This window comes from Pelodiscus sinensis, chromosome 2, assembly GCF_052426305.1.
Source record: "Pelodiscus sinensis isolate ZL-2025 chromosome 2, ASM5242630v1, whole genome shotgun sequence".
NCBI lineage: Eukaryota > Metazoa > Chordata > Testudines > Trionychidae > Pelodiscus > Pelodiscus sinensis.
In genome coordinates, this window is record NC_143053.1 from 68515339 (window position 1) to 68659517 (window position 144179).

The 144179-nt window shown below is 41.8% G+C and overlaps 1 long non-coding RNA gene across 1 annotated transcript; it reads left to right on the forward strand.

Annotated features, from left to right (window-relative positions):
* Positions 1–9947: 9947 nt before the first annotated feature.
* On the forward strand, positions 9948–62130 carry LOC102463279 (ALK and LTK ligand 1). The gene is made up of 5 exons (XR_012901462.2): positions 9948–10671; positions 47158–47211; positions 55628–55708; positions 57660–57736; positions 61490–62130. It is a non-coding gene; the product is annotated as an ALK and LTK ligand 1 (long non-coding RNA).
* Positions 62131–144179: the final 82049 nt, after the last annotated feature.

The following is a 144179-nucleotide window of genomic DNA, read 5'->3' on the forward strand; positions in this document are numbered from 1 at the left end:
AAAAACAACGTACTTCAAAAGGATCTGTAATTTTGGATCTTATTTTCAAGTAACCCCTTTTAAAGAAAGTAACAATTACTCTTGGAAAGAACCAATGTCATTTATCCTGGTACAAACCCAAAGGAGCACAGCTTCTCCTGTGACTCTTCTTTTCAATAAACATTATAGTCTTCTGAGGTAAATCAGTTACCCAAGACAGTCATTGCTTTGACAACGAGAGCAATAGGAACTCTCCAAAAAGTATGCAGATGAAGGGGATGGACAGACTTTTTCAGTCTCTGATGTTACAATATTATTGCTTGAGAAGCAACACAGGACAACACATGATATTGAAAAAAATGAGGATTTTCTGTGTTCTAAATTTTCAAAACAAATTATACCCCCCAACAATATACAATAGTATAATAATGAATCAGAAAACTGAAAGAACTAGAACAGTAAAATTATTGAGAAGATTGAAGAGCTACATATATGAGGCCATATGAAAAAATATTAAATATTTCAGTTTGTTGTCACATAAAAATAGATAGTAAACAATATAAAGCTCATCTGATGTTACAATATCCACATAGTTTAGGTATATCAGATACTATTTTTACACCTTTTATTTTTTCAAGATTAGTGATCAAACAATGTATACTGGCTGTGGTACATGGTACAGCATGTAACATAGAAATCAAGAGCTAGGATTAAAATTTGGCCCCTCTGAAGTGAACATTGCTTTGTCATTGACTTGAATAGGGCCACAATTTTTGCTCTAACCTTCCAGCACCGGAGCATGCTGATCAGGGGGCTGACAGAATTGTTGGGTCAGTGGGGAAAGAAGAGGCGGGGAGCTCCCACTTCCAGAAAGGGTGGGGCCTTGGACAGAAGGGATGGGGCTGGGGATAGCCAGCCCTCAGCACCACCTGGGTTGCACTGCACTTCCTCCCAGCCAGCCCTTACCACCACCCATTCTTCCAACAGTGATTTAAAGGACCCAGGGCTCCAACCGCCACTGATGTTGCAGTCACAGCAGCAGTGGCTGGGAGCTCCAAACCCTCTTGAATTGCTGGGCCCTTTTGCATTGCTCCAGACCCTTTCGAACTGCCCCCTTTACCCTGATTCAACAAATTACTTAAGTGCATGCTTATCTTTAAGTAAGCCAGTGAGACATAAATACTTGTTTAAGTGAGCTCAGAAGAGGATCTAGGAGAAAGTTCTGATGGACTAGCAGAGAAAGGCAGATGGAAAAGACCAGTCAGAAAGGTAAGATGGTAAATAAGAGAGTAGTAAGTTTTGGAAGCCCAAAGCAATGAGAGAGAGAACAAAATAACCTCTCAAAGGCCACAAAAAGAAAAAGAAGAGTGAAGACAGAGAAGAAGTTGTTGAAAAGATGAGTGAAGACAGAGGAGTTGGGCATTAGTAATATTAGTAAGAGTGATTATAAGGTAATGAAGGGAAAAAACATTAGACTGAAAGCAATGATAGGACTCAGGTGGGTATCTTGTCCTTGGTGAAAGGGAGGAGGCATAACTTGAGTTTAGCTCTTCCCTTCCCTTCCACAGGACAGAATGGTTGGGAAACAGAGTAGAAAAAATGTTTCTGGATTTCACAGCCAAAACCCATAGATCAGAATCGAACCTTAAGCTGAAGAGATTTTCTACTCTCTGAGTATATTTGTTGTTATACTTTCTTGTCATGAATAGGAAAAAACGTGTCTGATTGCAGCGGGGGAGTTCTCTTATGAGTCACTCCATTATGTTTCAGAATTGAAGAAGAAAAGCTGACCAGAAAATAAATTGAGGTTTCAAAGTGTGTCTGTATAAATCACACAAGAGAAAGACACAGCTAGTCCAGAATAGCCAATAGCCCAGTGTTACGGCACTTAGGGAATGTCTACACTGCAGGGCAAAAGTTGGATTAAAATACGTAACTTCAGCTATGTCAACTGCGTAGTTGAAGTCAAGCTTAATTCAGCTTTGGGTGCTGTCTACACAGCAGGAAATTGAAGGAAGAATACTCTTCCTTCCACTTCGCTTACTCCTCATGAAATGAGGGTTACAGGAGTCGGAGTAAGAAATCCTCCATCTTGACATTATTTTGAAATAATGGCTTGCTGTGTAGACGCGCACTTTGTTATTTCTAAATAACGTCAGTTATTCTGAAATAATGCTGCTATGTAGACGTACCCTTACTGAGCTATCAGAGACAGAGATTCAATTCCTTGCTTTGCCTAATTCAGAGAAGGGACCTGAATCTAGATCTAAATGTTGGCTTTTTTGAGGGGAGGAAATGTTAAATTTTCTCTCTTGTTTTGACCAGAAATTCAATACAGGACCTAAGAAGCCTTCCCAGTAAAAGTTGTGTAAAAAATATACATTTCCACCAAAAGTTCTGGTTTTACAAAACTGGCATTTTCCTGATTTACCCCTCCCCCCAAATCTCAACAAATACCCAAACAACTCTACTGAAGAGAGGAAATATAAGAGTAAAATAAGAGTCTATCAAAGTAAGGAGTCTGAATAATGGAGCTAATGGGACAGTAATTAGAGAGACAGCAGGTTTCACAGATTTATAATTTGCTTGTTTGCTTAACAGAAGGGAGGTTGCCTGACCAGGGGGATAGGACGCTGGAGTGGGGCTCAGGAAACCTTACTTTTCTGAATAGCCTTAGGGAAATCATATAATCTCTGTGTGCCTCTGTTTACCTTCCCACTTTTGGCAGTGTTTCCTGCTTATATTGAAAGCTTTCAGAGCAGGAGATGATATCTGATTGTTAGAGCTGACTGGAAAAAGAATTTTCCTTCCGTGACTTTTTATTTTTTGAGTTGTTGCGAAATACTTTGTCTTGAATCAACAAGTCAAAGACTTGAAATTCCAAGGAGGGGAAAAATCTGTTTTGCCAGAACAGAAATTGAACTGTTCAATTTGCTGCTGGGTTTCCTCAGTCAGTTCCACAGTTCCCAAACTGCTCAGATGGGGTACATCTGCTCAGCACACTTACTTCAAAATAACCTATTTCAGAATTTTTTTCCAAAATAGCTTACTTCAAAATAGCATGTCTACACTACAGGAAATCCTCAAAGTTAGTTCAAGGCAGGCTTCCCTAATGTGGACGTGATACCTCGAATTAGAGCCCCAAGAGACACTGGGGAGTAATTACTTTGAATGGACCTGGGGAGGAGCGTCCACACTACTGCTATTCTGAAATAGCTATTTTGGAACAAGCGTTATTCCTTGTGGAATGAGGTTTACAGATTTTGAAATAATTTTGAAATAATGGACAGCTTATTTCAAAATAATGGAATTGCTGTGTAGATGCTCGCATTGTTATTTCAAAATAACATCATTTATTTCAGAATAACTGTTCTGTGTAGACTCAACCATGGAGTTTAAGGGTCCCTTTAAGTACATTTTGAGGAAATAATTGAAAAATAGTGATGGAAGTATTGTGTTGGTGGCACCAGTGACTTCTGTACTCTTCTTTCTCTTTCCCTTTATAGACATAATTTAATCCATTAATTGATTACAATCCTTCAACATTCTAAGACATTGAATAATCAAAATTTTATTTTATGTTTTAAAAAAAATGATTAATGTTGACTGTTTGACACTTAGGAAATGTCTACACTTGAACTATAAATTCCACAGATTGAGATTGTGGCTACATTCTAATTGTAGTGTGCTGTGGTCGGAGGAGCTAATTTCCCCTAGCACTTACATAGGGTTCCAGGCAGGACTGTATTCTAGGCAGCTAATCTCTCCTGTTTTTCATGCTGGCAGCCACAATTTATTTTTAGCATGCTGGTTTCATCAGAACTAGCACAGGTATGTTCTTCAAACTGGGAATGCCATGCCCAGCTAAATGTATCTATATATCCATATTCTATATGATGTAATTTTTACTTTTGTGCATTACAGGAAGACTGAATAGGACACTATGATAATCCTATCTCGGTTGATTTTTTTAAAGTTAAATTACACTCCAACTGTTTAGAAAGGCTTAGGCTCAAATTAGTTAAACCTGATCAAGTTAGATTTAATAAAAGGCCATATGGTGCAGGCAATCTGTGGCTCTTAATGAATGTTCTTTGCTTAACCCTCTCAAAAGCTTGCTCTACTCTTGTTTGTTTCCCCTCTTGAAACAGGTACATTCCTTTGTCTGGGATGAGAAAATCTACTTATCCCAGACCCATGAGTTTTAGTAATGGATTTTTCACTGGCTTTTACTGCACTTCTGAGGCATACTTGGTGGCTGATGGCATCTACCTCTTTTGAGTTGCAGTAGGTGAGGAGGGAAGTCACAATTTTACTCCCTGTTTCTTAAAGCTCTGAGTAAAGCAGCTGGCCTGTACAACTATCAATAGTCAATAATCAACCACTGAAATTGAAGAATGCATGTTAGTCAAACTCAAAGAGTAACAAAAGCAGGGTCACAATGTATGTGCACATTATTTCCTGATCTGTGACGACCCTTTCTATCTTTTAGAGATCACCTAGAGTGCCGGAGCTCCTACCTGGGTTTAAAGTTGATGTGATATTACTGTTTCCTCGGTGTTAGGATGGGTGCACTGTGTATCTTCCAAATAGTGCATATTTCTGTACACTATGTTCAGCAGTATGAGAAAATGTCCCTGTCTATGAGGAAAAGAGCACCGTTGAGGAGGATATTTGGACATGATGCCTGGTATAGAAAGGGAATTGGTATTTTAAAGGTAGCCTGTGACTGCAGTGAAGGACCTAGTCCTGCTTCCATCTAGTCAGTGGGAATTTTATCATTGACTTTAGTAAGGGTACGTCTACACAGAACGCTTATTTTGAAATAAGCTATTCCGATAGCACATTTATACTGCAGGGAAGCTTCTAAATTAGTCCCAGGCAGGCTTCCCTAATGTATACGTGCTATCTCGATTTAGAGCCCCAGAGGCACTGGGAAGGAATAAATTAGAATGGCCCATGGTGACGGACTATTTTGAAATAGCAGCAGTGGAGCGTCTACACACGCCTTATTTCAAAATAGCTATTTTGGAATAGATGTTATTCCTCATAGAATGAGGAATACAGATTTCAGAATAAGCCATCTGTTATTTTGAAATTATTTCAAAATAACAGAATGGCTGTGCAGATGCTCACGTTTCAAAATAACACTAGTTATCTCAAAATAACACTGTTGTGTAGACGTACCCTAGAGTAGGATGGGGCCTGACATGCAAAGCAGTCAATTTTTAGAGATTTCTTGCCAGCCAGGATTGCTCAGATGTGCTTAGGAACTGTATTTTAATGAAGAAGGGAAATGCAGAGGCAGTCATGAGCACAGGAATCGACTTCATGCAATTCCGGGGCTGGAGCACCCACAGGGAAAAAACTGTAGGGGCTAAACATGCACCGGCCACTGGCTGATCAGCTGTTTGGTTGGCCTGGAAAAGTCCCTTCAACCCTCCCTCAAGTCAATGAACAGTCATTTGGAGGGTAGGATCCTTGAATGTCTGGAAAGGGACAGCATTCTCAGTCCCTTTCCTGATGATGGCTCTTATTCAGGGTGCTTCTGCAGCACCCACCTGAACCACCTATATAACATACTTGATTTTTTATAGCAAAAGTATTTGGAAGACAGTGAATCTTTATTTGCTTTCAGTTATATGGGTGATTTTGGAGTAAACAGGTAGCTTGTGTATTTTAGTACCTAGAACCTATAGTAAAACATCATTACTAAAGCAACACTTGTAAGCACATCACCCACTTGCAGTTGAGTTGTGTTGACTTGAGGGTAAGGTGATAATGAAAAAGACTGTCTCACTGAGTCCAAATGGTTTTTCACCATGATTTTAATTTCAGATCAGTTAAATACTGAATGTTAAATGTAACTGAGGGATATCAGAGAAGAAAAAGAAAGTGTCACCAATCAACACAATAAGCAAATCTCTGAGTTATCTCAACAAATTATGGCTAGTTTAGTCTTTTTTCTTTACAAGTGTCCTAAATAGGGGGCTGTATCAAATCATAGGCTTAACAATTATTCTCTTCGCTGTCTTCCAAATACTTTTGCTATAAAAAAAATCACACTGGTATTCTGTCAAAGAAAAGTGGTATGGGAGAGCTTTTCATGGCTACTGGTAGACAGACCTGCTGTAGTCCCAGCCTGAGAATAGATTTTTAACCTATGTAAATTGTCTGGAATAAGTAAACCAGTCTTCTCCCATTGCTGCCTGTATCTCAAACCTTGAAATACTTTCTGAGGAATTCATATATCCAGACTACATAGGCAGATGTAAGGCTTTGCACAATAATAGAAAATAAGTCTTGAAGTAAAAATTATAGTCTCTCAGGCTCTTGGGTATTTTTCTAAAACAAAATAGGAAAAGCTACTTAAAAGTAGAGAGTTGGGACGCATGTTGCCCTAAATAGTTCTTGTCATTATTTTAGAGCTTGATCCAACTACCACAGCAGTCAACGAGAATCTTACCTGGGTGGTCGACAAATACCTTTGATGTCGACACCAGCACATCCAGACTATTGCGCTGAGCTGACAAACAGCTGATCAGCTGTTTGTCGGCTCAGCGCTGCAGCCATGTAAATTTAAATGAAGCGGCGATTATTTAAATCGCCGCTTCATTTTACTATGTCGGGTAGCCTAATCTACATGCCTCTGGTGACAGAGGCATGTAGTCTAGACGTACCTAACTGAAGATAGATCAGCCCTGCTGTATGATATGACTAATCTCTTACTTCCTTGGTTTCTTCTTTACCCTCTTGAAAACAGAGGAGCAATAAATTAAAAAGTTGGAGTGTATGTAAAAGATGGAGCAGCGCACTGGGCTTTTACCTCTGGCACACTAAGTTGTTCTTTTCATATTTATTTATTTAATTGAAAGTCTTTGTGGTTTTTAGATGGGGATACAAGTATATTGTTAATCCAAAAGACGTGCAGATCACTGGAAAGAAAGAAAGAACTGACTGCAGGAATAAAGGAGAAAGGAAGAAGTTGGATGGTCCACAAGATCCAATGGCAATTAAATATAATGAAAGTGTGATACAGAGCTTTGCAGTGTATAAAACTATACATTACTGATTATACATGTCAAGGTAGAAGTTACAGCTACCTACCACTGAATTTGCTTGTTTTATACTGACTCCTAGCAGACACCCACTTCTTAAAACCACCACAGAATTTGGATGGCATGAGTAGTAGTTTTGCTCAAGGGATCCTGAGAAGTCCAGATCAAGATCCAGGCAGGGACCTTTTTTGGGTCAGGGCCATTGACCCCCAGGCAAGTAGATTTTGTGTGCTCCATCCCCACAGTAGGGTAGTGGGAGGGGCAGGGCAGGCTCCCCAATGCTGCAGATGAGCCCTGAGTCTTGGGGGCCGGATCCAAGCAAGCTGGGTGCCACAGGTTCCCCACCCCTGCCCAACATGCTACAGCTCAAAATTTGAAAAACTGGTTAGAGAAGCTTGCAAAATGTCTGCTTCTTACTACGGTTTTGAGACCTGAGATTGGGAAGAATTTTTTTATAGTCATAATGATTGCCATAGCAGGTTACTCCATGTAGTGAAGCATTCTGTCTGACAAGGGCCGGTCCCAAATACTCCTAAAGATGGAACAAATCATCCTGATTATGGGGCAATATCACCAAAGGAGTTTCTTGCTAGCACCCCCGTTAAAGTTTATTTTATAAAGCATGAAGATTTATATCTTGCTTTTAAAAACCCCTTACTCTTACAACTTTGATTATTCCATATAGAAGTTAAATATTTTTAAAAGTTATGTTAAGGTTTGGCATCAAAGGTGACTTCTGGCAAAGGACTCAATGGGCCAATTCTGTGCTATTTGAAGAAGTATTCCTAGTTTTATTTTTAAATGTGCTGCTTTTCAGTTTACTGCAGTACCTTCTGTGCTTACAAATATGTGACTGTTTTCCCAGTGCAGTGGTCCAATTTCTAATGATTTCAAAGCTTCCTTTCCATCTTTTTGAATTGCAAAGGTAAATTTACATACTTTTTGGAATTATTGATTTTACTAAAGGACTGGTAACTATTTTGTTGTTTTATTTCTTGGTCACATGTTATGACACTATTTTTAAATAAAAATATTAACTTTGAATGCACTTTACCAGTTCATTTAAAACTCTCTCCCTCCCTGCCCTTGAAAGACATAACTACTTTAAACCAAGACTAACTGGGGTGTGTGTAATTTGTACATACTGTTCTTTTCTGATGTCTTATTTTATCCTCTTCATTCAACAATGTGAGAGAAATTAGTTTTACTTTCATCCAATGTGTTACTAGCTGTATAAGGGAATCCCACTAACAGTATTCTCCTCTCTTCGACTGTAGGTTTATTAGCATGCATTTCCGAGTCTAGAGGGAAATCTAATTTCACAAATAGAGCCGAGCCATCTCGATTGATGGTTTTCAATTGCTAGCCACCGGGGGAGGAGAGGAAGAAGTTTGTCAGAAACACCTTCGCTGAGCCGAAGAATGATTACCAAAGATGTCTTCATTGATTGCCACCCACCTAAAGTCGATAGTACTCAAATGAACATGCTGATAGTCAACTATATAAGATAGGTGCATGGCTGCTAACAGCGCATCCTGCTGTTTTGGGTTTGGAGTGGATCGCTCCTCAGTCACTCCTTTGACAGAGAAGAGAAGTATTTTCTGGGAGGAAGAAAAGTCTCTTAGCAACTTAGAGAAACACGAGTTGAGCAAAAATTGACTCTACTTGAAGGTAAGCGCTCCCTGTTGTCCTCTGTTTAGAGAGAGAGGAAGAGAGACATTTTGCCAGGCTGTCGCAAGTCTCTGTAGGCAAGACTTGAAATGTAGGGGCTGAGGCTTAGCGATTTCTTTAATCATTATTGTCCCCACTTATTAGAGTAATCAGGAGCCGGGAGCCGCATCAATGAATGAAAGGCTAAAACCATTCTGAATTCATTCCCAGAGCTAGTCATATGCAATAGCTGCCGGGGAAGGGCTGGAAACCTCGAACCATTCTGCGTGAAGCTCGCTTGTTACGAGATCTTTTTCACTCTGGACAAAGGGGAGTTCGCAAGCTCTACCCAGATAAATCGGTGTGTAAATTACCGAATTATTCCCCTTCTCTCCTAATCCTAATTGTTTGCTATATTTAGAATAGCTTACTTAGATGTATTAGTTCTCTGCTAGGAGTTTGCCTCTTAAACCGCCTTTCATTTTTGTCTCCGATCCAACACAATAATGAAATACCCCGGACTCCCTTTTCCTAATATATATGTTGGCTGTACTATCTACACTAGTGCCATGTGCTTGCGTGGGTGTAGGGCGGTGGGTTTTGAGTTCTCACGCTGGTATAGTAAAGCATATGAAAGGGTTGGACTTAAAAAAATTGTATTTGTATCCGAACTTGGGCTTTATAAAGCTTCCAACTTCTCTTACCAGTTACTGAGCGAAATCGCTCCCTCACCCCTACTGATAGGGGTTTGATCAATGAATGTGCCCAGTAAAATCACAGAGATGAAAGGCAAGCTCTTAACAAGGACTGGGGGAAATGCCATTCGAAGTGGAGAGAATGTGTGTGTGTGGGGTGTGGGGTGGGGTGGGGGGGGGGGGGGTGGTACATGGAGACACAGGCAAATCTAATGCATATCAGCCAGCTACCTGGGTATGAGAATCCAGTGCGATGCCAGAGCGGTGCGGGGATTTATCGTTCGAGCGTTTAAAAGTCCTGGGAAGATGTCTTCTCCCTCCTTCCCCATTTTTTAAAAAAGTCTCGGTTATTTGTGTTCAGCTGAAAGTTGAAACTAGCTGAGATTCCGCCGGATGGCTAAAGCCGCAGGAGTGATCACACTGGGAGAAGAAAGCCAGGCAAATCCCCCAATAAAGCCCTGGATTGTAATATGTGCTGCTCGGTTAATACCCTTGTCCTAATCCGTGTCTATAAATGTGTCCTAAAGGGATCTGGGGTCTGAGATGAAACTGCAACGCTCGCCGCGGTGGGCGGGGAAGTGTGGCGGGGCCAGGCACTCTGCAAAGCCCTCCTTCTCCCCCGCCGCTCCCCACCCCAGCGCGGCGGGGTTGGCACTGGCCAGGTCCCCAGCCCCGGCCGGCAGCGAGCACTCGGATGTAGGCGCCGGAGAGGAGAAGGCTGTGCGGAGCCCCGCGCCCTCCCAGCTCCGCTGCGCGCCCTGCAACAGGCGCCTCCGCTGCGCTCCAGCCGCCGGCTCAAGCAGCCCCCATTGGCTTCGCTCGCGCCCCCCACCTGATGGGGCAGGAGCCGGCCGCAGCATGAGGAGAGGGCTGGGCGCGGGCATGGCCAGGAGCTAACCGTGCTCTGCTCTCTCTCCTCCCAGGCGCCGGAGAGATGCGAGGGGCCAAGAAATGCCACGCTCTGCCTGCCATCGTCTTCCTGCTGCTCGCCTCAGCCCCTGCCACGCCGGGGGTCGAGGGCGGCGGCGGTATGGACCTGGAGGCGCCGGGAGGGGCCAGGCGGACGCTGCTCGAGCTCCTCTTGCAAACTCTCGGGGACAGCCCGAGCCACCAGCCCCACCCCCCGCCGCCCCGCGGGGACCGAGTGATCTCCCGGCGCTACAGCGGCAGCGCCCTCTACTCCGCATCTGGGGACCACGACCCCCGCCTGGGCGGCTCCTCCTCCTCCGCGTCCAGGGAGCGGGCAGCGGGGCAGGGGCCCCGGGGCTTCACCAGCTCCAGGCACTTAGGTAAGAGCCGCTTCCCTTCCCTCCTCCGCGCCGGGTCACTCGCCGCTCAGCCTTTCCCCCGTCCCCCAGGAGCAGGGGACTCGAGCTCCTACGCCGCGGGGCGCGGGCGGCCACTCGCGCTGCGCTGCGCGCCCTGGGGAGCTGGGCTCCTCCGCCCCCCAGTGAGGGAGCTGGCTGCAAAGCCCGCGGGCGCCGAGCTACCTCTCCCCCTGGCTGCTCGGAACCGTGCCGCTCTCCCCGCCGGCCGGTGCCGCAGCAAGCTCCTTCTCCGCTCCCCCCCGGCCAGCCCCCAGCGAGGCGCGCGACCCGCCGCCGCCCCTGGATTGGCGGCTGCTGCCCTGCTTCACTTTCTTCACCTCAGCCTGAGAGTTTCCACCTCAGAGGGGCCCCCCCCCCCCCATTCACTTTCAGGTCCTCGCCTGCTCCTGAACGCGCCCGCAGGTCTCCCGAGGCTAAGCGCCTGGCTTTCGCCGGCGACCTGCTGCCCCTCTCCCTGTCACAGCCGCAGGGCGGATGAGGGGACCAGGCAGCGGCTGGGGCGAGAAGAGCCGCGGCTGCCGGTGGCTGAGAACCGCAGGCACTGGAGCAGCTTATAGAACAGGCTCCGGGGGGCTGCTCCGGGGCAGCTGCTTTTCTTTATTGCTTCGCCGTCCTGGGCTGGCTGCTCAGCCCCGGGGGCTGGTTTGTGTGTGTCCCTCCCGGTGAAGGCTCAGCGCATAGAGAAGCTTTACGAAGGGCTTCTCTGCGCGCTGCACCCCGAAGGGCACTCCCCGCTGACCTGTACATTGTAAACAACCAGCAAACCAATCTTCTAGCGCTTTATTATCCTGCTTCAGCTTGGGCGGGCGGCGGGGAAAGAGGGAAGGATAAAGTGTCCACCAAACGTACAAATCAGGCGGTCCTCCTCTGGAGGTGCGTGAAGGGGAATCGAGTTGATTGGTGACATGTGATTTCCACTCTGGCTGCAAAAGTTGAGCTTCATATTTTTGGAAAAACAAACGATTGAGTCTGTGTTTTAAATCAAGCCCTTCACGTTTCACATCTACATTGACTGGCTTTGCGTCTGCACAGAAACAATGATCAGCAAAACGAATTCCTCGTCAGATTCAGAGCTGGCAGTTCTGTTCTTCCAAGAATTAAGTACAGAGAAAATAACTCATGTTACAGTTAACTCTGGATTTATTAATTCAAGATGTCTTCAGTTTTATTAAAACTGACATCACCATTGGTCCATACATTGACCTCTCAAAGTCCCTTCCATGAGTCTATAATTATAATATTCTGTGATTGTATAATTCATTAAATGTTAGCCACTTTCAGGAGTCTGCAGGGAGGAAATGCAGCTTGTTTGCATTTTGTGTGGAAAAAACTCAGAGCAGGTTAGAAACCTTGGTACCATTAAGCAATGAGTTGTGGCAGAGAAATGAATAATGGGTTTGAGCACAAAAGTAAATTGTGATAAAGCAGGTATTAAGGTCTTATTAAACAATGAAGTCCTGTGGCACTTTATAGACTAACAGATTTATTGGAGCATAAGCTTTCGTGGGCAAAGACCCACTTCATCAGATGCATGTAGTGGAAATTTCAGAAGCGGGTATAAATATACAAGCACACGAAAAGAAAGTAGTACCATTGATTAGTTAGTGATTAGTTATTACAAGATTTTAACAGATGTCTTTTGTCTATGTACTGTTAAGCTATGTATATTCTATAATAAGTAGCATTTTTGCATGAAAGGTAGCATTATAGGAATTACAAAAAGGAGATCAAAGCACAATATATCCTGTCTATAACCTGTGGGCATTTTCCATCACTGCCATTTCTTCTTAATAATGCTGAACAACGGGGAAAAGATATACAGTTTGGACCTTCAATATTGTTCTTATGCCTCTTCTACACACCCAGTCCTTGATGTCCACCTTTCAAAAAGTCAGAAAAATTCAATGAGTGAATGCGGTGCCTGGAAGGACAGTATCCTTCATGAACCTGCTAATATTTTCTGCTACGGTTTAAACGACCAGTTTGCTGAAAAGAGAGAGCCCATGATGCATGATCTATCACTGTCCTGGCTTGGAATACATGTGAGAAACTTTAACTGTGTCTAGCTTTTCCTTAGTTCCTTTTTCAAGGCAGGACGCAGGATGTTTGATCAAGTTCCACCATAAGTAATTTATTTTCGTAACTGGATGATAGAATAGCAGAACAATGTCACTTCCCAACTTAGTCTTAGAAATCCTCAGATTGGGACACAGACACAGTACTTAGAGTAGGAGAAACACCTGTTGTGTGTGCCCTTCCTTTCCCATTTTGTCCTAGGAACTATTCAATACATTTGGAGAAAGAGATCTATGATTATACTAATCATCTCATATTGTTCACGAAAACCATTCTTTTCACCTGCTGTAAAGATGTCAACTTCATCATCACTTTCCACTCAGAACCCAAGTCACAGGATCTTCCATCACTCAGATCCTTCCAAGTTACTACCATCAGCTTTTTTAATGAAAGTGAGCATCTAATTCCAACAGGGATATTCAGACACGGTAATTTCTAGCAACCAGCAGACAATCTTCTGCTAAAATGTATTCCAGAATGTGACTATACAAATTCTAGTTGTTCCTTTTGAATCGTGCATTATCTCTAGTGGAGTTACATTGCTACTGCAACATCCATACTTGAACTTCTATAAGTCTGAGACCTTGTTGTATTTTGTTTTGAAAAGTTCTTATGGGTCCCTCCATTTGAACTATGAATTTTTCTTTCTATTCCCTGTATGTAATTGTGGCTTCCTACTGATCATTATTTTAAGGATATGAGTTTTCAGTTCTGCTTTTTTATCAGAAAATCACATCTGTATGTATTGTAAAGATAAAGTGATCCTCGCACTATCTTCTAATTGAATGTTGGGGGTAAACATATTTCATAAATTTCATGTTATTTTCTTAATTGCCTTTTATCCAAATATATTCTGTAAAACAGAAACAGCTTTGTTGTACCCTACATGCTAGAGTAGTCCTAAAAATTACAAGACCACGTGTATTCACTATTTTTTCCTTTTGTAGAGGAAACAATAGTGAGGTGATTCAAATTTTGCCTTTGTCAGTGGAGGCCATTGTTTTTAAATACATCAATTGCTCTTGTTTAGGATTTTAGTTCACAAAGCCAGGTTCCATTCTCAGTTACACCTCTGTAAATTCAACAGATAACTTGAGAGTTTAAAAGATGTATTGGAGAATAGAACTCAACTGGAAACTTTGCTAATTATTATAAAAATTACAGGAAATTTAAAATATGTCAGGTTATGATGCACATGAGAGAGTCTTGGCAGTGCTTATTCTCTTATTGTTATTATTATTTATTATTTATCTATTTATTACAATAAATAGGAAAACGTTATAGTGACAGTAAAGATTTCTGGATATTGAGTGAGAAGGAAATAACAGTTAATCAAAACTTTCCATTCTCCAGAATAACACTGTCCACCAGACAGACCCACCCCTAAAGATCAGCTAGGGTAACAGATGGAGCCACTTTATAAGTAATTCTACTTTATTAAGTTAAGTCAAATATTTTTACTTGATTTATTTGGTTAATCTAGTACTGTAGTTCCAAATCTACAGTTTTTGAGTCAATCATTTTTATTAGAAGGTTGGTGAGCAAATCCTGTGAACTGCTTCTAGTAATTGAATCTGTATTGGAAATTAGTAATTTTGCTCTTTTGAAGTAAATAAATTGATAGGTAAGCAAAATTATAATTGTGTATATAAAAATCTAGTAGCCAATTTAATTTTTATGGAGTAAACAATAGTATGTTTAGCTCTTCTGATTGTTTTCTTGTTGAAATCTTACCAGGAGATCGTTCAGAAGAATGTGTAGATAGTATTTGTATGATTATCAAGTTTTAGTTAGTTTCCAGTTCATTACTACTTTGTAATGACTAATGTGTATTTTATGTATGGACTCTGGAAGAAAGATTATATTTAGCACAGGGTTATACCATGTGCTTTGTAACTCAACCAGTTCTTTGTGTTTTATTCTGTCTTGAGGGGAATCTAATAATATCATGTTTATTATGATAGTGCCTAAGAGCCAACCAAGAATGGAGCCCCATTGCATTAGGCACTGTACAAACACAGATTAACCCCCTGAAAAGCTTACAAATAAAATAGATATGACAGACACAGGTAGTGGAAAGGGTAGAAAATTTAAGCAGATGGCTTGGATGAACAATATGACAGCAGAAAACATTATGTTGGTTCCACATGTTTTTATCTTATTTTTTGGCTGAGTGGGTTTACTTAGGAAGGGATCAGCTACATGAAAAGAAAAGTTAAAGGAAAGGGGCTGAGAGGACAGAGCAGGCTGAGGAGAAGACAAGAGGGAAGATGTGGAATGAATCTAAGAAGAGATTATGAAGAAGAGGAAGGGTTGGAGGAAATAGCCAATCAGCACAAGGCAAAGAAAGTCCAGTTAAAATTGTACAAAGTTTTTTGAATATCCAGAGGTCCCTTTCGGGTCTGCTTCTGCCCCTACCAGTTGGACTCTCTGGTTGGCTTCTCTATGCAGTTTTCTCCCAAGGCCAGCCATAGGAGGATAGATCCATCTGGATTCTAGTGCCCTCAGAGTTTGTGGAGATTTCCCCTGAACAGTTTTGGTTCCAAAAGCTCTTCTGGGGTGGGGCAGGAAGAGTAGCCCTGTCTGGGACCCGTTTTGCCCCATTGCTGCAAATGCAGCAGCTCCTGAATGCTTCTGCTCCAAAGAATAACATTCTGCTCTAGAATAATGAACTTTTTGAGAGAAAAAAGGTTTGAAAAGTTATCAATGTTTGAGAGTAGAACTGAAATCTTCATAATTATTGACACTCAGACCATCATGTCAATCACTTTCAAATTCAATCAGTATCAGTTCTATTAAGATAAAGCCTTTAAGCTACAGCTTTGCTTTGTCTGAAGCCATAATTCAGACTTAATTTGCTCTCAGTTTTATGACAATCTGAATAACATATTGATTCTTAAGGCTAATTTCTGTTTGAAACTGTACAGGCAGTGGTGTAGGGTTTGTTCTGGCAAACTCACAATATGAAGCGTAACACTTACAACCCTCAGTAGTCCGATTGAGTTTAATGGGGATAAGAGTGATATACACTATCTATGCTTGGTAGTATGTTTAGTACTGAACTCTAAATAGGTTTCTATTAATGCTACAGGACTACAAGATGGAGAGAAAGGATGACATTTTTATTAGATTGTGCCACTATTGGCCCACAGAAATAAAAATTAAACATTTCCCATATGAGCTCTTGCAGACAAGATCCCATCAGTCATTTTTTCTGAGCCAGGCTAGGTCTATACTGCAATGTTAAGTTGGAAAAAGAAACACAATTTGTGGTATGTAAATTGCGTATCTTTTTCTGATTTACTTTCAAAAGAGGCTTTTCCAAAATTTAGCATGTCTACATGGCACCAAATTTCAGAAAAAAGTGCTCTTTTAACATATCTCTTATTCCCCATAGATCAAGGTTTACGGGGATGACAAAAGAGAGCGTCTGCTTTTTCAAATTTTTTTTGGAAAAGTGGATGCGTTTCTTGGACATGACGTTCCTTTTCCGGAATACCTCTGGTATCCTGGAAAAGCAATGCAGTCTAGATGTAGCCTCAGTGTTCAGTATTTGTCCTAATGAACAGGCTGTCTTATTTTATTTTGTTTTATTCCTTTATTGGACATCCTGTTTCTCTCTTCCCATTATGAACTTTGTCTCCTCTTTAGTTTAGGAGCCATTTCAGACATAACCTTTTCTACCAGTTTAGAACTACCCTTTCCTACCAGATAAGTGTTACTTCTATATTACTACATTGAATCATAGAAATGTAGGGCTAGGAGAGATCTTGAGAAGTCATAATGTCCAGCCTCCTGTGCTGAGGTAGGACCAAGTAAATATATACCATCCACAATAGGTGATTGTCCAATCCGTTCTTAAAATCTTCAATGGTTGGGGATTCTACAACCTCCCTTGTAAGCCTAGAGTTTAACTACCATAATAGTTAGAAGGCTTTTCCTAATATCTAATCTAAATCCCCCTGGATGCAGACAAAGCTCATTATATCTTGTCCTACCTTTAGTGAACATGGAGAATAATTGATTACTGTCTGCTTTATAACAATCCAAAATATATTAGGTGACTGTTATCAGGTCCCCTTCAAACTTGCCTAGTATTTTTTAACTTTTTGTCATGTCAAAATTTCTAACCCTTTTATAATTTTTCTTGCTGTTCTCTGGATTCTGTTCAATTTGTCTCCATTTTTCCCAAAGCGCGATACTCAGCATTAGACACAATACTCTAGCTGAGGCCTCTCCAGAGCCAAGCGGAGCGGGAAAATTGCCTCGTGTGTGTTACACACAACACTCCTATTAATACATCCCAAAATGACATTATCCTTCCTTGTATAGGTTGGACCTCGCTGGTCCGGCACCCTCAGATCCTGACTGGTCCCGAATGAGGAGATTTGCTGGACTAAGCAAGGTCTCTTCTCACCTGGTGGGGGCTGCCACTGGGTTAGTGCTGCTCCAGCCCCCTGGGGCTCTCTAGATGCAGCTGGCCCTGTTGCTGCCAGGCCTGAGCACCACGTCCAGAGCTCTGTGGCTGGAGCCAGAGGTCCCTGGCTGCTGCTGGGGTTGGAGCTCCATGTGTGCTGCTAGGGCAGAACTCCCAGCTGTGCTGCCCTTTCCCCCCGCCCCTTCCTTACACTGGGGCTCCTGGTTGCTGGTGCCCCCTACAGCACTTCTGCCTCGCTGCCAGACCACCCTGTTCCTGGGCTCTGTGGTCCAGGAACATTCGCGGTCAGTGCCGGACCAGGGAGTCCTTCAAAGTGCCTGCAACTCTTCCCAGGTTGGCATCATCTGCAAATGTTATCAGCATATTCTCTACTCTGTTACCCAAGTCATTGATAAAAATATCGAATAATGCTGTAATCAGGACAGACTCTGGCTGAACTTCGCTACCAGTTTCACAGAGAGCTATTGATAACTACTCTTTGAGTATGGTATTTCAAATAAGTGCATCCACCTTAAAGTAATTTAATCAATGCCAAATTTCCCTATAGGATTAAATGTGAAACTGTGTCAAAAGCCTATGTCATTGTTTAAATTAAGAGCCAAGATAAAGATGAGTCATGCTAAGAAACACTCAGATCAGACAATCTCAACACACAATAGGAATGTGCATTCCCTTTGCCCCAAGCACAGGGCAAATGTTAAAGGGTCGTGATTGTCGTTTAATTTATTAATCCCTCTGTGGATTAGAATCTTTCTGCTATAGTTTCTTGCTTGATGGCTCTGTTTTCAGGACTATTGTGCACAGTATCACACTTACATTTTGAAATCACTACTTGTGTGCCAGCTAGGCATGATCTGACATTGCTGTAAATGGATATGGATTCACATGTATACAGCTATTATAAGCTATAATATGCCAGTAGCCCTCACAATCATGCACCAAGGGATAAGGTCAACAATCCAATAGCTCAGCTTCTAGGTGAGGAGTTAAAAGTATCTATCTATGTAGATCTAGATAGATAGTTTTAAAATACAGGCAGTCCCCGGGTTACGTACAAGATAGGGACTGTAGGTTTGTTCTTAAGTTGAATCTGTATGTAAGTCGGAACTGGCATCCAGATTCAGCCGCTGCTGAAACTGATCAGTTTCAACAGCGGCTGAATCTGGACGCCAGTTCTGACTTGCATACAGATTCAACTTAAGAACCCCAGGCATCCCAAAGTCAGCTGCTGCTGAAACTGATCAGCGGCTGATTCCAGGAAGCCCGGGGCAGGGGCTTCCTGTAGTCAGCCACTGGTCAGTTTCAGCAGCGGCTGACTTGGGGACGCCTGAGGCAGAGCAGCTGGGGTGCTGCTAGGTTGGTCCAGTAGCGCCACCGCTCCTCAGCACTACTGGACCAACCCAGCAGCACCCAAGCTGCTCTGCCCCAGGCGTCCTGATTCAGCCGCTGCTGAAACTGACCAGCAGTGGCTGAATCAGGACGCCTGGGGCAGAACAGCTGGGGTGCTGCCCGGTTGGTCCAGTAGCGCCCAGAGCGGCGCTACAGGATCAACTGGCAGCGCCCCAGCTGCTGTACCACAGGTGTCCGGAGCAAAGCCATGGAGCACGGGGACAGCGGGACAGCCCAGACGCGCCGTGGCTGTCCTGCTGCCCTCGGGCTCCGTGGCTTTGCTCTGCTTTGTTCCCCGTCCCCCTGGTCTGCAGACCAGGGGGACGGGGAGCAAAGCGGCAGAACACGCGGGCAGCGGGACGGGGAGCAAAGCGGCAGAACACGCGGGACGCGTCTGGGCTGCCCGCTGCCCGCGTGCTCCATGGCTTGGCTCTGCTTTGCCCCCCCCCTCCTCCTGGTCTGCAGACCAGGGGGATGGGGGGGGGACAAAGCAGAGCCAAGCGCCAGATGACAGCTGTCAGCTGACCGCGCGCTCCGCGGCTTGGCTCTGCTTCCCCCCCCCTCCCTCTGGTCTGCAGACCAGGGGGACGGGGGGGGGGGGGGAAGCAAAGCGGAGCCAAGCAGAACCAAGCCGTGGAGCGCGCGATCAGCTGACAGCCCAGACGCGTCTGGGCTGTCAGCTGGCCGGGCGCTCCGCGGCTTGGCTCTGCTTTGCCCTCCCATCCCCCTGGTCTGCAGACCAGGGGGACGGGGGGGGGGGCAAAGCAGAGCCAAGCCTCGGAGCGCGTGGGCACGTGTTCCGCCGCTTTGCTTCCTCTCCCTGGTCTGCTGGAGACCAGGGAGAGGAACGGCCCCGTTCGTAACTGCGGATCCGACATATGTCGGATCCGCGTAACTCGGGGACTGCCTGTAGTGAATTCCATCAGATAAAAATCATTTGAGTTCTAGTGACACTTGCATATCTTTTTACAAATGGAAGTCAGATAGGATATATTCCTGCTACTTTCCCTGATCCAGGGTCTGGGCATTGAACTAACTGTGTATTTGCCTGTTACACCTCCCTGAATTAGGATCAGGTCTAGGGATGGCCTTTGGGGTGTATTGTTGACTTGCCCGGAACATGGGCAGTTGTGTAGAAATTATTTTATTATAGACTGTGGTGGTGTAGTGGGGTGGAGTGGCCACCCACTGACTTTGAAGGGGAGGAGCCCCTCCCTGAGCCACACTGGGATACAGGGTCCTTTAAGGCCAGTGGTCACTAATCTGTGTTTCTCTTCCCAGGAGGCACAGAGGAATGTTCAGGGGGGTGCAACAGGGCCCAGGCCAACTCCTGGGGGGAGCAAGGATGGAATGCCACCCAGCTCTGCTTGGCCCCCAGCTCCACTTTGGCTCTGCCTCAGCTTCAGCTCCTGGCCCTGGCTCCAGTCACAACCTCCATTCCTGGCACTGCTCCTGGCCATAGTTCCCAAACACAACAGCTGGAGCGGGCACCGACAGGTTATAGTAGAGGCAAGAGGGTTGTGACTTAAAGTTTAGGGACCACGGTTTTAGGCCAAGATTTTTTTAAAAATAGGGTGTACAATTAGGCTCCTAAATCCATACCTACAGATCTAAGTAATTGACAGGATTTTCATTTCAATGAAAACTGCTAGGTAGAGTCAGGTCACTTAGGATATGTCTTCGCTACAGAGTTTTTTGGAAAAATGGCTGTTTTTGTGACAAAACCTGAGTTATGTCCGCACTGCAATCGCATTCTTCCAAAAGTAAATCGAAAGAACAGATGGTTTTTTCTGCCATTGGTAATCCTCTTTCTATTAGGAAGAAATCTATTTCCAAAAGAGCTCTTTTGGAAAAAGGCGTGTGTGTGGACGGGGAAGAGGGAGTTTTTTTGAAAGAAGAGGACAGAGGAAAAAGCACAGGTGCCCTAGTGGCCATTCTGCCCATAGTCACAGCTTAAATGCAAGAGAGAGTCCATTCAGTGTGGAGACTATCTTTTTTGAAAAAGAAGATCACTTTTTCAATGCACCTTTATGTGTGGATGTTTTGTTTTGGAAGAAGTTTTTTCAGAAGAAGTTTCATCTCTTCTGAAAATGTTTCCTCCAAAAGAAGCCTGCCATCTAGACATATACCTTAAGGATAAAGATTTACAGACCTAAATTTTATCATTTAATCCAGGGGTGGGCAAGAGAGCCTCTGTGGGCCAGATCTAGCCCACCAAGCCCTTTGATTGGGCCCGTGACCATCCTGCTGCTCCCCTACCCCCAGACCAATCAAGACCTGGGGATGGGGGAGTACGCAAAGTCTCCTTCTTTTGATGGGGCACCTCCAGCTGTTCACTCTAGGCACCATGCACCCCTTGCAGGGCATGCTCCCCTGCCCCCAGTCCCTGATTGGCCTGGGGGCAGGGGGATCATGCAAAGTGTCCTCCCAGCCTGACACGGTGCCTAGAGTGAGCCACCAGTTGTTGAGAACAGCTGGTGGTTCTCTCTAAGTGCTCGGGGGGGGGGGGGGGGGGGGAACGACAAAGTCTTCATGTGCTCAATCACTCCCAGGCCAATCAAGGTCTGTGGGAAGGGGAACATGGGAAGTGTCCTGGCCCTGCCGCTTCTGCCTGAAGCCCCATCCCTTCCAGGGTAGCCTGGGGCCACTTAAAAAATTCGTGACATTGCTCCCCTTCTAAAATTATTGCCCATGCTGGATCTAGGGTGAGCTATTCAGTGCTGTGTAAAGGATTTAAGTTATTAGAAATTGTGTATCCAGACCTCAATAGATGTCTTTGTAAACTTCTTCCCAATCTAGAATCTAGATGGCTGCTCACATTTTGCACGAGGAAATGTTTTTGTTGAGTTCGTGTCCCTTTCCCTTTTATTACTGGCTATATATACCATTCTAGCAGCTCTTCTTCTGTTGATTAATGATGGTTTGTCCCATTTTAAGGGCATATGCTGACAGATATTGGTCTTGTGCCTTTTAATGATCATGAAGGCATTATGGGGGTGATAATGTATCACAACCCATTAGTTCATTAGCTACTCCCCTGTAAGTTTAGTGGTTGGTTAACTCTGGCCCAGTTTTCTTGAAATCTTGTTTTGTTCCTAGTAATGCACAGCTCACATTAAAATTCTTGTGGATCACTGTGTACTGGGATAGCTGCCAGTATGGGATTCACTCGATTCTGTGCTTTCTCATGGACTTGTTATTCCAGCAACATCGAGTGGGCCCAATCAGGATTAAGGGCCTGTGTTAGGTACATTAAACAATATAAATCAATACTGGACTGGTTTCCCAGGTCTGCTAAGTCCACAAATTGACTTAATGGCCAAAGAGGCCCAGTGAAGAATCCATTCTGCATAGGGGAAGTCCCCAATTGTGGAAAGCTGGCAGATGCAGATCAGCCACCTCCTGTAACAGCACCTTACCCACTCCCACTCTAAAAGAGGATGAAGAGAGTGGCTGCAGGCCTGCTGATGGGAGGGCAAATGGGTCAACTGCCCTGGGACCTGGTGTTTCAAAGGGGCCCTGGGGTTCCAGCCGCCTTTGACACTGCTACTGGAACCCCAGGCAACATTCCTCAGTTGACACTGCTGTGACACTGCTGTGTCAACAGCGATGTCCAGAGCTCTGGGCCCCTGCCACTGGAACCCCAGGCAACATGCCTCAGTTGGCTCTTCGGGCTGCTTGTGGAGGCAGGGACAGGGTGTGGTGTGCTCCAGGCAGCTCTGGGGGCCCCCCACCCCTTCTGCCCTTGGTCCTGTCCCTGTCCCTTCTGAGAGCGTGGAGTCTGCCACGCCACACCTTGCCCAGGGCCTGGCATGGGTGTTGGCTCCCCAGGGTTGCAGTGTGCTAGAACAGTACTGTATTAAACCTGATCCCTCTCAGACATAAGGACCCAAATGGTGAAAGTTAGAGCTGTTGCCCTGCAGCTGAAGCTTGAGGGCTGTGTGTGGGGGTGAGGCTCAAAGAGCTGTAAATGGCACAGTACCAGCTGTTTTCTTCATTGCACCTATGCAGAATTTCAATACAGTCAAGAATCTGTTTCATTAACCAGGCCCTGAAGAACCTACAGTCTAATTCAATGTAAGACTTAAGTAAAGGGAGACAAAAATACCGTATCAGCAGGATTGGTTAACCATAAACATGTGATCAGTATTAAATTCACAGTGAATTGGAATCATGGGTTCATAGAACATGCTCTAAGGATCCACCATGAAATGTTACTTTTAACTGAAAGCTAATCCACCATGTTGTCTTCTGGTTATGTTTTAAATTTGGAAAAATCTATTTAAAATTGTTCATTGCAGCATTATTACCTTATGCAAATTTAGAATCAGCATTTCTCTCTCTCTCTCTCTCTCTCTCTCTCTCTCTCTAAATATATATATAATTATAAAGCAATTTATATACAGTTTAGAGCTTCAAATTTGCAAGCTTTGAGAAGTGAATCACTTAAAAAAAATCTCATTACTGTTAGTGTGGGCCTGACCTGATAGCATTCAGGACCAGTGTCCATTAAGGGGGTCTAAGCTAGAATATTTTGGGCAGCCCTCACGTACAAGACATGCTAGCACCTTGGGGTGCTCAGGTCCCTAAGCAATTGCTTAGTCTTATTATGCCTATAGTGCCGGCTCTGATCAGCACTTTGGGGGTGGGGGTGCAAAAGGATAAATTTAAAAAACAATAAATAGTCTGGTAGCACTTTAAAGACTAACAAAAATGTAGATGGTATCATGAGCTTTCGTGGGCACAGCCCACTTCACCAGATGAATGGAGTGTTGGAAGTCCAGATCCAAGGATAAGGCATTGTGTCTCTGAGAATCACAGCACCTATCTTCTAGGTGCCTGGAAATTGAGAGGAACACATTACGAGTTACCAAATTGAATTAGGACCTTAGGCTCCCTGTACAATGAACATAGAGAGAAAGGTGCCTGACTGATTCACAGAAATCAGTGTGCTAGGCAGGAAGATGCATGTTAGACAGTGGGAGTTGCCAACCAGAGGAGCGCGTGCTAAGCTCTATCCCTTTGGCAGAGATAAACACTTACGTCCGGGTTGCAGCGAGGCCTCTGTGTCTGTTAGCAATTTACAGTCAGGAACCCTCTATGGATGCCTTGCATTAGGAAAGATTAAAAACACCCACAGTAATGTATCCATTACTAAAAAAAGGAAAATATTCTGATGCTTTCTGGAATCCTGTTTGTTTATATAATTATATTTAGCATGACAATGAATCCCATAAATATTGGGTTGCATTTTGGCCTATTGTAATTAATGGTAAAATTCCTATGGACTTTAATGTGGTCAAAATTTTACCCAACATGGAAGGAAACAAATAACAGTAAAATAAATTAGTTTCAAAATAATCTGTGGGAAGGATTGATTGGTTTATGGGATCAATAATAGGATGTGAATTTTTACTTCGTTGCCAGCAATATGACTCAACCAAGCTTCGTAGTGACTCTGTGACCCAACTGTTGAATGGCTCAGATCAATGAGCTATTTATTTTATTCTGTACTATTCTGTAATTACTTCTTGTCCCTGCAGGGACATAACAGTGAACCAAAGGTGATAGTATACATGAACAACGGTTATCACAGGGTAAGATTATAGGATATGTTTATTGTTATGTAAGCATCAGTTAAGGGATAAGTAGAGTACATGTAGCTACAGAGAGCAGTATGGACTCTGCAGAAGGTTCTGGAAGAGGCAAGGCAGTAGGAAAAGTTTTCAGCAGCTTCCTGCGGATGCAGCCATCCACTGAGGCCAAATCTACACTGGAGGCAAAGTCAAATTAAGATAAACAATTCCAGCTATGTGAATAGTGTAGCTGGAGCTGATGTATCTTAACTTGACTTACTGTAACATCCCCACTGCTCCTGGGATCATCAGGGGAAACTCTCCCATGACTTCCTTTACACCTTGTGACCCAGTGGAGTACCAGGGTTGATGGGGAAGCAATCAGTGTTCGATTTAGCGGGTCCTCACTAGATTCCTTAATCGACCCCTGGGAGATCCATCTCCACAGCATTGATATTCTGGTATGTGAACAGAAGGCTCAGGTGGGGGGAAAAAAAGGATCTGGTGGGAGAGAGATACCAGGGAAAAGCAGGGCCTTTCTCCATTGCCTTCAGCATGCAGAGCCTTTTCCCATTGCTCATGTCCTTCCCTACTACAGGGAAATTTTGTCAGGCTGGGAATGGGGGATAGAGGATGGATCACTTAATGATTACCTGTTCTGTTCATTCCCTCTGAGGCACCTGGCATTGGCCACTGTCAGAAAACAGGATACTGGGCTAGATGGACCTTTGTTCTGATGTGGAAGCTGCTGGAATGAGGCGGGGAAGGGCTACAGCTGGTGGTAGTGCTTTCCCCCACTGTGCTGGAGTCTGTTACTGTGGCACTCCCCTTCCCCTCCCCCACAGCCTTTCCCCCTGCCTGAATCTTCTTCCAGAGGAAGGTTCCAGTAGTGGGGATACACATCTCACTCTCTTCAGGCATGTCTTTACTTGTCTAAGCCTTGCCTTACTATTTACACTGCATGCTAGGGGGACAGAAAAAGTATTACATTGCATGCCACCAAACAAAGTATGCAGTGTAGGCACACCCATCACTTTTCACCGTGAAAAGGGGCTACTGTGATCATCTAGTCTTATCTTCTGCTTAACGCAAGACACAGGACTTGCCTCTGTTAAGTCTCACTTCAAGTTTAGCAGCTGTCGTCATATAATTTAGAAAAATAACCAATTTTCATTTAAAATTTTCCCTCCAACACAAACTTTGATGCATTGTTCCCAGTGTTGGATTAAAGGGTTTTTTTGGCCTGTATGCACTGTGGAATTGCAAACCCACCACTTTCATTGAAATTAGGTCTGGATGGCCCCTCATCATGACAGAGGGACAGTCAGGTAAACCTGAGTGGCGCTGAGTCCCTGTGTGCGAGATCACAGCATTACCCACCCAAATCCTGCGCAAGTGCACTAAGTACACATTGGTTAATCCAGGCATGATTGTTCCAATGGTTAATTACTTTCACTGTTAAAAATTTGCACCTTTAGTTCCGAATTTGTATATCTTCAGCTTCCTGCCACCGGGTCATATTACACCCTTCTCTGCTACACTGAAGAGCACATTATGAAATATTTGTTCCCTATGTTCGTTCTTATAGACTCCTTCTTTGATAAAAATGAATAGATTGAGCTCTTTGAATCTATTATTCAAAGGAAGGTTTTCCAAACCTTTCATCATCCTTGTGGTTCTTCTCTGAACCCTTTCAAATTTATCACCATCTTCCTTGAATTGTGGACAGTAGAATGGACACAGATTTCCAGGAGGGGCTGCACCAGTGCCAAATGCAGAGGAGATACAATCTTTCTACTCCTACCTGAGATTCCTCTGCTTATAGCCAAGGATCATATGAGCTTTTGGTTCCAGAATAAAACTTTAGCTGATTTTCAACTGATTATCGATCCTGGATCTTCTAGTTATTTTTTCAAAGTCACTACTTTCCAGGATAGAGTACTCTTTTCTGTAATTATGACCAGCATTATTTGTATGAAAAAATATAACTTTACATTTGACTGAGCTGAAACATATACTTTTTTTGCCATCAACTTACTCAAGACATCCAGGTTGCTGTGAATCAGTGATCTGTCCTCTTCATTAGTAACCACACACCACATTTTTTATCAGTAATTTATGGAGGGCGGGGGGATTCTTCCACATCATTAATAAAGATGTTAAAGAAGGCCAGGAACCAATCCTTCTGGCGGCCCTCTAAAAACACAGTCCTTTGACAATGAATGCCTCTTCATAATTACATTTATTTAATATATGCCATAATAAATTTGTATCATTCTAGTTTATTAATCAAGAGGTCATGTGGTACTAATCAATTGCCTTTACACAAGTCTAAGTATATTGTATCAGTACTATAACCTTTATCAACCAAACTTGTAGTCTCATCAAAAATTGCTATGAAGTTAGTTTGACAAGATCTATTTTCCAGAAATTTATGTTGATTGGCATTATTGTGTTAAGATCAGAGGGATAGCCGTGTTAGTCTGAATCGGCAAAAGCGGCGAGGAGTCCTGTGGCACCTTATAGACTAACTGAAGTGTTGGAGCATAAGCTTTCATGGGCAAAGACAAAGTGGATCTTTGCCCACGAAAGCTTATGCTCCAACACTTCAGTTAGTCTATAAGGTGCCACAGGACTCCTTGCCTTTATTGTGTTACTCTCCTTTAGTTCATTATTGAGTACCTTATCGGCCATTACATGACTTTTCCTGGAATTAATGTCAAGCTTGTAGTTACCTGGGTCCTCATATTTACCTGTATAAAATATTGGGACACCCTTAGTTTCTTACAGTACCCTGGAACTACCTTTTTACTACAGAACTTACTGAAAATCAGTATTGAAAATCCACAGAGATTCTTGGCCAGATCTTATAAAACTCTTGGATGTAAGTTATATGGGCATGCTAAAACATAAGTATGGCCATACCGGGTCAGAAAAAAAGGAGAGAGGTTTTTTTTGAGGGAGGAAACATAAGGAATTCTCGAATTTCTTTTCATTTTGAGTTTAAATCAAATATTTGAGAGATATTTCCACAGTTAAAGAAGAAAGGCTGGATATATTGGAAAGGTCAGAAGTGCTGAGGTGAAATTGGGAATCATCAACTCTGGGGTAATAACTGAATCAGTGAGAGTTGGTGAGATCGCCCATATATACCACAAAAAAGGGAGAAAAGGAGGGAGCTAGTGAAGGGGCCCTGAGGGACACCAGATGAGAGTGGAAAGTATGGAGGAAGAAAGGAGGGGCCACCTTGTAATACAGTGAGGGTGCATCTACACTACACCCTTAGCTCGAAATAAAAGCTATGTAATTTGAGCTATGCAAATTACATAACTATTTCAAAATAGCTTATTTCATAATTCAGTGCTATCTACTCAGCGCCAAATTTTGAAATAAACTGCTATTCCAGACTCCCTTAATCATCATGGAACAAGGTTTATAGGGACATTGGAATAGCACACCTATTTTGAAAGATATTTTGCTGTGAAAATGTGGAATAGCTATTTTGGGATACCAGAGTATCCCAAAATAGCTATCCCAGGTCTTCAGAGAAGATTTTGGGCTCACTATTTTGATGTCCCTGTAAACCTTATTCCACGAGGAGTAAGGGACGTTTTGGAATAGCGGGTTATTTCAAAATTTGTCACTGTCTACACAGCACCAAATTACGAAATAAGCTATTTTGAAATAAGATCAAAATAAGATACGCATTTGTGTAACTCAAATATCTTATTTTAAGCTACGGTGCAGTGTAGACACACCTCGAAGGAATGACTAAAGAGGTAAGATGGGCACTGATTCAGTTTGCTATATACCAGTTTCTAGCAGAAAAGTGTCCACATCACAGTTAGCAGTTTTTGGAAGCTTTGTTGACAGCTGAAGCAGACACCAGAGGCTGATCTTTTATTTTTAGAGCTTTTCTTTCCAAGTGAGAATAGAAGGAACCAGAAAGGGTAAAAATATGCCTGTGATGAATCTGAATCTTTTATATCTATCACTAATTATCTAGCACTTTCTGCAAACAAAATTACTAATATAATAATAATAAATAACTACATTTTGTGCTTTCCCTAGGCAGTGCTGTTTAAAATGTTTTAAATATTTTCTTAATATACCCCTATTTAAAACAATTACACTTGTGTAAACATTTGTGATATGTTTTCTTCTGTGGAAATCTTTGAGATTGTACTGAAAAGTATAATTTCCTGAGCAATATTTTGATATTTGTGCTTTGAGTCAGCTTGCTTTTGGTGATGAGGCAGGATATGACTATGGTTTGTTAGAAAAGAATATGGTATGTGTGGACATAGGTACAGGCACTTATGTACATAGTGGAATAATAAGTTTCTATGTAAACATATTTCCAAATAAATACTTGTGGCTTTTATGATAACAAGTTTTTAAGCACTAGTATAAATTTCATATGCATGGAAATAATGTTTCCAATTACTCTGGAGGAAAATAAGTGACGCCTCACTATATACTTTACTAAATCACTAGACATGACTACAGGTTGAACCTCTCTGATCCGGGACTCTGATCTGGCAACATCCCTGATCCAGAGGGACCAAGGGATGTTGCTGGACCAGAAAGCCCCAGAAAGCCCCAGTTGGCTAGAAGGATGGTGGCAGAGGGGCTGGCGGCTGGCGGCTGGCAGGGGCCAGCAGCAGAACCCAGCCAACAGCCACTAGAGGTTTGCAACAGTCTGGGCCAGGCGTGGAATCTGGCCAGCCCAGTAGCTTCTGGGAGTGGGAGTGGGCTAATGAGAGGAACTGACCGGGCAGCCAGTGCCCCCAGGAGAGCTCTTACGTCCCTTGCTTTGTCAAACTCCCTTGTCTGGGACCAGTCAGGTCCTTAGGGTGCGGTACCAGGGAGGTCCAATCGATAACATGTATCGGGGGAGGGGAGGGAAGGAGAAAGGGGAAGAAATACCTTGGTGAACACTCTGGGGAGAAGCCAAAGCCCATTGAAAGACAATAGAAGTATTTCCATTGATTCCGTGGGCTTTGTGTCTAGCCCATTTACAAAATCTCTCTGATATATGACACAGAACTTCCTGGGTGTGAGTTTTATTTTCTAAAGTGACCATTACAATAGCTAATAAATTGACAGTCTGATTTCTTTCAGAATACATACTTTTATTAGTCATCATTATTACATTAGGGCTGGTCATAATTTCAGAAATGTATCTGAGCACATCTTATAAATTCAGACTGATGTTATGAAATTGCTGACTCATGGAATGCCTCAGTGTGTGGTGAGTCAGCCATACATAAGACTGGAGTTTGTCAGACAAGGTACAATGTTCCATTCTAATAGCTTAATGGTGAGCTTGGTACAGTGGGGAGGGCTGAAGAGGAAGAGGGTTCAGAGAGTGGAAGATCCCCAGTTGCAGAACAAAGAAACCAGGATTTTGTTGCGGGCCTTTAAAAACTACAGAAGCTGGGTGAGTCAGATGAGACTCACAGAAACACACAGGAAGTTTTGTGCAAGAAAAAGGAATAGACAGGAAGAGACAACAGCTGTCAGGGTTGATATAGATCAGTGGTGCAACCAGCAGTTAAGGGCCACATGTGCATGGCCTACAAGATATTTTGTTTACTGTTGCTCTTGCCCAGGGTTGCCTGTTTCTGCTAGTTTCCAACTGCATAGTTTTTTTTCCCTACAGGTGTTACTGAAGTGACATGCATGTAAAGCAAGGGCACATGAGGAGAGGTGTGATTGCACACAATATGGACTGTGAGTGCCATGTGCTCCCTCTTCATGCAATCAAAGTGCTGCTACAGTGCAAACAATATACACTGCAAATTCTAGGTACGCAAGCACAGTAAGCAAAACTACCCTATCCTGGGAGATTGTCTTGGTCATGATCATCTTACAACCTCCTGAGATAGAGGACCACTCATGAAGCTTACTCACATTGCCTGGACCTTCCTCAGCCTGTGGGAATGATGTAGGTGACTTCTTGAAGCCCTTTCTGGCCATACATTTCTATTTTATGCTTTTGTAGCAGGTGGGGTGATCCTATTGACTTTGTGACCTCCTGAGAAAGAAAGAAGGTAGCTGACGAAGAAAGAGAGTACTCGTGGACACCCAAGTGGACTCTGGACCATTCTCTGGCATTAGTATAAAGTGGTTGGACTCTGTACTAATGCCAGAGAATGGTCCACAGTGGTGAGGAAACTGAGGCAGGGAAATGCATATTTGTATTTGTTGCTTTTCTAGATATGTGTGTTTCTCTTGCGCTATCTAAGTCAAAAGTAATTGTCTTTAAAATCCTTTCAAAATCTACCTGCAAGTCTCTCTGTGGTTTAGTGAAGAGCTAAACTGTAAATTCAGAGCACCCATATGCTTGGAGCTGTGGGAAAAGGTATGCTTAAGCTATGGAGAAATCTGACCAGTCAGTGCTGTTCCTGGTGGTCACGAGCAACAGAAATGTTCCATCTTCAGGAGGGGTAACAGAGAAAATAGCTTTTGTTGGAAATGTCACAGAGAGGCAATGGATACTGCTGGAACCTGCTCAGCTAAAGAGAAGCTTAAAGCACATGGATCCAGTGGATTAGGAATCAGAATGGCAGCCTAATTCCAGAGAGATCTTGATCATGGTTGTATGTGTGACAGAAGTTAGTTAATACTGGTTATTGCTTCAAATACCTTTTATAGGCTATTTATTCATGTTTAAGACATGTTTCATGTCAATTTGTTGAAATATGATTGTTCTAGTGAAAATGTTGATGTTTTGCTATCATGTTACCATTTGTACAGCATGCACAAAACTAATAAGAACTGAAACAGAGACATGAAGACTATAGCCATTTGACTGACTGCTGAAATGTTTAATATTAATTCTATTTCTATTATGTTATTATGGCTACTGGGTAAAATTCAGTACTGTGTGAGTGGGTTTGACCCTGGTGATGTCAATAAACTTGCACCTGTTCTTACAAGGGGTGAATTGTCTCATCTAAAGAAGAAAAGTATGTTTAATACAATCACGAAAGCAGATTGAAAATGACAATCAGTTATGGAAAAAAAGGAAAATCTAAAGTGTTTCGTTATAAAGTGTTAGAAATCAGTCCTTTTCACTTTTTAAATATGTGCTTTTTAGGTTTTACATTTTTGCTTTTGAAGCTGTTCATAAAATGGTTAGATTCAGTTATTTTTTCAAAACTTAAAATAATTGGGTGAAAATGATTTGTCTCAAATCAAACATTTAAACTATATCAAGTTTTTTGTGAGAAATTTCATTTTAGAAAGAGTCATTTTCCCACAAAAGTGGTTTTGTTCCAAAATTGAAACTGACTGTAACAACTGCAGTGTTAGTTCTTTACTTGGTGTTTTCAGATATAGTAGTAAAGTTACATTTTAGCAAGTATTCATTATGACACACTCTGAAACCGAAGTGTTTGGGGACAGCGATCAAAAAAAATAAACTGCACCACCACTTATTGCATCTATTGTCAGCTTCAAGACTTGCTAGATTAGGGATACTGTGACATAAGCACAATGATAGATTTGTCTTATAAAGCACAGCGCTTTTTCAATATAATAATAGATAATAAAGAGCTACTGAAATGTGACACAAAGACCTTTTAAATCCTTAAATCTGCTCTCTTCACCTTTTCAGTCTTTATGGATCAAGGTTAGGTATTTCAATGCAAGATACCTTTAAAGAAATAAAGTGTTAGTAAGTAGTGCATACTTAACGGTGCATGTGGCAGCAGCAATGGATAAATGCGGCAGCACTAGATAAGTACAGTAGATTGGCAAACCTATTAAATCCTGTGGGATTAAAATATCCAAAGAGTTAGCTGTGGTGTTAGAATAGCTTTGATAAAGCAGTTACTCATTCTTTGGCTGGTAAAGGCATTTCATAACTAATGTAAGGGCAGTATGTCACAGTAGATAGAGTACTGGACTGCTACTGAGAAGACCTGGTTTCTATTAGTGGTTCTGACACTGTCCTGCTGGGTGACCTTGATCAAGTCACACTGCTGTTCTATGCCTCAGTTTTCCCATCTGTAAAACAGACATAATGATATTGATCTCATTTGCAAGGTGCTATGCAATACAGTAATGAAAATATTATTTACAACAACCAACATCTAGTTTGTCAAAAATGTTTTAATAATTTTTTTCTTGTATTGTACAGTGTATGGTTTGTTCATATCCATTTACATCTTGTTAAAAATATTTGATATGGCTTCAACTACATAACCAGACTATTAACTATGGAACCATAGAATATTCTTCCTTGCATGTAATGCTGGTGAAAGATTTCAGAAAAATGGCCTGTGATTTTTTTTCCGACCCACTTCTTCCAGTATAACCAATGTAATTTTTAATTCCTTGCCTGTTTCAGAAGATGTTAGTCAGCACTTTCAGACAATAAGCGCATGCTACCTTTTCACTGAACTTTGAACGACTAGAAAACTAATGTGGGTATCAGCTTATGTTGGTTTCCAAATAGTTTCCTGTCATTAAGTGACTATTCTACAAACACCATAGAAGGATTACTTGGTGGCTTAGAAATGTAATTATCTACTTGAGCCTCCAGCTGCTTGTCCTACAATCAAGCAAATTAAATCATTACAAATCCAATATATCTTACTATCCTGATTCTAGTAAATTGCAGAGAACTGTCATCAGGCATTGTACAATCTTGTCCCCATCATAAATGATCCCTTAGTATTCTCTGGACATGGTGTAATATATTTCATTATAGCAACAACTCTATTCACTATTATTATTAAATTCAGTGCTCTAGTGCTCATGGGATCTAAGGTGTTTAGCTTTCAGATAGCTGTGGCTATTTCTGCACTGAACAATGTAAATTAGGAGATCAGAAAAAGTCAGCTCAATGTTTGGTACAGAAAATTGCTATGAAACCTCCTTTCTACATATTTAGAAACAAAGTGTAAGTCCCTCATTCGGTAATGCACTTTGATACTTTAAAGTACCACTTTCAAATGTACACAATGGTTAGCCTTGTCAAGCCTTTCATATTAAGCAATAGATCTTGAATATTCAAAGCCAAATTTTGGAAAATCCACAGCGGAGATGCAATACACTGTAAATTAAATCTTGCAGTTATTTTCATATCACTCCATGGAGAGGTGAGCTTTATAGTATAGCCATACTCATGTGAGAACATCCTGAGATTGGCAGGGAAAGCTCATGGATTTCAAGAGAATCTTTGGAAGGCTGGCACATCTACATTGAGACTCAGGGACTTTGTGCTGCTCACTAACTTCACGTTAACCTTGTTCCCACTGGCTCCTCACTTCTTCCTAAAACATCTCCTCATCCCCAGTCAGGGCAGAGGATGATATCACAAACAGTACTGAGCATAAGATAATACTATTAAGGTCATATTATCTTGCTAGAAAAATCCTATTGTGTTTTTGTGGGTAATGATACCATTGCTGGCCCAGCTCCCTTTCTCCACAACTATGTGCATGGACACACACACAGACGTGATAGGAATAGTATAAAAAGACCAAACATGAACATAATAGGGATTAGTATGTGGAGATTATTTGTAATAGATTGGTTGGGTACTGTGTAAGTTCAGCACTCTTTGCCTCCCAAACTTTGGTCCATTTAAGTTGTGAGGTTTGCACATTTTCCCCTTGGGAGCCAGATGTGAATCTAGGAAAGATAATCCAATTATTTTAGCATATGATTAACTCCTAATCTTTGGGCATGCCTACACTAGAGAACTATTTTGAAACAACTAAAATTGATTTACTAACTCCCGATTTAACACAATCGAAAGAGCATGGCCACACTACAAGGAAGCTTCAAAATTGTTTGAGGCAGACTCCATTAGTGTGGATGTGCTACCTCAACTTAGAGCCCCAGGAAGCACACGGGAGTAATTAGTTCCAATTACTCCGGGGAGCAATGTTCTCTATGATTCATGGCAGCACAGTTTCATGGGTGATTAATCAACCCCACCCAGTCAGAGGCTCAGGGCTCTGTGCCTGGAGCTGACTGGCTGGGCAGGGCTGATTAATCACCAGTGAAGCTGTGCTGCCACACAGTTTAGAGGGAACACTGCTGAGGAGTAGTTATTTCGAAATAGTGGCACGAGAGCATCCAAATTACTGCTATTTTGAAGTAACTATTTTGAAATTAGCATTATTCCTTGAGAGAAGCAGGAGTACAGATTTCAAAATAATGGGCTTGGTAGTGAGGACATGCTGCTTATAAATTTGACCTAAGAGAGGGGGTGGGGGGCGGTTATTTGAAATAAAGCCCTAGATTAGACCAGGGTTTAATGTATTTATTCTCACAGCATCCCTTCAAATTAGAGCAGATTATTCCCATTTTGCACATTGTTATGCAAGGCAAAGACAGAAAGCCCTGGTCTACATTTCGAAATAACAATGTGTCCACACTCCCAAGCCTGTTCTTTCAAAATCACAGGCTGGTTATTTCAAAATAACTCCGTCTTTCCACAAGGAATAATGCTTATTTCGAAATAACTATTTTGAAATAGTGTTAGTGTGGATGCTCCAGCGCCGCTATTTCGAAATAACTACTCCCTAGAGTAATTCAAACTAATTGCTCCCCAGTGGTTCCTCAAACTCTAAGTTGAGGTAACGCATCCACATTAATTGATCCTGCCTCAGACCAAGTTTGGGGTTTCCCCACAGTGTGGATGCGCTATTTCAAAATTATTATTTTAGCAGCTATTATTTCCAAATGAGTTATTTTGAATGATTCTAGTGTAGAGATGCCCAATGTGACTTGCCAGGATCTCAGAGAAGGTGAATAATATAGTAGAGAACAGAACTACGGTTTTCAATACTTACTATTTTTAAAAGTACTGTCTTTTAGTGTAAAACTTACAAGGCCAGGGAAATACATGTGAAAACCATGTTGCTGTCTGGTGAAAGATCTGCAGACTCACGGTGCAACCCCCCAAATGCCAGAGTCCATGGAAACATTGGGTTTCCGCTTTGCAGATTATGGAGGTATACACCTTTTTGGGTTGCTTGCCTGTTTCCCTACTTCACATTAATAGCAACACTCTCACAGAAGCCATTCAGTCATTGGTTCTGTCTTCCTAGACCCCCAAAGTTTGGAGGAGGAGTTTAATGCTGATGAGACTAGCATCAGGTTCCACATGGATTTGTCTGGAAAGCCAGTCTTGTATTTATCATGTCAGGAGGACAGCATGCTGTACAGAATTGCTACATCTATGCCTAATGCTCACTCTGGCATGCCATTTTCCTCCCTATAATGTTGGCATTCCAACTATGTGGTGTTTGACTAGAAATTCATCCCTCTACACATATGCCTTATGTCATAAAGCCATAGTTCTCTATTTCTTTAACTTTAAAATTGAAGCTTTAAAACACACTTAATAAAATCATTTATTAGCAGTATTTTATTATAATCATCTTTTGTGTGCCTGCTGCCTTGCAGCTTGAGTTGAGATTGATGGTCCTGATTGTTAGCTCAGGCCAAGGACTCCATATTACAGCTGGTACTAGGTTAGCTGCATGCTGGAATGTTTCTTATGTCTTTCTGGCTATCAAAGACTCTAAAGAGGTGATTGAGCTGACAGGATCAACAGGGTTTAAGGAGTCCCTGGCCCTGCTGCCTTTGCTCAGCCATACCCCTACTCCAGTAGCAGTACGAGTGGTATATGATCCAATGAGGTGGCTGACCTATCAGTGGCTGACCCTGCTGACTTTTAAGGGCTGCTTTGTCCCAGTGAGCAAGAAGCAGGATCTGGGCCATTTTTATTGATTGAATACAAACACATGGATGGCTGTTACTAATTCTTTTGGACTTAACACACAGGATCAAGCAAATACTTTGAGTCTAATTTTTATTTATAGAAAGGCTTCTTTACAGCATTTTGGCAGTGGAAAGTGTCCTTAATATGGGTGCAAATGTAATTTGTATTCATTCTGAAGCACTTTTAGGCTAACAGAGAAGTCTAAAGATATAATTGAGAACCTGTGCCTAAGCTTTAAATATAGGGATTCCTTATAGACTGCTATGTTCTTTATTTAGATATTCAGTTTGGATTAGTAATTACTCAGTCTGCACCATTACTGTTCTAATTCAAAGAAGAAATAAAAACATTTCTAAAATAAGCATAGGAAATGTCAAGTACACTAAAGCATACCACCCACATTGCCAGTAAACTGGAGCCTAATTTGTCTCATTACTTTACATAACTTGTCCTTTTGAAGCTTTATAAGCAGTTAATGTTTATAGTAAATCAGGGTTTGTTCAAAATGTAATACATAATCCTTGTTCCACAGTCAGATGTGCCTGCTACTTTTTCTCAAACTGCTTGGGTGATATCCTAGACTCTCTTTTTACTGCAATATCTCGCTAAGTAGCCAATTAGCCCATCATAAGACGGGATTTTCAGGTCTCTCCTCCACGTCGGTCTTCTCTCCTGAGCCTCCAGTCTCTCTCTTTCTCTTTCTCTGACTCTCAACTGTGGAGCCCAAACAGCCATTTGGGCTCTGCACTCCCCGTGCTGCATGGGGAGCACGGAGCCCAAACAATTGCTTGTGCCACTTGCTCCCATGTAGCAGCCTGGCTAAGCAGCACAGAAGTCAGCCGAGTGCCATGGCAGGAGGCGAAGGGGAGTGGGGCGGCGATGTTCACGGTCAGGGGGAGGGGCCTGGAACCGCTGCCATGCCGCACGTCACCGCACCGCCCCCCTTCGCCTCCCGCCGTGGCGCTCGGCTGACTTCTGCGCTGCTCAGCTGGGTCACCGCGGGGGAGCAAGCGGCAGTTTTGGCCCCACACTCCCCATGCAGTACGGGCCGCCCAGAGGGAATAGCCAGCATTTCAGCATTACAGACTCTCAGACACTGGGCTACTATATATATGATGCTCTCAGATTGTGCTCCGATTCACATAGCATCTAATAGATTAATATAACACAATTCTCTCAACTTAATTTTGTGCTCTGTGTATATAATTATTCTAATGCAATCCTTAAATGTGGAAAAAAAGGCATATACTTGGTATGAGGGCTCTTCAATCATACATCTGCATTTCCAGATATGACACTAGGAAGAGGGAGCTTTCAACTGACATCCACATGATGCTTACATTCAGATTTACTGTTTGCTATTAAGCAGACTCGTGATAAAAACTATAGTCACTAAAAGGCCAATCTAGCTTAAAGTGGAAAAAAAAGTGTGTGTGTGTGCGCGCGCATGGGTGTGTATAATGAATCTGGTTTCTTTTACTCTCCTGTAAAACTGGCTGATGGAATCAGAAGCTTACAGTGGAAAAGAAAGAGAAGTTGTGTTTCTTAATGGACTTTTGTTAAGTGAAACCTTGGTGTTTCTAGAGGATGGGATTGTTGACTCGCACAAATATGATTTCATAGAAAAATTACTAAGTATTGCTATACCTGTTTTCTGTGCTCAAAGGCAATTATTATGTCATTATTTCATTATGATTGTCTGAGGCTGAAGAAGCGAACATTCAGACCCTTTAAATCAAGTATTAATAAATTATTAGAAAGCAGCTGATTAGAAAGCATTGCCTTAGGATTGTAAATATTATTATTTAATGGTTTTTGTTTGTCTGCTAAGTTAACTTATTCTCAGGAAAACAAACAAAAATGCCTTGGCAAGTGAGAAATCGTAACCCATGTAGTTATGGGCTTCATTTGCTAGGCCTCTACCGGGGGAAGCAATGCGTATCCCAGAGAACATAATTGGTAGGTTAGGTATTTTGTTTTTGCAGCGGTGAACAATATAGAAATACATACATAAACTAAATCAGTCTAACGTAGGCCATGACCCCTCCTCTGTAATGATGAACATGAGAACCATAAAGGAGGATGGGAGTTGCCCAAGTACACGGTCAAAGTGTTTATATAAAGTTGGTGGCCTAGTAAGGGACCCAGCACCAGACTCTCTGGCCTTCAGAAGGTCTTTAAAGGCTGAGTGAGTTCCTCTCTTTGTGCCACAATTCTGTTTGTCTGAGCTGACTGTTCTTGGTGTCATCTCCCCTCAAATATTGGATTGGAGCATGGTTTCTTTCAGTTGTGCCTAATTAGATAGCTCTTGAATTAAGAAAACAAACAAACAAAAAAAGACTGATTACTGTACTTTTAAAAAGTGACTGGTGCTTAGCACAGATTACATGCTTCTGCAGCATACTTATAAGTAGGATCCTCTACAAATTTCCAAATTTCATTCTATGTTTTACACCAGAATTTCACAGCAGGGATACTCAAGTTCACATGTCCTTTGTCAAAACTAAAATTAAAAAAAAGGCAGCCATAGAACAGACTGCGGGCTGTTTTTGTTTGCTTTAAAACACCCCTTTTCTGTTAAGCTTGGCTCCCACACTGATGTATGGAGAACAGCAATTAACCACAAGACCTACCTCAGGGAATGGTCAGGAAGTAATTATTTGGATCCATTTGGGTTATCGTGTAGTATGCCAGTTTTACTGAACTGTTGATTTTCATCAAATGTGAGGGATTGTGGTGGTGTTTGGCAAATATGACATTGAATCTACCTTCAGACTCCTCTCAATGCAGAGTAATCTCTTGGGGCTTTGTTTATGGGGTTACAAGTGTAATGACATAGTCTTTCAATGTGATGATTGGTATCTTGAGCAGACTAAGAAGGTGCTGATTTTTTTCAGAATGGGTGATTAAAAATAGAGCCTTAGATTCCTTTGGTCACACACTTATTAGTGCTTATTTGTTGGGGATACACAGATCATTTAGATTCTCAGATGCACTTTTTATCTTGCTATGCAGAGCTGAGGGGTTGTATCAAAAGAGCCCACTGCAGTTCCATGATCATACTCTGGCCTAGGGCTGGGAAAAAATATAGTCCACAGGCTGGATCCGGCATGGGGGAACTCAGCTGATTCCCTGCCTGGCCCATCGTCACATGGCACTCAGTAAAGCCAACTGCAGGGCCATGTGTGTGTGTCTGAATGCTGAGAGCCCAGGAGGAGTGGGAGAGAGGTTTCTCATGCTGCCTCCACTCCCAGTAGCTGCTAGTGTGACATAGAGGGTCAAATTCATCTGCAGTGAAACTCCATTGATTTCAGCAGATTTATCTCAAGGAGGAATTGGGCATATTATTTTGCGACTAAGTGCACTCACTCAATATTAATACATTGTCCTTTAATTAAACCTCTGTTTGTAATGTTAATCTTTTAGGACTTCCTGATTTTTTTTCTTTAGCTGAGCAGCAGGTAAAATTCCATATGAGACACACACCCATGTACATATTTGTAAATTATGCAAATTTAAAAAGAGCTTTAATCTAGCGGGGATTATATTTGCATTTATCTTGATATTCCATTTTTATTTTATGGTTTTTTTTGTGATTTGACATGTGACTATTGCTAATAATCAATAGCATTTTTAGTTGAAGAAAATGTTATCATACAAACATCCTATGTTATTGTTTTGGTTGATTCCTGTGGGAAATTATAAATGCTGAAATTTGGACAGCGCCAGTGGCTACAGTGTCACAAAGACATGATTACAGCTTTGCTGCAGGGGCACTAAGGGTGTGTCTAGACTACAGAGTTTTGTTGACAAAAGTGGACTTTTGTTGACAAAACTATACCTGCGTCTACACTACTGCTGAGTTCTGTCGACATAACGTCGACAGAACTCAGCAGTTTTGTCGACGCTGGTAAACCTCATTTTACAAGGCATAACGCCTTCTGTCGACAGAGTTCTGTCGACAGAAGGTGTTATTGCCTGTAGGGTTGTGTCTAAACTACAGGATTTTGTCGACAAAGCAGCTTGCTTTGTCGACAGAACTGAATGTAGTCTAGACGCTCTTTGTCGACAGAAGCTTTGTCGACAGTATCTGTCGACAAAACTTCTGTCGACAAAACCCTGTAGTCTAGACGTACCCTAAGTCAGGAGGCAGAGTTATAAATTATGCTCACAGGTAGCAGAAATAGACAATGGAAAAGAGATGTGCAGGTAAAGTAAGTTTGTATTTTCCTTGTCTGTTATCTTCTACTTTACTTAGTGTGAAAGCCATTGCCAAGGGACTAATTTCTCTATGAATGTCAGCAGGCCTAGTGTGTTCCTTGCTTGCATGCGAGAGGGGAGCCAATCATCAGAAGTCTGAGCTTGGGGAGGCACAGAAATAGGGAGAACCAGCTCCATTGGAAGGCAGTAGACCTTAAACATGCTCTTAAAGGGAACTGATTTGATAATACCAATGAGGGATAGGGGCCTCCTAATGAAAGCAAATTAAAGGGACTGAAATCCCTGCCTCTTGGACAGGAGGGCAAACCCAACTTTCCCACACCTACTTCCAATAGAAGAAGAAAAAGTAAACTCCAGAAATGAAAACTCTTTAGAACTTTGATCTGCGCTATGGGGGAACTAGTATAGTAGAATATGGGGAACCACGTTAAGTGTAGCTGAAACAAAAGACAGAACTATGTAGCACTTTAAAGACTAACAAGATGGTTTATTAGGTGATGAGCTTTCATGGGCCAGACCCACTTCCTCAGATCAATATGTGGAAGAAAGTCGGTACAATCATATATACCAAAGTGATACAATTAAAAAAAAAATGAACGCATGTGAAATTGGCAAATTAAATTTTAGAACAGTGTGTGGGTGAGGGGGAAAGGTAAGTTTCTGTGAGGTAATGACATTAGGGGAGATAATCATTACCTTACAGAAACTTCCCCTATTATCAGCAAATACTTCTAATGGGCTTATGTTGTTTTCAAAGATATTTCATAAGTAGAAAAGGCAAATAAATTAGTTAAATCCTTCATTGTGAATTAGGCACTGCACTTGCATCCCCCCCAAACAGACTTTTGTTTGGAGAGTTATAGGAGGGGCCTTTACTTGGTGAATTTAATTAGCAGCTCAGCTCAGACAGGAGAGAGGAATGATGCACATGAGCATGTCTAGCATATTCCATTCAGTAGAGGGCAGTGGTATATAAGTTCATGATATTCTAGTGGGCTGTTTTTGTTTTGTTTTATTATTGCTTTATTTTGAGTCATTATGAAAACAGCCAATGCATTTTCACTTGTGGTGTCATGAATAATAGACCATCTTTAGAAAGTGGAAAAACATTAGTTATCTTCCTTTAATCTTCATCACACTACAACCCAGTGCATTGTCACTTTTGAATTTCAGAGAGACTTGTACTACTAATGGGAAGGAGAACTTCTTTGGGTGTAAAATTATCCCTGCTGAGCATTTAATTATTTCCCATTAATCACTCATAAAACATAATACACATACGAAACCCTTACAGTAAGTATCTTCAGTTAATGAGAGTCAGACATGTTTCTTAACACAAGATATATACAGTGCTTCCTCTGAAACAAAAATGGATATTTCACAGAGGTTGATGAAATCAGTGATGTTGGTACCAGGTGTGGGGGGAGGGTAGGAAACCAACCAAGTTAATTATGAATTTATTAATTTCAACAAGATTTTAGATTGTAAGTATCTGGAGGAAAAAAAGAGAACCCCCAAAAAAGAACACAATCTGAAATAAATCTGGGAGGCAATATAGATAGACTGATTTACAAGTATTGAACTAGACAATTGAGAAAAATATTTCCTCATTTAGCATTTGCTGTTTTGGATTGGTTCAGAGAGCTCCACGCCTGGAGTTATCTTTGCTCCAGAAAGAGGATTTTAGCCTATTTACAAGTAGGATTCTGGGCAACATGATTGCCCAGACCCATGCACTATCTTTAAGTATCGTGAATACTGTACAATGAAAGTAAAGGTAGAACCTCTCTAGTCTGGCACTCTGTCTGGCAACATCCATGGTCTCGCATGATTTTAGTTAGCTCGATGTCCACTTATCATGGATGTGGCCATGTTTCCTGCAGTCATATAACATTTGTTTACATCCACCAGTCCTGGTTTTCATTGTTCTGTGCTCCAATTTAGCTCTAATTTATCCCCACTGTCTTCTAAGAGCCTGCTTTAGCAGTGGAAGTGTTGATAATGCTGCTAGGCAATATAGAACTCACATGGTTCAGCACCAGTCAGGTCCCGAGAGTGTCAGACAAGGGAGGTTCAGCCCAGAGCCAGCACGAACCATTCGGGTGCCCCAGGCTCCCGGCACATGCGCGGCCCTGCTCCCGCCTGGTTAGGCAGCCCCGTAGCTTGGGCTGGCTCTGGTTCAATCTGTACAATTCACCTGGCATATAACTATAATTTCACAGTAACAAACTCAAAATACAGTCCTACCAACAGCCTGCAAGAAATGCAAATGCTTACATAAAGGTCTGTCCTAGAGATACAGCATATCAATACTGCCTGAATAAATTGTACATTAATTTGTTAGGCAAACTATACCTTCATACCTCCACAGCCACTGAGTCAGGAACTGAGATGACTGTTTCCATAATATATGATACCAGCCAGAACTTTACAGGTCAGAATATGATATTAGAACTGGGTTTTGGCATACAGGTCTGCATAGAGTCCAGCAAGAATTGTACAACGTATTTCCCTTTGGTCACCACCAGAGGCTGTATCTAGACTGCAGGGTTTTTTCGAAAAAAGTAGCCTTTTTAATTTTTTTAAAATGCACCTGCATCTAGACTACAGCCGCATTCTTTCAAAATTAAATCAAAAGAATGCAGCTTTTCTTTCAATGGCAGTAATCCTCATTTCACGAGGAATAACGCCTTTTTTTGAAAGTCCTCTTTCGAAAAAAAGCGCTATGTAATGCAAACTGTGCTTTTTCGAAAGAGAGCATCCAGACTGCCTGGGTACTCTCGTTCGAAAAAGCAGCTTGCTTTTTTGAAAGTACTGATTGTAGTCTAGTTGCTCTTTTTCTAAAGAAGATTTTTCGAAAGTATCTTTCAAAAAAGCCTCTTTTGAAAGAGGCTTGCAGTCTAGACGTAGCCAGAGACTCTGCAGGATTTCCAAAATTGTGGCTGAGGAAATATTCCTCTAAATTGTCACTGTCAATGATATGATTAATTAGCTAACATTGGAAATATATTGTTATTAGTTTTAGCATTGAAACACTTTCTATTTACATACTTTTTTTAAACTTGGTGTAGCAAAATCTGCACAGTCTCACACTAATTTTGTTTCATTTTGGGATTCTAATATTATCTTAATCTGTGAGCTCTCTAAACATTATGGGATGCTTTTGGTGAAGAAAAGCCCCATCCAAATGAAGGCAGAATTTCTGTTGTGACAGAGAGAGCTACAGAATTTTTCTATTGAGCATGTCCTAGTATGTTTCAAATCAGGATATTTTCTTGCCCATTTACAAGTTTTATTCCTAAACCACAAACAAGCACAATCCAAATTAAGCATAAGATTTCTGCAAATTCTTTTTTTACATTGCCTTTTTTAGTTAAATAATAACATCAACAAATGTAATATAATAAACAGTACTATGAATTGAAATAATCTTTTAAAGAAAAATGTTCCTCAGATTTCATAGTTGTGAAAAATTAAAGTCCATATATGTGGAAATAAGTCCAGAGACCTGACTTGTAAATATTTGGTTCTTTTTAGGGTAGATACTCTTAAAGTTATATTTTCATAAGATTATCATTCAGAGAGGAGTAAACAAAGAAAATGCTAAGTATTTCAACAGAGGGATTCAAAAATAGAAGTGATTACTCTGGAAATTTGTGTAAAAGCCATAAAAAGTATGTTCCTTTATAGGCAAGATTGGCATATCCATTGAGCTTCTGACAAATTTTCATTACTGCTCTCAGTTATGCAGTCTGAGGGCCTCTAAACTAGCCTAATATAAAAAATACAACTAATACACTAAAACACAATAATTCCAAACTATTCCTTAGTAATGGAATTAATTTGGCTTCAATAGAACCACAAAATCAAAACCACCTTCACAGGCATTTTGCCTGTGAAAAAAGGAAATAGGATGAAACTAAACAGCTGTATATGAAAATTTTTGGTCATATAATAGAGTGAAATATCCCTTGCTTTCTGATTGAATAATAATTTATTTAAGTCCACTTGCACAATATTTGCAAAAGTAAACACTGTATGCAATGATCACTAGAGGCTTGCACAATATAATGGTCTATAATCCAGAACTTGGAATGCAGAATGTGAACATGAAGTCTCTTGTTTTGTTGTAGGAAGAGAATAATGGAGTTCAGTATAATACATAAGGAAATCTTAAAAAATCTTGTGTCCAATATACATATTTTAAAATACTGAAAGTTATTATACGATTAATTTAACTCCAATTAAAAAAAATCAGCTACACGCTGAATATAGTTGAAGTGGCAAAAGCATTTCCATTCTAAGCCTCTGTTCATTATATATTTCTGAGGATTTAGCCACTTTATATAATTTTCCTTGAATATAGAAGGCTGATTTTTTTTTCCTTTGGCTTTTTTTAAGTATGAGGAAAATAACTTCATTTGGTTGCTAATATGGCTCATTGCTATAGTAAGCCTCTGGGTACCAAACACATTAAAAAAATTGTTCTCACAAAAGAAAAGTATTTTTGTTCATTTTTATAGATGGAGAAACTGAGGCACTAGATAATAAGTTGTCCACATCACACAGGAAGTCTGTAGTAGAGCTGGGAATTTGACTCTAATGTGTGAATCTTAGTCCAGTTATTGATATTTATTATTTATATTAAAGTAGCCTGGAAAAGCCCAACCAAGGCCTAGGGCTCCATTATGCTAAGGACAGTTAAAAAAGAATAGAAAACAATTCCTGATTTGCGGAGCTCACAGTGCATCTAGACAAGACAAAGAGGTGGGACACAGAGGGAATGTCAATCTGCAAAGTTAATTTGAAATAATCTGGGCATGTCTACACTTTAGAGGGTATGTCTATACTGCAAAGTTAATTCATAATAACAGCTGTTATTTTAAATTAACTTTAATAGCATCTATACATGCAAACCGCTGTTTTGAAATTAATTCGAAATAGTGGAGCGCTTAATTCGAATTTGGTAAACCTCATTCTACAAGGAGTAACGACAAATTCAAAATAGCTATTTTGAATTAAATGCTGTGTAGACACTTAATTCGAAATAGAGGGCCTCCAGCCCTTCCCAGGGAGCCCTGGTGGCCACTCTGGGCACAACCAGGAAAACTTACTCTCCTCTCCCCCAGCCCCGGAGCCATTAAAGGGGTAGACCGTGGCCACAGTGCCTGTGCCAGCTCCAAGCCTGCCAGCCCAGAGCCAGAAGTGGCCACCAGAGCCCCTGACCCAGTGTCCCCAGCTCATTAGCCAGCAAGCCACTGGCAGCTAGCCCTCCACCGCTCCCCAGGAGCAGTCTGCCCACTCCCGGGAGCTAGACAGGGGCTGGAGAAGGCAGGCGCCTTCCCGGTCCAGGGTGGAGATCATAGACCTTATTCAGGTTGGGGGGGATGCCCCCAATGTCCATGATGTCCACACTAGACGGAGGAATGCAGCCATCTACAGGTGGATGCCTGCCAGCCTGGCCACCAAAGTCCAGATGCAAACCTAGAAGCAGGTTTTCATGAAAATCAAGTTGGTTCCGCGAGACGCCCCCAACCCTGGGCCCTGAGTTTCCCCTCCCCCTTCTTACCCTTGCTTCCCCCTTCCAGCTCCCTCCTCCCAGGTTTCCCCCTCCCCTCTCCCACCCTTTCTCTTCCCCTCTCTCACCTCCTTTTCTCGGTCTTCCCAGAGATTCATTCTCCCCACCACCAGTTTTGTTCAATAAACACAGTTTCTTTTTTTGAACATATGTGTCTTTTGTTTTTCATCAGGAAGGGGGGCTAACGAGGGGTAAGTGGAAGGATGTGAGGGAGGAATGCGGCACAAGCCCTCAGTGGGGAGGACCGTGGTGGCTCCTTGGGCTCCTCGGGGTGGACGCTTTCCCGTAGGGCCTCCTGGATCCTGAAAGCCCCCCGATGGATCCCTGCGGATGGCAGCCTGCAGCAAGTGCAGCTGGGCTGATGGCAACAACCCCATGAGATGCACTGGCATGACCAGGGGCAGCTCTGGCTCCATGTGGCTGAGTGCTGTGGTGTCCCGAGTGCGGGCACTCAGGGTACTCCAAGACAGGATTGCTTTGCTGTCCCTCATCAAGGTAGACAAGCAAGCGGGGAACCCTGAGAAATGTCTGTCTGGGGTGGGGATAGGGTCCCTTTAAGCATGGAGCTTAGATAGTGTGTGGGGCTGCTGCCTGAGGCTAACTCGTAACCTGATGCTCTGCCAGCACTGGTTCTAGCCAGCCTTAACTTCAGTTCAGGGTCCACTCAGTGTCGACGCGCTATTTCGAAATAGCAAAATGGTATTTCGAAATAGTTTTTGAGTATAGATGCGTTATTTTGAGTTAGCTTTATTCAAATTAACTATTTTGAATCAAGTTAACTCGAATTAACGCTGTGGTGTAGACATACCCTCTGTGGGGTACAACTGAGGAAACAGCCTAGCTCTCCTGAAACTCCCATCTGGTACTTTATCCACAAAATCACCCTTCTAATTTCCACTGACATCAGTGGGAAAGTTCCTTTTAATTTAATGGGAATTTATTCATGGCCTAGGTGAATTATAGAGTGTTTTCCCCTTCCTCTGAAGCTACAAGTTTTAGGTATATAACATATTCTATTTGTCTTGCATTTATCTAGCTTTTTTATGCGTCCTCAATAATTGGGGTACTTGAATACTTATGGTTTAGCTCGCCATTCCTATATTTAGATTGTTGTGTTTCTAAAATATATGGTCTGGCTCAACCAAAAGTTATCGATTTTATAAATGCAGGAATTACTGGTTGAAATTCTATGGACTGTTATGCATATTGTTCTAGAAGATTGTAATGGTTCCTTCTGGCATTAAACTATCAACTTATAAATTATGTGGAAAAAATATTGAATATAGACTACCATATCTATTAAACTGGGAATGCTTACTAATGTGGGAGGTTCTTGAATGCATGCATGGCATATTTACTTGCATATTATTCTCAGTTTATTGTAATAAAAGTAATATTTGTATATTTTTTTCTTCAGAAATATTTCCAAGAGATTCCAATTTAAAAGACAAGTTCATAAAACATTTTACAGGTAAGGACAACTGTTTGCTTTAATTCATGTTATATGAGTATATCCTAAACAGGCATGAAAAATTAGTTGTATAGTTAATATAATTAATGTTTTGTTCTGAATATAATGTTTGTGAAATTAAATTTTGGCTGGAAATTTCAAAAGAGATTAAGGAAATTTGTTCTCCATGGCTATGTCTAGACTACAGGGTCTTTTCGAAAAAGTGGCCAAATAAAAATCATAAGGAACACTACTGGCTGATCTTTTGTCAGGCAGCAAGGGAAAAGTGCAGAGTTTGCTGCATTTCTAACTCTAAATGGGGACTGAAGAGGGCAAACCAACCTGGATCTGCCCCAGCTGGGTGACATTCACCTCTCCCTCACCTGTGCCAACTAGAGCTGTATGATGGACCAGGCTGGGTCTGGCACCCCTGAGGGCTCAGGGCGAATTGCTCAAAACCAGGGCTACTTACAGCCCTCAACTGGAGACCTTTCCCAAAATAGGTCACAAACCAGTCACATAGAGCTTTTCAGCTGCCAATCCAGCCAGCAGGAAGCTTCATGAGCAAAAGCCTTTGGACACCCCAGCTCTCCCTGTGCCACAATCAGCCCAGGACCTTACACACAGGTGAAAGGTTATAAAACCCGATCTCACCTACTCCAAACAGATCCTCCCAGTCTGAAAGAACCAGCCACAGTCCCTGGTCAATTTACGCTTTAGATCACGCTGAGCCAATCCTTTAGAATCTAAAGGTTTATTAATAAAAGAAAGAAAAAGTTGAGAATAAGATTAAGAAGAATACATTACATACATCAGTCACCAAGTTCTTGATGCTGGCTCTTAGCAGAGATGTAACAAATGGCTAGTTTAGAAGTTTCTGGTGTACATCCTATCTCGGGATGGGTCAGCAATCCTTCCCAGCTCTCTGTCCCTAGTAAGGCTGCATCTGGGATCAGTAGCAAGATTGAAGACAAGACGGAGACTGCCTCATGGCGTTTTATATCCATTCCTGGTACCTCCCAAGCTGGAGTGATCTGTCTCTGTTCCACATGCCCACCTCCATTATGCCCTCCATTACGGCTGGTTGCAGGTTTCCAGATGCATTCTTCAGGTTTGTATTGGGCTCTTTGAGGGTGATTGTTCCTGATGCCATGCTAGTTAGCAGAGTCATTAATTGGACATTCCTTCCTTACAACAGGCAGTCCAGGCCATTTCTCTGTCTCAGACAGAGAATATTCACAGTACCAAAACAGAGTCCATATTCATAAATCCACATACAAACATCACACAAGTACATGAATAGCATATATAGAATCAATGGGACATAAGCGTTCATTTGACACCTCACATGGCCCACTTTGTACAGAATTTGGGACAAACACCCCCCCCCCCCATGGGTACAGACGTGTTCAGTCTACTCATTATAAAACCCAATAACGTAACAAGCTGCAGCAGCCATGGAGAGGAGCTTCTTACCTCTTGCTGCTGTGGTGAGAGAGGGCTGTGCTGTCCTCATCCCTAGCCCCACCCCAGAGCAATAATTTAAATGAAGAAAAACACAAAATTAATTGAGTTAAGGACTCGAACAACACCAGGTAAATCTTCTAGTTTATAAATAAAGCTCTAACTCTAAGAAGCACAAAGCCCCTTCTCTTTTGCTCGCTTCTTCTCTTTAACTCTAGTATTTTTGAGTCATTCCAAGCCTCCTTAACCAGTGATTAGTTTAATAAAACAATTTAGTTTTATTTTATCCTGTTTCTCTGTGCCAAAGTCTACCATTTTTCAGTGGAAATCCATTTACATCTGTTAAAACATCTGATTGTGAAATTCTTCTACCAATGGACTAGAAGAAAATTCAGCAGAATCTTCCTTAGCCATTCAATCTTTCCTTTTAACTCTTTCATCTGAAGAAGTGGGTTGTGCCCATAAAAACTCATGATAGCATCTACATATTTCATCCATCTGTAAGGGTACATCTACGCAATAGCACATACCTTGAAATAAGCTACTCAATTTGAGCTACACATATTGCATAGCATATTTCAAAGTAGTTTATTTTGAAATTTGGTGCTGTCTACACAGTGCTAATTTTGAAATAAATCACTATTCCGGCATCTTCGTTAATCCTTGTGTAATTAGTTTTACAGGAAGCTGGAATAAAAAGCCCATTATTTTGAAATAACGGACATACTATTAAGATGTACAGAATGCTATTTCGGGATAAAGGATGTTACCCTGAAATAGCACCACTATGTAGATGTACCCTAAGGCAGTAATTCCCAACCTTCTTTTTTTCAGGGGACCGGCAAACCCATTCACAAACTTTTGGTGGTTCAGTAACATTTTCTTTGTATATTCTTTATGTAAACAAATATTCAGATATGCAAATAAAATGTTGCCGGTCTGTCAAATGTTTGTGAATGGGTTTGCCAGTCTGTGGTATAAAAAGCTCCAGCCCCCAGTGCCAGCCCTAATCCCTAGAGCGGCTCACCCCCCCACTACTCCTCCAGCACCAGCCACTGACCACAGAGTCCCATGCATCCAGCCCTCCTCAGTGCCAGCCACTCGCCTTCAGAGTTCCCAAGTGCCAGCTCCCTGCTCCAAACACTTCAGTGCCAGCCCCTGTTTTCAGAGCTCCACTACACCCAATCCTGCCAGGTCTCCTGTGCCAGTCCCCAATAGAAGCCCTGCCCTCCTAGCCCAGTGGCAGCCCTGCATCGCAGCCCCCTCACTAATAGCACAACCTCCAGAGCCCCCCCCCCGCCATCTCCACATCCTGGATGGATGTCAGAGTGCCCCTCATTGTCACCTTCCTCTGAGGGTGGGTGGCTCTAAGATCCCCCCAGCATAGCTCTGTCCCTAGAGCCCCTGTGACTGCCCTCCCTCCTTCCCCCTCCCCTAGCCCTGCCACTGCATTCCAGCTGCCAGCTGAGCACAGTGCACTTCCCTGTGTGGCGGGAGGGCTACGCGGAGCCTGCAGTGTGCTGGGCCCTAGCTGAGTGCCATGGCAGCTGGGCTTCTGCTGAGCGTAGATGCAGTGCTCAGCCAGGGCCAATCACTGCATAGAGCCCGGCTGCCACGGCACTCAGCTGGAGCCAAGTGCTGTGTGGAGTCTGGCTGCTGTGGCAGCTGGGCCCTTGCTGAGCACCGCAGCAGCTGGGCTCCATGTGGCGCTTGGCCGTGGCTGAACACTGCAGATGCCCCACCACCAGGCTGTGAAATGGACATTTGGAACTGGATCCAGGGCCATGGAGAGGCTGCCCCAGTAGGGACAGTCTCACTGCGGCTCCAGCCCCAGCACACCCGGGAGCCCACCGGGCCACTCACTGCTGCTGCATGGGGAACCCCAGCAGGCGGGGCTCATTAGCAACTCGGGCATGGCCTGGCAGCGTGCCACAGCCCAGCAGATAAGGGTTCAGGGCCCACTGCTAGTCTGCAAACTGGTAGTTGGGAACCGCTGCCCTAAAGTGCTGCAGGACTATTAGTAGTTTTTAAAGTTTTTTTTCATATACTTTTGTAAATTCACCCCTGACTTTTTTCTGATTACGGTGAGATTTCTTTAAAAATCAAAACTGAAAAATCCAGTAAAAATATATTCAAAACCAAAGAGATACTTGGAGGCAAAAGGCAATGTTTCACAAAGCTTGCTAGATTGGTGCTATTTCCTTTACCCAAGGACAAAAGGTCACAAATCTTCAAGCTAAGCTTAGTTTAAGAGTCATGCTGGAGTACTTGATGGCATTTTGCAAAGTTGTATCTGCACAGAATGCTCTACCACCTGAGGTCTTAGAAACCAATAATGACATAGCCTTGATTATTCACTCCATTGTTACTTCCTAACTGGTTTACTGCAAGATAGTCTACCTGAACTGGAAAACATGAGGTTTGATAAAATTGTAAGAGGTGTGGAATGTAGTAGCACATCTCAGAAATACAGATTGTAGCTAGCACATAATCCTGTACTTCACTAGTTCCTTATAGAATAGGCAAAATATAAGGTCTTGGTCCATTTTTAAGGCTCTAAATGATGGGGGTTAGATAACACATGAATTGTGTCATCCTGTAAAGTTTCCTTCACTTTTGATTCTTCTCAGGAGTGCTAACATTGTCTACTTTGACTGAAGCATGTGTGTGAAGAAAGAAGGATTTTCTATTGTGGGGGTAGGCAATAAAATGGTGGCAGTTCACCAGGCTTAGCCCCTGGTGAGCTGCCAATGACATTTATCTGCACCTCTCCATGTACCAACTATTGCAGCTCCCATTGGCCATGGATCGCTGTTCCGAGCCAATGGGAGCTGCGGGAAGTGGCACAGACTGGAAACAGTGATCTGCAGTTAACAGGAGCTGCAATCTACCATACCTTTAGAGATGCAGTGGCTTCCCATCAGAAGCTAATCCTGGTGGACCTAATCCAGTCTGTGGGCCAGTTTTTGCCCATTCTATTCTAGTGCCTGGTTCATAATTTTAGAATTCACTCTCGAAGGAACTCAGAGTGATTGCAAACCTTACCACTGTCAAGTACAAATTAAACAGAACAAACAACCAAACACACTACCAACAAGTTTTCAACTATGCTTTTCTGTGTAGCAGTTCCTAACACACCTTTTTAATTTATTTTAAAACAACAACTAAAAACACTCATAAGACTCCTTTTTCATATGAGTGGGCCCACTGAAATCAGTAAGACTTCCTTGCATGAATAGAGAAAGCAGAATCAGTTTGTAGGTCACATAAACTATCCTCTTGTGAATCCAGGATAATTCCCCGTGGCACATTTTCCAATATTTTGTAATACCCTCCATGTATATATTAAAGGTCTCTAGGGATTGGGATCCTTCTTGAAATACCATTCCATAACTTTAGTCAATCTCACCATCACTAATTTTTTCCTTACTTAGGAGTAACGAGATGAAAGTAACAAGAAAGTATTCATTGCTAGTTTTAGGTCATACTGAATTTATGAAAGCGTCAGGATGGAGGGGGACGGTGAGGAGGACGGGGAGAAATGAACATTTTTTTTCAAAATCCATATGCTTCCAAATTAAGAACAATTATTTTACACATCAAATATGTCAAGAGATTATGCTCAGTAGAAATGCTGATTGATAAGAATGAATAATATTGTGAGTCATAAAGCTATTCAATCTGACAAACTAAACTGGCACACTGTACTGTACAATGGAAATAAAATTAACACATTTATGGATGGCAAAGAAAAGCTATATATATAACTTATCTGTAGGAATACAGAACTTCTTTAATTGAAAAACATTTGTGCTCTTTCTTTCATCTCTTACAGATGTGTATGCTCACTTGAAATTATATATTCTTGGATGATACTAGTTACTTGCTCACATAAAAAAAATGACATTCACCTCCAGCTTCACACCTTCATAATGGTCAGCATTGCCAGCTACAGTAATGCCTTCACAGCAACGGGATGCTTGAGTATGAACAGCTTCTAAGCTATGCCTACACTGCCCTCTCTTGCACAAGAAAATATGCAAATGAGGCAAAGCGGTGAATATCACTGCACTTCATTTGCATACTTAATGAGCCACCATTTTGCACAAGGGGCTTTTGCTCAAAAAGGAACCATCTACCCGGCTCCCTTTTGTGCAAAACCTCCCTCTTGCTCAAGAGCCGTTCTTCCTGAAAAAGAATGGCAGAACGGCTCTTGCGCAAGAGAGGGTTTTGAACACAAAAAAACGGTGTAGATGACTCCTTTTTGCACTAAAGCCCCTTGTGCAAAAAATGGTGGCTTATTAAGTATGCAAATGAGGCAAGGCAATATTCACCGCTTTGCCTCATTTGCATATTTTCTTGTGCAAGAGAGGGTAGTGTAGACATAGCCCTAGTGTTTCACCAGGGCTGTAGGTCTGATATTGGGGTGTAGGAAGTAGCATTCAGGTACCATGATGCCTTATAAGTAGAGTTTTTTAAAATCTGTATAGATATTTAATTTTTTCCACCTGATGTATTCTAACCAGCCGGTCTGTGAAATACCCATCATAAACTAATACAGTACCTTACCCTACAAACTTAAGTACTATTCGTTGTATCTCATATACCCATTTTTTTTTTATAGGATAGATTATTCTTATTGACTGTGTTCAAAAGCTTCTGGAAGTCATTGTGTAATGAAGTGTACTTGTTTTATTTTCTTGGCTCTCTAGCTGGCTTCCCAGCACATCCATTGTCTGCTCTCAGCAGATTATGTTCATTTTGCACTCAATGGCCTCATGCCTTGCATTTTTATTTGGTGTGTAGCAAAACTGGAAAATTGAGATCTTTTTTTAAAAAAGGTTAGATTATAGCAAAAGTTCATTCTGGGTGATGTCGGGGTTCATAGTGTCTATTTTATTGTTCACATCTGTATATCAGCTAATTTGATCTACACTGGAGTCCCATACAGCAGAAGTTGAACAGATGTAGGTTTCACTGTCTATTTCTCTGAAAGCATCTGCCTGGAGGTCAATGTATGTCTCAGGGAGTGGGTAAGAAAGTGCATCTCTTCTACCTCCTCTCTCCTGCTGTGAGCCTAAATAAATCACTTATCTTCTCCCTGTTAAACAAAATAAGGGTTCCATTTAAAACCCCAGGTGTTCCCTTTAATATAACAATCAGTGTTAAAGATTTTTTTCCCTTTTATTTCATCTCACATGTGGAGAAAAATAATAATTTTTCCAGGTACTCCTATCATCTTCATCTGGCTTCCTGACCTATTAGCTTCTCTCTCCTTTTGGGCTGTTTTGACTCTCTTCCTCTAACTCTTACACATTCTGAAGTAATAGAATCATAGAATACTAGAACTGGAAGGGACCTCAAGAAATCATTAAGTCCAATCACCTGTCTTCACAGCAAGACCAAGCACCATCTAGATCATCCCTGACAGATGTTTGTCTAACCTGTACTTAAATATCTTCAATGATGGCAATTCCACAACCTTCCTACACAATTTATTCCTGTGCTTAACCACCCTGACAGTTTTTTCTTAAGGTCCAATCTAAACCTCCTTTGCTGCAATTTAAGCCCATTGTTTCTTGTCCTATCATCAGAAGTTAAGGAGAATATTTTCTCTCCCTTCTCCTTGTGACATCTTTTTAGGTACTTAAGTCCTCCTCAGTTTCTGCATATTTCTGCCATGCAAATAGAAGACACTGATCATATGCGCAGAGTAGGAAGCACAGCTAGGAACATGTCATGAATCCAAAATAGCAAAGGCAAAGCAATTACCTTTCTTTATGCCTAACTCTGAAACATAATGAGTAGCTGAGGATGCATAGATCTTTGCCAGAGGCATTTCGCAGGATTGGGCCCCATCTTATTAAAAAAGTTTAATAAAACAAATCCTTAATAAAATCAAAGTCTTACATACCAGCTAGAACCATCTGAAGCTGTAGTCTAATTATTTTAGCTTTGCTGGGCTTAGAAACTTTATTTGTTTAAAATACTGCTTCTTTAGAGATAAGTTACAGCAGCCAATGAATTATGTCATATTTATTCCTTCTGAGTCCATGTACTGTATGTTGAGCTAAGTGGGCTTTGTGGTAGTGGTACAAAATTTGACTGTTAGCTTTGGACTTGTTTCTGGGACATCAAGACAAAAAACTGTTTTACTTTCAAAGAACTGTGTTCCTGACACACTAACCATGATCATATTCAGTGAAAGAATGTATGATAGCACTTCATTACAGTGATTAAAAAGGAAACGTGTTAAACAGAAAAAAGCAAATTGGAGAAAGTTTAGTGATAAAAATATATTGACTTTGGAATTTAAAATTTCCCATCACCTTCACAACAATTTATATGTAAATCTCTTTCGGATAGTTTATGGCATCATAATCAGATTACAATGTAATTGTTTAAATTGTATTAACAGATTAACCATAATTATTTTAAGGCTGTAAAACAGTAGCAATTGTGTTGCCTCAGACTTGGTTTTTTTCAATAGTAATGTTTTAGGCAGGAGCAGGCAAATACCGGGCCTTTGGGCCAGATCCTGTGTGCCACTGCCACTGCTATATTTACCTTTGCCTTCACAGGTACAGGTGATTGCAACTCCTATTGGCTGCGGATTGCCATTTTCAGACATTGGGAACTGCGGGAAGTGGTGTCCTGGTTTGTGCTGCTTTCTGCAGCTACTATTGGCTGGGAACAGCAATCCGCAGCCAACAGCAACTGCAATTGCCAGCACCTGTGGAGGCGCAGGTAAATATAGTGGTGGTGGCCCACCAAAGGCTAACCCTTGAAAACCACCATCATTTTATTGGCCACCCCGGTCTTAGGCAAACAGATCTGTTTCTGAAGATTGTGTGTTTTTTCTGCAAGAAAGTTGAAGCAGGAGGATTTAAATAAATGTGAACTAGCTATCATGCAGGTTTTGAAATGTTCAAGCATTTCCTTTGGTTGTTAACTGCTGTTTGTTATCTAACAGGGCCAGTCTCCTTCTCAGCTGAGTGTAGCAAGCATTTCCATCGACTCTATCACAACACAAGGGATTGTTCAACACCAGCTTGTAAGTAACAGATTATACAATTTTTAGCATTAACAGCAGTGTTAGCCTATTTATGAACATGCTTGTTTTGACTCCTGAGGGTATGTCTGTACTATGAAGACTATGCCAGCATATTTCTGTGATGTGGATGTAGCCGACACCAATGGACAGATTTGTTTTGTTGTTGCGGGACCCACCTGCCCAAATGAAGTTAGCTGTATTAATGGAAGGCCTCTTCCATGAACATAGTTGTTTACACTGGGGGTTATGTTGTCATATCTGCATCAGTTGAGATGTGTCTTTTTCCAAATCCCAAACTAACATAACTAGACTGATGTAGCTTTTCAGTGTAGATCAACACTAAATGTCTGCCGTTCTAGGAATAATCATAAACTTTACTTATGCAATTGGTTGTTATTCCAGTGTCATACCATGGGAAAAATACAGGGTCTGATTAGTTCATTACCTTCATCTTTTTCGTGCTAATGTAATTCCATTAACTTCAATAGAGTTGCTCCTAAATAGGAATAGGGCTACTAGTGAGAGGAGACCAGGCTTCTGGAGATGGATACATTGTAGCAATAAAGTGCCACATTTTGAGAAGAGTTTGCTGTAATTATATCCACACCTTAAAGAATGAAAGCCAATGAACTACCAATTTTCATTAGGTTTTTCCAAATAATTCCAGTAAGAAGAGAATCATTGCTTACACTACATGCCCAGTCCTACTGTCCTTACTGAGCTAAAATTCCCAATGGGAGTCAACAGGCATTTTACCTGAATAAGAACTCAAGGCCAGATCTAAATATGTCAGAGCTTTGTTTAAGAAAAAAAATATAAATAATGTACTAAAAGAAAAAAATGGAACCTCTAAAAAGGAAATTGTTCTAGTACACCTGTACTAGGTGTACTAGAACAATTTCCTTTTTAGATGTTCCATTTTGGGGGTGGGGGCAATAAAATGGTGGTGGTTCACCAGGGCTAGCCCGTGGAAGACTGCTGCCACTATTTTTATCTGTGCCTCCACAGGTACAGGTGATTGCAGCTCCCATTGAATGTGGATCACCATTCCTGGCCGATGGGAGCTATGGGAAGCAGCGCAGACCAAGACACTATGTCCTGCAGCTCCCATTGGCCAGAAATGGTGATCCTTGGACAATAGGATCTGCAATCACCTGTACCTGTGGAGATGCAGGTAAATATAGTAGAGGGGGCCTAATATTGGCAGACGAGATCCAGCTTGTGGACTCGTATTTACGCACCCCTACACTAGTACAACTCAAAGGAAAAGAGAAACTGACCGGCAACGAATAGCACTGTTTATATACAACATGTAAATCTATTAGTCATGCAAAACCTCATACTTGCAGACTTAGGAAATCATCAACCATTAGTACTTCACAGAACCTCACTATCAGAGCAGCCAACTCTTAACTTTATTGAGTAATACAAGGTCTCCAACCCTTATGCTGAGTAGAATTAGGAATATAGAAATCCAGGTCTGATCTCATAAAGAATAAATAATTGTGTTAATTGTAATATAACTACTTCCTCTTTCCTGTCGTGTATAGAACTTGAGTGATATCCTTTTAATTAGTTTGTGACCTCATATTTTCTGTGAACAGGAATTTATATATGGCCTTGGGTGTTATATGTTTGTTAAATACAATTATTTGGATCCACAGAGCCATGTGATTCCTTCATGTTATATAGATTGCTTTTTTGGTTCTCATACAATGTCCCCTATTGTTTAACACAATGGTGTATCATAGATGTGTGATGAACCACAAAGTTGTAATAAGCCAATGTTATCATTTTTCAACCAGCATAAATAATTTCTTGTATTTCCAACAAAAAATGTCATTGTACAGTTCACATAAGCCTAGTTCCCACTCAGAATATTAATGTTATTCACTCAAAAAACATGGTAATTTGATGATTCATTATTATTTTGAATGGTTTTACTTTATAGATTACAAAAGGTGTGCAAGATTACTAACAAGGTTGGCAATGAGCCCTTTGTGTACACAACCATAAAAAGTTTGCTGTGTAAGTATCCTTTTTCTTCACCTGCTCCTTATTTTTCTATGACATAGTAATTTTTTTCTCTATACCTTTCACTTGTTATCTATACAACAAACAAATGTGGTAGTGTTTATAACCCACTGCTTTGGTATTAATGTTCTCTATTGCAAATTAACATACAGACCTGTCCTGCATCTCTTATACATGCTTCGATGTAATATTCTTACATTACCTCATGGTTCCGTATGATGTTTTTGGCACAAAATAATTATAGCTGAGATGATCCACTTACATGGAAATATCTGAGAGAGAACCTGAAAAAGTTGAGGAGGGTGGGGAATCTGAAACTCACTCACAGTATTTCCTCCAGATTCTTCCTTTCATATGGCAGTTGCCCCTCCATGGAAAACAAAAGAGGAAGTCAGATTCCTAAATCCACATCTGGCACCCCTGGCATCTGTATGGATCCCAGGTGGGGGCAGAATCCCTTAGAACAGGGCTGGGCTATTAAATGACATATGTTTGCCAGGGTTAGTCTCTGGTGGCATGGGTAGTGGGTGAAGGTCAGGCTGGGGGAAGCAAAACCTCTGCCCTGCCCCCAGCCCTGCCCCTTCTGCCCAAGCCTCACCCCCCACAGGAGCCACGCCCCTATAGCACCATGTGGGATGGCACACAGCCCCAGCTGCTCTGGTCCTGGACCATGGGAAGGGTAGGCAGTGCATGGCCCCAGCCTGCTAGCCACCCCAGAGCATGGGGAGAGTGGAAGGCATGCGGCCATAGCTTCCCACCTTCACTAGAGCATGGGAAGGGTGAGTGCTCATGGCCAGGTATGTCTACAATAGGCATTGTGGGAGCAGAGTATGGGTGGAGCCAGGCTGATGGCAGGGAAGACATTGCCTTCCCAAACCTATTATACCTCCTGCCCCTGCCTGGATGACTATCGTTGCTATATTTACCAGCAACTCCAGTTCCCATCATCCAGGAATGGCAATGTGAAGCCAACAGGAGCTGCAATTGCCCATACCTGCAGAGGCACAGGTAAATATAGCAGTAGTGGCATGACAGGGGCTAATCCTGGCAGATTGGATCCAGCTCATGGGACGGTATTTGCCCACCCCTCCCTTAGAGGCATAGTGAAATATGTTCTTCACCTTTGCACCAGATCCTGGGCTGTTTAAAACTCCAAAGCTTGCCCCAGGAGTCAGCATGAAAGAGGGTTTGAATTCATGGACATGGTGATGTTGGGGGAACACTGAAAACATGGTACAGCCTAAGGTTTTATTAACTCTTAGACAGCAATCTTTCTGAGAACCAATCCATTCCCATCTTTATGGCTAATTATGGAATACAGTGTTACAAATTGGAAGAAAACAACACAGATTTTTGAAATAATGTCACTCGAGTACCTAGATTCTCAGAAGAATGTTAAAAATGTTCACATTTTCATGCTGATTGTTAAAAACTACTCATTATATTCAATAAATATCAAACTCTGATATATATGTTTGTTTAAATATCGTCTACTGGTGTTCACTTCTTATTATACCCAAACAATGCTTGCAAAGCAGTTACCACAAGGTAGAATGATTTAAAAAACTATCTCCCTTTAAATATGCAGTGATAGCCTTAAGATTTAGAAAGCAAATGGAAAGGAAACAAGGAAAGAAGAGCTACCTTTGCTCATTCCTAAGTGAAGATGGGAAGATATAAGGGTTCAAGGGAGAAAAGCTTAGAAAAATATGGCAATATCTTAGTGTTGGAAGACACGAGAAGCTCTTACTTCTGTCCCTGTATTTTTTATTGTCCTTGTTTAAACCAGATCATTGCTAACTCAGGATGCTTTGCACTATTGCGACAGCACACCAGTGTTTCTAGTCATTGTCTCCTCGCTTTGACTAGAAAAAAGTATATTTTCTAAAATCTGTTTTCTTTGTATCTTTATTTTCATTTTCTTACTGTATGTCTCTCTAATATTTATCTTCCACCTTACTTGATTCTATTTTTGTTGTTGTTTTCTGTTCTTTTCTGACTCTTACATTATATCTGACTGGTCTATTGACCCCTTCTTTCTCAATCTCTCTCTCACTCTCTGTCTCTTCTTCCTCTTCTCTAGCTCTTCTTTCCTCCTCTACATCTTTTTATTACCACTCCCCTCACCCCAGCTCTCTGAAGGACTATCCAACTGATTGTTCTGTGTTCTCATTCTTCTCTTCTTATGCTCTTCCAAGTAGAAGAGATGAAGACGTTTGCTATAGTCTCAGTGCAGGCTTGTTCTCCAGAAGTTTATGACCTTCTGCTTTACTCTTGAAAACAGAGTAAGGAGATCCAAAGTAGCTCCTGATTTATGACCCAGCTATCCTAATTGACTTGCCAAATGGACAGAAAGTGAATCCAAAGAGCTGATTTGGAAGTTGGAAGGAGAGGCAACATGAACAGTTTCCTACTCCTTATGTCCTCTTTAATGAGCAGTTGGGCTCATTAAGTAAAGGTTAGAGGGAAAAAAAGTATAACAGGAAGATAAAATCAGAGGTCTGAGTCTTCCATGCCTTCCTCTCTTCTTCCAGGTTCTATTCTGCTGCAGGGGTGCTCTATGCTTCCCCTTTTCCAATCTCAGTATCTTATAGCAGCTGAGGCTTTTTTCTTGGAGGATAAAGGATAAGTTTGTCCTAACTTCCTCTGCTACCCAACATGCAGTGTAGAGTGTTTTGCTTGCTCCCTCACCAAGCCTCAGTGGGCAGGACTGATTCTTCCTTATCCCGTTAGTTGAGGATTTAATTGGTGTGATTTTTCCTCCCTCCTGCTGACTCTCATAAGATCACAGGCAATGCTTCCTGCAGCAGATGACAGGATCATTCTTGTCTCCTATGTAGGGATTCCTCCTTATTATTATACCCGATAGAGCCCTTTGGGTTCTCTTCATGCAGAACCCAGAGGGCCCTAACCTAGCCTCAAATATTTAAGTACTTCCCCCTTCCTAATATTAAAAATAGGCCAATTTTATGATGTAAGTGACCATCATGATCATTTTAAGAAAACCAGCAGCTGCAATACAGAGGAGCATAAACTTATTCTCCCCTTCTTCCCCCCCAGTTTATATGCCCCAGAAAAAAGGGGTGGAATGGTATTTATACATTATGGTTCAAGCTCTCTTTTGAAAATCCCAACCTTTCCTTCTAAATGTGTATTACCCCAACCATTCCTGGAAGGGTTGTACAAAGGTTTCCTCTGCTTTCATTTCAGGACCATGGAGAAGTCTATTGATGTGATACAATGTGTGTATATTGTTTAGGTGAGCTGCTTGCTTGGTCACAAAATGACAATACAGGAAGGCATTTAGGGATATAGTTTATATGAAGAATGCTCATGTGGCTGCCATTACAATCTTTAGAGTTTTGTCTAATTTAAGTCACTGTGGTCTGTTGCAGAATAGGGAATACTATACTTGGAAGTGGCAATAATAAAGATTTTAATGGCACCTACTGTATAGAAATGCATTTGTACTGTATGCATGAGAAACTTTCCTGAAAGTTATAGCGTGCATTTAAACTGTGTATCGCCATTAGTCAGGATTTGCAGATTCAAAACTCATTAGTGCTCACAGCAGGAGGGGAAGACCCACCAGCATCACAGAGTTAATCTAAAGGTTTCTTCAAATCTAGAGGTTACTTCAATTCACACAAAATTGTAATTTGCAAACCAATTTATATTAAGCCAATCACATCAGTGTTGTGCAGTTCTGAAGATAGGTGCATAATGGCATGTTTGTTCTTCTTGCAGACCTTTCTACTTTGAGAGAACTCTGATTTGCCAAGAAAGTGCCTTGAAATCTTCCTCAAGATAATAGAGAAGATATCTTTTATCTTTTTGATTTGCAGCATTGTTTTGTTACTAGATGCATTTTATTTTCATATGTTGGACATTCCATATTTGTGTGAAGGAAACATTATTTTATTTTAATTTGTAAATTTGTTGCCAATAGCTCAAATAAGCCAATTATTTAAATTTGTTGTATATAAAGAATAATAATATACAAATTAAATATTATCATATGCAGAGAGGTTGATTAGTTTTTGCTGTTGATTATCTTGTTCCAATGTATTTACACCATTTTGCTCAGGCTCTTACTTTCATTATTTGCACTAACTTGAAATGCAAGTCTATGTAACTGAAATCTGAATAAGCTGTAAGTGGGAAGTTCTACTTTCAATGGAAGATACTGTATATTATGAAGCTTTGTTAATATATATATATATATTATTGCGCATAAGAAAATAATGCCCAGAAATGCACCTTGCTTTCAGGAACATTTGTATAGCTATTCTGGATTATCATCAGTTACATTTGTACTGGCACTTATGGAAAGAGTTGCAAATAATGTAAATACTATAAACGACTGGAAGACTGCAATGCAGTTTTGGTGGAATAAAGAATATAAAAATAACCTGTTCTAATTTATTGTTATTGACTCATTTAATGGAGTTGGGACTTACTACAGAGATAAAGTATTTCAGATGTAACAGAACACTAATGTAATGCTGGAGAATATGAACTAGCATCCTGTTAAGATATCTAACCCTTGATTATACTTAGGATACGACCAATGTTCCCTCTAATCTTTTCCATCCATGAGCATGTTTTTTCCATCCATGTTCAGAATAAATATTTGATGTGCACTGAAGTATGTGCATGTTTGCACCACCAGTAGAAACAAAAACCCTAACAGTGGGCACTCTGCTAATCAGCTGGGCAGCATATGAATCTCTCCCAAGTGGCCACACAAGTGCACAGCCTACAGGGAACACTGGATATAATTTTTACAACATTTGTTTCCTAAAAGCTAAATTTTGCCCATGTGTTTAGTCTGCCATGGATTAAGGACATAAATGTGAGTACAGAATGCATCTATGATGCACAATGAACAAGGCATAAGGCTAAAGACTGACACAGCCCATGATAGTAGAAATACTTTCACAAAAGTAATGCCAAAGATGAAAATGATTGTACTGCGAGGGGCATGCTTGGAAGGAACAAACCCAGCTAGCAGGCCACCAAGCTGCAGTAAGGACTATGCACTAGGCCAATTCAATATCCCATCCTGCACTGGAAAAGCAAGATTTATATTTCACACTGTGTACTGTATGGCATATATATGCTTCTGCTGCTGCTCTGAAGCCTCTTAGACATAAGATTTTGAAGAGTAAGACAAGTTCAAATATAAGAGTAAGACAAGTTCAAAATATTTTTAAAAACTCTCTACTACATTTTTCTTTAATGATTGAGCTGCTCTAGCAATTAAGGTAACATTTGCTTTTTCTTTATACATTCATATTATTATTGCTTCCCAAACTTTCTCTCATGATATCCCACTTTTCTCAAAGCAAAGAAGAGCTCTGACCCTGACTTCATATATAATGGAGGCAATATTTATATTAAAGAAAAATTGAACGATTAAATTCTAGGCACTTTCTCCTGAGACACATCAGTGTCACATATGAGCTTGCTTCTTTGCACACACTTTCACTAGAGGCAGAAAGACTGCCCCAAACTGAAATTGGATGGTGATCTCCTAGTTTTCCTAGGAGAGGCGAGAGAGGAAAATTGGGTGTTCCCAGAGTTCTGAGGTCAGAGAATAGGGGAGTATCAGAGGCTTCTTGGAAATACTTTCCCCACTCCAGCCAGTTCCTGCAGAACTTCTGTCTATCCATTCTGTTCTGTTTTCCTCCCTGCCATAGGCTGCCTCTTTCTTCTTTTCAATGGCTCCATATACCTGAAAGCAATGAGAGCAGAAGAAAAAAGACTGTCTCCCAGAAATGAGTTTTTGTATCAGAGCAGTGAATAGGAAGTGTCACTTGCAAAAGCCCAGGTCAATGCATACTATCTGAGGTCACTCCAGACAAGTATTTTCACAAAATTTGAAAGAAAATCTCATGTATTAGTTTTTATTTTCAGGCTGAATAAGCCTGAGCTGGGCTATTTAGTATAATTCTTGGCTAATCAATTTTAATATCAGAGGCGTAGCTGTGTTAGTCTGAATCTGCATACACAATGAGAACTCCTATGGCAGCTTAAAGACTAACAGATTAGTTGGAGTATAAGCAAATGAATTGTAGCTCTTCAGTTTCTTTGTGGAGTCTGTTTTTGAAAGTTTTTTTTGTTGCAGGATGGCTACTTTTAAATCTGCTTCTGTGTGTCCAGGAATATTGAAGTGTTCTCCTACAGGTTTTTGTATGATACCATTCCTGATATCTGATTTGTGTCCATTTATTCTTTTACATAAGGACTGTCCAATTTGGCCAATGTATATGGCAGAGGGGTATTGCTGGAACAAGATGGCATATATTACATTGGTAGATGTACAAGTGAATGAGCCTGTGATGATGTGGCTGATGTGGTTAGGTCCTGTGATGGTGTCGCTGCTGTAGATATGTGGGCAGAGTTGGCACCGAGGTTTGTTGCAGCGATTGGTCCCTGAGTTAGAATTACTGTGGTGTGGTGTATAGTTGCTGGTGAGAATTTGTTTCAGATTGGCCGCTGTCTGTAGGCAAGGACTCTCCTGCCTCCCAAGATCTGTGAAAGTGAGAGATCATTGTCCAAGATGGATTGTAGATCACTGATGATGTGATGGAGAGGTTTTAGCTGGGGACTGTAGGTGATGGCCAGAGGTCTTTGTTATTTTCTTTGTTGGGCCTGTCTTGTAGCAGGAGGCTTCTGGGTACACGACTGGCTCCGTCAGTCAGTTTCCTCACTTCCTTGGGTGGGTATTATAATTTTAAGAATGCTTGGTGAAGATCTTGTAGGTGTTTGTCTCTGTGGCTGTGTCTAGACTACATGCCTCTGTTGGCAGAGGCATGTAGATTAGACACATAGGCAAAGGCAAATGAAGCCGCGATTTAAATGATCGCGGCTTCATTTACATTTACATGGCTGCCGCGCTGAGCCGACAAACAGCTGATCAGCTGTTTGTCCACTCAGCGCGCTAGTCTGGATGCTCCCCTGCCGACATCAAAGCCCTTTGTCGGAAACCCCGTTATTCCTCGTGGGATGAGGTTTACCGGGGCTGCCGACAAAGGGCTTTGATGTCGGCAGGGGAGCGTCCAGACTAGCGCACTGAGCGGACAAACAGCTAATCAGCTGTTTGTCGGCTCAGCGCGTCAGCCATGTAAATGTAAATGAAGCCGCGATCATTTAAATTGCGGCTTCATTTGACTTTGCCAAACAAACAAATCTAGATGGCTCCGTCGACGGAGCCATGTAGTTTAGACGTACCCTGTCTGAGGGGCTGTCTGAGGGCCTGAGGTTATACCTTAGTGCTTGGCTGTAGACAATGGATCATATGGTGTGTCTGGGATGGAAGCTGGAGGCATGTAGGTAAGCATAGCTGTCGGTAGGTTTTCGGTATAGGATGGTATTTATGTGAACGTCACTTATTCGCACTGTAGTGTCCAGGAAACAGATCTCTTGTGTAGACTGCTCCAGGCTGAGGTTGATGCTGGGGTGGAAACTGTTGAAATCACAGTGGAATTCTTCCAGCTCCTCCTTCCCATGAGTCCAGATGATGAAGATGTCATCAAGGTAGTGTAAGTAAAGAGGGGCGCTAGTGGATGAGAACTGAGGAAGCGTTGTTCCAGGTCAGCCATAAAAATGTTGGCATATTGTGGGTTGATGCAGATTCCAATAGCGGTGCCGCTGGTTTGAAGGTATAAATTGTCCCCAAATCTGCAATAGTTATGAGTGAGGATAAAGTCACAGAGCTCGGCCACCAGTTGTGCCATGGCATCATCAGGGATACTGTTCCTGACAGCTTTTATTCCATCTATGTGTGGGATGTTGGTATAGAGAGCCTTTATATCTGTGGTGGGATATAAAGCTGCTTTTGCGGAAAAAAACTTGCCAGTCTAGACACAGCCCTACTGTTTGTCTTCCCCATGTGGCTACTTTCTTACCCTATTCCTTTAGCCCAAGTGTCTGATACAAACCTAAACATATCAGTGCAGAAATCTGAACTCATATTCTACTCTATGAAGGGCGACCCAGAAGTATTTAGTATTTAGGCAGCATTTTTCAGTCTCAGTGATGGCAATATTTGTTCCTGGACTACACTTTCATGACTAGTAGCATCTCAGTAGTGCTTGCATGTACAATTAGCTGCCTGCCAGCATACACTTTATAAATATTATTTAGACAAAATTCCTTTTAAAATTTGACCCTTACTTGCTACAATTATTCTGGGATTCACATGGTTCCATCAACATGGTACTACCTGGACTTTCAACAGTGGGATATTCAGGCATTAACTCCCTTTTTTGCTTCATTCTTTTGTATGAAGGCTTCTTCTATGGCTTGATACCACCCACTCTGATGCCTGCTCTGAGTGTATTCAGGAGCCAACATTTGTTAGAGCGTTTTGCTTTTAGAGTAATGGCAGAGCTAACTGTTACGAAGCAGAGCAAGCAAATGTTAGCAAGGGCTAAAACAGAGATTGGGTATTTATTTGCCAAGTGAATTGCTGAAAAAAGCATTGGAAAACTTTTGGTTGAGTGCTTGTATGTAGACGAAGAAATCAACCTTCGTGATGAAGTATTAAGGGAAGATCAAAGCAGCTGTCAATAATAACAGAGAAGTATGGTGCGCGGTAAGGAAAAAAATATCACAGTTTAAAGCACTAGAGGCCAGGGGCAGAAAGAGGGCATAGGAAGACTACATAAATGTAATATGTAGCTGGAGGCAGAGGCTACACAATGTGAGCCATGATGTGGCATAGTAGGTAGGAACACATGGAGATCATATAGAAAAGCTAATGCTGTGCAGATTCATAGCCACATGGAGCTCTTTCCCCAAGCATGGCAGGGAAAGATCTCAGTGGAATGTTCAGAAGACGGAATTTGTACCCTGCAGGGGATAGTCTCAATATCCATTAGTGGGCATAGCTAATCTTCTTCCTCCACTGCCCTTGCCCCTAGAGGTCAGCATTCTATAAGAGCAGTAGGAGATCTGCAAATGTCATGCTAAGGAGCTGAAGCCCGGGAATAAGCATGTTGGCAGATGGTACCAATAAAGATTTTTTTTTTGTCTCTTCAGCTTTCTTGTTTCTTTAGAATGCAGAAGGAAAGGAGAAAAAATCAGCTGGTAGTTCAAGTATGGCAGGAAATATAAGCTAGAGGTTACAGTAATATATATATTCACTTCACAGAAGTGTTAATGAATTCCCCATGATATATGAATTACAAAGGCCTCAAAAACATGGCAAAGTAATAGCAAGGCTGAAATAATCTAAAAAGGCAAGGGAATTCTGAAAAAAAAATGCCACAGTGTTCTTATGACAACCTCTTGTGTGTAATCATTGCATCGTATGGGGGAAAACAACATTATTGTAATGCACATAGTGTAAGTATATAGCCACTGTAATGTTGTATCTTATTATGACAATCTATGAGTCTCATTTTGTGATCCATTATTCACATTGGACTCACTTCACATAAGTGATCAATTCACCTTTTTGCATGAGTAAGTATTTCCACAACTCAATCCTGATTTCTGAACACTCATAGGGTATCTACACAGCCAAATTGCTATTTCGAAATTAATTTTAAATAGTGGAGCACTTATTTCGAATTTGGTAAACCTCATTCCATGAGGACTAATTTGCTTTCTCATTAGCTTATACACAGATCAAGTTCTCTCTAAACTAAATACTTCTTTAGGACATAAGCTGATCCGTTTTAACTAAAAACAAAACTCATGGGCTTAATATAGAAGTACTGGGTAAAATTCTCTGTTACACAGGAGATCTGTATGGATCTGGGCTACTCAACACATGGCCCGTGGGCCGCATATCGCCTGCAGCCCATTTGTTTGCAGTTCACGGTGTGTTTTGGGTTTACGCAGGACCCACCACATGGCCCCTAGGTGGGATCCTTTGAACATGGCCTCCACTGGAAACACACCCCACAATGGCGAGGCATCTCCCAGATGGGGTGAGCATTGAAAGACACAAGTGGATGGCCTGGCTGGAACAGAGTGGTACAGGGTGTTGGCATTTCTAGCCCCCAGAGAGAAGGTCCCGGGAGCACAGGGGCAATGTGGATAGTGCTTTGTATTCATGCCTATCAGTGTGAAAGGAGCTATTTGCATATATTTGCATGTATATGCAACCACACTTAAGTAGTAGCCCTCGGCACCCAGGGCTTACAAAGTTGAGTAGCCCTGGTCTAGATTATACAGTTGTCCCTTCCAACCTTAAAGTTATTATTCTGACATTACCCAGGTGACATAGTTTGCCTGACCTGAGTTCTAGACACCAGTTCAAAGTATTCTGTACTACAGTGACCAGCTGTTCTCAGTTTATAGGCACAGTCCTGATATTTTATTATCTAGGGGTACCTCTAGACTACAGAGCTTTTCCGGGCTGAAAAGCTCTGCCATGTCCAAGGAACGCATCTGCTTTTCCGAAATTTTTTTTTGGAAAAGCAGACGCGTTTTTTTGGCATCCCTGTAAACCTCATTCTATGAGGAAGAAAGGATATTCTGAAAGAGGGTTTTTTTTCCTTACATTTGCCCCCATGTAGATGGACCAAATGTCGGAAAAGCCTCTTTTGGAAGAAAAGCAGAAAAAGATACGCAAATTGCGAACCGCAATTTACATATCTTTTCCCGACTTTTCTTTGTAGTGTAGATACAGTCTGTTCTGATTTTTAACTTGCTATCTGGTCACCCTCATCTGCACGCTTGTCACGCTGGTGTTGGGGAAATCAAATCTGCAGTAGTGGAGAGGATCTGGATTCAGTAAAGCAATGAATTGAAGATTTTCATATGATCACTTAGTACAGGTTGTACCTCCAAAATCTGGCACTTTTCTGGACCATGGATGCTCATGAACCAGAGAGTTTGGGAGCCTAAGAGCAGGAGGGCCAGCTGGGTGGGGAAATCAGGGTCAGCATCACAGCTAGGGGCAGCTGGGACCAGGGCCAGAGCTCCACAGAAGCCTCCAGCAGCCCCAGGAGCATAAGACTAAGGCCAGAGCCCCACAACAGCAGACTTCCTGCAGCAACCCCCAGGAGCATGGGGGTAGGGTCGGAGTCCCGCGACTTCCCTAGGTTGCACAGGGCTGGGGCTGCGCGGAACCAGAGCCCCAGCCCAGCAGGTGGTCCTGACTGTGCAGGACCGCAGCCCTGCAGCAGGAGCTGGAGCCTGTGTTGCCCAGGGAGCCAGCTGTAGCTGGGCAAGTAGCTAAGCCAGGTGGAGGCAGGGAGCGGAGGCAGAGTTGCCTACTGGGACAACCTGCCAGAAGAGGGCTGGTGGCAAGAGACCTCCCCTGATCTGGCAAATTCTCTCCTTTGGGTCAGGTCAGGTCCCAGCGATGCCGGACTAGGGAGGTCCAACCTGTAGGAAAACATCACGTTTTATTCCCAGACTGTTTCATCTCAGTGACATGCACCTTTCTGAAGCTGGTTTTGATCTATATGTATTTCAAAATAATATTGAATTGGCTGGATGGTTGACTGGTACCTATAGTTAACCTGACAGTTACGGTAAGTCTTGAGGGTTGTGACATACTGATATTTTATTATAACTCCTTATTTTAATTATGAATTGTGAGAAGGCCAGGACAAGGTACCATTATGTTGATCACACTACAAACATACAGCCAAAGGCACAATGAAGTTACTGTTTTGTTTGTAAGAGACGTGACAGTTGCTTATGCAGGACTGCTACGCTTTCTGAATGAGTACCGAATTGGTGCTTGCCAAGAGAGACCACAGACTGTTCAGGCAAATAAAGAAAAATGCATTTTGCAGGAAGGGAAAACTGAAATTAAATATATATTTTTTAGCATTTTAAAAATATATATGTATTTAGAGAAAAAAAAGATGAAGTTCAGGCTAGTTGTTTTTAAAGCAGAACATTGGCTATTCCTAGAATACTTTTAATTCTTTACTTTTACATTAATAAAGGAAGACAAAAAGCAGATGCCAGAGGGGAAAAAATGTATTTCAAAAAGGTGAAGGATGGGGAAAACCTGAAGACAATCACATTTTTCCAGAAGATGGGAACAAGGGAACTGAAAATCTGAAGACTAGCCAGACATCAGGTTCAGCTGGAGTCCATTCTAGAACTCTGCAGGGAGTGCCAAAAAGAGACTGGAAACCATTAACAAAACTATTTAAAAAAATAAGGGCGGGACCAATGGCTCAGATGGAACCTGATGTCCTGGTTAACAGATCCAGGAAAGGACCCAAGAAAAGTGCAGATCTATTAATAAGGGGTGAAATATTTAGAGTGTAATTTCCACCCCAGAAATTGAAGGCTAGTGAACACATAAGCTGTAAGAAATCTTCTTGGTCCAGCAACTGACTGCTTTATCTTGAATTTTTGACAATTCTTTTTTGGCCAAAAGAAAAAGAGACTGCTTTTTCTCTGAGATTCAAGGCTGTTTTCTTCTCCCTCTCTCCCACCTCCACTTTTGAACTTAATGTTGCCCAGCAGAGGGAAAAAGCATGAATATCATCATCATTTATTTATTTAGCGTCAAAAATGTATTTCTGGTCCACAGTGGCAGGAAACACAAAGAAAATTACAAAAAACACTTCAATTCTTCAGGCAGAAAGAGAAGAATAGCATGCTTTTCAGAAGGCCCCTGACTTCTTTTGTGGATTAGTGGGTGCTTTCAGCAAAGCATTCTTCCACCTGGTCCTCTTCCGTGGCTGGGAAGCACTTCAATATTTTACCACAAACGTGAGCCAGAGACAAAAAATCTCTCTGGCATACACAAATGTTTGTTGAAGTTTACTGAAGCTGCAGACCCCAAAGTTTACTGGAAATTTTTACTATAATTAGTTGCAACATCCTCTCATTGTCTCACATCCTTTCCTCCATCTACACCTGGAATCCCATTGTTGATCCCTGTTTCCACAGAGGAATCCAGAGGCTTTGTACACATAGGTCCTTTCCACTTTAAGGATGCAGAAGCCTTTTTTACACAGGTCAGTATTTTACATCATGCTTATGACAAAATCCACACTATACATTAGATCTAAGAACAAAAAGCAGGTCTCTGCCTTTCAAGAGCTTGTTCATGAATTAAGATCAGAATACAATCTATGAATATTACACTGATGTATATAATCAAAACTCCCTTGCTCCTTACAAGACAATAGACTGGTCTAGGGATGTAATATTATAGTCAATTAACCAATTAACTGATAAGCAAATGCTTATAGGTTAATGCTATAGCTTACATGCATTCCTCCCTCCCCCCAACCCACCCTACTTGCCAGTAAATTTTTTAGCAGGCTGGCCAGCAGTCCATCTCAGTCCTGGCTTGAAATGGGTCCAGGACCTACCCCTGCTGCAGCTCTGCATTTAAAGTGTATTAGGAGCCAGGTGGGCAGGTAGCCTAGCTCAGTTCTGGTTCACACCAGGTCTGGGACCTCAGACCCACCCCAGACAGGGGCTGCTGTCACCCCATGCTGCTGCATCTTTATCAGAGGCAGTAGCACAGTGTGACAGGCAGCTGTTCCACAAGGGAAGCTGGTTGTTAAACTGGCTCTCTTCACAGACCAGCTCCCACCTGGCACCTTGCACTGCTGCCACATTGTTTTTAGATTATTTTTATTCAAATATACAACCATCGTTTTAACTGGAGCTGCTAGCTCTATGAACCCACCAATGCACTGCCACTTTTGCCTGCTTTTATCCACTATATCTGAAATGGATTAATGCCATCGGTATTTGCCCCTACATCAAGGCCAACAACTACTTCTACAGAAGGTAAACAGGACAATCCACTTAAGTGACATAAAATGCCTTCTCCCATGAAATATATATCCAACTCAGTAAGGACATGTCTACACTGGGGAGGTATTTCAAAAAAACAAGGTGAGTATCCATACTACCAAGTCCGTTATTTCAAAATAAGAGTATGTCTACACTGCAACACTATTTCAGGATACTGGAGTATCCCAAAATAGCTATCCTGTGTCTACACAGCAAGCATTTTATTTCCGGCTCACTATTCTGACATCCCTGTAAACCTCATTCTATGAGAAGTAAGGGATGTTTCAGAATAACGCTTTATTTCAAAATTTGGTATTGTGTAGACCAGTGGTCCCCAACCATTTGAGGTTGCCGGGGGCGTGGCCGTTCGCCCGTTGGGCACCAGAGGGCGGGGACACTTGCGCGCCTGGGGGCAGCCCCCCCATAGCCACATGCCTGGGGGCGGGGCCCCCCCATAGCCACGCGCCCAGGGCTGGTACCTCCTCCAAGGGCCACGCACCTGGGGCCGGCACCCCCCTCAAGCGCCATGCGCCGCGCGCCCAGGGCCAGAGCCCCCTCCAAGCACCATGCGCCCGGGGCCGGCGCTCCCCTCTGCAAGCGCTGCGCGCTCAGAGCGCGGGCGGCCAATCCGCGGCACTCCCGGGGCTGGTGCTCACCGTGCGCCATGTGTCCGGGGCCGGCTCCGGCACCGTGCATGCGCCATGTGCCCGGGGCCAGGCCAGCCCCGAGCACTTGGTGGGCGCACATGGCGCCCGCGGGCACCGTGTTGGGGACCACGGGTGTAGACAATGCCAAATGACAAAATAAGCTATTTTGAAATAGAATCAAAATAATATACTCAATTTTTGTAGCTCAAATTGCATATCTTATTTTGAGTTACGGTGCAGTATAGACACACCCAAAAGGGCTTGTTATTTCGAAATAATAACTCCTGTTTGTGAAGAAGAAGAACTTGTTCTGAAATAGTTATTTCAGGAGTTATTATTTTGAAATAACTTATTTTGAGATAACTCCCTGGTATAGACATAGCCTTAAGTGATGACTCCAGTGCTTAATAGCTGCTGGTGTGGTACAGACTTTCCTGCTTGTTGACTGCAGACATAGCAGATGAGAGGGGAGATTAAACAAAGGACAAAAATAGACAGGGTAGCATACTCCCCCTGCCCCTAAAGAATAGATTACTTAATGCTTATTTTAAAGCTGAAATATATCAGTATGTTCCTAATATTAATTTACCATGAGTAATGTTACATAAGTGTGAGTGACATAGCCCACATTGCTAAAGAGAGGGAGATACTGCAAAAGAAAACACCTCTACTGAGCTGTGGGCTGAACTTTGAAAAGGTCTGGGAATGCCTCCTGTAATATAATACTCACCTAGTTGAGGATCAAAACCAGGCAATGGCACAAGAAGCCAGTGTAAGCTGCTGACTGAACAGGATGAAAGACTTTGTTGATTGCTCCCATCTCATCCATAAAGAGGGGATTTGCACAAATCCTCATCACACCACAGCTTGACCTGAAGAAAGAAAACACAAAATTCCTGTCAAGAAGAAATTGTTGTCCTTATGCTGCTTAGACATCAGGGAGAGAACAAAACTTCTAACTATAAGCAGGAGATGCCCAGCTATTTAGCTTGGGTTAGCCTTAAAAGCCATATATATCTTGCATATTACAGCACCTCCTATTTTTTGAAACCTATGCAGTAATTCATTTGTGTGTATGTTTACCAGCTTCTGTTTAGTTAATGAAACTTCATTTAATGCTTATAGCCTATAACAAATAGTCTTTGGTTGGAAATTTGAGGTGCATTGGGCGTGGGGTACATGATTGGTCCTTTGGGTCTGGGAGTAACTGGAATAGTGTTATGATTTTGGGTGTAAGGGTCTATCCATCACCCAAGACAGGTCTGCCTGGCTGGCATGATAGTCAGGAGAACTAAGAGGATTGTGACTCCATGTTAAGGCTGTTGCAATGCTTAAGGGATTCACTCTTGATAAGTGGCTGATAAAATCTAGTTATTGAACACAATACCTATTTGGTGTTTGTGTCCTGTTTCTTAATAGTTTGCTCGGAGGCTGGCACTCATGTGTGTGAGCCACCCTAGGTAGCTGTTCACAGGACTTGGCAACAGGTGAATCTACATGAAAGATTCTCCAACAATACTTATATTGCAAGTGTAATAAGTAAATACTGTGTGTATATATGCCACTTTAGTGTCACAATAAACATCTTTTTCTGCTATCCAGTACAAAAAACGGCTGTTTAAGGGAGGAGCCAAAAGTATTTTACTTACAGAGCCTTTGGTTATCAGAGATTTAGCTCTGTCTACATACATACTAAACTGCTTCTACATAAGGTTTTCATTAATGTCTGGACTAGTTCAAACAGTCTTAGATTACATTATAATGACAGTCATACCTCCTGTATGTCAGATTCTGGTGATCTGATATTCTGTCCCTTTGTTTTGACCAGTCTGGGTCTCACTCCATGTGTCCAAGCATGAGTCTCTGGACCAGTGGGAGGCGGTTGCCAGATTCTGCTGTTTTCCATCCATGTAGGTTTTTGTTCTCTTTACTGCTATTACTAAAGTGACATGCACATAGAGCAAGGCCAGGTGAAGTGAGATATTTGATCATTATAGCCAACATTGACTGTGAGAGCCGTGTGCTCCCTCTGCATCCAACCAAAGCACTATTACAGTTCAATAGACACACTCTGCAAATTCTAGGTATGCAAGTGCAGTTAGCAAAACTACCCTGTCCCGGAAGACTGTCTCGGTTATAACACTCTTGCAGCCCATTGAGATGAAGGAGGGCTGCTCCTGTGGCTCACTCATTAGCCTGGGTTGCCTATCATTGCTCTGGACACTAGAGATGTGCCCCATACTATCATGAAATCTAAATCATGGCAAAGAACAGTTGGTTCAAAACATCATTGTTATAATGATACGAGGGAAGGATAAGCTTATGAGAAACTTACAACAGCAAGGGACAATTTTCCCCTAATTCTTAAAAAGAGAGAGAGGAGAAATAGAGAGACCAATACAAAAATATTGTAGAGGAAAAAGAATACGGCAATAACAAACTGCATGTGTCAAAGCTGTCTTTTAGTCACATCTGTTCACCATGCACACACAGAGAAGCTGATACGTATGTGCTTTAAAGTAGGATGTTATGGAAAGTTTGAACCACACAGATATGTATTCCCCATCACTCTTTAGCCAAAGTAGGTTCTTATAGGTCACCATGACAAAACACACTGGCTACGTCTACACTGGCCCCTATTCCGAAATAGCCATGCTAATTTTAAACTTTGGAATAGGGAAATCCGCGGGGGATTTAAATATCCCCCGCGGGATTTAAATAAACATGTCCGCTGCTTTTTTTCCGGCTTGGGGAAAAGCCGGAAAAAAGCGTCTAGACGGGCGCGATCCTCCGGAATAAAGCCCTTTTCCGGAGGATCTCTTATTCCTACCTGAAAGGCTTTATTCCGGAGGATCGCGCCCGTCTAGACGCTTTTTTCCGGCTTTTCCCCAAGCCGGAAAAAAAGCGGCGGACATGTTTATTTAAATCCCGCGGGGGATATTTAAATCCCCCACGGATTTCCCTATTCCAAAGTTTAAAATTAGCATGGCTATTTCGGAATAGGGGCCAGTGTAGACGTAGCCACTGTGGTATATATTGGATTTCTGATTTTAGGTGTTAACCAAGAAAAAAAATGATAAAACATCCCAATACATTAAACCAAACCAACAAAATATTTACCCACTAACCCTCTCTCCCCCTCCCCCCCAAATCAGAAAATCCTATGGCTTGTCTAGATGGATCAGAAATAGGCACTATTAGGGTGTCCTTTCTAAAGCACACTAATGAGTTGCTGAGTAGATCCCGCTGCTGCAGCATTGACATTTCCCTAGTGTGCTTTAATACAGCACTGTTTGAGACAAAGTACCATGTCAAAGCACACTAGGGAACACTTCAAAGAGTTTACAGCGTAGACAAAGATCCCTAAAATCCCCCAATTTATCTATCAGTCCTAAATACATTCTTGGGCACAAATACACATTTTACATGTTACTCCTGATCTCTGAACCCTAACTGTAGAATCTATCTATCTATCTATCTATCTATCTATCTATCTATCTATCTATCTATCTATCTATCTATCTAATCATCTGAGCTTCTGAGATTTGTGCATCTGTGTGTCTGTCTGTGAGTCCATTTGTTAAAGAACTCCTCCTAAATGGTAAGAGCTAAGACCACCAAATTTGATATGAGCCTTCCTCTTTGCTTAACTTCTGGGTGAATGAAGGGAGATAAAAAAGGCACATGCAGATGAAACACCCTGCCCTGAGCCCCTCCTCACTTCCCAATCCTCACTCTTCCTCCCCTCTCCCACCCACCTACACTTCTTTCCCTCACATCCACAAGGCCCTGCCCAGACTCTTGCATCTTCCATGCCCCCAGCTTCCTGCCCTGAAGGAACTGGGAAATGTTGGGTAAATCATCTAGTATTTTATAAAAGATACATTGTCAGTTGAGAAATTAACAAGAGCAATATTTCTGTATAGACAAGGTGTGCACTAATGATTGCATGCATTCAGATTACACAATTATACCCTGTGGCTGCGTCTAGACTGGCAAGTTTTTCCGCAAAAGCAGCTGATTTTGTGGAAAAACTTGCCAGCTGTCTACACTGGCCGCTTGAATTTCCACAAGAACACTGACGATCTCATGTAAGATTGTCAGTGTTCTTGCAGAAATGCTATGCTGCTCCCATTCAGGCAAAAGCCCTCTTGTGGAAATGCTTTTATGTAAGAGGACCAGTGTAGACAACGCAGTATTGTTTTGCGCAAAAAAAGCCCCGATAGCGAAAATGGCGATCGGGGCTTTCTTGCGCAAAACCACGTCTAGATTGGCACGGACGCTTTTCTGCAAAAAGTGCTTTTGCGGAAAAGCGTCCGTGCCAATCTAGACGCTCTTTTCCGTTAAAAGCATTTGCGGAAAATCATGCCAGTCTAGATGTAGCCTGTTTGTATAGCTATTCTACATACCATCTGTGTGTGATAACCACAAATCTTAATTCTAGAAGCTTTTAGATATTCTGCATTAGTGCCATATGCTAGCATCAACCAAAACAGGCCAGGCCTACCTCAAGAGTACAAAATTGATCTAATCTTGCACTGGATACTTAGATATGGAGTAAAAAACAATGTTACAAGACAAAAAAAATAGGACTGTCCATTAATTACAGTTAATTACATGATTAATTCAAAAAATTAATCATGATTTAAAAAATTAATTGTGATTAGCTGCAGCTTTAATCACATTATTAAACAATAATAGAATACCAATTGAAATTAAATATTTTGGATGTTTTTCTACATTTTCAAATATGTTGATCTCAACAACAATCCAGAATACAAAGTGTACAGTGCTCATTTTATTTTTTATTACAAATATTTGCACTGTACCAATTATTTTATAAATAGGATTTTTTGTTCCCCTTGTACAAGGACTGTGGAACAATCTCTTTTATTGTAAAATTGCAACTTTCAAATGTAGATTTTTGCAAGTGTAGATTTTTTTTTGTTACATAACTACAATCAAAACCAAAAGCAATATAAAACTATAAAGACTACAAGTCCATTCAGTCCTATTTCTTGTTCAGACAATTACTAAGGCAAACAAGTTTGTTTACATTTACAGGAGATAATGCTGCTGCTTTTAAAATGTCATTTGGAGGACAGAACACATGCTTGCATGGTAGTTTTGTAGACTTTGTTGCAAGCCATTTACGTTCAATATATGCTAAATATTTCTATGCCCCTTCATGCTTCAGCCACCATTCCAGAGGGCAGATTCCGTGTTGATAACTCTTGTTAAAAATGTTTCAATTGAAGTTGACTAAACTAGGTGAGAAAAAATTGTATGTCTCCTGTTCCGTGTTTTACTTGCCTTATGACATGTATTTCATATTACAGCAGTCTTGGATGATGACCCAACATATGTTGTTCATTTTTAAGAACACTTTCACTATAGATTTGACAAAACACAAAGAAGGTACATATGTGAGCTTTCCAAGACAGCGTCAGCATTTGATGCAAGGTTAAGAATCTGAAGTGCTTTCCAAAATCTTAGAGGGATCAGATGTGGAACATGTTTTTAGAAGTCTTAAAAGACCAATGATTTAATGTGGAAACTACAGAACCGGAATAACTGAAAAAGAAAATCGACCTTATTCTGGTGGCATCTGACTGAAATGATGAAAATGAACATGCAGGGGTCCATATTGCTTTGGATTGTTATTGAGCAGAACCTGTCATTAGCATGGACTCAACTTTTCTGGAATGGTGGTTGAAGCATTAAGGGGCATATGAATTTAGAACATGTGACATGTGAGTATCTTGAATGTCAGCTCAACAGTGCCATGCAAATGCATGTTCTCACTTTGAGGTGACATTGTAAATAAGAAGTGGGCCACAGCATCATCTTCATGAATGAAAATACAATTTTTTGTCATGGGAATTTGCTAAATAAGAAGTAAGACTCAGCAAACTTGTAGGCAGTAAAGTTTTACACTGTTTTATTTCTGTGTGCAGTTTTTTGTACATAATTCCACAAATGTAAGTCCAATTTTCATGATAAAGAGATTGCACTACAATACTATTATTAGGTGAACTGGGAACTTTTTTACAGTGCAAATAATTGTAATCAAAAGAATATAAAGTGATCATTGTACATTTTGCATTCTGTGTTGTAACTGAAATAAATAAATTGAAACATGTAGAAAAATAGCCACCTATTTAATATATGATATTCTATTACTATTTAACAGTGTCATTAGTCAGATGATTAATCACAATTCATTTTTAATGCTGTGATTAATCACGATTTTTAAAAATCATTTGACAGCTCTAAAAATTGGTAAAATGTTTGTAGTACATGCCATTAGATTAGTGAACAATTGCAAATGGCAGCCCAGATAATATGCATTCTATGCCTGCTCAGGCATATCCAAAGATGGAAGTTGTGCTGGACAGAACAGTTTATTTTACATCACTAAGCAGACACAGGATTGCTATGATGATGCACTAATCATTCTAATGGGAAGCTTAAAATACTGGCTACACAGGCTTAATTAGTGTGTAACAGACCTTTCGTATGTGTACTAGCAAATGTACCACTGTAAATTAATGGTCTCTTTCAATCCCATGTTCTTTTTGTCGTCATCCCTAAAGCTCTGCTTTAATAGAGTCCAGGTTTCCTGGTTTAATTCAGTGTTCTGGAGAGAGTTGCTCCATTTTCAGGCAGTAGTGATATTTTGTAAGGGTATGTCCACACTGCCTGGCTATTTCGGGTTACCGAAGGTATCCCGAAATAGCTACTCCACGTCTACACAAGCCGCCCGGTATTTTGAAATATTTTTCGAAATACCAGGTGCACTATTTCTCCATCACAGTAAACCTCATTGCATGAGGGATAAGGGATGGCTCAAAATAGCATGTTATTTTGAAATTTGGCTCTATGTAGATGTGTCAAATTTCAAAATAAGCTATTTTGAAATAGTTTTGAAATAAGATATGCAATTTGCGTAGCACAAATTGTGTATCTTATTTCGAGTTTAGGGTGCTGTGTAAACGCACCCTAACTGGTTACAGCAGCTCTAGTGATGCTGAAAAAACACTCTAAACACTCGTAGGTGAACAAATAAGAAAATAAATAGCTAGACCGTTGATTTATCTTTCCACTAAGTGAAAAGTTCTTTACTGTTACCTAGAAGCAGTTTCATTAGATAATATTTTGCTATACTATAAGGCTATGTCTACACTCGCACCTTCTTGTGCAAGAACATCTTGCGCAAGTGTTCTTATGGAAGAAGTCTTGTGCAAGTAAATGTCCACACTGCAATGTGCGAGCTGTGCTTTTGCGCAAGAGTGCCCATGGCAGTGTGGACGCTCTCTTGCGCAAGAACGCTCTGATGGCAATTTTAGCCATAGGGCTTTCTTGCGCAAGAAATCCCTGCTGAGCGTCCACAGTACCCTCTTGAGCAAGGCAGCCCTGTCAAAAAAGAGCATAGCTCTTGAGCAAGGAGCCCTCTCTTACCACGCCATACTGTAAGTTTACTTGTGCAAGAGCAGGCGGGCAGTACTCGCGCAAGAAGCCACGAGTGTAGACATAGCCTAATAGTGTTGATAAGTACAGAACAACCGGTAAAATGGGAACCAACTTATGGGAAATGTTTGAATAGGGACTTACTTAGGTTAAAGTGGAATCCTATGAACAGTTAGCTGGAAAATCAGCATATAAGACATGAGAATCATGGCAAAATTATTTTGGTTCCCCTAACGCCCCAGCATAGTTGAATGATGAGACCTTATACTATTTTTTTGTGGGGGCCAAGTGCAGCTGATTCAGGTGGCTGCTGCCCAACCATCTGGTTAATATTATTATAGCACATAGCTTTTGTATGCAAAAAATTCAGCCCTAAACTTTGCTGACACCTGGTGGATTCCACGGTCTTTAAAACATGAGATACTAATCTGTGTTTACATCGTATGTGCTTCCTTAAAAAAAAAGCCAATCCTTTCAGTTTCTCCAGATGATCATTTCTGCATTTTAGCAGTGCTGACTTTCCAATGCTTGCTTCTCTGAGTTCAAAAATATTTACTTTCTAACAATGTCTTAGATATGAATGAACTGATATGTTTGCAGGATGTGTTCTATTTCACAGAATCAGCTGTAGGGAATAACATGACAAATTGATCTGTCTTAAAATACTCTAGATTGTCTTTTAGCTCAAAGGACTGTAATCTAATTGTAAGTCTATAACTGCTCTCAAATGGCACTACTGGCAGCACAATGAGATATTTTAATTGGAGCTAGATCAATGATTCAGCATTTGATTTTTGGTTTTGTACATACCCATGTTAACTTCCTTTTCACTCATCTTTAAGAGCAAAATGTGATCAGCTGATTTATTATATTAGTGGTGTATTGGAATTTCTAGTTTAACATTGTCAATACACATATGAATATGCATAGAAAAGCTCTTTCACAAGAGGCTTTTAAAAAGAAGCTTGGTAACCATCTGTCCTGGATGATTTAGGCAGAACAAATCCTGCATCTCAGCAAGGAGTTAGACTAGATGACCCTTGTGGTCACTTCTAACCCTATTATTATGTAAGAAAAGTTGATTCAATTTTTCTTCCTATAGGGAGACAATAGAAATGTTCTTCAAGAAAGGATAAAAAACACTGAGTACAATATTCAGTTGCTTGTAAACAGGGTGATCATCCATCCCACTGTTAACGGGGCAGTCTCTTATTTAAGTCCTCTTGCAGGCATCCTGCCTTAAAAAAAAAAGGCAAATTGTCTGATATTTTCTGTACCGGCACTCTCCCTGCTGTTCAGTCACAGTCAGCACAGCCACAGCAGTCTCTAGTTTGGGGCTAGCAGGTGAATGTGGGCAGGTGGTGGCAGGTTTCTGAGGCAGAAAGACACAAAGTCAATAGGAGGAGTGGCAGCCCTATTTGTGATAGAAGGGAAAGGGTAAGCGGGGTGTGCCCCATATGCACTGAAAATCAGGGATTTTCAATGGAGATGGAGTGTCTGCCAGTCCTCCCAGACTGCGGCATTTGCTGCGGGGCTGAAATCTCGATCCCTAGTGACCCCTCCCACACTGAATCCCTGCTCCCTTACAGCCCCCACAATCCTGACACATGCCCCTGAATTCCAGCATCCCTCCAGGTTGAAACCCTGATCCCAGCATGCCCCTCCCTCTTGGGCTGAAGCCCTGATCCCCAGCATGCTCCCCTCCCCCAAGGGCTGAAGGCCCAAGCCCTAGCAAGCTCTGTAGGGCTGAAAGCAGGTGCCTCGGGGCAGAAGTCCTGCTCCCTGCTTCCCCTTCTCCCAAACTGTAGCTGGGGAGTGGCAGGGCTGAATCCCAGATCCTTGGTGCTCCCCGTGAAGCAGAATCACCCAAGCTCATGGGCAGAGGTAGAGGGCACTGGGGATGTTGCGCTCTGAACTTCAGTGAAAGTATGGGGCAGTCTCTGCGACAGACCCAGTCCTCCTCTCTCCCTGCTCCCTGGCCAGTCTGGAGGCAGGGAGCTGAAGCTGGGCAGTGTGAAGCAGTGCCCTCCCTTCCCCCTTCTTCCTCTCCTTCTCCTCCTCTGGCTGGTGCCATGCACAGGCAGGGTATTGTTCCCGCCTCTCCTGATGCGGCTGCTGGTGCAAGGGGTTGAAGCTGCCCCTCAGCTCCCGACCTTCTTTTCTCACATAACCCATAAGAGCTGCATCAGTGAGAGACCCAGCTCCATGCCTGGCAGAATCTTCAGAAACAGGGACCACAGGGGACCTCTCCTCACACACAGTGTCTAGTTACCCCGTTCCTGTCCCCTGTGCTACCCCCTTGTCCACACAACCTTTGGCTACCCAATGCCTGTCCCCCTTCCCTAGAGCTATGCCCTTGCTCACACAGCCATCCCTGGGCTAGACTCAGAGCCATCCCGTCCATAAGATGAATCAGGGCAGCTGCTCCCTAAACCTCATGCTTTGGGCGGTGGTGTCACATTACCGAATTGTAGGGAAGCAGCCAGATCGCTGCTGCACCCCTAGGTGGGGGTGTTGGCCCCAGAAATTGGTATAAAAGGGAGCCATGTGGGGTATTGAATGGGAGCTTATCGTTTGTTGATCTTATGTACGCTATTTATGTGAGTATATAATGTCTATGTGTGTAGGTAGGAATCTGTAATCTGTGTGGAAGCTGAATATTTCTCTGAATGTGGTTAAGCATTGCTATGGACAGGCTGAGTAGAGAAGCCCTGTGGAACAATGGCTCTCAATGGGCTATGGACACACCCAAAGAATGGGGTTTGTCACCTGAGAGCAGCCAGCAGGGAACATAGTCATTCTACGAGGAATAACACCTTTTGTCGACAGAGTTCTGTCAACAGAAGGCGTTATTGCATCTACACTGTTCTTTGCGTCTACACTGTCATGTCGACAAAGCGGCTTGCTTTGTTGACAGAACTGGATGTCGTCTAGACGCTTTGTTGACAGAAGCTTTGTCGACAGTATCTGTCCACAAAGCTTCTGTCGACAAAAGCCTGTAGTCTAGACATACCCTAAGGTTCGGCCCGTAAGCATGAGTGAAATTGCTTTAGTCTAAGTACCTGGGTGCCTAGCTCAGTGGGATGCTCAAACTAAGGTGTGCGCCTGCCTATCTTATCAGGGAGCCAAATCTGATAAGTGTTGTCAAGAGCCACCTGAGTAGGTGAGTTGCTTTACAAGAGAGTGCCACCAGGGGAGAAGGTGGGTTTTTTTAACTTTTAGCTCAGCAATTAGAGCACCCAGGGGGATTTGTGAGGCTTTATTACAATTCCAACTTCTGGGATTGGGCCCAATGAGTAAAATAGGGCACTCACTGGTGTTCTCCCACCTAATCACAGACATTAGTGTTAAAATAGATTGAAAAATACACACAAGTTTTCCCTTTGATGAGATGGAAAGGAAGAAAAAAACACATGACAGATGTTAGTCACTCATTTAATACATTAGTGAATGTCATTCAGACACCACAGTGATGAATGTGTTACAAGGAGCTAAATAAACCATTATTCTTACATCCTGCTTTTAACCACAATACAACTCAGTGCCTTAAGCAGCTCTGGGGTTCTCATGTTCACTGGTACATGCCTCATACAAAATTCCTTCCACAATTCTGGCTCTTATAGGCAAGAGCAAATGCTGGAAAACAAGAATAGACAAGAAAGTCTTTAAATCCAGTATATCACACATGGCAAAAATTCTGAAAACTGTGCTGATCATCAGTGCAAGATCATCAGTCAAGAATCCAATTATTGTACATGAATTAATAGCAGGTAAGACCTAGCATTTACTACCCAACAAGAACTTGTACAGATCAGTGTTTCTCAGCTGTTGGGTCACAGTCCCCAGGGGATCACAAGAGGTGATCAGGAGGCCACGAGGCACCAAAGATTGTATTATGGTCTAAATCAAGGAAAATTCATTCCTTCTTTCTACACATTTTTACTCTTCAAGGTCAAATATTCTCTGTCAACCTATGGAGTTACTGAGTTAGATGACAGATACCTTAAGTTCACTGCTGAGAGCTGACCCAACATACATCATACTCTAAGGGTATGTCTAGGCTTTTGTCAACAGAAGTTTTGTCGACAGATACTGACTTCTAGAGCATCTAGACTACATCTAGTTCTGTCGACAAAGCAAGCCACTTTGTCGACATAACAGTGTAGACGCAAAGGACAGTATACATGCAATAATGCCTTCTGTCAACAGAACTCTGTCAACAAAAGGCGTTATTCCTCATAGAATGAGGTTTACAGCCATCGACAAAACTGATGAGTTCTGTCAACATTATGTCGACAGAATTCAGTGGCAGTGTAGACGCAGGTATAGTTTTGTCGACAAAAGTCCACTTTTGTTGACAAAACCCTGAAGTCTAGACACACCCTAAGAGCGTACAAAACCTGTGGTGGGATGATGATCCTGTTTCCAGTGTCTGAAATGCAGATGAAAATCCACAAGAACTCTAAAAAAGCACTTGACTGTTCCAATTCATTCTGTAAATCACACCAAATCAACAGACACTATATAAATACATAAACTTTGACACACTAACAGATTTTGATGGTATCAATAGGTCTTGAGAATTTCACCATTATGATCAGTGGCTATCAGCCACAATTTTAAAAGTGAGGGCCTAAGATTAGGTTGCTAAGTCTGTCAAGTGTTCAGGCATCTGACAGCACCCACTGTAGTCAGAACATGTCTGCACTTTGCATATTTCACAATTGATTACTGATACCATTAACCATTCCAGGAAAGATATATAACTTACTTCATGAGAAAAATTGTCTTGCCCTCCCTCAGCAGATGCCAGAACTTGATTTTGACATAGCTGGAGTCTCCTACAAAACTATATTATTGTTTGTTTTCATTTCTCTGAAATTTAACAGAGGTCAAGGACTTCTTGCCCTTATCCCCAATATCTGAAATAACTTTAGTCTCTCCAGCTATGTCTACACTTCACACTTATTTCAAAATAACTGACGTTATTTCAAAATAACAGAGTGCACCAGCAGGCCCATTATTTTGAAATAATTTTGAAATAATGGCCTTCTTACTCTGACTTCTGTAACTCTCATTTCATGAGGAGTAAGGGTATGTCTACACTACCCCGCTAGTTCGAACTAGTGGGGTAATGTAGGCATACCGCAATTGCAAATGAAGCCCGGGATTTGAATTTCCCGGGCTTCATTTGCATAAGCCGGGCGCCGCCATTTTTATATCCCGGCTGGTTCGAACCCTGTGCCGCGCGGCTACACGCGGCACGAACTAGGTAGTTTGAACTAGGCTTCCTAGTTCGAACTACCGTTACTCCACAAGGTAACTACCGTTACCATTCCACGAGGAGTAACAGTAGTTCGAACTAGGAAGCCTAGTTCATGCCGCGTGTAGCCGCGCGGCACGGGGTGTGAACCAGCCGGGATTTAAAAATGGCGGCGCCCGGCTTATGCAAATGAAGCCCGGGAAATTCAAATCCCGGGCTTCATTTGCAAGTGCGGTATGCCTACATTACCCCCCTATTTCGAAATAGGAGGGTAGTGTAGACAAACCCTAAGGGAAGTTGAAGGGAGAGTGTTCTTCCCTCAACTTTCTGCTGTTTAGACAGTGCCAAAAGCCAAGTTAAGCTACTTTGACTTCAGCTATGCAATTAACGTAGCTGAAGTTGCGTAGCTTAACTCGACTTTAGCCTGCAGTGTAGACATCTTAAATTGAAGCAGACTTGCACTGGGGACCAAAAATACAAAGAGCACGAAGATGGCTTAACACTACAGGTTGATTTTAGTTAGCTGGATGTCTACTTTTCATGAGTGGGGCCAAGTTTCCTGCGGTCCCATAAAGTTTGTTTACAGCCACCAGTCCTGGCTCTCAGTGTTTTGTGCTGTTATTTAGCTCTAATTTATATCTAAATGTCTTCTAAGTGCCCATTAAGTGGTGGAAGTGTTGGTAATGCTGCTAGATGATATTGACCTTCCATCATCCAGCAAATTCTCTCATTCAGAACTGGTTAGGTCCCGAGGGTTCCACACGAGAGAGGTTCAACCTGTAATATCATTTCTCATCTCCAACTTCCCAAAGCTTAGGGACAAACCAATCTAAAATAAGCCCATGTGTGATTAGACTAGATGTTTTGGGCCAAAACCTGATGTTAGTCACAGATCTATTGATTTGTATTTGCTCCAGTTGAGGATCTGGCTCCCTGAGTCTCTAAAGAGGGAAGAAAAATTGAAAAAAAGTTTTCATTCTTCTTGAAATACCTCAGTATTTTGAGCTTTGTGCCCTTTTCTTTTTTAAGGGCTTTTTCTGAGTGATCAGCTCACTCTCAGAGGCAAGAAAGTTGTTCCAGGAATGCATCAGAGAAAGGAAGTGCTCTTGCTTGCATACTTGTATACATGAGCACTAAGAAAACCTTGTCCAGGATCAAAGAACTGGAAGAGACTTCAAGAGATTATCTAGTCTAGTGCTCTGCACTCAAGGCAGGACAAAGCACCACCTAGATTATCCCTGACAGGTATTTGTCAAATTGCTTTTAAAAATCTCCAATGATGGAGATTTCACAACCTCCCTAGGCAATTTATTCCAGTGCTTAACCACTCTGACAGGTAGGAGGTATTTCCAAATGTCTAGGTTAAACCATCCTGGTTGTAATTTAAGATCATTGCTTCTTGTCCTATCATCAGAGCTTAAAGAAAATAATTTTTCCCTCCTCCTTGTAGTAACTTTTACGTATTTGAAAACTGTTATCATGTCACCTCTTTGTCTTCTCTTTCTCAGTCTATGCAAACCCAGATTCTTCAGTCTTGCCCCATAGCTCGTGTTTTTGCGACCTTTAAAATTTTTGTTGCTCTTCTCTGGTCTTTCTTCAGTTTGTCCACATCTTTCCTGAAATGTGGCTCCCAGAACTGGACACAGAATTTCAGCTGAAGCCTACTCAGCGTGGAGTAGTGTGGAATAATTACTTCTTGCATTTTGATTACAACACACCTGCTAATACATCCCAGAATAATGTTTTCTTTTTTGAAATAATATTACATTTCTCACTCATATTTGGCTTGTGATCCACTTAGACAACATGTAGATAATTAAGAGCACAAATGATTGTCTTACTTTAAAACATTCTATATTATTTTAAACTGAAGATATCATCAAGGGAGCTAAATGGAATTTATCTTATTTCAGGCAGAGAATAATTTTTACCCCAATTGCTCAGTACTGTACTTACAATTTTGTTAATAAAAGATGTTTTAAGCTGAAGTTTGAGTCACGGGCTAATGGTTTTGAATCTATTTTAACAACATGGCTGGGGTCAGGAGAAAAGCACATGAAATCAAAATTACTAAAATATGTAAAGACCAAAACAGTAATCATTTTGATACATATGCTGAATTGTGTCTCAAAATGATATATATATATATAATAGTTGCCTGCTTTTCTTTTTTTTTTTTTTTTGCCTTTTCTCTTTCAGGCATTTAGAACAAATCTGCGACTTAAGATTGTCTTACTTATCATTGCCAGGATACAAAACTGCAACATTACTGTAGATTTTCCTAAAACTTTAAAGGATTAAAGATATTACAGTGAATATTTTCTCTTGGAACAAGTGAGCAGCATGAAAGAAGGGGGGAAGTTTTGTTATGTTTCGAAACCAATTTGCTTTTATTTTTCTTACATGGAGGAAAATAATTGCAATACAGGTTGAACTTCTCTCAGCTGGGACTCCGGAAGGGCCACGGCTGTTGCTGAAATCAGAAACATGTCAATTGCAATAAGATATTGATGGAAAAAAATCTTCCAAGAAGTGAGGTGGAAACCACTTAATGTTGAACATTTAAAAGATGACAGTGCAAATCACTAGAAAAAATATATTGCAGAAAAAACTCTTAAATGGAAGGAAGAGGGACTAATGACACTGGGATCTTTTATATTTATAATGCTTAAGTGCTACATAGTCCAGTTTTTTATGACTGATTATGTCTTCCTCTTTTCCTCCACAGCCAGACCAGCCGTGCAAGAGGGCCGCAGCACCCCAACCCCACCTCCATCTCCATCTCGGGGACATGGGAGCCGCAGAAACAGGCGTGTGTATGCGGACATCCTGAGGCAGCATGTGGAGGCTGTGCAGGACCTCAACACCATCCTGCAAGAGATGGCGGAGGCAGAGGATCGGTGGCATGACCGGCTGATGGAGGAGCTGGTCCAGCAGCGCACGTCCCTGTGTGCCACTCTCAGGGAGGTCTGCGGATTGCCTGTTCCTGTGCCTGATCCTGCTCCTCCAGCTCGTCCAGGTTTCAAGTCCCCTTCCCCCCTCCCGGTTTCAAGTCCCCTTCCCCACTCCAGGTTTCAAGCACCCCCATCACCCCAGTTAAATAACAAGGATTGTGTTCAAAAATGTTTATTGTACATAGTTTGGCATGAAAGTATATTTTCTACATCAACAATCAACAAAAGCTTTTTTATGTTTGCCACAGTTATACTATTTTCAAGTGAGTGATATTTAAAAAAATAAACCTAAATTTATTCTTTTGAGACAAACCCTGGTGTTTATTATTTCTCCAAACAGGGTCAGGAGATGGGTTGCGGAGGGAAGCTTTTATTGGGCCATGGCCCAGTCCCCAGGCAGAAGACCCTCAGTAGAGTCAGTGGCCTCCACTTGAGAATTGCTCCCGTAGGGCCTCCCATATGCAAACAGCACACCGGTGAGCCTGGCGGATGGCAGCTGTCCGGGGCTGGGCAAAGTGCCTCTCCTGACCATCAGCACCTGTACCCCACCCTGGTAGGAAGGCCTCCCCTTTCCTCTCCACCAGGTTATGGAGAACGCAACACGCAGCCACCACCTCAGGGATGTTGTGCTCCCCCATGTCTAGCCATGTGAGCAAGAATCTCCCTTTTAAACGTCCGAACGCACATTCCACCTGGTTGCGAGCCCGGTTAAGGTGAGCATTAAACTGCTCCTTGCTCGCATCCAGGTGGCCGGTGTAGGGCTTCATCAGACATGGCATCAGGGGTTAGGCGGCATCAGCCACTATGCACACCGGCATGTGCACATCCCCAACCGCAAAGTCGTGATGCGGGAAAAATGTTCCTGCATGAAGCCTCTGGTAGAGGTATGAGTTCCTGAAGATGCGGGCATCTTGTGCCCGCCCTGACCACCCAACAAAATGTCTGAAAACTGGCCACAATGGTCGACCAGGGCCTGGAGAACCATAGAAAAGTAGCCCTTTCTGTTAATGAATTGGGCTGCTCGATGGGGCGGTGCACGGATTGGAATGTGTGTCCCATCGAGCGCTCCTCCACAATTTGGGAAGCCAAGGGCAGCAAAGCCGGCCATGACGCTGTCCAGATCTGCCTGACAGACGAGCCTGTTGAGCAGCTCAGAATTGATGGCCCTCACCACCTGCAGAAAGAGACAGACAACAAAATGTTAGAAGGGGTGGCTTATCTCTTAGGAGGAGAACCCACCACCCACCTTCCCTCTCAAACACCCCGAGAATCCCCTCCTCAGAACTCCCCCCCCCCAGCAGTTCAGGGTGAGTGGAGGAGCTCCTTCCCACTCCCACTCCACTTTGCCCTTCCTGACAGTCTCCCTTCCCGCCACCCCAAACTGTGACTATCCCCAGACATTGACTTACCTCCATCAGGATGTATCCAACAGTAGACCTGCCCACTCCAAATTGGTGTCCCATGGAGCGGTAGCTCTCGGGGGTGGCCAGCTTCCAGAGGGCAATGGCGACCCTCTTTTCCAGGGGGATGGCGGGCCGCAGGTGGGTGTCTTGCCGTTGCAGAGCTGGGGCGAGCCAGGTACACAGCTCCTGGAAAGTGGTCTTTCGCATCCGGAAGTTGCGTAGCCACTCTTGGTCATCCCAGAGCTCCATCACGAGCCGGTCCCACCAGTCAGAGCTGGTGTCAAGCCTCCAAACACGCCTGACCACAAAGAAGTTTGGAGGCAAGGGCAGTGGGGCTGCATGATGGACGATCCCTTCGTACCTCTGGTCTGGGTCCAGATGGGGAAGTAGCCTCATGACTGTGTCATGCAGATGCAGCAACACTTGCAGTATGATGATGTGGGGCCCTCGCCTGCCAAGGGGCAGCTTTGGCTCCATGCCAAAAAAACGGGTCTAAAACAGAAAAACCTCCACACAAAAAACCTGCTGGGGTGTCCCAGGAAGCTGAGCACTCCAAACCAGCACTGCAATGCCTTGCTCACCTCCTAGAGGGACAGCAAAGGCAGCTGCAGGAACAGAGCAACGGGTGTTCAGGGGCATCCCTTTAACCACGCGTCTCTGCAAAGGGCAGGCAGCAGCACCCGGAAGGAAATGCTGCCCCCATGCCCTGGCAGAAGCGGTTCCGGGTGGCTTTTACTTTCGAAAGAGCGTCCAGCAGTCAGGACGCTCTTTTTCAAAAAAGCAGATCGCTTTTCCGATCCGCGTATTGTAGTCTAGACGCTCTTTTTCGAAAGAGGCTTGCAGTCTAGACATAGCCCTGGATATAAAGTATCAGAGTCTTTCTCTCAGAATATTTTCTGGCTGAAAACTTCATTGAAACTGATCCATCTCCATGATTTGAAATACCAATTTCTTGAAAATGTTCCAACCAGCTCTAATGCTGAATGTGATATAAAACCCTAAAATAGATAGAAATAAGTAAATGCTTTCTAAATGAAAGTGTAACTGCATCCCCCTCTTCCAAAATTAGCCAGTTCTCATTTAACACTTATACTTTGAAACTGATGACTGACAGCACCATGAAATTGGGAACAGCAAAAGAGTAATTCTCAGAATAGATGTTGTATAGAGGGAATCTAGTCTTTACAGTACTTATTTTTATTACCTGATTCACTGTCTTTTAGGATCCAGCAGTTCATTGCATTTCACATGCACCCACATGTATTTATATTTCTGAAACTGAAAGCTTTTTTCATAGAATTTTACCATTGCTGTTCTATTGTAAAATATCCATCACATTAAATACAATCTGAGGGATAATTTGCTGATGAACCATGTCATTTAAATATATAACTCTTAATGCCCCAATGTGGAAATGATCAGACTATATGTAAAAATTGCTGCTTGCCGCCAGAGTACATCATTTTATAAATGATCCCACTGGATTTGCATTAAACAGACCTGGTTTGTGGGGAAAAAAAATCCTCCAGATAGTAGTAAATGGTTGATGACAAACATGTTAAAATAGACTAGTAAGGGTAAAATGGTATTTACTTGTTTTCAGTAGCAGGAATATAGACATGAGTTGTGAATTAAAGGACACCGAGGGTATGGCTACACAGCAGTGTTACTTTGGAATAACTAATGTTATTCTGAAATAACATAGTGCACATGTACATTACAAGCTTTTATTTCGAAGTAATGTTGAGCTGATGCATTTCTTATTCCAACTCCTGTAACCCTCATTTACAAAGAGTAAGGGAAGTCGAAGGAAGAGTGGACTTCCTACTCTGTAAACGGTACCTAAAGTCGAGTTAAGCGATTCAACTTCATTCAACTTAAGTTGAATAACTTAATTCAACTTTAGCCCTGCTGTGTAAATGTACCCTTAGTTAGTCAGAGGAGAGATTTTTCTTCCCTGCAAAAGATTCTGGGTATAAAACTCTATTAGACTTCCTAGTTCCTAGCAGAAAGTCAGAGTTGAAGAAGTAAATGTCAGGTGGAGGAATTTGCTAGAGTTATGTTATGGAAGGTGTTTTAAAAAATTACTATTATTTAAAATAACTCTTACTATTTCTTAACTGAGTCGTATTGTTTTATTGGACAACATGGATGCAGTACTCTGTCACGTCCTTCATACCTGAACATTCATATTGTCCAACTACAAATTATAAAATTTGTTATTTAAAAATATATTTCACCTTCCATATTAATGCTGTTGTCTTTCCCCCCCATGTGCATAAAATGCTACTGCTTGGATACCAAGAGGTGTTACAATTTTGCTAGATTAGAATATCTGAGTCTCTGTCCTGAGTCTGTTCAGTCTTAACTCTCTAAACAATGCACACAAATACTGGAGTTGTGTGTTGGGGGGATTACAAGTTTAGTGTAGGGGGTGGCGGATGTAGTACTGCTACCCTTATTTCTGTGCTGCTGCAGGCATTGTTGCTGCCTTGTGAGCTGGGCAGATGGAGGGTGGTGGCTGCTGACCAGGATCCCAGCTTTGAAGGCACAGCCACCACTACAGTGAAGAAGTAAGGATGGCATGGTATGGTAATGCCACTCTTATTTCTGCAATGTTGCAATTTTGGTGGAGGAGTGCTGCCTTCAGAGCTAGGCACCTGATCCACAACATCCACCAACAGCCTCCCAACTTTGAAGGCATTGCAGAAATAAGAGTGGCAGTACAAGCAGTCCCCGGGTTACATGGATCCGACTTACATCGGATCCCGACTTACAAACGGGGTGAGGCAACCCCGCACTAGCTGCTTCCCCCCAGCAGACCAGGGAGACGCGGAGCAGCTTTTCTCAGCAGACACCTCAGCTTGAGAATAAAGGACTGAGGGAAGTGAGGTGTGGGAGAATAAAACTGAGCTCTGGAGAAATGTTTGGCTAGAGTTTCCCCTACAATATGTACCAGTTCTGACTTACATACAAATTCAACTTAAGAACAAACCTACAGTCCCTATCTTGTACGTAACCCGGGGACTGCCTTTACTGCACCACCCCTAAAATAACCTTCTGACCCTTCCTACAATTCCCTTTTGAGTCAGGCTGCCCAATTTGGGAAATATTTGTGAACATCGGTACTGTACAGGGTAAAAGCACACAAAATATGAGATTTCATGGTCTGGGGGCATTTTTCATGGCCATGAATTTGGTAGGCCCTAAATTCATTTATCTCTTTGTATTCTTTGTAAAAATCTGGCCGATATTACCACAAGTTCCCATTCCAACTTAAAGAGATAATGAGTTTGCATGGCAAATGTATGTATTGATGATCACGTGTGAATTTAGTTTTACCCTGTTACCAGCAGATGACAATTCATACCATCTTGTAATAGCAATAGGCAATGCCAGGGAGGTTATTGAGTCTAACCCCCTGTCCAAAGCAGGACCAATCCCAACTAAATCATCCCAGCCAAGACTTTGTGAAGCTGGGACTTAAAATCTCTTCAGATGGAGAGTCCACCAGCTCCCTAGGTAATCCATTCCAGTGCTTCACCACCCTCTTTGTGAATTAGCTTTTCCTAATATCCAACCAAGTCCTCCCCCACTGCAACTTGAGACCATAGTAAGCTATGAGCACACCAACCAAATAGCTGAAGGCATCAATCTTTGCTTTCATCAATGCACTCAGAATGGAAATAAATAGTCTTCTAATATTTACAGGAAATTAATCGTTGACAGCTAAAAATTGGAAGTTCAGAATAAAAATACCATGCCAAGTACAATAACGGAACACTGCTTCTGTCAGTTGTGTTACTAGGATTTTTTAGGCTCTTGCTTGTTAAACAGCACTGAGTGGCATGTTCAGAATCCATTTGGAAATGTCAAGTCCATTATGGTGTCTGAGTGCCAAATATATTTCTGCCAATGATCATTCCTGAGCTATATTCATAATATAGATGCAGTATTTCTACACAACTGAGCTAGGCTAAAAGCTGCTTGTTTATGTTACAAGTCAATAATCTCTTTTAATTTGAAAAAAAAAGGAGAAACTGAACATTTAATTAATTTGACTAGAACTAGTAGTTCAATGATTGTATATGCAATTGTGTAAAATATATTAACATTTAGCCCTATGTGATACTTTCCTCTGGGTACTTCTTGAAGTGCTAACTGAATAAACATCTTAATACCCCTATGTCAGGTATTTTCTCTATGTTTCTCTTTGACACAAGAAGGTTAAAGGCTTAGCCTAGTGGCACACAAGTCATTGTCAGAGCTAGGATCCAGTACAGCTATCCATACTCCAGAAGAGTACTCTAGCAGTAGACTGTGTTGCTTCTCTGGAAGCAATTAAAGATTGGACCTCTCTGGTCCAGCACCCTTGGAACCTGACTGGTCTTTGATGAGGGATTTTGCCAGACCAAATAAGGTTATATCTGCCCCCCCGATACTGCCCCCCCCCCCACCCTGGACTGGCCTCCAGAGTCCTGGCCAGCTCCCTCCACTGCCACTAGCCACACTACCCTGTCAGTTCTGCCCCCTTCCCTGCTAAGCCAGGCAGCCCAATTCCCAGTGCACTAGGCTCCCGGCCCCACAAGGCAGCCCCACTGGGGCACGCTGGACTCCCGGTCACACTGGACAGCTCAGCTGATGTGCACCAGGCTATGGAGGGGCAACCCTGATGTAGTGTGCTGGGCTCCCAGTCCCACCATGCAGATCAGCTGGTGCATGCCAGGCTCCCAGTCCTGCAGCCCCACTGCTGTGCACCAGGCTACAGGCCTGCCAGGCAGCCCAGCTGGGTCATGCCTAGCAGCCCATCTGTAGGGAACCCAGCCTCCAGCTCACCTCCAGGACTCTCTGGTCCTGGAACATCCATGGTCCTTCTGGACCATGGATATTGCTAGACAATAGAGTCCCAGTTTACAGAGATTCAACCTGTTCTTTTCTAAGGGAAAAGTTCTCAGTGCCATAAGCCCTAAATAAGGATCAGCATATAGCTACACTGCTCCTGGAGCAAACCAGGGAATGAACTATGACTCAATCACAGTTTGATCCTTGGCTTCCTATTCCATGGAGAAGGCAGGGTGAAGGCAGGGGGGCAAACTATGACCCATGGGCCGCATCTGACATGCTGGACCCTTCAGTCTAACCTCCAAGCGCCTGCTAGGGAGCAGGGTGAGGACAGCTTTGCCAGGAAGAGCCAACTCAACTCCTGAGCACAGCAGTGAGCAGAGGCTCTTCCCAGTCTGTTTTTGCCCTCACAAAACTGTTTTTACCCTCAGTGCCTAGATGGCGTGGTCACTGTGCCGCTAGCTCCAATGCTGCAGGAAGTGTGGCTGCAGCACCAGCTAGGCGGCATGGCTGAAGCACCATCTACCCCAGTGTGCTGGGTGATGTGGTCAGAGGACATAGAGTGGGGGGTTGGATAGGGGAGAGGAGTCCCAGGGGCAGTCAAGGAGCAAGGAATGGGGTGAATAGAGGGTAGGAGTCGGGGAGGGCACAGAAAGGGGGCGGAAGTGAGGGCTGGGCTATGCCTGGCTGTTTGGAGAAGCATTGCCTCCCCCAGCCTTCCCAACCGGGCCCTTCATACAACTTCTGTGGCCGATGTGGCCCTCAGGCCAAAATATTTACCCATCCCTACTCTACAGTGTTGGGAGGGGCAGAGTAAGAAACATTTGTTTAATGGGTCAGATGTGGCTTTGCTGAAAGATCCAGGTATGAGTGAGCATGTAGTTACACTGCCTATCTTCAGAGTGAGACTCATTCCTCATCTACTTCCCATTTTCTGCTTTGAAGTGAGATTGTGCCCTTCACCACCCTGTACCTTCTACAGTGTGTGTTTCCCCGGCCCTGCCCCCACGTTCCTGAGTACACGTTCACATGTGCGGGCTCTCTCTCTCTCTCTCTCTCTCTCTCTCTCTCTTTGTCTCTCTGTCTCTCTCTCCACAGTATAGCTTCAGTTGGAAAGGACTGTTACTGGAGGAAACAATGCCCAGCCCATTCCCTCTCCCCTCTTGTCCATGTAACACTGTGGATTCAGCTTGCATCCTTGCACAAGTAACCTTAACCAGCCCAGAGCCTCTGCACAGATGTAAAGCACAGTTCACAATGTGGGCCCAGTGAAACAGTAAAATACAAACTAATAACATATGCTTTCTCCATTTATTTCTATAGAACTTCTGAAATCATAAATACAGACCCTGTTTGTTTTTTGTTTTCCAAACTATTAAAATTTAGGAATCTAATAAACAGTAGAGCAGTTTGGAATGGGACGACTCAAAGCAGCAAAATCCAGAAACCACTGGAAAAACAGAACATGTAGTCATGGGAAAGCCTGTCACATGTGGAGTTTACTGTCCGATCTAAAAAGAATCCATGTGTCACAAGGAAAACCATGATAGACAGTTGGCAAGCTTTCAGATAATTCCTTTCATAACTTAGCTGGATGAATCTGGCATCCACAAAAGCAAATGGGATATCTAATTTTATTGAGGTCATTATCAAATAGAAAAGTGAGTAGACCCTAAACACTGATGAAAATGAGGAAAATCAAAAACATAATTCTCCATAGCTGGTACTAAAGAGCAAAAAAAAGTTATAATCCATCAATAAGTGTAATGACAAATCATTAGGAGCCAATGAAATAAACTCCTGGCACATTTATTGCTGATTCTAGCTATTTGGGTCCAATAAGAAGTTTGTGTGCAATTATTGTATATACGCAATGACAGAAGTGGTGTATATATACCAACCCTAAAATGCCTTGGAGGAGGTATACATCCAAAGATGGCATGCACAGTACAATCTCACTTTTGCAAGTACCTGTATATCTTTAACTTTTACTTAGAACTTTTAACGGTCATAAATTGGAATTTTCAAGAATGCTTAGTCTAATTTTTCTCCCATTGATTAAAATTAGAATAGTTAGGCCAGCTGAGTCCTTTTGACAAATCCCACCTTAAATCAGTAAGGGTATGTCTACATTTGCACCCTACTTCGAACTACGGATGCAAATGTAGGCATTCGAAATAGTCAATGAAACAGGGATTTAAATATCCCGTGCTTCATTAGAATGATCTCACCGGCATGTTTCTCTGATAAACAGCTGTTTCGAAAGTGAAAGTGTGTGCCGGGACACGTTAGTTCGAACCAAACCCCTTGGTTACTCCTCAAAAAATGAACCAACGGGTTCATTGGTCCCGGTGCGCACTTTCACTTTCGAAACAGCTGTTGATCGGAGTAACGCGCTGGCGAGATCATGCTAATGAAGCATGGGATATTTAAATCCCTGCTTCATTGACTATTTTGAATGCCTACATTTGCATCCCTACTTCGAACTAGGGTGAAAGTGTAGACATACCCTAAAAGAGTTCAGTGAATTTTGTTGACTGACTGCTGTTGAAGGCACAGAACAATCTGTGAGTATTTCACAGAGATAATCACTAGAGCGGTGGTAATACAGAGCATTCTTACTATATTTTCATGACAAATTTATAGTCTCCTTTCCACTTCCCCCACTCTGCTTTGGGCAAAACTTGAAATAAGGGATAAGGGATCTTTTGGAAAAGGCTTTATTTTCCATAAGATCAGTGTCTAGACTGATGCTTTTTCCCGGCAAAGCTCTGTGCTGGAAAAAAGCGGCAGCCATTTTTATGCTAATGAAGCAGGGGAGATTTAAATCCCCGCTTCATTAGCAATTGCGATACGTCTAATTTACATCCCTTTTACGAAAAAGGGATGTAGTCTAGATGTAGCCATTCAGTTTATTCACTGAAAAATGCAGTTTCAGGTCATCAGAAACTATTTGAAAATTTGCTGAATAACTTAGGGGAGAAAGGGGCTGGGGGAGGGAGGAAGGCACTAGATTTGTAGGGAAACTTAAATGTCCTTCCTAGGATGCTCACCTGCATGGGAAGACCCCAGTTCAAATCCCGACACAGGAGCAAGGACTTGATGCTAGGTCTTTCCTCTGTCCAAGGGAATACCATAACTAGTATAATCCACACACCTAGGCTGTGTCTACATTGGCATCCCTTTCCGGAAAAGGGATGCTAATGAGACACATTGCAATTGCAAATCCGCGGGGGATTTAAATATCCCCCACGGCATTTGCATTTGCATTTACATGGCTGCCGCTTTTTTCCGGCTTGGGGATAAGCCGGAGAAAAGCGCCAGTCTAGACGTGATTCTCCGGAAAATAAGCCCTTTTCTGGAGGATCTCTTATTCCTACTTTAAAAATTAGACACACACCTGGCTAGGAGCCTGCTCTGCAGTTGTTTTAAATGGAGCTCAGTTCCCACCACAGTTGCTTGTCCTTTGCCACGTTTGAGTTGCTGAGAGCTATGGTAGAAGGTGGCATAAAGGTAGTAGCATGGGAATTGCCCTGCAGCAAGGATATTCATTGGTGATTGGATCCTCTAGTTTTATGTTGCAGCAAAGAGGGTCAGAGGATAAATAAGGCCTCTACAATGCAGGTATGTAAGTTAAACACAAAACTTATTTTGCTGAAATGTTCATCTGCTAAGGTCAGCAACAGTCAAATGCAAATTCCAGAAGCTGGTAAAAGTTTTACTTCCTTGGTTATGTAACCTGGAGTTAACTTCCCAGACAGATAAGTGCATTTAATGTGGCTTTACAGCAGGACTGCTCTTGGCGGAAATCTTGTAGCATATTCTAGAATTACCTTTCTGCTCTTCTTTGCATGGTGGATTTTTAGGGGTTTATAGTGGTTATGGATTTTGATTGAGACTGATAAGAACACACTTGAAAAACAAAGCTGTCAATTATGCACTTTAGGGAAGACGCCCACATTGGCATTCCAAAGTTTTAGATTGCATGAATTTCTTATTCTGAATATATTGTGGCATCTAAAGTTATGAGAGAATATCTAGTAGTGATATGAATTCTGGGCAAATATATTTCATGGATGGCTGTTATGTAAGCCTATCTGGAGGAGCCTAAGATTGTCCAAATAACTGGAAAATATTCAGCTCTTCGAGAATTTGCTAAACCAGTGGAAAGATAATAGGATGATCTTTGGTTCATGCTGTAGAATGAGCAGCTTGCAAAAAAGAATCTTCCCAGGATTTTAAGTACACCACAGACAGAAAACACATCAAACACTTGCTAACATGAATGTGGTACAAAAATTTAGATAAACAGATCCTGAAAACAGCTGATTTTTAAAAACCCACAAACTCACATAGCCCTTCTCACTATCCACAATCTCTGATGCACGATCCTCCGGTACTTGTAAAATTTGCAGAAAAAAACATCCTGGAAGGGCTTGCAAGTGCTTTGGAGGATCTGATTATAATTCAGAATGATCTGGACAACTGGAGAAATGATCTGAGGTAAATAAGATGAAATTCAATAAGAACAAATGCAAAGTACTCCAGTTGGGAAGGAACACTCAGTTTCAGACATACAGAATGGGAAATGGCTACTTAGGAAGGAGTACTGTGGAAAGGGATCTACCATATCATAGCAGATTGCTAGTTAAATATACATCAACAGTGTGATACCGTTGCAAAAAAAGCAACACTGGTGGAACACTGGTGACCATCTATCCCATTTTTACCAGGACAGTCCCATATTTAAGAGCTGTTCCTCAATATCCTGACTTTTTTTAAAAAATGGGCACATTGTCACGTATTTCTCCTGCAGCAGCGAGTGGGAAGGACCTGCCAGCATTCAGGGCTTCAGCCATGAAGCCCTAGTGCAAGTGGCTCCTCTCCCAAACCACTCTGGGGCTGGAGCCCTGAGCTCCCCCCCGAGCACTGGCATCTCCTTCCCCCTTGTATCCCACAGGGTTGGAGCCTCAAGAGCCAGCAGTTCCCCTTCCCCTCCACGGGGCTGAAACCCCAAGCACTGGCAGCTCCCCTCCCCCACCAGAGCTGAAGCCCCAAGTGCTGCCCCTCCCCTTTGGTGTCCCATATTTGGCATGGAGAAATATGGTTACTCTAAAGAGGAGTGTTATAAGCAAGACACAAGAATTAATTTTACTGTTTTACTTTGCACTTATTAGGCCTCAACTGGAGTACTGTGTCCGGTTCTTGGAGGACTGTTATGCTTATAAGAAGCACACAGGATCTTTTCAGGGGGAAAAGGCAATATGCCACATTTATTGAGAATACAATGGTAAAGCATTTAGCATATGCTTACATAGACAGACAGAGAGATCCACACATACACGCGTGTGTGTGCATAGTCTATATGTCTGGACTGATGCTCCAGTCATGGCAGGAAATCCCCACTCTTAAGGCAAAGCAGTTCTCTTTTTATAATAGTTCTTTTCCATCGGGATCAGTGGGTTTTGCATCGTCATGCTGTGTTTCTGATGGATGTTTGTTATTTTCAGTTTTTTCTCTTGCTCCTTATCATCTTTGTTCTGTCATGTTAAACTGGTTTTTATCACAAATACGTTGTCCCAATTGATAAATGCTTACTTTCTTTCAGAGCCATCTATTTGCCCACTCTTACATCTCAATGGGGATACACAGCAATCTTCGGTGTTTTTACATCTGTTCTCAGTTTCTTCCTAGAACATTTGGTCTTCACTCTTCTCTCTCATACATTCCTCACTCTCTCACACATAACAAGGTTGCTTTCTTTGTTACAGAGAAACAACTTTTGTTACAGAGAAGCAATATGCACATTTGAATGAGGACATCAAATTACAATTTTAAAAAATCCCTATCATCATACCCTTTAACATATTTCACAATATTAATTTTGAAACTTAAAAACAAAATTATAACACACTATCCCTGCCTGGGAATCAGATTTAAACACAACATTCTGTCTGGTGCACCTTTACCAATGGTAAGGTAAAGGTTCTTTCTGCTTTCAGAAAAGGTGGCTGGCAAAGTACACTGAGTCCCATTACTTAGCATAAAACTACATTTTATCTACATGACTATAGGATTTTTTCTGTTCCTAATTTACTTAAACTCCTTATTGTCTTTAACTCTACTGGACATAGAATTTGCCTCACACCCTTTTGTTTCCCTTAACAATTTTCTACACTTCCTAGCTCCTAACTTACATACATTACTATCAACTTCCCCTTTCTTCCATTTGTCACCTTTTTTAAAAAAAATTATAGCTGTCTGCTAGGTTTTTTTTAAACTAGTGTTCCTTGATGGGTACTTTTTGGATACCTATTAGTACTTTGACATACCATTCACCTTTTTAAAGTCAAGCTTGCTCACAGATATCACATAGTTATTAGTTATACCAGTTATTTACAAATATATCTTGCTGAGAAACTGGTATTTCAGGGTATGTCTACACTAGCTCCCTAGTTCGAACTAGGGAGGCTAATGTAAGCATTTGAAGTTGCAAATGAAGCCTGGGATTTAAATATCCCGGACTTTATTTGCATCTTCCCGTCTGGGCGCCATTTTAAAATCCCCTTAGTCCGAACTAACTGCCCGCAGAATGAGGTGTAGCAGTTAACTCGAACTAAAGACTTAGTTCGAGTTAACGTTTGACTGCCGCATGTAGCCGTGGGCAGTTAGTTCGGACTCAGGGGATTTTAAAATGGCGCCCGAATGGGAAGATGCAAATAAAGCCTGGGATATTTAAATCCCAGGCTTCATTTGCAACTCTGAATGCCTAGATTAGCCTCCCTAGTTTGAACTAGGGCTCTAGTGTAGACATACCCTCAGATACTAGTGTGGTAGTTGTCAAATGCTGATATTAATGACAACCCCATAATTGGTAACTTTTTGCCTTTTTAACTGGGCCTATGTAACAGGTACAGAGTAAGAATGTTGCCTTGATGACACATCACAACAATGACTAGTTCCTGTGCTTTGCTTTTGTGTGCAGTTTGCCTACAGCAATGAAAGGGGGGTGCATACTTCTTGCTACTCAGTCTGTGCCTGTTCACAATGTAGAAGTTAAAATTGTGTACATTGTGGAGAAAACTGTACATTTTAAAATTGTACATTGTAGAGAAAACTGGTGTCTGAGTTGTGATGGAGTATTTGGAATAGTTTGTCAGGCATAAATAGTTTGTGTATAATTTGTGTATAACTATAATTTGTGTGTTGGTATTCATGGGAACTTATAAAACAAGGGTCTTGCTCCAAAGAACTTGCTTTCTCAGTTAGCCCTAGTCTAACAAGCAGTGTAGAATTTCGAAATAGCAAGCAGAGCATTCACACTACCAAGCACGTTATTTTTAAATAAGGGGCTGATTATTTCAAAATAATAACTCCTGCTTTCCATGAGGAATAATGCTTATTTCAAAATAGTTATTTCGAAATAGTGGTAGTGTGGACGCTTCATTGCTGCTATTTCAAAATAACTACTCTCTAGGGTCATTCAAAGTAATGACTCCTCATTGCTTTCTGGGGCTCTAAGTTGAGGTAGTGCATCCACATTAAGGGAGCCTGCCTTGAATTAATTTTGAGGCTTCCCTGTAGTGTGGACACACTAATTCAAAATAGTTATTTTGGGAGTTATTATTTTGAAGTAAGTTATTTCAAAATAATTTCCTAGTATAGACATGCCCCTAGAGAGGTAACACAATGAAACAGACAGAATGTAGCAGCACAATGAAACAGACAGAATGTAGCAGAGAGGAAGAAGGGAAAACAGTGAAAGTGAGTAGGGAAGAGTGACCTTGGAAAAGCAAAATTTTCTCCAGAAAAATGAAGCACCATGGTTGTGTTTTACATATAACTTCCTTGTTCTGGGGTCTCTGGAGTTTAACTATATTTTTAAAATGTCTAACCATCAAAGAAACTAGTCGACAGGGAATGGAAAGAGTGAGAACACTTTCAATTGCTCTAGCCATAAGGAGGAGCATGAATACTGGGCCATGTGTGGGAGAAGGAGGAAAAAAGAAAGCATTATGATGGAGAGAATTATCCAGAGATAATTGGGATAAATGGTAGAAGCTGCATACAAACCTTGGTTCAATGTATCTATTAATGGTGTTGTTTAGTTTTGGAAGGGGCCTCATTGAGATGAAAAGTCAGAATAATGTGGTAGCTGCTTAGGATACTTTCAACCCTAAAGCATAGTCTTTTGTGCTTTTATGCTTGAATTTTATTTGGTCATGCACTACACTTGACACCATTAGAACCATAAAAGGCAGAATTCTATCTGTTCTATCTTTGAGCATGGGAAAGAAACTTGTGTTAATTAGTAGGAAAAGGTATCATGTGGGACAAATCAGCCAACAGATTGCCCTTCTATTTTTTTGGCCATTGCATAATAAATGTTTTGATTTGCCCTTTGCTCCATGCATCTTGTAAACTGAAATATTGAGGCACCATTAGAAGAAACACATCAAAATGCACTGGTGGAATTTTGGAAGAGTCACTGAGCCAACTAAAAGGCTTAAGTTTTGAAACTAATGGAAATATTGAACAACAAGATGCTCTGATGCTACAATAATGAGGACCATATAAGTACCTAAATGTAAATCAATGAAGCTCTATTATGTTCGGTGATAACTTTTTTTAAGCATTGACCTGCTCTCTGAAATGAAAGAGCTATCTAATACATGAAGGTTTACTTCAGCTATCAACCTGCATTAGTCAAACCACCAGGTCATATTGTAAATGTGTTTTGGTAATTAAATAGTTGTTTTCTACTTCTTATTTGGCTATTTAACATTATTTGATTATGATGAAAAGGCTATTTAATGTTAATTAAGGGACATTATCTTAATGTATTATAATTTTAGATTAGGTATGCCCTTCCACCATCAAGGAGCCATTAGAGAGAGGATTACATCCATTCTCCTTTTTTAGCATCTGATCACCCCTAACTGTATCATATCTTCTTAGAATGTGGGTATAAATGCAGTGTAGGATTATATTGTAATGCCTATTTGCGTAACCAACTATTTTATAAAAAGTCTTTAATTTTATCATTCTGTGTTATTCAGTCATCCAATAAATTATTTGTAACCACCTTAAATAACTTAATTTGGTTTCATATCTTATTTTTAAATTACTAACTGAGACGATATAAAACAGAAGCTCTACTAAGAATCCATCTTCAACCCCTTTCAGTACAAATCCTCAAAACGTTCACTGTTAAAGGGCTATATATATATATGTATCACTATATATATATGTACTCCTTGAGCCAGCACATTAGAATAAGAATAATTATATTAGAAAGAGGACAATTTATCAGTATCTTAAACAGTTTATAAAGCTTTGGCACAAAGGATCAAAATGTGTATATTCTGTTTGTTGACATGCAGAACAAGTTCATAACAGTGGATGGGAGGGAAAAAGTACCTTGATTTTAGTAAGGCTTTCAACACAATCCCATATGACATTTTCATAGGCTTACTGTATTGTCTAGATTAATTTATAATAAAGTCAGAGTATAAATGCTTGAAAGACAATTCTCAGAAAGTAGTTATCTGGTTTGCTGTCAAAATGGGATCACAAAATGATCAATCCTGGGTCTGATACTGTTCAATAGTTTAATTAAAGTTTGTGTAAGGATCTAGATATTCAGGCCTGCCTTGTATAGCCTATATTTTAAGAATTTAGGTGTATTGTTACTGGGGTATGAGAACAAAGAATACAAATCACGGTCTATCTGTATATGATGATAAACTCAGGGTACGTCTACACTACAGCGCTAGTTCGAACTAACTTAGTTCGAATTAGTTAATTCGAACTAAGCTAATTCGAACTAACGCGTCTAGAACTAAAAACTAGTTCGAATTAGCGTTTTGCTAATTCGAACTAGCAAGTCCACATTGAGTGGACTCTGAACAGGGCTTAAGGATGGCTGGAAGCAGTGCCGGCAGGGCATAAAAGGAGGACTTAGAGCATGGAGATGCTGTCTCAGGCTAGCCGAGGGCTGCGCTTAAAGGGTCCCGACCCCCACCCCGGACACACAGTTCTTAGGGGTGCCCCACTTGCAAAGAAGTTCTGGCTTGGAGTGCCCGGAGTACCCACACTGGGCACATCACACCACTTGGACATCAGCCCGGCTGCACTTGCCGCAGGCTGCCATCTGGGGAGAGGGGGCAATCGGGGGGCTGCAGGAGAGCTTCCACCCCCAGAAGCCCGCAGAGCCAGCCCAGTCGTCCCCATCGGGGGCTCGTACCCCATTCCTCCCTCACCTCCTTCCACTTACCCTTCCCTAGCCCCCCTTCTTATTGATGTACAAAATAAAGATAACGTTTCTTCCAACATTGACTCTGTCTTTATTGAAAAAAACTGGGGGAGACTGGGAAAAGGAGGTGGGAGAGGGGAAGAGAAAGGCTGGGAGAAGGGAGGGCAACTAACATGATCAGGGGTTGGGAACAGGACCCAGATGAAGAAAGGCTACAGAGACTGGGACTGTTCATCTTAGAAAAGAGGAGACGGAGGGGGGACAGGATAGAGGTCTCTAAAAGCAGGGGTTGGGTGGAGAGGGTGCATTCAGAAAAGTTCTTCCTGAGTTCCCATAAAGAAGGACTAGAGGACACCAAAGGAAAGGAATGGGTAGCAGGCTTGAAACTAGTAAGAGAAAGTTGTTCTTGTTGACAAAGCAAATAGTTAACCTGTGGAACTCCTTGCTGCAGGAGGCTGTGAAGGCTACAACTAGAACAGAGTTTAAAGGGAAGTGAGATCAAGTCATGGAGGTTGGGTCCATGGAGTGCTATTAGCCAGGGGGTAGGAGTGGTGTCCCTGCCCAAAGTTTGTGGAAGGCTGGAGAGGGATGGCACGAGACAAATGGCTTGGTCACTGTCTTCGGTCCATCCCCTCCAGGGTCCCTAGGGTTGGCCGCTGTCGGCAGACAGGCTACTGGGCTAGATGGACCTTTGGTCTGACCCAGGACGGCCATTGTAAGCTCAGGGCTCAGGGTTGGGGGTCTCAGTGGACCCCCTTGATTTTCATGCACACCTGCTCCTGGGTGGCCAGGCTGGCAGCTCTCCTGCCCTAGACGGCCACTTTCCTGTGCCTAGTGCGGAGATCGTGGACAAGGTCCACGATGTCCGCACTAGCCCAGGAAGGTGCCCGCCTCTTGCGGTCCAGGGCAAGCTCCCGGGAGCCGCCAGCCTGGTCCCAGCAAGAGGGGGTGGGCTGGGGAGCATCGGGTGGGTGGCTCTGTGCCGTGCCAGGTGCAGGGTCTGCTAGCTGGGTGCTGGCAGGCTTGCACCTGGCACGGGCACCGTAGCCAGCCCGTGCCCCTTTAAGGGGTCCGGGGCCGGGAGGGGGGCATAGAGTTTCCCTGGTGTTGGCCAGAGTGGCCACCAGGGAAACCTGGGGAGGGCTAGCCTCCCACTAGTTCGAATTAAGGGGCTACACAGCCCTTAGTTCGAACTAGCTAGTTCGAACTAGGCGTTAGTCCTCGTAAAATGAGGTTTACCTAGTTCGAACTAAGCGCTCCGCTAGTTCGATTCAAATTCGAACTAGTGGAGCGCTAGTGTAGCGCCTAGGAAAGTTAGTTTGAACTAACGTCCGTTAGTTCGAACTAACTTTGTAGTGTAGACATACCCTCAGGTTGCTAGTTTACTGTCTGGCAAGGACCTACTTATCAATAGTTGGGGTTGTGAAATCCACATTTCTTTATTGCTTTGTTATTATGTTCCCCATCTTTCTATTGTTCATCTATATAACTCTGTCTTGTCCTTTGATTGTTTCTGTCTCCTGTATAATTAGTTTTGCTGGGAGTAAGCCAACTAAGTGCAGGGATATAATTGGTTAGATAATTATGTTACAATATGTTAGGATTGGTTAGTTAAATTTCAGTAGAATGACTGGTTAAGGTATATCTGAAAATATCACTATATATATTAGTGACAAAGAGGAAGGGGGTGGGAAAAAATGAAAACAAGGGATAAAAGGAAAGGAAATTGGATTCATGTTTGCTGGAAGCTAACTCTAATAAGCATTGAACTGTTTGCATCTCCTGACTTCGGGTATTGTTGCTCTCTGGCCACCTGAGAAGGACCAGGGAAATAGGAGGGCTAAGGAATAAGTTCTCTAACAGTTTGGATGAATAAAAGGAGAGTAGATGTACACAAATTGTAGATTATACCAAGCTGAGATGGCTTCAAGCACTGTGAGGAAAGGATTAGAATTCAAAATTATCTTGATAAATGGGAAAACTGGTCAGAAATCAACAAGATGACATTCATTAAAGACAAGAGCAAAGTACAGCATATAGGAGGGAAAAAATCAAATACAGAAACAGAAAATAAGGAATAAATGGTTAAGCAGTAACATTGCAAAAAAGGATCATAAATATGTGATGCTCTTGCAAAAAAGAACATGTGATTCTGGGATGTATTGACAGGAATAGGTCATGAGAGGTAATTGTTCTGCTCTACTTGGCATTGGTGAAGCCTCAATTGAAGTAATGAGTTTTGGTTTGAATGCCTCATCTTAAGCAGAGGTGAAAGTAAGCAGGTGCACTTTGATGCACAGCTCTGGCAAGAGCTGGCTGAGCTGTGGCAAAAGCCAGCAGGGAGCTATTTAAAGATCTATCAGGGACCCAGGTTGCAATAGGACAGTACCTGTGTCATGTTACTGGATTTTATGGGAATCAGCCAGGTCATTGCTGCGCCCAAGGGGTGCTTGCCCCCAAAGTGGGTACAGAGGGGGCCATATGAGGTGTTAAAAGCTTACCTTCTACTGAGTCTGTATATTCTATTCTTGTAATCAGGAGCAGCCCGAGTCGGGCTGCGGCAGCTGGCACCCCAGGCGGAACGTGCGATCGGCTCCCCTGCCTGCACGGCCGTCAATGGGGTGACGTCATCATCAGGCGCCGTTGAAGGCGGCGCCCTAGGTGACAGCCGAGTTGGCCTATAGCCACAGGCCGCCCCTGCATGTAATTGTATAATATCTGCGTGTGGAGCTATAAACATGTACTCTGTATGGATACTGGAAGTTTCTCTGTATGTGGTTGAGCAATGGGCTCAGCCTATGGACATGCTAATTAGCAAGGTTCCAGGGACAACAGGTTTCTTAAGTACCAGAGACCCACCTGGGAAGGAATCTAGATGTCTGGCCAGAGACCATGTGACTCTCTCAAGCTTGAAAGAAGCTGGGGGGGGGGATATAAATATGCCAATTGGCATCCTCCATTTTCATCTTCAGCTCAGCTCATGATCCTAGAGGCAGATTTGCAAGGAACCACGAGCGGGAAAGAACTGTGGACCCATCCTGACATAGGATGTACACCAAAGACTTTTAAGCCAGCAGTTATAACATCTCTGCTACAGGAGATTCGATGCATGCAATGTATGATACTTTAACAGCCTCACTCTCATGCTTTTCTTTCTTTTTGTAATAAACCTTTAGATTTTAGATTCTCAACGATTGGCTCAGCGTGATTTGTGGGTAAGATCCAGAGTGTAAATTGATTGGGACCTGTGGCTGGTTTCTTGGGACCAGACAGAACCCATTCGGGGAGGGTGAGATTGGGTTCTAAAACCCCTCACCTGTGTGTTAGGCCTGGGGCTGTTTGGGGCACGGAGAGAGCTGGGGTATCAGAGGGGTTTGCTCATGAGGTTTCTAGCTGGCCAGGCTGGCAGCTGAAGCAGTCTGTGGTACTGGTTTGTGGCCTATTTGGGAAGGTCTCCAGTCTGGGGCTGTATGGAGCCCCTAGTTTGAGCAATTTGCCCTGAGCAGACACCCTCAGCTGTGCCCAGACCCAGCCCAGTCTGTCACAATCTGTAAGAAATTTTAAGTTACTTTCACCGCTGATCTTAAGAAGGATGTGGATAAACTGCAGAGTCCAGAGTAGAACAACAAAAATGATAAAAGATTTAAGAAACTTGATGTATGCAGAAAGGAAGAAACAACTAGGCACGTTTAGACAACTAGGCACATGGAGAAGAGACGAGATCAATGAGCTATACTTTGTCATATGGACCATGATCAATGTTCTCCAGGTCCACTTAAGTTAGGACAAAAAACATTTGACTTAGTTTGCAGCAGGGGAGATTTAGGTTACATATTAGGGCACTCTTTATTATTATAAGGATAATTACACACTAGAATAGGCTTCTGATGGAGACTGTGAAATCCTTGTAATCAGGAGTGTTTGTCTAATCTGTTCTTAATCTGTCAAGGGTCATTTAGGCATATTTAATCATAACTCCAGAGCGTGGGGAGCAGGAAAGAACTAGATAATCTTTTGAGTGTCCTTCCTTTTGCACATTTCCATGATCCTATAATAACAGAAACAGTTTGTTTATTTTCAGACCACAGACGAGTCCGTTTTTGCACAAACTCCCCCTTATTTGCGCAAAATGGACCCATCTACACTGCTTGTTTTTGCACAAAAACCTCTTGCGCAAAAAGCATCGGCAGAGAATATGCAAATGACAATGCAACAGATGTTAATGAGCTCTTCATTAGCATACTCTCTGCCGACAAATACTTGCAGTGTAGACATAGCCTGAGGCTCAGCTGGCTTTTAGGGCAAGTGGTAGAGGCTCATGAATTAAGCTTCAGTGGTCCCAGATTCATTTCCATGTGTCTGCATTACAAACAGAAGGATAGGTAAGGTGGCCCTAATAGAAGGAGGCACTAGCCACCCTGAATACATACTTGGCATCTTGGGGCATGTCCACCCTAGGAAATTATTTTGAAATATCTTATTTTGAAATAACAACTGCCAAAATAATAATTTCAAAATAGTGCATCCACACTACGAGGCAGCATCAAAATAGCTCAGACTTATTTCAAAATAGTGCACCCACACTGATAGGAGCTTGCATCGGATTTACAGCCCTCAGAAGCACTCCAGAGAGGGCACCAAGAGGGTGGACACTTCCTGTGGCTGCTTGCTGAGACACGTGCTTACAGGGGCTCTTCTCTACAGCTGCATCTTGTACACCTCTCCTCCGCTGCCTACCCCCTCGTAGGACACCAGACTCATGCCATGTGCTCTGGGTGCCCTGGTAGATGCCTCAGCAGTCACATTATGGAGTTGGAGCTGCTGCAAAGCAATGCCAAGCTCACAGGCCTTATGCGGTGCCTCTTGGTGCAGTTTGTTCACACTGCCCACATGCTACTCCAGCAGGACAATGACCAACTCCAACTGGAGGACCCTTTCACCCAGTTCCTGGTACTCCTGCTGCAGCAAATACCCCTAAACTCTCTGGACACAGTAGAACACCGCTTCTGGTGGTAGGAGACCAATTCTGACTGGTGGGACCGCATTGTCCTGCAATGATGAGATGATCAGCAGTGGCTACAGAAGTTCCGCATGTGGCTCACCCCTGCCCTCAGGTGACAGGACACTTGACTGCAACCCCTCCCCTCTCCCCCTGCAGAAGTGCATTGCCATCGCACTCTGGACACTCACCAGTTCAGCATGGGGAAATTCACAGTCAGGGCCGTGTTCCTGCAGGTAGTCAAGGCAATCAATAACATCTTGCTGCAGAGAGTCATCAATGACAGGAGGTGAGGTGGCTTGTCCCCGTCCCAGGATGGCACTGAGCTGCTCATAATAGCAGCAGGTGTGAGGAGCTGCCTCAGAGCATCCACCTTGCTCCCTGGCCTTCTTGTAGGCCTGCTGGAGCTCTTTAATTTTCATTTGTACCTGGTCAGGCTAGCGGCCTGGCTGGAGGCCATCTGGTCATAGACTTTGCCATTCCTCTTCCTGGTGTGGAGATCCTGGATCTTGGTCTCTTTGTCCTAGACCTTGATGAAGTCCAGGATCTCTGCACCAGTCCAGACCGGGGCCCTCTTTCATCCCTGGGCAAGGGCAGCTGAAGGTGCTGTGGGAGTGCTGGCAGATGCGGGGGGCCCAACGGGAGCGCTGGGGTCCAACATGGCTCCTGGGATGGGTACAGTGTGGCACAGGGCTATGAAAGGTCCACACAGGCCACAAGCCCTTGTTCTTCAGCCTGCTGTGTTAAGTTCTGCAAGAGAAGAGGAGCATTGGAGATGTCAGGTGTGTGGCCAGAGCGGCCATAAGTGTAGCTGTGAAAGGCCTCTGGAGGCTAATGATTTCAAAATAGCAGTAGCTGAACATCCACATTCAAGCTATTTTAAAATAACTATTTCAAAATTATCATTCTTCCTCATGGAAAGCGGGAGTTATTATTTTGAAATAACCACACAATAAATAGTGTGAACGCTCCTCTTGTTATTTATTTAGAAATAACTCCCTAGCATAGACCAAAGCTTGGATAGATACAAACTTGAGGTGCTAACTCTCCAGCTCAAAGTGTAAGCAAACCTTGAAACGTCTAAAAATCTGATGAGTGTCTGCACAGCTGCCCCTGTCAAGGCACAGGGGTGCCTACTTCACAAAAATGTTTCTTTATTGTTTCCACAATATGTCTTCTGCAGGGAAAAAAACATCCATAGAACTGCCCAGCGTCTGTCTTTCTAAAGAAACTGTTCAAGCCATTTTGTGTAAAGCTGTACATAGGTGGAAATACTGTGAAGGATACTGACTTTTTAAACACCCAAAAGCCAAAGCTAATGAGGGTCCAGAAGTTCTTAAACAAAATTCTGCATTAATAATTAAAAATGTTCATTTGTATTTAAGTCTATTATAGCTGTCTAGCTCTTTTGGCAGCACATTCTTCAATTATGTTATTAAAATCCATTTCTTTACACAGGTCATTTTCAGTCAATATAATCTAAAGACCTACAAAACACTCCTGTCTCATAGTAGATCTTAAATAATTCTTTATTAGTTTCAGTTTAGAGTGCTCACTCCTCCATAGCCCCACTCTGATTATGTGAGCTACCCCTCCTCATCCCCTCTCCTAACTCCTCTCTCTACGCACCTGCCCTGCCTCTTTCCTCTGGTTCTGGTCTCTCCCCTGCAGGTTTCTGTCCTTCTGCTTCACCCCCAGAATCCCCTGGCACCTGCACCTTCCCTTACCCCTGCACCTTCCTGGTGCCTCCCCCTTCCCTCACTGTCCCTGCCCCCTTTGCCCTCTTTTTCCCTCACCACCCTCTGCTCCATCCGCTCCTGCCCCTCTGAGCCCTCATACATGACTTGCTCCATCCCCACCTTCCTCATGCCCACCCCTTCTTTCAAGCCTTATCCCAGCACCTCCCCCTTCGGCCCCCATGACCTTACCCTCCCTTCTCCCAGCATCACCCTGTCCCCCCACCCACTGATACCTCCCCTCCTGCCCTTTTCCTCATTGTCTCCACTTGGCCCCCTGGCATTTGTCTCTCCTCCAATCGGTCCCTTGGTGCTCTCCCCGCAAGCCCAAGCCCACCTTCTGCCTTCCAGTTTGTGGACCCACATGCCGGACCATGCAGTGCAATGCTGGGCTGCGCTGTTTTAAAGTCCCAGACCATGACATCACGCCACGCCCGGGCGTCTCCCCTCCCAGCTGTTGTGAGGCGTTTCAGCACACTGTGAATACACTCCCTCGGCTCTACAGTGCCCCATACTGGCTGGCACCGGGGAATTTAAAGTGCAGGGCTGTGGCGCCCTGTCACAAATCCACCTCCTCCTCCAACAGCTGCCATCTGGCCCTTCAGCCGGCCCTTCAGTGGATGGCCCACCAGGAAATTCCTGATATCCCACCGGGCCCACTCCGTCCCTGTAAAAAACACCATTGCTGGCACGGTGCCTATTGAACTGTGAGGCACAGGGCAGCTGCCCCGCTTGCCCTGCCCTATATCTGCCGCTGCTGACTAGGGTCCCCACTGAAGAAAGTTTACAATCTAATTTTCTCTATTTTTGACAATGCCCAGCACAATAGGTTTCTGATCCTACAGGAGGTTCCTAGGTACTCTCATCAAAAGTAACAAAGATAATTGAAGGGGAGAGGAGTAGTAATGTAGCCTAAGAAATGATGAGCTGATGCAAGTATAGAGAGGATGGATAGAGGCTCTTTTTATAATTATGTGCATGGATTTTCAGAATGCTTTCAACAATATCTCTCACCAAAGGCTCTTAAGCAAAGTAAGGAACAATAGGATAAGAAAGGAGACCTCTTATAGATTAGCAACTGATTAAAAGGTAGGAAACAAATGGTAGAAGTTAACAGTCTGTTTTCACAATAGAAAATCCTCCAAGGATCTGTACTGGGACCTGTGTTGTTCAGTGTCATCAAATGATATGGAAGAGAGAGTAAACAGTGAAGTGGCAAAGTTTGCAAAGAATACTAAATTACTCAAGAAGAAAGATGATTGTGAAGAGCTAAAATGGCTCTCACAAAACTTGGAGTCTTGGCGACAAAATGACAGATGAAATACAATACTGATAAATGCAAATAACGTATGTTGGAAAACATAATTCTAACTATACATACACAACAATGGGATCTGATTTCTGTTTCCATTCAGGTCTTCGAGTCATTGTGGCTAGTTCTCTGAAACCATCTGCTAAATGTGTTGTGCCAGTCAAATAAAGCATATTGAAAAACATAATCCTAACTATACACACACAATGATGGGATCTGAAACCATCTGCTAAATGTGTTATGGCATTCAAAAATCAGCGGTCTTAAATTGCAGCATGGGAGGTTTAGGCTGGTTATTAGGGAAAAAAAATAATAACTGTTAGGGTGGTTAAGCACTGAAATAAATTGCCTCGGGAAGTTATAGAGGCTCCATCATTGGAGATTTTTAAGAGTAGGTTAGACAAACACCTGTGAGAGCAGGAGATCGGACTTGATGACCTCCTGAGGTCCTTTCCAGTTCTAGTATTCTATGATTCAATGGAAAAGCTAATACAATGTTAGGAAAGATTAGGAAAAGAATAGATAACAAGACAGAAAATATCATCATGATAGTATACAAATCTATGGTAGTCCCACACCTCAAATGCTGTGCGCAATTCTGGTTGCCCCATTCAAAAAGACATATTAGAATAGGAAAAAGAAGAGAAAAAGGCAACAAAAAAGACTGTGATATTGAATAGCTTTCATGTGAGGAGAGATTAAAAAGACTGTTCATTTTGGAAAAAAGACAGCTGAGCAGGAACACAAGAGGTTTCCATAAAATTATGAATGGTGTGAAGAAAACAAATATGGAATTTCTATTTGATTAAATGAATAGACAACAGGTTTAAAACAAAAATAAGGAAGTACAGTACAAGCTTTGTTATCCAGCATTAATGTCAATTGCCAATCTCCTAGAACGGACCTTGAAAGGTCATTGTGTCCAGTCCCCTACCTTCACAGCAGGACCAAGTACCATCCCTGACAAACGTTTGCCCCAAATCACCTCCAGAAGGATTGAACTCATAACCCTGGGTTTAGTAGACCAATGCTCAAACCACTGAGCTATACCTCCTTCATTCATGGAAGTTTTCCAGTTAATCAAATATGCCGATTACTCAAGCTTTACAATGATGTCTCATTAATTTTTCACCCTACACTAGCCATAGTTGCAGGATGAATAAGATAATATCTCATAATGGTAATATACACAGAAGCATGGCACAATCTTTACTGCTTTACTACAGACTTTATTAACTTTTAATGTCTAAAAATTATGCTGGGTGGTTATTGGAATTTTTCCAGTTAACTAAAGGAGGAATTGTATTGCCAACTATGACAGAAGCCGGTTAACAGAGTTTTCCAGATATTAACGTGCCAGATAACAAAGCTTGTACTGTACTTCTTTACAAAGAGCACAATCAGCCAGTTGCTACATTACTACAAGATATACAAGTAACAAGTGAACAGATATTGGAGATTGTCTGTGACCTGGAATACTCACTGAAAATGCCAATGTCAGAGCAGGCTGCAAAAAGGAGAGCAGATACTTCCAAAATTGGTGTTTATTATTGAAGTTAGGCTCCCCAACCAGTCACAAACTGTGCTTCTGATTTGATACATCATGAATTTTCCCCCCAAAGTACAATTGGCAGAGGACCAGTTAGTGTCTTACTATCCTTACAAAGCATGCAAGCCACAATGGAGGAAAGCAGTTGTTACTGATCTAAGACACTTGATTAGGTTGTTGTTCGATGTTGGCAATGGGTCTCAGGCTCATGTGATAAAGTCTGACCTTGTGCTCCTCATTGACCAATGTCCACATATTTCTGCCCCTTCAATCCCCTTGTGAGGGGATGGTAGTAAGATTCAGAATGCCCTGAGTTCTGCAGTGGGATGAGGAGGGCCTACTCTGAGTTTCTGGTTTTATGGTAGAAATTCTGTAATCCCTGCACTGGCACCAATTAAATGCCTGGTATGCAACAGTAGCGGCAAAAGGCATTGGAATCAGCTTTTCTAGGTTACAGAGCCTCTTCCTTCATATTTTATTATTAATATTATTTGATTGTTATTGTAGTAGCGCACAGGGACATTGTAAAAGCACATAAAATGGTCTTTGCTATAAAGGACTTCTAGTCAAAAGAATTATCTAATTTGGGATGAAATTGAATTAAGACTAGCCAATAAACATTTCAACAATCGGGTTATTTGAATTCTTTAAGATAAACATTTGGCTTGTTCATCAAAAATGTTGCAGAAATACTAATTCGTTTATGTGTGGCTTTAGCAAAGTCGTTCTATATGAGATTTGCCTTCAATCTTTTCTCTGATTCTCACTAAATCTGATCCCTTTGAAAGGATCATTTTCCTAATCACACAATGCTACTCTTTGGCTAAATCAGCCATATGACTAAAATGTCAGTCAGTTATTTTGTTATGCATAAAATGGCACCCTTGAATTATGGTGTTCCTTTTTCAGATGTGGGATGGGCTGTCAAGCAATTAAAAAGGCAATTTTATTTCTGAAAGAAGTTATTGAATTTTATTTCTTAAAAACAAAGCGAACTAATGTGTTCCAAGAACACTCAAAGTACCATGTCATGTTTTGTTTTAAACACTTTTTTAAAGGAAACTTTTTGTTCATTATAATTTTGGTATGGGCAGTCATTTGAGAGCTACTGCATTATTGAATGAGGCTGCTACTATCAGAAGAGGTATGATGTAAGAGATTAATCAAAACGCATGACGACCTCTTAAAAAGAAAATAGATACCTGCACTAATCCATACTTTGATGAGATTAGCAACCTTCTGTGCTGAGCAGAAGAGAGAACAGATCAAGAAAATTGTGTTTATATTTAATTAAATCTAGCCTAAGTAAGTCAATTAGTCAAGGTCAAGAATTTAACAAAAGTGAGATTATCTTCCTAAAGCAGGTTACACAAGTTAAGGATATAGAAGCCTCCGCATGTTTCCTTGAACTAGCTTCATCATCTCATGACACAATACTAAATCAATATATTGCTAATGAATGCTGTTTGTAACAATAAGAAAGAAGTTGTACATTTTAGGAAATAATCATAACTAAAATTCTTCTCTATATAATCTTTCAATTACAAATTGCCAAGTAAACATACATTTTAATATTAAAAACAGTCTTTGATTTATTTAAATTACAATGTCTGTCAGCATTCTTAGCTAAAATTCACAATTGACCACCTGCAATACTAGGTTTGATGGAGACAGGTGATCAAAGCCCACGGGTAAGTAAAAAAACCATGGAGACGGATCAGAAATGGGAGGGAACATGCGTTATAATAACAGAGATAAAGAAGGAACAAGGCAGAGCTGGGGTGGGAGATCAAATCAGTATCTTAGATGTCTGTATACAAATGCAAGAAATATGGGAAATAAGTAGGAAGAACTTGAAGTCCTAATAAATAAACACAACTATGACATAATTGGTATCACAGAAATCTGGTGGGATAATTCACATAATTGGAATATTGGTATAGAAGGGTACAGCTTACTCAGGGAAGATGGGTGGGGGGAAAAAGAAGGAGGTGTTGCCTTATATATTAAAAAAGTATACACATGCACTGAAATGGAGATGAACATAGGAGACATACTTGCTGAGAGTCTCTGGGTTAGGTTAGAATGGGTAAAAAAAAAAGGTGATGTCATATCAGGGGTCTACTACAGACCACCTACCCAGACAGAAGAGATGGATGAGGCTTTTTTTTTTTTAAACAACTCACAAAATCATCCAAAGTGCAGGATTTTGAGGTGATGGGGAACATCAATTATCCAGACATCTGTTGGGAAACTAACACAGTAGAACACAAATTATTCAATAAATTCTTTGACCGCATTGGAGACAGTTTTTTATTTCAGAAGGTTGAGAATGCTACTGGGGGGAAGCTGTTCTATATTCGATTTTAACAAATAGGGAGAAACTGGTTGAAAATTTGAAAGTGGAAGGCAGCTTGGGTGAAAATGATCATGAAATCATAGGCTGTGTCTACACTGGTACCCTTTTCCGGAAAAGGGATGCTAATGAGACAAGTCGGAATTACAAATGCTGCGGGGGATTTAAATATCCCCCGCAGCATTTGCATGAACATGGCTGCCACTTTTTTCCGGCTCGGGGCTTTGCCGGAGAAAAGCGCCAGTCTAGACGGGATCTTTCGGAAAATAAAGCCTTTTCCGGAAGATCCCTTATTCCTCTTAAAATCAGGAATAAGGGATCTTCCGGAAAAGGCTTTATTTTCCGAAAGATTCCGTCTAGACTGGCGCTTTTCTCCGGCAAAGCCCCGAGCCGGAAAAAAGCGGCAGCCATGTTCATGCAAATGCTGCGGGGGATATTTAAATCCCCCACGGCATTTGCAATTCCGACTTGTCTCATTAGCATCCCTTTTCCGGAAAAAGGTGCCAATGTAGAGACAGCCATAGAGTTCATGATTCTAAGGAATGATAGAAGGGAGAGCAGCAAAATAGAGACAATGGATTTCAGGAAGGCAGAATTTAGTAAACTCAGACAGTTGGTAGGTAAGGTTCCATGGGAAGCAAGACTAAGAGAAAAAAACCACTGACGAGAGTTAGCAGTTTTTCAAAGGGACATTATTAAGGGCCCAAAAGCAAACTATTCCAAAGCATAGGAAAGATAGAAAATATGTCAAGAGACCACCTTGGCTTAACCAGGAGATCTTACATGATCTAAAAATCAAAAAGGAATCATATGAAAAGTGGAAACTAGGCCAAAGTACAAAGGATGAATGTATGCAAATAATGCAAGTATGCAGGTGCAAGATTAGAAAAGCAAAGGCACAAAATGAGCACAATCTAGCTAGAGACATAAAGGGTAACGAAGACTTTCTACAAATATATTAGAAGCAACAGAAAGACCAAGAATAGGGTATGGCAGAGGTGCTAACTGACTTCTTTGTTTCAGTCTTCGTCAAGAATATTGATGGTGACAGGGTATCTAATATACTAAATGCTAGTGAAATGGGGTAAGTTTAGAAGTTAAAATTAAAAAAAAAAGTTAAAAATTACTTAGAAATGTTAGATGTCTGCAAGTCACCAGGGCCTAATGAAATGCATCCTAGGATACTCAAGGAGCTCATAGAGGAGTTATCTGAGTCTTCAGCTATCATCTTCGAAAAATCGTGGAAGTTGGGAGAGATTCCAGAAGACTGGAAAAGGGCAAATATAGTGCCCATCTATAAAAAGGGAAACAAGAACAATTCAGGAGACTAAAGACCTGTCAGTTTAACTTCTGTGCAAGGGAAGGTAATGGAGCAAGTAATTAAGGAATTCATTTGCAAACATCTGGAAGATAATAAAGTGACAGGAAAATTCCAGCATGGATTTCTAAAGAGCAAATCATGTCAAACTAATCTGATAGCTTTATTTGACAGGATAATAACAGGACAGGACAAGTGTTGTGGATAAGGGAGAAACAGTAGATGTAGTATACCTAGACTTTAGTAAAGCATTTGATACAGTCTTGCATGATTTTCATATCAATAAACTAGGGAAATACAACCTAGATGGGGCAACTGTAAGGTGGGTGTATAACTGGCTGGATAACCATTCTCAGAGAGTAGATATTAATGGTTCACAATCATGCTGAAATGGCATAACAAGTGGGTTTCTTCAGGGGCCTGTTTTGGGAGTGATTCTGTTCAATATCTTCATCAACGATTAGGATATTGGCATAGAGAGTACACTTATGAAGCCTGAAGATGATGCCAAGCTGGGAAAGGTTGCAAGTTCTTTGGAGGCAAGGGTCAAAATTCAAAATAAACTGGACAAACTAGAGAAATGGTTTGAGATAAACAGGATGAAGTTTAATAAGGGCAAATGCAAAGTACTTCACTTAGGAAGGAACAATCAGTCTCACACATACAGAATGGGAAGCGATTCTCTAGGAAGGAGTATTGCAGAAAAGGGATCTAGTGGACCACAAGCTAAATATGAGTCAACAGTGTAACGCTGTTGCAAAAAAAGCAAACCTGATTCTGGGATGCATTAACAGAACTGTTATGAGCAAAACACGAGAAGTAATTCATCTGCTCTACTCTGTGCTGATTAGACCTCAGTTGGAGTATTGTGACCAGTTCTGGGCACCACATTTCAAGAGAGATGTGGAGAAATTGGAGAAGGTCTAGAGAAGAGTTAAAAAAAAAGATTAAAGCTCTAGAAAACATGTCCCATGAGGGAAGACTGAAAGAACTGGGCTTGTTCAGTTTAGAATAGAAATGAGAAGACTGAGAAGGGACATGATAGCTGTTTTCAAGTATCTAAAAGGGTGTTAACAAGGAGGATGGAGAAAAATTGTTCTCCTTGGCCTTTAATGATAGGTATGTCTCCTCACCTCAAAAAAGATATTTTGGCCTTAGAAAGGGTTCAGAAAAGGGCAACTAAAATTATTAGGGGTTTGGAGCAGGTCCCATATGAGGAGAGGTTAAAGCGACTGGGACTTTTCAGTTTAGAAAAAAGGAGACTAAGGGGGGATATCACAAAGGTCTATAAAATCATGAGTGGTGTGGAAAAAGTGAATAAGGAAAACTTATTTATTAGTTCCCATAACAGAAGAACTAGAGGACACCAAATTAAGTTAATGGGTAGCAGGTTTAAAACTAATAAAAGAAAGTTCTTCTTCACACAGCGCGTAGTCATACTGTGGAACTCCTTGCCAGAGGAGGCTGTGAAGGCTAGGACTATGACAGGGTTTGTCTACACTAGCCACCCTAGTTCAAACTAGGGTGGCTAATGTAGGCATTCGAACCTGGAAATGAAGCCTGGGACTAAAATATCCTGGGCTTTATTTGCATGTTCCCAGGCGCCGCCATTTTTAAATGCCCGGTAGTTCGAACTCCCTGCCTGCGGCTACACGCAGCATGGGCTAGGTAGTTCTAATTAAAGCTCCTAATTCGAACTACCATTACTCCTCCTGCAATGAGGAGGAACAGATCCAAATCTTGAAATCAAAGACCTCAGTTAAAGCTGCACTCTAAAAGCTGCACTCCAAAATCAATTAAAATTGGGCCACTCTTACAATAAATCAATAAATGTTACCTCTTCAATAAACTACTGTTGGGCAGTGGGCCCTCCCCACATAAATCAATCTGTGTTGCCACTGCTGGGGTGGCAGGAGAGATTCCGTCTCCTTTGGGACAGTGGAAGTAGTAAAGAGCAATTTTCTCCTCTTTTTAAAAAAATCACACAGCTTTATCAGTGGCTTCAATGATCAGCACGATCATGGTAAAAGTTTTTGAGGCCCTAATGTGTTTTTGCTGTAATTGTTTTATAAATACTTCTATTGGTAACCCCTTACCCTTCTCTGCAATCACCTCCAGCTACTTAGGAGACGGCCCTCTTATTTCTTTTGTGCGTGACTCAATTTTGTTTTGTTTTTTGATTGATCTGTGTTCACTTTTGTTGTTTATGTTGTACTAAGCCAGTGAAGTTTTTTTTTTAAAAAACCCAACTTTTTCCAGTAAGAGTTGAATAGTTAACTTTTGAATGACCATGAACTTTTAAGCCTAAAAGCGGTTTTGTGTTGTATTACCTATCAGATTCTCTGATTTATAATTCTTGTATTCATCTTGGGATGACAGAGATAATTTACACAAAAATAGAATGCCTGTTTCAGCACAGAGTATGTGGAACCTGAAATCAATAAGAGGCAGAAGGCGCAACCCACATTTCAATTAAAGGAAGCTTCAGAGAATTGGTGACTGATGTAGGAAACCTCCAGCATAGCACAAGCAAGGACTCCCATTTTTCTCAGCAGAGGATATGAATTAGCCACAAGACAAATTGGAGAGATCAGCAAAAGTGACAGAGCATTTGCAGATATTTTTACAAAGTAACTACATCGAAAGACATGTGGGAGAATTCTGATAGAAATGAATATATCTTGTCATATTATTTTGTAACTGAAATCCACTGAAAAAATGGTATGAAATTCTGTTTCCCTACAACAGTGTTATAAAACCTGAACCAAGCCTACTTCTGAACAACCATAACTTAAATGTATTTTGAAATCCAATCCTGAATCTAAATTTTTAAAAATATTCCCTTGTTTATTTTCATCCAAATAAAAATGCTGGATCTGAACACTCCAGAATTGTGGAGAGCTGATAATGCATCTGAATACTTTTCTTGAGACTGCCTTTCTTTATGATACATAACAAGTGAAGGCATTTTCTTTGGGATTAATATCATAGATAGGCCTAATGCAAAACTTTGGATTTGTTCAGTCCTTCAATTTGGAGTCATGGAAATCTGAACTTGATTTTTTGTGTGTGTTTCTCCCATCTAATCAAAAGTAGTGCAACGTTTCTAGAAGTGAGAATACAAGCCAAATGTTGTTCAGTCCCGGAGAAACTATGCATGGATGGTTGATGAAGACAACTCAAATGCGGCAATAGAGTTTTCTGATTGTCATGCCATCAATACTTACTGCGTGCCATTCAATATTAAACAGCACACTGCAGTTAACACACAGTAATAACTGCATTTAGTCAACACTTAAGAAAGGAAATACAATCTCTCTTATATCACTGGATGGTAACTTCAGATAAAACTATTGATATTTTAATGTGCCAACTACTATAGAATGAAATGGTATATTGCTGTTGATTATATTGATAAATTAAAGATGGAAATGAAATGAGGGCTAAAATATATTTGGGGAGTAAGACCTAGGCAGGAAAGGTTAGAGAGTGACCCAAGTGGGTAAACAAATGGGTTGCAGAACTTTATTCTGAATAAAACAACAAGTGGGCTGTGCCCACAAAAGCTCATGATACCATCTACATGTTTTGTTAGTCTATAAAGTGCTACCAGGCCATTTGTTGTTTTTTTCTGTACAGAATAACTTGGCTACCCCTTGAAGCTTCTTTATTCTGAATGTGAGTTAATTTAATAAGACAGAATCCAGAAAGGGTTACAAATAAACGGAATGGTTGTTGAGTTATTCAAGAAACCTTTTGAAGAGGGAAATTAAGGCAGGGAGCCACTTACAGGGCCACTCTGAGGCATAGAGGGGACACCTGGGAGATGTCATACTATGACATGGCCTTAGAGAGGACTGCCACAAAATGATATTTAATATAAAAGAATAAGGAGTAAGGAGTTAGTATTGTTAACACTTTATTTAGCCTTCTGAAAAATGGTAGTCCAGAACAACAAAATACATCGGAAAATACATAATGGCTGGGAAATTGGTACTTAACATAAAAAAGTTCAGGTAACCTTGAAGTCAATGTATTTGGGACACCTGGAAAGGAGAAGTACCATTTGGATTCCAACGTTCTGATTAACCAGGGTGTTCAAGATGCAGATGTCTTGTGATGGCTAGTCTGTGGAAAATGAGCAATTGCTAATGGTCTAATGGCTTGACAGAAATGCTATGGCAGCCAAATACAGGTCCATCACAACCTATATGTGGCTGGGATCATCCATACATGTGAACAAGCCCTATTAAGCACTTCAGGGGAATAGCAACTCTTTCTTCTGTCTGAAGTATGCTTGGTGAACATCATGTGTAGTTTATGAAAGAGCTCTAGAATGAGAAAAGATCTCATTGTGAGGAACTCAAGTCCCATGATGAGATAGGTGACAGCATACATGGGTTCAAAAAGCTGTGTCAAACATCCATCCTACAAGCAAGTGATGGTAAAGCCTGTTTTATTAAAAAATAATGATTCAAAAGCAAGTGACATTGTGTGCCTGCCACCTAAGATTAGTGAGAACACTTTGGGGTATTACCCACTTACCTTTTCTGTTCTTTATTTTAATTGAGGGGAAATTATTATTGCTGTAAGGATGGCTAAGTATTTGCAAATCCAATATCCTTGATTAGGAGTCATTCCTTTTATTTTTATGCCTGATTCCTAAATAGAATCCCATCTCAATTTCAATCTGCTCTTTTTCGGAATTAAACTTTAGTTTCTTCTTGAAGTTGGTTGTTCCTTAATTCTTTTAAAGCACAGTGGGACAGTGTATTCATTTATTCATTGAACCACTAAGTAAACATACTATACGTTAGATACTGAGTATAATATGAAATGACCTGTGTGCAAGAAGATGAGACCTACCATTAACCCAAAGAGAAAAAATGAATGGCCCATTGACCCTAAAATGTGCTAGATAATCAGTTAGGAGGGAGAAGCAAGTGGACTCTACCATTCTCAGGAAGCATAAATGCAACAGAACAGGAGCAAACTAGAGCAAGGTACACTATGGCTGTGTCTACATTGGTGCAATCTTGCACATAAGCGGCCGCTTTTGCGCCAAAACTTGCTGCCTGTCTACACTGGCCGTGAGTTCTTGTGCAAGAACACTGATGTTCTAATGTATGAAATCAGTGCTTCTTGCGCAAGAACTATGATGCTCCCGATCAGGAATAAACCCTCTTGCGCAACTGTTCTTGCGCAAGAGGCCAGTGTAGACAGGCAACATGAATTTCTTGCGCAAGAAAGCCCTATGGTTAAAATGGCCATCAGAGCTTTCTTGCACAAGAAAGCATCTACACTTGCATGGATGCTCTTGCGCAAAAGCACATCTCTTGCTCAAAGGCACATGCCAGTGTAGACGCTCTCTTCTGGAAGAGTTTTTGCACAAGAACTCTTCTGCAAAAGAGTTCTTGCGCAAAATCATGCCAGTGTAGACGTAGCTCATGAAAAATAGTGTGCCACAACACAATGGCCATCTTTTCAGTTTCTTATGTTAAGATCCTAATTTTAGTGTATTCATGGATTCGCACAGATTCTAAGGCTTTGTCTACAATACACAACATGACCATTTTGACACAACCATGTTGCTAAAAGTCTGACAGAGTGAATGCTGGTTGTTGGCACTTTTGCCAACAAAATACCTCTATACTCTATGACAGCATACAAACATTTTGTCATTAAAGTGGCAGTGTAGACAAAAACAAAAATGATTATGATAATTTTCTTTGACCTCCAGTAACACAGGTCGTAAAATTTCCATAAAATAATTCCTAGACCATATCTTTTAGAAAAAAACATTGTGATTCTATGAAGCACTCTCTGAATGAAGGAGCACCATTATGGAATTGATATAAATTGCCTACCAAGTCTTCTATTTCACAAGCAAACAGAGAGACAAACAAAGTGAATAACCCTCTCTTTGATTTATTTATGTAGCGAGGATGATTACTGAGCTTGCTGACGGAGGTTCAGTAAGCCATGTGAATAAAACTGTTGAAATACTGTTCTTTCTCTTAATGAGCACCCATGTACAAAAATGATTTTCTGCCTGTCAGAAACAAACTTAATGTAAGCAAATTTCTGGAGGCAAGGATCAAAATGTGGTAATGATATCTTACAAATCCATGAAAATATGATGTTTCTGTGGTTTTTGCCTGAAATGAAAATTTTTTTGTTACAGTACGAATCATGAGAACAAAACTACAGTCACTTCATCTACAGTCACTTCCCCTCACATTGGTCCAGATTTGCCACATCAGTAGGAGAAAGCATAGAACTCTACTGTAAAATATTTACTGGCAATTCAAACATTTCAGCAATCACTTAGTCACCATGGTGAATTATTTCTTGTGCTTTTTATTCTCTTTAGTTGAAAGCCCAAATTTAAACCATTCTCAAATGATGACTTAAGTTTCCAATACAAGAAAGTGAGGTGATCTACAGTAGATGCAGTAGCAGCAGTGTTTGAGGGGAAAAGACATTGTTATAGTATCAGTAGTTTCTCAGAAGGCTAATTGGGATACCACAAGGGTGGAGCCGGGGAAGGTCAGAATGGAGGAAAGACAGCATGGGTCCTACAGTAGGGGCATTGTTTTGGTCTGGGCCCTGCACCTGGGACACTCGGGGGGGGAGGGTGTCCCATGCCTCTCTAGAAATGGCTCTTTATGGCATGGCGAAGTCTCTACAGGGCCATCTTCAGCCTTATGGTGAAAATGCTGAAATCCATGAACACACAGGAGTGCAACCCAAGGGACTGTTTGATACCCTCATTGCCATCCTAAAGGAATCAGATGCTTGCTAGGCACTGACACTGGGGAAGTCCCTCTGTAGAATACCTTTCAGGACCAAGCTTAGTACTGCAGGCTCTCCCTGCCTTTGCATGTTTTGGTTGCTTCCCTGAAGCAGATGGCAGTGTGTTAAGTTTGGTGTCAATCTCTATACAGTTAAATAAAAATAACAAATATGGAAATCAACTTAATTGGTAAATACTCGGTTGTAGTGTTTGATCTGGCCTAGGGGATCTAGGCTAACTCTGGGCACTGCTCCTCTGTCCCAGTCTTACCCAGCCCTTCAATGGGCATGCCTTTTTCTAATTGCTCTGCAGACACCCAGTTGGTCAGTGTCTACTCCTGACATACCTCCCGACATTTCAAGTAGTTGAAGCAGGATGCAGTGCTACTCAGTTTTGGCCCATCTGCTCCTCTGTAGCTGGAGGTGGGCTGGTGGAAGTGACAAACATGAGTGGTGTTGTGACCCTGTGTTCCAGGTCACAAGACCATTTGGTTTGGGGACCTCTCAAATGGGGGTCCTAAAGCAAACAGCCCCTTTTGCCAGCCTTCCCACAAGGCAGTCCTGAATGCAAACCCTTCCCCTGCAGGACCTAATTTTCCCCTTCTGCAATAACCCCCACCATCCTGGAAAATGAAACCTGCATTCCAATGTGGTGTGAACTCAACTGATGTCACACACATAACATACGTATTTGGACTGTCAAATACCATCAAGCAAACTGAGGATTGATGGCTTTCTTTACTTGCAACTATCTAAGGGGGGGGGGAGGTATAATCTATTGCCTAGGTAAAGGAAGCCCCTAAAAGATAATGCAATGCTCCCAGCATCCATTTGATTATTAGGCATTTTGAAAGATTTGGGACAACACTATTTCCAAGCTAAATCAGTTTTCAGTGTGAATGACAGTAAGGGTGAGTCTGCACTGCACCCTTACTTCGAAATAAGCTACGCAATTGGGAGGCTTGTTCTGAAGTAATTTTGAAAGAAAGCGCTATTCCAACAAGTCCCTTATTCCTCATGGGATGAGGTTTACAGGGACACCAGAATAGTGCACCCGTTATTTTGAAATATATTTCGAAATAACGGGTGCATTTTAAGATGTGGAGTAGCTATTTCAGGATACTTCCGGTATCCCAAAATAGTGCCGCTGTCTAGATGTAGCCTAAGAGGTCCAGCCCTCCAAGTACAGATTAGTGACATAAGAGAGCATTTTATCTTGGATAAAGGCCTCATCTTGTCTGCTGGACTGTTCTGGTTGCTGTGGCCCATGTGATGTTTGTCAAGAGCTGTGAAGTAGGCCATGAACCCAGGATAACTAAGGGCTAATCTCAGGAAAACTTGTCCCCATTTCTTGGTCATGGGAACCGGGGTCCTCTTCATAGAGTTTGTTAGACTTAACTAATTAATTTATAAACTAAAACACACACTAATACACCCTAGCCTCCAGCTGCCCCTCTCCCCAAAAATATAGCGGGGAGCTCTTCCTCATTTCCTTCAGCATAATTATTTACAAATTGAAAAAGAAAATTGATTACCCAGCACTTTAAAATTTCCTTGCCAGTGCCCATATCATATATGAAAAGCCTTTACACATTGTTACTTTTTCTGTCCAAATACTGGTCCCTCATTCAGAAGTGGCAAGCTTCTACAGCTCCTCTTGACTTGCCTGGAGATATGAGTGCTCTCTTCTTCTGGAAATCCAGCTCTCAGGCAACATTTTCAAATGTCTAATGAGACAGACGTATTCAAAAGTGACTTAGGGTACGTCTACACTACAACGTTAATTCGAACTAACTTAGTTCGAATTAGTTAATTCGAACTAAGCTAATTCGAACTAATGGATCCAGACTAAAAAACTAGTTCGAATTAGCATTTTGCTAATTCGAACTAGCATGTCCACGTTAAGTGGACCCTGAACCGGGATTAAGGGTGGCCGGAAGCAGTGCTGGCAAGGCATCAGAGGAGGACTTAGAGCATGGAGCTGCTGTCTCAGGCTAGCCGAGGGCTGTGCTTAAAGGAACCCGACCTCCACCCCGGACAGACATTTCTCAGGGGTGCCCCGCTTGCAAAGCAGTCCTGGCTTGGATTGCCCGGACTATCCACACTGGGCACATCACAGCACTCGGCCATCAGACCGGCTGCACTTGCCGCAGGCTGCCATCTGGGGAGAGGAGGCAATTGGGGAGCTGCAGGAGAGCTTCCACCCCCAGAAGCCCGCAGAGCCAGCCCAGTCCTCCCCATCGGGGGCTCGTGCCCCATTGCTCCCTCACCTCCTTCCACTTACCCTTCCCTAGCCCCTCTTCTTGATGTACAAAATAAAGATAACGTGTCTTCCAAAATGGAATCTGTCTTTATTGAACAAAACTGGGGGAGAATGGGAAATGGAGGTGGGAGAGGGGAGCGCAACTAAAATGATCAGGGGTTGGGAACATATGAAGAGAGGATAAAGAGACTGGGACTTTTCAGCTTAGAAAAGAGGAGACGGAGGGGGACAGGATAGAGGTCTCTAAAAGCAGGAGTTGGGTGGAGACGGTGCATACAGAAAAGTTCTTCATTAGTTCCCATAAAGAAAGACTAGAGGACACCAAAGGAAAGGAATGGGTAGCAGGCTTCAAACTAGTAACAGAAAGTTGTTCTTCACAAAGCAAAGAGTCAACCTGTGGAACTCCTTGCTGCAGGAGGCTGTGAAGGCTAGAACTGGAACAGAGTTTAAAGGGAAGTGAGATCAAGTCATGGAGGTTGGGTCCATGGAGTGGTATTAGCCAGGGGGTAGGAGTGGTGTCCCTGCCCAAGGTTTGTGGAAGGCTGGAGAGGGATGGCACGAGACAAATGGCTTGGTCACTGTCTTCGGTCCATCCCCTCCAGGGTCCCTAGGGTTGGCCGCTGTCAGCAGACCAGCTACTGGGCTAGATGGACCTTTGGTCTGACCCAGGACGGCCATTGTAAGCTCAGGGCTCAGGATCGGGGGTCTCAGTGGACCCCCTTGATTCTCTTGCACACCTGCTCCTGGGTGGCCAGGCTGGCAGCTCTCCTGCCCTAGACGGCCACTTTCCTGTGCCTAGTGCGGAGATCGTGGACGAGGTCCACGATGTCCGCACTAGCCCAGGCGGGTGCCTGCCTCTTGCGGTCCCAGACAAGCTCCTGGGAGCCGCCAGCCTGGTCCCAGGAAGAGGGGGAGGGCTGGGGGGCATCGGGTGGGTGGCTTGATCCGTACCAGGTGCAGGGTCTGCTGGCTGGGTGCTGGCAGGCTTGCACCTGGCACGGGCACCGTAGCCAGCCCGTACCCCTTTAATGGGTCCAGGGCCGGGAGGGGGGCATAGAGTTTCCCTGGTGTTGGCCAGAGTGGCCACCAGGGAAACCTGGGGAGGGCTAGCCTCCCACTAGTTCGAATTAAGGGGCTACACACCCCTTAATTCGAACTAGCTAGTTCGAACTAGACTTAATCCTCATGGAATGAGGATTACCTAGTTCGAACTAAACGCTCCGTTAGTTCGAATTAAATTCGAACTAACGGAGTGCTAGTGTAGCGCCTATGAAAGTTAGTTCAAACTAACGGACGTTAGTTCAAACTAACTTTGTAGTGTAGACATACCCTTAGGGATTCAGGAACTTAAATTCCCATGAAACAAAATACAGGACTATGTAGCACTTTAAAGACTAACAAGATGGTTTATTAGGTAATGAGCTTTTGTGGGCCAGACCCACTTCCTCAGATCAAATAGTGGAAGAAAATAGTCACAACCATATATACCAAAGGATATAATTAAAAAAAATGAACATATATGAAAAGGACAAATCACATTTCAGAATAGAAGGGAGATGGGGGGAGGGAGGGAGGAAGGTAAATGTCTGTGAGCTAATGGTATTAGAGGTAATAATTGGGGAAGCTATCTTTGTAATGGGTAAGGTAGTTGGTGTCTTTTTTGAGTCCCCCGTGGAGAGTGTCGAATTTTAGCATGAATGACAGTTCAGAGGATTCCCTTTCAAGTGCAGATTTGAAAGTCTTCTGGAGTAGGATGCATGTAATTAGGTCGTTGAGACAGTGTCCTTACTGGTTGAAATGGCAAGAAACTGTTTTTTCTTTGTGATCCTGTCTAATATCTGTTTTGTGGGCATTGATCCTTTGGCGAAGTGTCTGAGACGTTTGTCCAATGTACATAGCAGATGGACACTTTCGGCACATGATAGCATAAATTATATTTTTGGATGCGCAGGAATATGTATTCTTAATCCCCGTTGCCAGCTTTGTCCACATATTCATTCTGCTGATACCATTATTGGACCTAACCAAGTGAGTTATAAGATCAAGAACACATATTCCTGCGCATCCAGAAATATAATCTATGCTATCATGTGCCGAAAGTGTCCGTCTGCTATGTACATTGGACAAACATCTCAGACACTTCGCCAAAGGATTAATGCCCACAAAACAGATATCAGACAAGATCACAAAGAGAAAACAGTTTCTTGTCATTTCAACCAGAAAGGACACAGTCTTAATGACCTGCTAACCTGCATCCTACTTCAGAAGACATTCAAATCTGCACTTGAAAGGGAATCCTCTGAACTGGCATTCATGCTAAAATTCGACACCCTCCACACCGGACTTAATAAAGACCCCAATTATCTTACACATTACAAAGATAGCTTCCCCAATTATCACCTCTAATACTATTAACTCACAGACATTTCCCCTTCCCCACCTCTAATATCATTAACTCACTGGCATTCACCTTCCTTTCCCCCCTCCCCCCCCCCACATCCCCCTTCTGTTCTGTAATGTGATTTGTCCTTTTCATGTGTGTTCATTTTTTTTAAATTGTATCCTTTGGTATATATGGTTGTGACTGTTTTCTTCCATTATTTGATCTGAGGAAGTGGGTCTGGCCCACGAAAGCTCATCATCTAATAAACCACCTTGTTAGTCTTTAAAGTGCTATATTGTCCTGCATTTTGCTTCAGCTACCCCAGACTAACACGGCTACATCTCTACCACTATTCTTAATCTTATAACTGACTTGGTTAGGCCCAATAATGGTATCAGTAGAGTGAATATGTGGACAAAGCTGGCAACGGGGTTTGTTGCAAGGGAAAGTACCAGGGTTGGTATTAGTGTGGTATGTCCTGTGGTTGTTGGTAAGAATCATCTTGAGGTTAGGTGGTTGTCTATAGGAGACAATGAGTCTGTCTCCCAGAGCCTCTCAGAGTATAGTATCCTGTTCCAGTATAGGTTGTAGGTTATTGATAATGTGTTTGACAGGTTTAAGTTGGGGGCTGTAGGTGATGACAAGTGGTGTTCTATTGTTGGTTTTCTTGGGTCTGTCTTGTAGTAGATGGTTTCTAGGTATTCGTTTGGCTCTTTCAATTTGCTTTTTTATTTCTCCGGGTGGGTACTTGAGGTTTATAAATGCTTGGTAGAGATCCTGAAGTTTCTGGTCTCTGTCAGTGGGATTAGAGCAGATGCGGTTGTATCGAAGGGCTTGGCTACAGATGATGGATCGTGTGGTGTGTGCTGGATGGGAGCTGGAAGCATCTAGGTAACTGTATGAGTCAGTGGGTTTTCTGTAGAGAGTGGTGTCTAATTTTCCATTGTTGATTTGTACTGTGGTGTCCAGGAAATGGATCTCTCGTGTGGAATGGTCCAGGCTGAGGTTAATCGTCAGGTGTAGGTTGTTGAAATCTCTGTGGAATGTCTCCAGTGTTTCTTGGCCATGAGTCCAGATCATAAAGATGTCATCGATGTAGCGTAAGTAGTAAAGGGATAAAAGGGGACTGGAGTTGAGGAAACGTTTTTCTAGGTCAGCCATAAAGATATTAGCATACTGTGGGGCCATGCGTGTACCCATGGCTGTGCTGCTGATCTGGAGGTATAAGTTGTTCTCAAACTGGAAATAATTGTGGGTGAGAACAAAGTTACATATGTCTGCTATAAGGTTGGCAGTGGTGTCCTCTGGGATAGTGTTTCTAATTGCTTGTAATCCGTCTTCATGTGGGATGTTGGTGTATAATGCTTCCACATCCATAGTGGCAAGGATGGTGTTATTGGGGAGGTTATCGATGTTTTGTAGTTTCCTTAGAATCATAGGCTATCAGAGGAGAAAATATAAAATGTACTTGAAACCTACTCCTTCCTTTTAAAAGGAGACTGTGACAAGAGACTTACTTCTAGCAACTGAAAAGAGCTGGTAAAATTATTTGTTGTAAATAAAGCATCTTATGACTGTTTTTCTGCTTGTACACTGATTCTGATTTCTGTGAACATGTCTGTTTTGTAAGAACAGCATTCACTGAATAGTTTATACAATTGATTTTCAGCTGCTTGGGGTTTCTCACATGTCTAATGTCAGTTACTTGTTATTCATGGTGTCTGATTGCTTACTTAAGTTATATCATGTTGGTTATTCTTAGAGATCAGAGGAGGGAAAGTTTCTAAAAATTACAAAAAAATAGACTGACAAATTATCTTGTTCATGCACAGATGCCCTTGCTTGTGTGCAAATAAAGAGAAAAGCTATTTCCCACACATTTGAACAAAATCCTGCTCTCATGACTGTTTGAGGATAGAGTATAAAGGGTAGGAGAATAGATGAACTGTGAACATTACGATTTCTGAATGGATGTTCAGACAACCAGATGTAATATTGGATATAGCCAGACTTTTTCTTGCCTGTGTGTGTTACTCACTACCAGGTATCATTTCCAAATCCCTCATTCTCATGAAGCTGCAAAAGGGCTGTTATACCCTGAAAACCAACATCACTGGTTCAAGACAGAAACTTACTTCACCAGGACATGACCCCAGGTCATGGACCAGAAACCAGTGGTGCAGGAACATTTTTAAAAGTAGGAATGCTGTGCTCCCTTACCCCTGTCTATCTCCATCCTAGCTGAGGCCAGCAGCAAAGCCCCAGCAGAAGGGGCTAGCAGCTGGAACCCTGGGCATGGTGCCAGCAGAAGAGGCCCCTAGCATGTGGGGCTTAAATGCACGGCTGGCAGCAGAGAATGGAAGAGCAGATTGAGGAAGAATAGATTGAGGAAGTTTTTGAAAGTTCCCCAGCTCTGGATAAACATCTAAATTGGTGGCTAATATTGTTACACATATCCTATAAGATCTTCCACTTCCAACCTTTTGAAACTTCTCACCACAAGTGGATATATTCACTTTTTTCTACCTCTTAACTGCCAGCAGGCACATATTTAATGTCAAAAAAGGTTATATCTGTTTTCTTCAAAGAGTATGCTGGTGGCAACAATATGTCAATGAGTGTCTGTACAATTTATTAAATGTCATGACTTTCTTTACATATTTATTAGTATCTCTCTCCTCTGCAATCTCTTCTTCTGAGGATAATGTACTCGATCTCTAGGTATCTTACCCCTTTATTCTTCTGAGTGGTCAGCTGAATGTAGGAGCTACGCCAGAAGAAAATAAAACAGGCAATTTTTTCTTAGGCTATGTCTACAGTACAATGGTTTTGTGCAAAAATGGCTATTTTTGCGCAAAAACCCGTGGAGCATCCAAGCCTCAAGTGCATTTTTGTGCAAGAAAATCTACAGTCAATCAACGGAACAGATGGCTTTTTGCAGTGTAGGTATACATTATTCTACAAGGCATAACTCCTGTTTGCACTATAGCTCCTGCACAAAAAGGCATGTGTGGACACTCCACAGAGGTATTTTACGCAAAAAGAGACTATCCAAAAAAGCACATGTGCTCTGATGGCCATTCTGAGCAAGAAACAAATATCACCAGGAGTGATCAGATTGATCAAAATGACTTCAAGTCAGGTAGTCATGTCTCCACTTCCACCCTATAAATGACCACTTCCACCCTGACATGATTAACTTCATTAATACAAGTAACTTCTCCTTATACATGCTTCTGCTTCTGTAACTTCCTCTCCAATTCATCTGATGAAGTGGGTTTTACCCACAAAAGCCTATGCCCTAATAAATCTGCTAGTCTCTAGGGGCATGTCTACACTAGGAAATTATTTCCAAATAACTTATTTTGAAATAATAACTCCCAAAATAACTATTTTGAATTAGCATGTCCACACTACAGGGAAGCCTCAAAATTAGTCCAAGGCTCCCTTAATGTGGACGCACTACCTCAACTTAGGGTGCGTCTACACTTCACTGTGGCTCAAAATAAGATACACAATTTGAGCTAGGCAAATTGTGTATCTTATTTCAATGCTATTTCAAAATAGCTTATTCTGTCATTTAGTGCTACACAGCACCAAATTTTGAAATATAGTGCTATTCCGAAACATCCCTTACTCCTTTTAGAATGAGGTGTATAAGGGACATTGGAATAGTGAGCCCGAAATAACAGGCTTTCTATGAAGATGTGGGATAGCTATTTCAGGATATTCTGGTATCCTGAAATAGCATTGCAGTGTAGATGTACCCTTAGAGCCATTAGAGGGAGCACTGGAGAATAATTACTTTCATTGACTCTGGGGAGTAGTTATTTCAAAATAACAGCAGTGGAGCGTCCACACTACCTCTATTTTGAAATAACTATTTTGAAATAAGTTTTACTCCTCATGGAAAGCAAGCGTTATTATTTCAAAATAACCAGCCCTTTATTTCAAAATAACGGGCTTGGTAGTGTGGATGCTCTGTAAAGTGCCACTTGACTCCTCGTTTTTGAAGCAAAATAGTCATTCAACACCTCATTCTTCTTGCTGTTATTTGTTATTAGTTCTATTTTCCTTGGTAAGTCATGGACCTTTATTTTTCTCTTGTTCTATGTATATTTATAGACTCTCTCTTAGTTTTCCTTTATGTCCCTTGCTAGATGTAACACATTTTGTGTCTTAGCTTTTCAGCTTCTGCCCCTACATATATTTGCTGTTCTTTTGTACTTCTGTTTAGCAATTTGTCCATGTCTACTTTTTCTGGGATTCCTTTTTGTCAATAAAAAAATCCTGATGGAGCCTTATTCATCTCTTACTATTCTTCCTAACTTTCCGTCATGCTGGGATAGTTCAGTTGTGCATTTCATATTATTACCTTGAGAAACTGATAGCTCTCCTGAACTCTTTTAGTCTTTAGATTTTTTTCTTAGAGGATCTTACCTACCAGTTCTCTGAGTTTGTTAATATCTCCTTTTTTGAAGTTGATCTCCTTATTCTGCTATTTTAAGTCTTTCCTTTCTCTAAAATCATGATATCTATAATTTAATGATCACTTTCACTCAAATTGCCTTCCACCCATTAGTCATTTTAACTAGTCATTTTACTTTCTCCACATTAAGTTCATTGGATGTATTGGGGAAATTGTCTTGTTTCAGAAGGTGGAGTAAGTAACTAGCCATTTTAGGTAGTCATATTCAAGTTTAAAATGACTAACTGGTATCTCACCTGTTGCAGCCAACATTCAAATCAGGAATGGTTCACTTTGCTACTTTAGCTTCCAAATTAGTGCCCTCCCACTCACTGCAAACATGCAGTTCTCTCCTGTCTCTGTACATAAAGGTAGATCATATAAGGCAAACATCACACTGTCATAACCTATAATGTTCCCAGTAAAACCAACTGCAAAACTCCCAGTGATGTGAGTGGAAAGAGATGGCTATTCCAGGATGTTCAAATGTGTAATTATTACCACAGATATGAACACTCATGCTAATACAAAAACAAATTATATGTGTAATGCTACTTAGTGCTGGAAAAGTGCAATTCATACAGTTTTAGAGCACCACACTACCTTTGGAGATATCAGAAAATTAGACTTTAGACAGAAAGTCTGTAGCAATCGTAACTATGGCACAGCTACTTACCGTTCTTAATTTAAAAACACACTCTCTCTCTCTCTCTCTCTCTCTCTCTCTCTTCTGGTATGAAAATAAGTGTAATAACTCTGTGGAAATGGCATCATTTTGTCCATTAAAACAACTGTTTACCGATGTGAAGTACAAGACTGCTGTATGAGTGCTTAAATAACTTAGAATTAATACACCTATTTAATACATTCAGCAGTCATTTATCAAATGGGTGATTTTTAAGTAAATAATTCAGGAAAATACAGCCTTCCATTAGCTATCCTCATCTAGTAGAAATGGTTTTGTGCCTTATAATGTTACTACTTTGTTTATATGCCTTTATTTTTAAAAAATCACTGAAACATGAACTCTCTCTTTCTTTTATTCATATCACCTTCATTGGTTCTGTAGCACACTCATCCAATATTGTAGGAAACTGATGTATACTAATATATCTACCAACTTTCAACAATTCTAATTAACATATTATTCCCATATTACAAAATTTCCAACTTAAGAACAGATTCCTGAGTTTAATTCTTAAGAACTATTCACAAATCTTCATTAGGCATCAACCACTATATTAGACAAATGGGTGCTAACTCAACAAATAGTATATTTTTGGTGACCCATTGATTTGATTCTGACCTTAGTCTGACTTTAAGGATGGTTCTCAAGTGGTAAATTGTTTCATGGATGTTCTGGTACATTGTGGTGTTGTATAACAACAAGTAGAGAAAGCAAACTTCTGTTTAGATACACTTCTGATTAGAAGTGTAACTGATTAGATACACTTCTGTCACTTTAGAAACAGAGAGTTCAATGTTACAAAGATTAGTAATGAAATGTCAAGTATTTTGCAAAGTTAATAAAAGTCATTGCTACATGTTTTGATCTATCTATCTATCTATCTATCTATCTATCTATCTATCTATCTATCTATCTATCTATCTATCTATCTATCTATCTATCTATATTAGAATATGTCTGTTTTGCAGGAGTTCTTGAACAGATTTACAGACAAACAGTAAGAGCTAGGGCCACTACACTTGGTATACAGCTTCCTTGTATCATAACTTAAAGAAAGGTGAAGGTTTGGTTGTGCCAGGAAAACAGGAATTAATTGACATGGGACTGTTTTCCATAACATGGAAAGGGAAGGGGCAGAGAGGAGGGACACTGCTGAGAGTGACCACTGGGGGCAGTTACAAGAGAATGGCTAGCTGGGGTTAGAGCTCTCCTTCTTGCCTGCAATCAGGCAGGAAAGTAACCCCTTTCCCCAAACACTTTCCCTCCTGTCCTGCCCCCGGGACCTTGGCCACAGCACCGAAGGGAGGAGGGAGAAAGCCCTGCTGAACAGAAAAGGTCCCTGCTGGCTGAAGGGGACTAGGGAGAAGAGAAGGCCCCTTCTGGTTGGTGGGGGGAGAGAGTTCCACCAGATGGGATCCGCTGCCCTGAGTCCCTCCTCACCCCACACTCCTCACTCTTATACCCCCCACATCCCTAATCCCTTGTCCTGAGCCCCTTCTTAATCTCCTGACTCCTGTACCCCCCCAGCCTCCAATATCTTGCCCTTCCCCCACACATTGACAAGTCCCTTCCCTGACTCCTGCACCCCCCTCACTGCCTGCCCGCTGCTTTGAAGGATCCAGGCAATGCTGTGTAAGTCTTCTAGTGCTATATAAAGATGGCTGTGCTTCTAAAAATATCACTGAGGTCTTGTGACTTGAGCAAAACCAAAGAAACCAAAATCATCATCCAACTCCCAGTTACTGCACCCAAGTGAGACTGGTCCCAAGGCACTGATAGAACTGGCGTTTGAACCTATATCATTCTGACTCCTAAACTGTTTCCCTATTCTTTGATTCAAAGCAAATTTTTCGATATATGAAATCCCTTTTTTTCAGCATCATTCTACACACAGTCCAACCAATTCCTGAAGTATCCCTAAATAGTCTGTAAGTAGGGAGACATGACTACTGCTAAACAGTAATTTGCAGTCATGTATTGTACCATTTTGACAATAAAAAAGGAAACTGCCTTATGCCAAGCATTAGGTCACTCACAATAAAAAAATTAAAATGGAAAAATGCTTTGCTATGGAGAATGTATGTTCCTGAGTACTTACCCTCCATCATAGTAGGATGAGTGTATCCCCTCTCCTGGCTCTGAAAGGGATGATGAGGACTAGAAGGGGGGGGGGGCAATTAACACACCTGGTTTCATCTGGAAGGTGGTCCGGGCCTAATTAAGATGAAGTCTAGCTGGAGGAGGAGCTGGCTGATGCGACAAAGGCAGGAAGAGTGGAGCAGAAGGGGACTGCAGGGTGAGGAGAAATAACTCTGTAATCGCTCTCTTGGAAGTAGACAGCAGAGGAACAGGAAGGAGCAGCAAGAGTTGGCACAAAGAAGATTGTGACAAAGTGTGGATATCTTCTCCAGTAAAAGAGTCATGTGTGGCCCTGAGGTACTACCTGAAGTTGTTCAGGATTAAGAGGCACCATGCTACCACCAGCCCTTAGCATAAGCAAGCCTTCTCTTCGCTTGCCAGGCATCAGCAACCCAAGTCCATTAGTCACAGGAAGCATAAACACTCCCTTTCAACCTATACTGGACCCACTTTCTGTAGATTAGCGAAAGGCTACACACCAACACTTGAGCCTTCCGAGCATCCACCTGATATCTCCAAACCATGAACTCCTGGAATGCCAGATCACAGAACTGCCAGATCCTTGATTCCCAAAGGATCAGTACTCTACAGTGCACCATGTGCACCTTAGAAAACCACTCCATTAACCACATGGCATTTAGACTGAATTACAGAGAAAGCAAGGGTATGATTATTTAACAAAGAACCAGGCTTTAAATGTTAGCAAGTAGAAATATTAGAAATATAGGCTAACATACAAGATAAAATCAAAATGCTTCCTAAAGCCTAACCTTAATTAACAGGACATTGTCATGTTATCTAGAACAAAAAATCACCCCAAATCATTCTAGCATATTACACTCAGGCTTAGCTGTGACCCCCTTCTTCATGATTTTAAGTCACACTCCAAAGGGTCAAGTATCAGAGAGGTAGCCATGTTAGTCTGAATCTGCAAAAGTGACAGAGTCCTGTGGAACCTTATAGACTAACGGATTTATTGGAGCATTAACTTTCATGAGCAAAGACCCACTTCATGCATCTGACGAAGTGGACCTTTGTCCACAAAAGTGTATGCTCCAATAAATTCGTTAGTCTATAAGGTGCCACAGGACTCTTCGTCACTCTAAAGGGTGCATCTACACAGCACCCTTAGCTCGAAATAAACTACTTAATTTATGCTACACAAATTGCGTAGCTTATTTCAATGCTATTTTGAAATAGCTTATTTTGTAATTTAGCTCTGTCTACACAGTGCCAGATTTTGAAATAACTCACTATTCCAAAATTCCCCTGAACTCTCGTGGATCGAGGGTTACTGGGATGTTGGAATAAGCTACCCATTATTTCAAAATCTATTTTGAAATAACGGGCTGCTTAAATATACACGGAATAGCTATTTTGGGATACTTCCAGTATCCTGAAATATCTCCTCAGTGTAGATGTATCCTAAGTGAAAAGATCTAGAGTATGCCTCTGTCCTTACAATTATAATCCAAAAATCCATTGTCTTCTCTTGCAAACAGGAAAACACTTACCACTTGTCTTTTCCTGTCTAGGATCTCCCCTAGAGACATTGAAATCACTCAATTAGCATTTTGCTCAGACTGTAAATAGGCATTAATTGTGAAGCATACAATACTCAATTTACATGTAGACAGACCAATAGGTAAACATTGCTTGCCTGAAAGAAACTTATTATTATAATTTTATTAACTACAATAATTATCACAGCAGTTACCCAGTTTATAATAGACATCTTTGCAAAATTTCAGTATGGATTTGGCTCAGATTGTGGCAGGGAGATTGCTTTGGTTAGGATTTGTTTATTAACTCTGACAAAAGCAGTCTGATTCTGTTAGTTTTACTGGACATGATAGCCTATGATCATTTGAATGTGAAATTAGTGCTTTGTAACAGCCACCAGTTCTAGGAACTATAGATTGAGTATATATAGATAGCCCTATATAAGAAAACCTGGTGCTGTTATAATGTAGCTTCAATCCTTTTTATTTTAAAAGCCCTCTAATTCTTCAGCATAAATTAGAGTCTGTTAAAATTGCACGCAAGATATACAAATAGTTGTTTTGACTCTATCTCATCTAGACTTATCAGGGCAATTATAGGTCTGTCAGTCTGACGCCGATCCCAAGATAATGGAACAGTTCATATAGGACTCCTTTAATAAAGAATAAAAGGACAAGGATACGATTAATGCCAATGAACATGGATTTAGGGAAAATAGATCATGTCAAACTAACCTGATATTTCTGATGAGCTTAACGATGATGAGGTTAAAGTATTGATGTCATACACCTAGACTTCTGCTAGGCATTTGATTTGGTAATATGTGAAAACTTAATTAAAATATCCTAGAAAGATATAAATTCAACAGGCACACATTACATGGATTAAAAACTGGCTAATTGATAGATCTTAAAATATACTTATGAATGGGGAATCATCATAGAGTGGATGTGTTTCTAGTGTTTCCAGTGATCATTTCTTGGTGACATACTATTTAACATTTTTCTCAAGGATCTGGAGGAAAACATCAAATCATCCCTGACAGAGTTTACTAACAATACAAAATTTGGGGGAGTAGTGTTAAGGAGGACAGGTCACTGATAGAAAGCAATCTGGATCACTTGGTAAGCTGGGCACAAACCAACCATATATCTTTTAATATGGCTAATACTAAAGGTATTTAGCTAGGGACAAAAAAAAAAAAAAAAAAATGTTGGTCCTAATTACAGGATGTGGGGGCTCTAGAAAATTTCAAGTAAAAATTAAGAGGTTATTTTATATCTATATTTTGAACTAGTGAAACTGTGGCTGGAATACTACATACAGTTCAGGTGTCTACAAATACAGAATGCTGGTAAATTGGATTGGGTCCAGGGAAGACACATGGGAATGAATAAGGATTAAACAACCAGCCTGCTTTTAGCAATTGGTTTAGTGAGCTCAGTTCATGTAGTTTATCCAAGAGAAGGATCAGAGTGACTTGGTCACAGCCTGTAAATAACTATTTGGGGAGCACATGTTTGAGAAGAGGCTCTTTTATGTCATAGACAAAGGGCAAATGTGATCCAGTGGCTGGAAACTGAAGCTAGACACAGTCAGATGGGAAATAATAGGTAATTTTTTTAACGGAGTGGGTCATTAATCCCTGGAATAATGTACTGTAGATTGTGGTCATTCTTTATCCCTGGCAATTTGTAACTCTAGACTGGTTGTTATTTTTAAAAGATCATTATTTTATTGAAGTTCTATGGCCTGTGTTATAGAGGAGGTCAGACACTACGTCTATACTACCTCATTTTTGCGGAAGAGGCAATGCAAATGAAAGCACTCATTAGCAACTTCTTGTGCTTCATTTGCATATTCTCTTCTGATGCTTTTTGTGGAAGAGGTTTTTGCGCAAGACAAAGCAGTGTAGATGGGTCCATTTTGTGCTAAAAAAACCCTTTTGTGCAAGAACCTGTAAACTTCATTTCTTGAGAAATAAGGGTTCTTGTGCAAAACGGGTTTTTTTTCGCAAAACGGACCCATCTACACTGCTTTATTTTGTGCAAAAACCTCTTCTGCAAAAAGCATCAGAAGCGATTATGCAAATGAAGTGCAAGAAGTTGCTAATGAGCGCTTCATTTGCATTGCCTCTGCCGTAAAAAAGAGGCAGCGTGGACGTAGGTGATCACAGTATGCAATGACTAGGATGTAGTCTGTCAGACCTACCAGTCAGAGCAGGAGTCAGATCTGGTGGCTGGTGCCAAAGTTCAGAACTGCAGACAGTCCCAGGCACTAAGACGAAGGTAAGAGCCAGAGACAGTGTCAGCTACCAAGAAAAATCAGAGCTGGAGACATAGACAGGTCCCAAACTAGGGGTCAGAGACAGAGACAGAGACAATTTCAGGTATAAGGTACAGGAGCAGAAACCTGAAGTAAAGCAGGAACTGGGAATAGACAGAGGTCCGTGATAAAGAGGACAAGAACAGGAGGAGGCGCAGGTCTCAGATAAACAGGAGGGATCTACAATGGCAGACAGTTTGGGATTCCTTTAGTTGCTCAGACAACTTCCTATGTTACTTTCTGGCTTATATAGAGCTCTTCAGCCAGTCAAGGTTGCTGGATGTTTCACTTAATCAGAATTTCTGGGGGCAGAGACTTTCCTAGCTAGAACCTCAATGGTTCCTTCCCTGGCTGCTCTGGTGAACTGTTAGGTAATGGTTGTAGCCTGAGCCTGACCTGGGGACCTATGTCCCCAGGTAAAAGGCCTAAAATCCTTCACTTAGCAGCCCCTTCTGGCATTAGAGCCTGACTTCTTTTAAATATCTCTATGTAATTCTACTTCAGTGTTGCTGATGTCTTCAAAGTATTTCAGTATTATGCAAATTGTTCAGGATTTGAGCTTTTAGTGTTATGTAAATTTTATTCAAATCTTTTACCTTTTTCATATATGTCTATATGTTTGTGTATGAACTTGACTGCAAGAAATTAGGTTAGCTGACAGAAAGCTGTCTATGACTAACTTGTCAGCACAGTCCATGGCAGATCATGCATCATATCAACAAAGCGCAGGAGCGGCTCGAGGAGAGCTGCAGGCAGCTGGAGCCCTAGGCGGAATGCGTGATCGGCGCCCCCGCCTCCATAGCCCTCAATGGTGTGATGTCATCATTGGGCACCACGTTAAATGCGGCACCCTAGACAACTGCTGAGGTTGCCTACCTCCACAGGCTGCCCCTGACAAAGTGTATAGCTGATTTCAACTTTACAAGCATTTTTTTCCAGGGAGGATAGTGTTTGACAGTATTGTAACACTTCAGCATTTAAAGAAAACATATGACCTAAAGTCCACTTGAACTTGCAAAATGGAAAGCTGTTTCTCAGTCCTTTTCTAACAACATGGCACGAGTTTTGGTTGGCAGTTAACAATATTGCAACCATCTATGTAAAATCAGTGAATGCTGACTTTTCATTTTGAGAAATATGGTCCAAATATGCCAGAAATGAAACCTTTTCTATAAGAAGGAGTTTCCCTTTTGGCCTCTGCTTATCACTTTGGTTGTGTTTACATTGTGGCGCTAGCTAGAAATAAGCTATGTAATTTGATCTACACAAATTGCAAAGTTTATTTCAAGCTTATTTCCTGATAGATTGTTTTGAAATTTGGTGCTGTATATACAGCGCCAAATTTCTAAATAGACAACTATTCTGACAAATCCCTTAAACCTCATGTAATGAAGTTTACCAGGACGTCAGAATAAGCAGCCTGTTATTTTGATTGTATTTCAAAATAACGGGAGTGCTGTGAAGACAGAGAAAATGTTATTTCAGGATACCAGACATATCTTGAAATAGTACCCACTGTCTAGATGTATCCTTTGATTCTGTTTTTTCTCATGGTACCTCAAATATGGTGTGTTAGTTTACACTGGGGACAGGTCTTCTGGACACTATGAGAAAGAGACAATATTTTTCTGGCTTATATTCTTCTATCATATAGCTGCCAATCTGAAGAAATGACCACTGATCTACTAAGAATGAATGTCTAGTTCATACTATTGAAGTTTATAAATTCTAGAAATCAAGTATTTCATAAGCTGTTTATCCAACTCACATTATAACTGTTCATCTGAATATCTTCTCAGGCATTCATTCTTTTAGAAATCAAATATCCATAATTTGTCGTGATCTGTTATTCATTAATTTACATTTTCTTGCCTCTTTTCTGCTTGAAAGAGTAATTGGACAACACATTCTGCCAGAAAATGGGTTTCTCTAAACTGTGTTCAATTATCTATTAAATATATTGAAGTAATTATCTTTTATAATTCCCAGCTGCAGAGCCTTTTGGTTTTCTGAAAATCTGATTTACCCATGAGGGATAACATGTCTCTATTTGAGTTGATTCATAATCATAAGCTGCTAACTAAAGAAATGTGGTAGTGAAATATACAGGCCTATTTTTCTGATTTTTTTCCAGCTGAAGTGTCACATTATGACACGTCATATTGAATCAGACATGAAGTGTTCAGATTATGGCATTTAAAATAATCTTATATGACTGCCTGGGACTCATTGTAACATGCAACATCATCCCAGACATTCCCAAAGGTTAAACTTTTCTGACAGATGTAGCTTTAGTCCTGGTTTCCTATAAAAATAAAACACATCAGTAAATCAAAGAAGGAGGGACCTTGTCATTCACTCTTTGACTGCACACATTAAAATGATGATAAATATAAATATATTCCTAATGTATGTCCCGGCTCATGCTCTGTGAACTTTGTGGACTTCTAAGCATGACTATGTCTAAAATGTGGGCCTGATCTTGTAGTACATACACTGAGTATTATTGTTCATGTGAGTAATACCAGGGCTACTCATGTACATAGCACTCCATGACTAGTCACCCAGTTACATAGTGTTGTTTCTGCTCCATATTTACTGTCAGTTCTGAAGCTAGTAATCTGTGATGAACTTTCTAAGGTCATAGCTAATAGGCAAAACAATTCTCCCCTAGGACCCAGTTTCAATTCCCACTTGATGTTTAACATTACCTCCTCACCCCGGGTATGTCTACACTACCCCGCTAGTTCGAACTAGCGGGGTAATGTATGCATACCGCACTTGCTAATGAAGCCCGGGATTTGAATTTCCCGGGCTTCATTAGCATAAGCGGGGAGCCGCCATTTTTAAATCCCCGCTGCTTCGAACCCCGTGTAGCGCGGCTACACGGGGCTCGAACTAGGTAGTTCGGACTAGGGTCCTATTCCGAACTACCGTTACTCCTCGTGAAACGAGGTGTACCGGTAGTTCGGAATAGGCACCCTAGTCCGAACTACCTAGTTCGAGCCCCGTGTAGCCGCGCTACACGGGGTTCGAAGCAGCGGGGATTTAAAAATGGCGGCTCCCCGCTTATGCTAATGAAGCCCGGGAAATTCAAATCCCGGGCTTCATTAGCAAGTGCGGTATGCATACATTACCCTCCTAGTTCGAACTAGGAGGGTAGTGTAGACATACCCCCCTTCAACACCTCCCTCCAAATCACCTTCTTTTTAGCTCCACAAACACTGGAGAATCTTGCTTAACTTTCCTAATTTTTTAATACTATCTTTCATGAATGCTGAAGATATACGTCATTATTCGGGTTTACTTAAAGATCTTCTGAATTTGTTACCCTCCCCCCCCTCCCCACACCATATGATTAGCAGTTTATTGGTAGATATACTTGAGGTTTACTGTTTAAACAAACATTTTTTTTTCTTTTCCAGTTTGAAGTTAAAAGAACATTATATGGATGAGGATATAGTATTGCATTTTACATTTTTAATAATTTGCATCATTTACCTTAGAATACATTTTATTACAATCACCCCTGAAATTGTCTGCATCTCAAATGAACAGCTAAATGGCTGTGGTCCCCCTAGCAATGTGGAGATAAAGAGACTGGGCTCCTACTTGTTACATGGTGATTTCTAACACCTTAGTGTTTTTTTTCTTAATTATGATTTCTTTAAATACCAAAGTGTTACACATCCTACTTTCAATATCTTTCATAAACTATCAAGAACCTACATAATGAAGAAATGAATTACCCTTTGACATATAATCTTAGTACCTAGAAATAAAAGTAGGAAGCAGTTGACACCACAAAAGCCTTATTACAGAGTCTAATCTTCTGCAAGATCAATGAACACCTTATATCCAGATTGCAGACATCCACAATTCCCCTTCCCTGGAATGAAAACATAAGAGCTCAAAATTCATTAGTAGAGGGGTTTTAAACCTGAGCAGAAAAATTCTCAAGATTGCTCCAACAGAGTAGACATTCACAGGTCAACATTTCCATCACATTCTATTATGTATTATTAA